The sequence below is a fragment of the Schistocerca nitens genome, chromosome 2 (assembly GCF_023898315.1).
Source record: "Schistocerca nitens isolate TAMUIC-IGC-003100 chromosome 2, iqSchNite1.1, whole genome shotgun sequence".
NCBI lineage: Eukaryota > Metazoa > Arthropoda > Insecta > Orthoptera > Acrididae > Schistocerca > Schistocerca nitens.
In genome coordinates, this window is record NC_064615.1 from 682,952,439 (window position 1) to 683,081,902 (window position 129,464).

General features: G+C 40.0%; 1 protein-coding gene across 2 annotated transcripts; it reads right to left on the reverse strand.

The window, feature by feature from the left end:
- Positions 1 to 11,927: 11,927 nt before the first annotated feature.
- Positions 11,928 to 92,434, reverse strand: LOC126236822 (mitochondrial dicarboxylate carrier-like). 2 transcript variants are annotated; one of them, XM_049946422.1, is made up of 8 exons: positions 92,363 to 92,434; positions 75,904 to 75,994; positions 74,844 to 74,999; positions 33,687 to 33,853; positions 29,113 to 29,320; positions 23,417 to 23,497; positions 21,935 to 21,991; positions 11,928 to 17,781 (listed from the first exon to the last, which is right to left on the reverse strand). In XM_049946422.1, the coding sequence occupies exons 2-8, from the start codon at positions 75,991 to 75,993 to the stop codon at positions 17,677 to 17,679; spliced, it is 864 nt and encodes a 287-aa protein (XP_049802379.1). In that variant the 5' UTR covers position 75,994; positions 92,363 to 92,434; the 3' UTR covers positions 11,928 to 17,676. The 2 variants fall into 2 exon arrangements, with proteins under 2 accessions (XP_049802379.1, XP_049802380.1); XM_049946423.1 differs by lacking the exon at positions 92,363 to 92,434 and adding an exon at positions 91,586 to 91,895.
- Positions 92,435 to 129,464: the final 37,030 nt, after the last annotated feature.

The window sequence follows — 129,464 nt, forward strand, 5'->3', positions numbered from 1 at the left end:
GTCCATTCATGCGAGTGGACAGTTTGTTGCTGGTCATTCCCAAATAGAAAGCTTCACATTGTAGGCAGGTCAGTTGGTAAATCACGTGAGTGCTTTCACACATGGCTCTGCCTTTGATCGTGTACACCTTCCGGGCTACGGGACTGGAGTAGGTGGTGGTGGTGGTGGGAGGGTGCATGGGACAGGTTTTACACTGGGGGCGGTTACAAGGGTAGGAGCCAGAGGGTAGGGTAGGTGGTTTGGGGATTTCATAGGGATGAACCAAGAGGTTACGAAGGTTAGGTGGACAGCGGAAAGACACTCTTGGTGGAGTGGGGAGGATTTCATGAAGGATGGATCTCATTTCAGGGCAGGATTTGAGGAAGTCATAGCCCTGCTGGAGAGCCACATTCAGAATCTGATCCAGTCCCAGAAAGTATCCTGTCACAAGTGGGGCACTTCTGGAGTTCTTCTGTGGGAGGTTCTGGGTTTGAGAGGATGAGGAATTGGCTCTGGTTATTTGTTTCTGTACCAGATCGGGAGGGTAGTTGCGGGATGCGAAAGCTGTTTTCAGGTTGTTGGTGTAATGGTTCAGGGATTCCGGACTGGAGCAAATTCGTTTGCCACGAAGACCTAGGCTGTAGGGAAAGGACCGTTTGATATGGAATGGGTGGCAGCTGTCATAATGGAGGTACTGTTGCTTGTTGGTGGGTTTGGACATCTGTCCACATCAAACCCACAAACAAGTAATCAAGAACACTGCTCTCTTTGAGACATATGGCAAGTTCGTTCACATACTGGAATCCCATCAGGTGCAGTAATGTCCTCTCTTCTGTTGAGCAATTTCAGTTGCTTTTCTATACTACAGTCATTTATTTCGATATCAGCCATTTTGTCATTCATGCAAGATTTTAAAGGAGCTTCTACAGTGCAATCTTCCTCTGTGAAACAGTTCTGGAAAAAGATGTTTAATATTTTGCACTTTTCTGTATTATCCTCCACTTAAATGCAGTTATGAGCACAGAGTGTGTGGACAAATGGCTTCAATCCATTTAACGATTTAACATAAGGCTGAAACTTCTTAGGATTTTCTGTGAAGAAAGCTGGTTCTCTGATTAATTGCTCAAGTTAACTTTTGTATAAGGCATTTAGAACTACTTCCCCTCAAATGTTCCACCACTACCGTTCCAAGGCCAGGGGATTTATAAAACCTCATGATGACAATGTCTGGTCCACATTTAAGACTTACCTTAACCCACATTATTTTCAGTTTAGTAGCTGCACTTATCTCACAATATATCTTATTTTTTAGCTAGATGATACATTTTTATGGCTATAAACACACATCCACCAACATTGTTCATCATATCTTTACTATACACATTCCAATCAAAGTTTAGAATTTCATTGCTGTTAACATGTGGTTTCAACCAGCTTTCTACTGCTAGTGCTGTGTGGGCATTGTTATCATTTATCAGCAAGACTAGTTCTGAGAGCTTTCCATAGACACTCCTGCAGTTAACTAATATTACATTAATAGTTTCTTCCCCTGAACCTCTATGGCAAATGGCACCCTATCTGGAATCAGAACACATCTTATCAGGCCTGTGGTGGAATTTCTCTATCCTAAGAAACCCACATGTGAACGCCACACATTCTCCACTCCATTACCCTAATGGCCACTTCGTGTGTGTAGTGCTTGCCCGAGTAAGGAGTTCCAAAAATTCCCCACCCATTAGCGGAGGTAAAGAAATTCACATCCAGGATCATCACTCCAAAATGTCAGGACCATGATCAGTTCTGGGAACAATGCCGCAAAGAAATATCTCTGCTTCCACCCTGCGGGTGAGTCTAGGTGTCTTCACCAAAGCCGTCAGTCCCAGGTGAGAGGCACCACACTTGCCTACAAGAGCCATGTCACCCAGTGCACACAATTACTACCAGCAGAGCCCCTTCCACATCTTGGAACCCCCCCCCCCCCCCCTCTCTCTCTCTCTCCCTCCAGCAAGCTAAGAGTGGACTCTGGCCTTCTTTCCCAACCTGCTTGCTTTTCCCTGAGGGACTTCATTTCACACCTAACACTGGAACTTCCAGTGACACAATAAGTCCCACCCTCTGCATTTGTTCAAACCTCTCAGGAATATTGGCTACAGTCGCAACAGACAAGGTGTCTCAGACTGGGTCCGATGTACTTTCAGCAGTAGGCAATTCTTCAAATTTGTTTTGAGACATAATGGGATAGCAGTGCAGCTGATGCTCACTTTCGCCTTTTGCTCAGAGATATGCAACTCTGCCACCGTTCACCAATCACCATCAAATAAGAGTCAACAGCCTGGGTCATGTGAATCAGAAGGTGCTGCAGTGCAAGGACTTTTAGATAGGTGAAAGAGGTATGGTGTAGAGATCACATAATTGTACAAAACCTTGAGGAATTGCAAATCCCTATGAGCTAGTCAACACTGCAGGCTGGTCAAGTGAATTGCATGGCCAGTCGGGGTTTTATGGATTACCTTTCCTAGAGAATCCACGGGACAGCATAGAAGTGAGTGGATTATGAAAGAAGTCAACACAAGTTTGAATAGTGTGTGCAAAAGTAGCATATATCAGCTATCGTAACGTCTTCAACAGACCATGTATATGCTTTCCAGAACCAGATACTAATTACAATAATACAAACTATAGAGAGATATATTGTTCCTAATTGTATGTTCTACTTAGGCCTCATCAGAGAAGTACCATGCTGAATTAAGATATGGGAGAGCAGAATGCCATCCTGACAATCAAAGAAATGGCTCCTACCCCTCCATAATGGCTGTAACTCAATGTGACTACTGCACAAGGAAACACAAAGGAAAATTGTGATAAAAACACTGTTCGTGGAAAGAGATGTTTTCTTAACTATAGATTATAGTCTCACTTCTTTTATCCCTAATTAATAATGCATAAAGTGCACTGTTAATAATTATTAGCATCAAATAAAATCATACATCATACTAAAACAATGTGCAGTAGCTGATAAACAATAAGGTATAGATCTTATTTTACTCATTACTTATTTGGAAAGTTCATACAGTGGTATGTTTGATTTATTGTGTGCAATACTTCTTGTTGGTATAGTTCATTTAAGCAATATTTTTCAGCAACACTTCTTGAGAAAACTTACTTAAAAGAATATAAAATTTGCTAAGACTGTTTTTAAAGAATTTCTGAACAGTAATTATATAGGTGAGAGGAGGGTGTAAGGTACAAAGTCTCCCTTACATATCTTGATTTTATATCCATATTTGTGTAACTTCAAATAATTGAACACACAAAATGAGTTGAGAAATAGAGTGTTTCTTGTTAAGGAGATAATTACCTTAATATTGTTTTAGAGTTATTTCATAGTCTGCCGTTGTTGTATTCTTGTCTGAAGTATTCCTTTCAAGCTACATGCAGTTCCGAGAACAGCTGAGCTGCCTGTGATGTCACCAAAAGTAGTAGCAAAGAGATCCCAGACCTTACATAGGTTCCAAGGAATACTGAAGACTGAAACATAGAGCTGACAGGAATGTCAAGGGGAAATTCAATTGTTTGTGGTGTGAGAACGAAGTTGGTCAGTCCTGCTTGTCTACATTTGTCTATGTTTATGAAGAAACAATAAAATGTTATTCTGTATTTGAGGAATAGTGCCACTCTTTTAGTAGAGCAGAGAAATACAAAACAAAAAAGGATTTTGGATTTTGTCAAGAGTCATTCAATGTTTGCTCCTCTGAAGACACTTGAAGGGGAATAGGGCTTTCAGCTTGGCAGCTCTACTGGGGGCACAGGATCATCTTGGTATCGCTCTGCTGTAATGGCCTGTATAATCAAAGGCTATGTAGTAGAAACAGAACTAAAACTGAGGTGTTTCAAGCAACAAAAAAAGTAAGTATTTTTATTAAAATATTTCAGAATAAATAAATATGTGGCAGAACTGCCAGAAAATATTAATATCTTTGCTTTTTTGTACTTCGTTTTACTTACTTTGGTTGTTGACTAGTTGGTGTGAGACATTCGTCATGACTGTTACCATGATTGTCGAAAACTATTTCTTTGTGTTTTGATTTATCGTGCACCAATAAAATATTATGTAGTGAAATTAAATGGTGTTTTCTGTGTTATAAGTATAACACTCACCATACTGGTGACCTCCGACGCGCAACATACATCCGATTCGACAATGTGGCCGTTTACTTCGACATCTCCACATCGCTCACCTTCCGCTCCTTTCGGACTGCAACGTGATACTAATGGTGCCTCTACGCTGCCTTTCCACGGTTTCCTACGCACAACGCCACCAACAACTGGGATAAAATTGGAAGATAAGTACAACGCCGTGGAGTTTTCTCCATCATCAACAATGCCGTTGTGGACTCGTTCAACATCGTCAGTGATGTCACCTGCTATGAAATCTTTTCTACATTCGTCTATAACAAACCAATCATGAGTCCTGTGCCTAAACTTGTAACTCTCAGTGCATCGTATTTACAACCTCCTGTGACATGTAGTGTGCAACAGTGCCCCAACACTATGAACCTCACAAATTTTTTGAGCCCACAGATCACTTGGAGCTCCCCATATATTGCTGATAAATCGGTTTTGGACACATTCTCACTACAAAAACAGATGGGTACAAATTTCAGTGACAACAATTACTGGTTGGACAGTCATCCCGCCCCGATTCTTTCCGCAGCCCCGGCTGCGCCTGCCGCGCCAGCCGCCGCGAACGCCACAAGTGACAGCTTCATAAACACTCCGCCACTCCCACCCACTGTGCTGTCAAATCTGTTACATCCACAACACAAGAGTGAGAAAATTCCTAAATTACCAAGGTTCACGATGGACAATCCGCATATGTGCTTTATTTTGGCAGAGACTATATTCACCGGCCTAAACATTGATTCAGACAGTGCTAAACTTATTGCGCTTATTAATGCCCTAGAGGACCATGTTGAGTGGGTACAGGACTTAGTGCTGTCAGCGGCCACCGCAAATTGTTACGCACTGGCAAAACAACAGATCTGCGAATGTCTAGCTAGGACTACGCAAGAGTCTGTTTTATACATACTGCGAGATGTACATCTCAAAGACTCGACTCCTTCACAACTGTGGTGACGTATCAGAGAAGTCTTCAATAGCAAAACTACGCCAGATGAAGCTTTACTTTCTTTCTGGGTTGCAAAGCTACTGCAAGCTATCCAACTGCAGCTCCTATCACACGACCAGGAACCTCTACAAGCGAAATTATTGCTGGCCGACACCGCATATAAGATAATCAACAGAAGAAAGTTATCTACGTGTGTCCCCCTCGATATTACGCCTCCCCCGCATGGCAGAGGCCGATCTTTCCAAAACAACAGACAGAGTACACTGGCTGAGCACCAGATTCCACACCGTCCTTCACCATCCCATACCACAGCTTCAAGTGATGTCCTTCACCCGGTAACAACACAGGATCAGCAAGTTTATCCTCTCTGCTGGTATCACTCCGTTTACGGTAATACAGCCAGGAATTGCCGCTCACCTTGTGCAATGCGCCCAAACATGCACGGCGGGCCGCTATAGGCGCACCGGTCCGCACTGTGACGTCAAGTCGCCTAACAGATCACAGGCTAGTACTTCCGAATTATTCTCTCAGACGTTTGTATATCGAGGATACAGCTTCTCAGAAATGGATTTTAGTGGACACTGGTGCCGATGTGAGTGTCATTCCACGTTCAATGGTCACTTCTACAATCAAGCATTCACCCCACCAAATCAGAGCAGCCAACAATTCCTCATTAAAGGTTTATGGTGTAACGCAACTTCGCATTTACTTCGATGATACACATAATTATGAATGGACATTTTCGGTAGTAGAAATCGAAGAGCCAGTATTAGGATTGGACTTCTTAACTGCTCATAACTTTTCTTTGGACTTAATTACACCTGCCCTCTGCTCAGTGGATTTTAAACAAAAATTTTCGGCGAGATTTTCCCCATCCACGCCGACAGAATGTAGCTCGAATACGTCCTGTCAACAAGACAAAGAGACAGTTTCTATCCTATCTGAGGAAGTCAAAGCTGCCGTAGTGAACTTAGTTACGCAACGCCTCGAAATCGACCAACTGTCTGAAGACAATGCAAGACTACTTCAACGTTGTGATGCCCTGACTGATGAATTGCGCGGGTTTAGAGAGGAGATCAAGATTAAAAGTAATAACATGCATGAAACTACATGGGACCTGCATACCGCACCGCTGTTTATACGCAGCCACAGCAGCGCCTGCCACGACCCGGACAGCGAAGACAGCAACCCGCCCAGCAACCCCCACCCTGCACTTCACTGTCCGCCTCTCATCAAAGCACAGAGGCGACAGCTGTTACAGGCGACGCCACGCATGGGTGCGCAACGATTCCTTCGTGCAGTGACACCATAGTCAATGGAACCCCGCCGGCTGTTGCACAGCGCAGTTCCGCAGACAACACTGCAGCTTTCACTGAACTACCGTTCAATGATAATGTGTTTCAGGTTAGTTCCCTTTCATACTTACCACGCACCGATGATAACGTCGCACCTTCCTGCATCCCTCCACGGATTTCGGCCACACCTATTCACAAAATCAAGGCCATTACTACGGGCATCTGTCACCGGCTTAACACAACTGAGGGACCGCCTGTCCGTTCTCGCCCCCATCGTCTCAATGCAAAAAAACTTACCGCTGCCAAAGAATGTACACTCCTGGAAATGGAAAAAAGAACACATTGACACCGGTGTGTCAGACCCACCATACTTGCTCCGGACACTGCGAGAGGGCTGTACAAGCAATGATCACACGCACAGCACAGCGGACACACCAGGAACCGCGGTGTTGGCCGTCGAATGGCGCTAGCTGCGCAGCATTTGTGCACCGCCGCCGTCAGTGTCAGCCAGTTTGCCGTGGCATACGGAGCTCCATCGCAGTCTTTAACACTGGTAGCATGCCGCGACAGCGTGGACGTGAACCGTATGTGCAGTTGACGGACTTTGAGCGAGGGCGTATAGTGGGCATGCGGGAGGCCGGGTGGACGTACCGCCGAATTGCTCAACACGTGGGGCGTTAGGTCTCCACAGTACATCGATGTTGTCGCCAGTGGTCGGCGGAAAGTGCACGAGCCCGACGACCTGGGACCGGACCGCAGCGACGCACGGATGCACGCCAAGACCGTAGGATCCTACGCAGTGCCGTAGGGGACCGCACCGCCACTTCCCAGCAAATTACGGACACTGTTGCTCCTGGGGTATCGGCGAGGACCATTCGCAACCGTCTCCATGAAGCTGGGCTACGGTCCCGCACACCGTTAGGCCGTCTTCCGCTCACGCCCCAACATCGTGCAGCCCGCCTCCAGTGGTGTCGCGACAGGCGTGAATGGAGGGACGAATGGAGACGTGTCGTCTTCAGCGATGAGAGTCGCTTCTGCCTTGGTACCAATGATGGTCGTATGCGTGTTTGGCGCCGTGCAGGTGAGCGCCACAATCAGGACTGCATATGACCGAGGCACACAGGGCCAACACCCGGCATCATGGTGTGGGGAGCGATCTCCTACACTGGCCGTACACCACTGGTGATCGTCGAGGGGACACTGAATAGTGCACGGTACATCCAAACCGTCATCGAACCCATCGTTCTACCATTCCTAGACCGGCAAGGGAACTTGCTGTTCCAACAGGACAATGCACGTCCGCATGTATCCCGTGCCACCCAACGTGCTCTAGAAGGTGTAAGTCAACTACCCTGGCCAGCAAGATCTCCGGATCTGTCCCCCATTGAGCATGTTTGGGACTGGATGAAGCGTCGTCTCACGCGGTCTGCACGTCCAGCACGAACGCTGGTCCAACTGAGGCGCCAGGTGGAAATGGCATGGCAAGCCGTTCCACAGGACTACATCCAGCATCTCTACGATCGTCTCCATGGGAGAATAGCAGCCTGCATTGCTGCGAAAGGTGGATATACACTGTACTAGTGCTGACATTGTGCATGCTCTGTTGCCTGTGTCTATGTGCCTGTGGTTCTGTCAGTGTGATCATGTGATGTATCTGACCCCAGGAATGTGTCAATAAAGTTTCCCCTTCCTGGGACAATGAATTCACGGTGTTCTTATTTCAATTTCCAGGAGTGTATTAATGAACTTTTACGCTTGGGTATAGTCCGCCCCTCGGACAGTGCGTGGTCTTCCCCAATACATGTCGTTCCCAAATAGGACAATTCCTTTTGACTCTGTGGAGACTATAGGCATTTGAACGACAGAACAATACTTGATAACTACCCTGTCCCACACCTCCATGACTTTTCACAATCCATGTTCGGTGCCAACTTTTTCTCTGTGTTAGACTGCAAAAAGGAATACCATCAGATTCTGATGCACCCAGAAGATATCCCCAAAACCGCTATCATCACCCCATTTGGACTCTATGAATATTTGTTTATGCCTTATGGATTGAAGAATGCCGCTCAGACCTGGCAAGGATTCATTGACACCATTCTACGTGGCCTTAATTTTTGCTATGCCTACCTAGACGACATTATTATTTTCTCCACAACTGCAGAGGAACACAAACAACACCTCCGACAGGTTTTTGATTGATTGGCACGACACGGAGTTGGATTAATCATGGCAAATCCCAACTGGAGAAGCCAGAGGTTATTTTCCTGGGACATTTGGTCAATAATGAGGGCATTCGTCCCACCTCAGATAGAGTACAACAAATACTTGACCTTCCCCTCCCTCAAACCTATAAAGAGTTACGTAGATACCTTGGAATGGTAAATTTTTTTAGACTCCACATTCGACATGCGGCATCTCTTCAAGCCCCTCTCACTGAGGCCTTAAAGGGAAAGAATACCACAGGCAACAGACACATAGAATGGGATCAGACCGTGCAGTGAGCCTTCGACTCGCTTAAGTACGCCTTAGTGAACGCTATTACCCTGTCTCACCCTCACCCCGATGCCTCCCTGACAATAACCACAGACGCTAGCGATAATGCCATTGGTGCAGTTTTGCAACAGACCCTACCAACAGGTACTACACCCCTGCGTTTCTTTTCAAAAAAGCTCACCGAAACGGAAAGAAAGTGGTCCGCATTTGATCGTGAACTTTACGCCATTTACGAGGTCGTAAAGTACTTTCGTACAGATATTAAAGCCCGACTTGTGACAGTTTACACAGATCACAAGCCGCTTGTCGAGGCTCTCCGCAAACCAGCATTAGATGTACTACCCAGAAGGTTCCGCATTATGGATTTAGTATTGCAATATGTTTCAGACTTTCAACATACCAGGGGTAGTGACAATGTTGCAGCAGACTACCTGTCACGCCTGTCCTCCCTGAAGACAGCTATTGATCCTCACCGCTTACACGAGCTCCAGCTATCCGACCCAGAGATACAGCACCTTCTCTCTGACTCTGATACTTCCTTACAAATTGCTCTACTTCCCTTCCCAAATGATGATTGCTCTTTGTATTGTGACATTAAAACAGGTCATCCTCGTCCTATAGTCCCTAAAGCTCTTAGGAAAGACGTTTTCGACACAATCCACAATCTCGCTCACCCGAGCATTCGTGCGACTACGCGCCTCATTACAGAGAGATACGTTTGACCTAATGTAAAAAGAGATTGTAATCGGTGGGCGAGAGCATGCATACCTTGCCTGAGAGCCAAAATACACAAACATACTAAGCCCCCATTAGGCAAATTTACTGTGCCCTCAGGTAGATTCAGTCATGTCCACTTGGACATTGTCGGTCCGTTACCGATATCTAACAATTTCCGTTACTTTACCACACGTTGGGCCGAGGCTATCCCCATCGCGGACATTACGCCCGACACTGTAGCTAACGCTTTTGTCCACCCTTGGCTTTCTCGTTTTGGTTGCCCTACTTCACTTACCACAGACCAGGGGAGACAATTTGAATCTAATCTGTTTAATCGCCTCTGTCAACTGTGTGGAATCAACAAATTCAGAACTACAGCCTATCACCCGCAATCTAACGGCCTAATAGAATGATGGCACCGTACCCTGAAGGTCGCTCTCATGTGTCATTCTTCCTCTTGGACCGAGGCACTCCCCTGGGTCCTTTTAGGGTTGAGGACGGTTTTCAAAGAAGACCTTAAAGCGTCAGTTGCTGAGATGGTATACAGAGAAAACCTTGCACTTCCGGCGCATTTTCTTGATGATCCTCCTCTACTTCCCGAGGATCAACTTCCCGAGTTGGTACGACAGGTTCGACAGCATATCACCAAGTTATGTTTTCCGCAACCTCGATCGCATGCTACCCCTCTGGTTTTCATTCACCCACACCTCAGTTCTTGCAAGTTTGTGATGCTTAGAGAAGACGCCGTGCGTCCACCCCTTGCTCCACCCTACACTGGCCCATACCGGGTCCTGTCACGCTCTGAAAATACTTATACGATCCTCTTTAAGAACAAACCATCTGTCGTGTCCATTGAGCGATTGAAACCAGCATGGATTGTTAACGACACCGACATACACGATAATGAATCTGTTTTGCAAGAAACTTCAGAGGCCTGTCCAAACCCTTCTCCACAAGCTAATCAAACACTCTCTGCAAGTCAAGGCCCCCCTCTTCTGTACTTCACGCCTCCGAGTGCCAGCAGTAATGAACTAGTGTTTCAAGTGAACTTGAGTGACTATGATGTGGACTCTATAAAAATACAACCTGTGGACACTTTTCTTTTTTTTATTTGAAATTCAAAACAATTCTGTGCCATCTGACCAGAAAGACATTAAGCTATTACAGTGCTTCAATGTGGATCCTGGTACTTCACAAAATGACATTTCAGCCTATGTAGACTCCAATAATGTTTTATTTATAAGAGTAACCCCCACTTCTCCTTCATCTTCCCTGAATCCTCCTACCCCTATTGCCATCACCCGTGCGGGCCACACCGTACGGCCACCTCTCAGACTTCAAGATTACGTCATGCCTTAAATGTTACCTTCCCTTTATCACTTACTCCTCATCACTCCTCCTATGCGCTCCGTGCTCCTCGGGTGGGGTAGGGGGGGGTGGGGGGGGCGGGGGGGGGGGGGGCTCTGTGGCAGAACTGCCAGAAAATATTAATATCTTTGCTTTTTTGTACTTCATTTTACTTACTTTGGTTGTTGACTAGTTGGTGTGAGACATTCGTCATGACTGTTACCGTGATTGTCGAAAACTATTTCTTTGTGTTTTGATTTATCGTGTGCCAATAAAATATTATGTAGTGAAAGTAAATGGTGTTTTCTGTGTTATAAGTATAACACTCGCCATAAATAAAAACTGATTTTAGTCTTATTTGCTGTAAAACAACCTTTTCTGGAGTGATACTGAAATACAAAATGTTTAACTTCTTCACTATCCACTGTTCATCTGCGTCCCACTTCTTCCAAGAACCGACAATGAAAATTTTATACCAACAATGAAAAATCCCCCAAAAATCTTCAAGAGGCAGTTGCAGCTCAAACATGATTTCTGCTCTGCCAGTGACTCCCTTAAGCTGCTACCACTGTGTGTGTGTGTGTGTGTGTGTGTGTGTGTGTGTGTGTGTGTGTGTGTGTAGGGGGGGGGGGGGGGGGGGGCAGGCGCACGCTGTTGATAGATATAATGACTAGTGTTACAACAGGTACAGAAATCCCAAGAAGAGAAGACATTCTAAAGTAAGTAAACTTTGATGATGATCTGTAAGTGTGCCTATGCACCACTACACAGTCATCTACAGGTAAGTGGTTGTTTGTTTTCATTCCCCTATATTGTTATCAAGACTAATTCTTAAAATCTACTGTGGCACAGTAAACTTTGTAACTGGGGCACCAAGTGGAACCAGGGAAAGATCTCATACCAAGTAATTAGGTCATAAAGTTTTTAGAGAAATAAAAAACTGAAATGTTGTAAATGTTGCACATTTATTTCACCGGGTGCACAAAATAACATCTGTTAGTGACACTTTTCTGCGTAGTAACAAATACATTTTTCATCAATAAATGCAAGCAACTTACTGGGGATAACAACTCTGTTCATTTGCAACAAATAATTATGAAAAATTAATGGTGTACAGTCAAAAGAAAATATACAAAATTTTTGATGAAAAACTTTTAAACCAACTGATTAGCACTGTGTAACAGCTTCCATAACATAATCACAAAACATCACAGTATTCTATAAATGAAATCAAAATGCATGTTTATAACAATAATAGTTGTCAACAATTGAATATGAAATACAACATTTATATATAGCTTTGTAAACCTGAAAGATGTTTTCAAACAATACTGCATATGAAGGCCAGTATCACCCAGAAGTGACAGCAAGTACAATTGACTAATTATTCCTTACCTGCACTACATTTTGGCAATTTAAACAGTTTCTCAGGAGGCAAACTTCCACACATAACAACTGAAACATGACTGTACAGAAAATGCATGCATGAAATAAGAACCAATCAAACTATTAACCATTTTTACAGTATGAATAAGACAAAACAGTGCCCTGCAATTAAACTTTATTTCACATTCTTTATGTTTAACTTAAAGACACAGTCATAAACTTTAATATAGTCAACAGTAAATGTAAAAATGAAATTCACAAAGATCAACAAAAATAATTAAGTTTTAATGAGAAGGACAAATGCAACAAAATCTGTACTACTGACAAATAGAATAATACTTTGAATTGAGAGTCCACAGTAACCTGATAACAGTACTAACATTAAAAATTTCTGAACATACACTATCAACAATATATGGATGTAATGAGTCATTCTACTAAATGAGTGGATGATTCAAGAAACAGATTTGCTACACTATAAAAAATTGTACATGTTAAGTGGGTTAGTATAGCAAACTCCCCTGCAGCACACAAAAATCAATAATAATTATTGAGAAAATTAGATATTCAAATGAAAAGCCTATGTTTGCCTGAAATTTAACTCATCTCTCTCTATGTAGCAGGACACTGATATACACTATGTTTCACAGTTATTTCCATTACTCAATGTGGCTAACATTTTTTTTATCATCTCATATATATGATAACTTAATTGTATTTTTTGTTCATGTATGTAGGAAGACAAAACAAAGTATAAAATGGCACCTTCCTTTCTATGACACCTAACTGTCATCCTCAGGTTGTTATGAGGTCAGAATTCATTTAAACTTTTCTGGGTTTTGTGTCAGTGTCTTCATTTATATTGTTCAGTTACCACATAAGTGACAATCCTATGTGAACCACTGGATAAATTCTGCTCCTTATTACACTTCTGTCATTATCTATGGGGGTCATAAACTTGCAAACATTTGGATAGCAATGTTTGATTTTAAAACATTATAATTACAGTAGCAGGGAAGTGAATGCAATATGGAGCAATTATTATTGGTTTACAAATATAAATAATCTAACAAAAGTGCAAAAAAAAAAAATAAAGTGAAAGATCTGAATGTATCAAAAATTTTTCCTGAGAATACTGGTCCCACAATTAGAAGACTGGAAAATTAATTACTGTTCCACATAACATTCTTCAATATGAATGGTTGCAAAAACTACCAATTTTTAAGTTCATTCAATCCAATCATGTTTGACAATGAGGTGTATAAAGACAAAATAACTCTTTATATTTTAGTAGTAACAGGAAGCCATGTTTATTAAATCTATCCAAGAGCCATATTTAAGTGAAAAAAAACAATTTTTTTTTCATTTTTTGGAAAATGATGGCCTTAAGAACAGCAAACTAACTAAAGTAAATTTACAGTGAATACAACAAAAGGAGCAGTAATTACTGGTTTACAATAACTGCCAAGAAAAGTGTACTGGATATGTAAACTAATGTTTAATATATTTTCCTGAGAATAATGGTCCCACAATTTGGAGACAAAAATAAATTATTCATTTTAAGAATAAATGCCAATTTTCTGCAGCACATATCAAGTTATCTGCAACAATCAATTTCTTGTAATGACTAACATGTGTTCTTGAATAAATTAATACATTGTAACCAGTCTCTAGCTACTGGCTGTCATGCAAATAAACTGCTATCAATAAAATTGAGAAAGTCAATAATTTTCACTTTATGTCTATAGACTACAAAGTAACACGGTACAAAGGTCTTAATGACACTACTTTAAAACTATTTACATAAAATTTCCATACAATGCTGTCATATAAATAAACTACTATCATATCAAATTGGGAAACTCAATAATTTTCACTTTATGTCTATAGACTGCAAAGTAACACGGTACAAAGGTATTAATGACACTACTTTAAAATGCTTTACACTTATTTCCATACATAACACAATAGTCATATTTGCTCACTATTATTATTCCACTGTCTACATTTTCCCTTTGGTTTATATTCATCACATTACAAAATTTACGTTCTTCTCTTAAACAGACACAGAAACAAAACAGCTAGGGAAACACAAGAAGTGGAGACCATAAAAATGTGCATTAACAACTTTTTACTACAAAGGAAGTTTACAGTCACAATTTAAAGCAAAATTGCTCGCACCGCATCAATTCAAGGTTTTCAAATGCAGATATTACAGTAAACTAAAAATTACGATAAAAGTTCTAATCCCTTACATGTCATGAAAACCAGTGTCCAAGAACACTCATAATACTTACTTTATTTAAATGAACTCTTGTATGTAACAATTTGGGATCAAACATGAGAAATTTTAAGTACTGTGTTCCTGTCATGGTGGAAGTTTTCTCAAATGTCTTAATTTTTTTTTAATTTTTAAGGCATGTAATATTTCTCAGTGTGTATGATGTTCCATGAATTTACATGCAATACTTCTTCTAATGCAATGTGAATAGAAGAGCTCTTTTTTTTTTTTTTTTTTTTTTTTTTTTTTTTTTTTTTTTTTTTAGACTGGTACGTATATGAAAAACAAAGATAATGCATTAGATCTGGACACTTTGTTACAGTCAATATGTTACTGACAATTTATATTATGATTGAGCAATGTGGTTTCTACTGTTTTCACAATTATGATGCCTCAGAATATATCATCTTGGATGAATACTATGTTTTACTCAGATGTGTCTGGTGGAATGGCAGCATAGAATTTTATGCTGTCAATTGTTACTGACATTTACAGTTGTTACATACAGAGCTTTTTGTCCTAACACTACACAGAACATATTGCAAATAGTGATTTGCACAACAAAGGTTCATTTAGAATGGTGTAATCCTGTAAAACTGGGACACATTCGGATATAAGGAAATTACAGTAACCTCACTTGGCAAAGTACTGTGAAACATAATAAGGACTAGCATAAAACACAATTAAATGCTCATATAACCTATTAATTCTGATAACTTCCAAAATCTTACTACAAAGTCTCAGGATTCCCTGGTAGATCTTACACCTTGCAATAAACCTACAGACAGATGTTGTAGTTGCTCCAGTCATTATGAAAGTATAAATCTCTAAATCAATCACTACTACACATTGTTACTTAATAATTAACTTGTTCAATAAACAAAAACAATGGAAATTAAATTCTACATTTCAGATTTAAATACATTGTCACACCATGACCCATGGAATCCCAACACCATTTCTTTTTAATGCTTACACACATTTACAGCAGCATTTCAAACTGCTGTTCTGATCGTTGGTCCAATTATGGATTAAGAGCCCAATGTGACAAAATTGTTTTATTCCTCTGCTTCAAATATAAGGTTTTGCATAGAATTAGTTTCTCCTGGAAACCCCAACATGTGAATAACTGTCACATTTTGGCTCTTGTTTGTAATAGCACCTTCATGCATATTATATTGCATAAATACAAACAAATGCATCACTGTAAATTCTTAGCATATAATTGTGTGCAGCAGAAACAGAGAGAGAGCAGTATCTGAACACCATACGATAAAAGGAAAAATATGAAATATTCTTTCACAAAAAAGACAACAGGCAGTTTATTAAACTATAATACTTCTGCCAGACACAGAAAGAGGAAATCATAGAGACAGCCACAAGACGTAAATTGTATACAGGCATATATCATATTGCAATGTCATTAACACAGTCACAGGTATAAAGTCATGGCACCATATTATGTTGTTCTGTTTCCTTATTACATACAAGATACATGTATTACACAATTGAAAAGTAATACATATATTACACAGTTTACAACTTCAAACAATACTGACTTCAGTTATTTGATGTTTAAAAATTTGATGAAAATATTTTCAACAAGTAGCAAGTTTTTCACAAAAATTTTGCAGTCTCTCATGGATGGATAATTAAAATCAGTCTAATACTATTGCTTCTACAATAATCACATCAGACCATGTTACTAGGTATTAGCAGCTACTCCATTTCAGTCTAACACACGATTATTATTATTACTATTATTGCAATATTTCCCCTTTCTTTAAAGCCTCATAACAATAATAAAAACTGAGTGAACTATAAGCTAGATAATTCTTTTATTCAATTGTTTACTTAGAGAAACAAATGAAAAAAGGGTAACTGTACCATTTACTACAATAAAAGCATTAGACTCTGAAAACTTAACACATTCACACACTATTAACCTTTACTCAGTAGAGTCCATCAATAACTCAGAGCAAAAAATCTATTTATTGTATGGAAGACATCTAGAAACTTGCTGAACCAATAATATACCATAATCTCTTTTATAAAAATTAAATAAATATTACAGACTTTCAAAACAAATAGAAATAAAATCTACATAATAAATATAAATATCAAAATAGATTCACATTGTTTAACCACTGGATGTTGCACTTGTAATGCATGTCATTTCAGATATGGGTGCATATATGTGTTACAAGAGAAGCGAACTGTAGCCGCAGAAGTGTGTGTGTGTGTGTGTGTGTGTGTGTGTGTGTGTGTTTGTGTGTGTGTGTGTGTGAACTTTTGCTTGGAAAAGAAGCAAGTGCTCATAAAGTACTGTGAATACTGTTTTTCTGTTACATGTTTCTATACCCCATACATCAGTCTGTTATAGGTAACTGTCTGCCTTTTCCTTATTTTGATTATTGTTCCATCCAGAAATTTCCATTATTATTCTACACTTACATTACTTACTTTACCTTCCATGCATAATATGGAAGAACCATCAAAGATATGTTACATGAAGAAGATGCAATACACAATAGCAACAATATCTCAGAATGAGGCAAATATTTGACAACGATTATCCTCGTTTGTGTGAAGTGATAATTTTATGTCGGTAAAAACTGTAAACAAGAAAGATAAAAAAAGTGTGAGAATAACAACTATGGTAATGAGTACAACAAAGATCTTAATTTATAATGATGTTTCAATGGAATTAAAATTGTGATTTCCTTCTATGACCAATCACGACAGTAACTGTTAACATTTCACCTGCAAGATAGAAAAACTGATTATGGGAATTTTTGTGTGTCCTAAATGAGGAAAAATCTGTTAATTGTTTTTAATGTACTTTGGCATTCTATGTTTTGATGTTCATAGTTTGGAAGTGATAAATTCATAAAGTTTACCATGTAAACCCTTTGATTCTCAAGTATTCTTTGCACTGTAGAAGTCAAACTGGCAAGTAGTGCACTTACTCCAGTGGTTAAACAGCTAATTACTTCCTTGCTTTTGTGATGTAAATATAACCTATTGACCAGAAATAAGGTAACTTATTACTGAGGTAGTGCCAATACCCCAAAATTTTTTCGCAGTTGTTCCAGGAACACAAATGTTAAAATTGTCTGTGGCCCAAGTCTTATAAATGCTGGAACATAACCCTGAAAATAAGAAGCGTAATGATTTAGAAGATAACTAACAGGTTTGATGCAACTTACGACTAAATACTGGAATGAAATAGTTAAGTACTGAAGTATCAAATAAGTGGTCTGGCATAACAAATCTGTGAGTGTCTCTTATAAAAGTCCTGGTGTTAACGTGTCAGTAGGTTTAGCAAATATCCATAATAAGAGAGGACAGAAAAACCTCTGTCTATATACTTGTAGTGTACATGTGTAATGTGGTACTTCTAACAACTGAGTCCTGACTTAATAATAATAATAATAATAATAATAATAATAACTAAAAACAATACATAAAGAATATTATATCCTGAGCAGATGAAGATGAATTACAAAGGTTCAGTGTAACAATAACAACACTGTAGGTAGCTGCAGCAGTCCCTCTTCAAATATACCAAAGGTCTCACTGAGACCTTCACAGACCAAGATTACACTGCCAACATTGTACAGAAACAGATCTCCCATGCCTTATCTCTCAAGTCATCCACCATCTCCCAAAGTCCCACCGCCGGGCCATAAAAGTGCCTTCCCCATGTGACTTCTCTTCTTCTCTGCTCCCTTACTCCCCCCCCCCCCCCCTCCACTTCACTGCCACCCACCTAACCACCTGACTGCACAAAGCTGCCCTACCCTGTCCCCACCACATCCCTATATGCCACAAGGAGCACTTTACCATCCCTCACTCCTACCCTGCTATTATGATTTTACAGTGCTGTGTCACAAGACTCCTGGAGAACATAAGCCCACAGCAAAGGAGAAAAGCATTCAGTTTCCATGAAACTTAAGTGCTACTGGGATCAATAAAAATCAAATAATATCAAAAGTATCACATAATCTTCAGTTTCTTAGCAGATTTTTATAGATGTTAAAACACTTTAGAAATAACACCCCTGGTCAGAATGATGTCAAATTGCAACATAATATTATCGGAGAAGGGGGAAAAACGTATGGCAGAAGAAAAAAAAAAAATAGTGTGAAAATTAATCAATAGATGGTGCTGTATGTGTCAGGATACATAAATGAAAACACATGTCATGTGCCTGACCCACTGAAGTTGGTATAAACCCCAAGTTCTGGACACTGGAGGGTTTGAAAAAAGGCGTTGGTCCAATGACTTCCGTGGGTCTTGAGAAAATGATTCAGAAATTTGAAAAGACGGGTTCTTTTTGGTGTGCAACCTGGTAGAGAGAGGAAACAAATTGATTTGACATCAGTGGAAGCATGGCCACAGAATTGCAGGAGGAGATGAGTGGAGGTGTGCAAATGTGTAGTGCATGGAGAATTGCCCGAACATACCCTTTAGCACGGTGCGTAAAATACTACGAAACATCCTTCTTTGCTATCTATTCAAAATTACCCATGTGCATGAGTTGCTTTCTGTTGACCTGCCAGGAAGAAAGACCTTTGCTTTAGATTACGGTATATTGATAATTTTTACTTATGGACCGTCTGACAGCAACTGAATAAAACACAATTTTAGTGCCATACAAGTTTCGCCTTTATTTTCTGCAAGGCATCATCAGTGGCAGGTTGCGTGGACAATTTCTTACATATTACGCTACTGTTGCATCTTTGGTGTTGTTCTTCTTCTTATGAACGCCAATTTGCGGTTTTTTCCACATTCCACAGCACTATGTACTGAACGCTTATTTTAATGCATTAAAACAAGCGTTCAGTACATAGTGCTGTGGAATGTGGAAAAAACCGCAAATTGGTGTTCATAAGAAGAAGAACAACACCAAAGATGCAACAGGAGCGTAATATGTAAGAAATTGTCCACGTAACCTGCCACTGATGATGCCTTGCAGAAAATAAAGGCGAAACGCGTATGGCACTAAAATTGTGTTTTATTCAGTTGCTGTCAGACGGTCCATAAGTAAAAATTATCAATATACCGTAATATTACACGCAACTGAGGAAGACAGGACTACAAAAGTTGAAGATGTCATTACACCTTTGCTTTAGATTTTCTTGCTCTCATGGAAGTCGACAATGATTGGTTGTAGAAGATTTTGTGGACGGAGGAAGCCCACTTCCATCTGATAGGATATGTCAGTACACAGAACTGTCAAATATGGGCAACAGAAAACCCACACACAAATCAACCAGTACTACTTCATCCTGAGGAGGTTAATGTGTGGTGCAGGTTTACAGTATCATTTATGATAGGGCCATATTTTTTTGAAGACACAGGTGCTTCTGGTCTTGTTACCTGTATCATCACTGGTAAGTGCTATAAGTGTCTTTTGCGCAACCATGTCATTCCAGCTCTCCAACAGCATGGATGTGATCATTTTTATGCAAGATGGCACACCTCCACACATTGAAAGTCCAGTTAAGCAGCTGCTAAAGTGCCATTTTGGAAATGCTAGAATTATCAGCAGCCATTTCCCTACAACCTGGCCATGCTAATCACCTGATATTAATCTGTGTGACTTCTGGCTGTGGGGCTATCTGAAAGATGTTGTGTTCAGTTTTCTAATTGCAAACTTAGCTGCATTGAAAGAACACATTGCGCAACACATTCTGAATGTGAGCCCTGAAACACTTCGATCAGTTGTGGAACATGCTGTTTCTTAATTTCAACTTGTTGCAGAAAACAGTGGATAGCATACTGAACACGTTTTGTGCCAGTAACACGGAAATTAATAATCCTATTTGATTTTGAGTGATGCTTTTTATGCAGTTTTTTGACTTGGGACAATTAAAAACCAATTTTTCCCATCTGATGTGATAAGACCTTGCCATTGTGGATGGGCTTATGCAACTAACAGTAACACATCTGTACAGCCATGCACACTGAGCAGTACAGTTTGTTTAATGCCAAATGGACACCTTAGGCATTGTTGTATGATTCATTTGTCATTTGTAGTCTACCACTATTAAAATTGTGATGCTTACAGCACCATCTATTGTTACATTTTGTAACTATTTATTTTTCTTCTGCCATATGTTTTACCCCTTCTCTGATAATATTCCATTGCAATTACAGACAGCCAATGGTAAGCAGGCTAGACACACACACACACACACACACACACACACACACACACATTAGTGCGCGCGACAACTGCCATGTTCCAATATGCATTTTGAAATGTGACACTCTTATATGGACCTAGGATATGCTCACTCATGTAGGTACATAGCAAAATCCTCAAGCGGTCAGTGCCAATAAACTGTGGACTTTGGTTCAAACAGCTTGGCAGGTCAGTCCTTCATTACCTGTAAACTGAGCGTTCAGTTCCATGCAATGACATACATGGTTTCCGCTCATGAGGATTGTGAAGATATTGGCTTTTTGTCAATACGATAACAATGCTGATGTTAAGTACTGAGTTGTTATCTGTTGTACACGTTTTTAGCTGTATCAGGATGTTCAAGCTGCTCTACACATTGCATGATCTCCAATAAAATTGAATTGTACCCAACAAACAATAACCTCTTCCATTCACAGGATACATAACTTTTTACTCACTCTTCCTTCTTCCCTGCCTGCTAGTAATTTTACACTTACTGATCCTTTAATGACAATTTTTCCGATCAAAATATAATAGAATATAAATTGGTTGAATTAGTTCTGCATCTTTCAATACTCATTTTTTCAATTTCTCTCTCATATTTTTTGTGTTTTGATCCCTCGTTTTGCAACGTGTGAATCTTTGTACATTTTATGATTCAAGACTGAAATGTTTAAATTTCAATAAGTAGTACCAATTTACACATGTCATAGTCAGAAGAGCTGTCAGCTATGTGGCAATTTTATATATCTGCTACAAAAATGGCTCTGAGCACTATGGGACTCAACTGCTGTGGTCATTAGTCCCCTAGAACTTAGAACTACTTAAACCTAACGAACCTAAGGACATCACACACATCCATGCCCGAGGCAGGATTCGAACCTGCGACCGTAGCAGTCGCACGGTTCCGGACTGCGCGCCTAGAACCGCGAGACCACTGCGGCCGGCCTATCTGCAACAATTTGTATGTCTACTGACATGAAGTATTACTGTTTATGTCAAAGGTACAATGCATGAACCAACAAGTACTTTATTTGACAGCTAGGGTATGCATTAAACATAGGTTGAGACACACTTCATAAAACCATTGTTGCAACAACATTAACTCTTACCTTGAAGAAACCCAGTGGACCAAGTTTGGCAGTATACGCGGCTATGTGCCATAAGCTCTGCAAAATAAAAGAAGACAACAATGATGAATATAAAGATTATGTGAGTTCTTTGGCAGAAGTTTCCAGCATTAGAGTTACAAAATATATGAAAATCAGAATATGTTTTTAAAAATAATGTTATACATGGCCCATACCATTACAGGCTGTAGAAGTTCAAAAGGAAAACAACAAACTAACAGCCATATCAACTTTCACCACCTTAAAATGATCACATAGACTGGGTTGCTTTAAAAAATTTCAAGTATGCAAGCAAGGGCGAAGTCAACCTTCTCTAGCATTTTAACTCTGTAACCCCAATGCCAAAATAGTAATAACAATATCAAAAAGGTACCACACATACAAAACATAGTGTTTGGTCCAATACTAAAGTTGACAGTAAAATTTCAAATCAGAACTGTCTGGTTCAAGAGACATATACCTCAACATGTGTCTTTATGCCATGAAATTTAGTTAGATATCAGTAAATCTATTTCACCTACACCCCCAAATATAGATAATCCTCCATTCCCTCTTTTTTGTTATACTGGCAAAAATCTCTAGTACCCATGACCATGTTGTGCAAAGAATTTATTTCAGGTTGAGTTCTTGAGGATTCAGATCATGTCAATGATAGTGTTATCAAACATTATAGATTACAAAAAGAGAAAAAAAAGCTGAAAGTTGCCTTGAATAATATGCCACAAAGACACAAATTCAAATTTTTACTACTGACATGATTCTGTGATTTTCTCACCATTAAAACTAATTTCAATTCAAATTTTAGAGTTACACACTCTGTAATTTATAGTACATAAAAGAACATAATATTTGTCCATCAGGCATATGTCTGACACTTTAGTTCCTGGAACTATCCCCACGCAAAGCTTGAACCATCAGAACCAATGTTCTGAACAAATAGAGCACACCATATCAAAGGCAAATCTCTCTATGGAGCAAATGTGATTTACATGAGTTATTGTATAAGTATAATATCCTTACAGGAACAACTCTTTAAAATCTATGACAACCCTTATAAAGACTACTGAATACCTTCATTGTGTGGAAAATTATTATTTTTGTTACTTTACAGTTATTACTGACAAAACTAAAAAATATTTATACACAAAATGTTTCATTTGAGGGGCACAGAGGACCAAGATCAATAATCAATACACTAATGGAGGGCTAGTTCTGCAAGGTTTGCAGGAGAGCTTCTGTGAAGTTTGGAAGGTAGGAGACAAGGTATTGGCAGAATTAAAGCTGTGGGGACGGGGCGTGAGTCGTGCTTGGGTAGCTCAGTTGGTAGAGCACTTGCCCGCGAAAGGCAAAAGTCACGAGTTTGAGTCTCGGTACGGCACACAGTTTTAATCTGCCAGGAAGTTTAATAAACCAATGAAAAGCACAAATTATTTGGGAAAAGGTAGAAAATTGATTAGCACTAACCTTGAATTCTCCAGGCTTTGCGTTCATTGCTCTTGTCTTCATCACATCTAATGGCTGAGTGAGTGTTGTTGCTACTGCACCCTGCAACATTCAGAAATGATTATTGAGACACACCTCTCTCTCTTTCTGTTTGTGTAAAATGTCTTAATTACATACTGGAAGTTATCTGCAAAACAAATAGTTTGAACTTTGATGGAAAATTATATTACAATTCACATTCTTGGTATCAGACTACATTAAACTGGATTGTGTGTGTATTGTGTATTGAACTGGGGACCTAGAAACGATGGAAAGGCTTTGTCCTGCCATAGCCCTCAGTGGTTTATAAACTCGCAACAGGCCGCAGCAGTCCACCCACCTCACCGCCACCCCACACCGAACCTGAGGTTATCATGCAGTTTGGACCCCAGTGGACCCCTCCACCCCAGGAATGTCTCATACCAGATGAGTGTGGCCCCAAATGTTTGCGTGGTAAAATAATGATGATGTACGTGCACATGGAGACACTGTTCACGCAGCAATCACCCACATAGTGTAACTGAGGTGGAATAACGGGAACCAGCCTGCATTTGCCGAGGTAAATGGAAAACTGCCTAAAAACCATCCACAGGCTGGCCGGCACAACATTTGGATCACTCATATCAAATGCAATTACTGCATTCAGTGACCTAGCATTTCAATGGAGAGAGGAGCGTACTAGAGAACATAAGATGTATGAGATAACCTGTTGCAAGATTTCTTAAAAAAGGATAATGCATACGCATTCATTCATTCATTGTGTACTGTAGATCTTAAGGATGTGGAATCAGTCAAGTTCACAGGGAGAAGCAACCACTGTTGGCTACTCCTGTAAAATATACTATCAACAAATTATGACTAGTGATAATCTATTCATACTGATAATTATTGTAGATTATTTTATGTTCATGTACACTATATATTACAAGAGAAACAACTAATTTGGGGGGGGGGGGGACCATGGCTTTTTCTCCTGTACTGCTCAGCTGCTGAATTTATCCAACACTTCAAACAAATAATTTATGTGACTTCACACAAAGCTTTATCACCTGTCTATATAGGCTATAGGCAAAGTCAAGTAACATAAACAGGAGAGTTATGTGGAATTTACATCCATGAGTCTAAATATACTGATAAATTGTAGAAGTGATATTAATGAGGTGGTTTTTTCTTTTCTTTTTTTTTTTTTTTTATATGTCTGGGGACTTCCAATTATCTGTCTGATGCCCACTAGCTGCCTATTAAGAGACTTTTACACCATAGTATAAAGTTCAACTCTGAATCCTTGGGAGGGATGCATAGTCTAAATAAAAATTACTTGTACTCATCATATTGGGGGTTGTGAACTGCAGGTGCATCTAAATTCAATCTTGTTATTACCCACAAATATTGTTATGTATTGTATGTATTGATACATAAGTGTAAGAATACCTAAGTCCTTGAAGAGGTTTCTGCAAGAAGTTCAGTTATCAGCATTGGACAATACTGTATCTCATGAACGTACAATAAATACTTTTGCACCACAGCTGCACTCCCCCAAAGATTATGCCATAGGACAGTTCTGAGTGAAGGCATCAAAAGTATGCTAGCAATCCAGTCTGCAGGTCAACACAATGACAGAGATTTCTGATTGCAAATCAGGCAAAACTCAGCTTTTTGGTTAATATTTCCATATGCTGATGTAACCTCAGTTTATAATTATCTAGTAATTTCACACCTGAGACTTTATCCAGTATCCACTGATTTCTACATCTAGTACCTGCAAGTTTTTTTGATTTATTTGCAATAGCAGAATATGGCTTCTGTAATATTAAGGGTTAAGTGGTTGGCTGTGAACCAATTGTAAGCCCTTTCCAGTATTCTCCTGTCTGTCTGGTATTTTGGGATTTACTGACCATAATATGTGAATTACTATGAGAATTAATGAACTAGAGACACTTTAGATGCCAAAAAAAAAAAATAATTTTATTGCTGGTAAAAGGTTCTGGCAGACTCCTATTCTTTTCTTTAACTAAGTCATTATTTGGTGCTACAGTTAAATATTTCATATATTATAAAGGCACAGAGTACTAGTACTACTAGAGCAAAATAACACAATATAACATTAAAATTACAGAGAGACAGAATGGCTGACTTTTCAGTAGACATATAATTTAAAAATAGAAACATTCACTGCCTTTCACAACTGTTAGTTCTTACCTTATGGAGAACAGAGAGGTATGTTGGGGACGGTTGGAAAGGATGGGTTGGTCACTTAGACACTAGGCTAAGAAGGACCTGTGTGTTGTGAGGATAAGCAGAGACAAAGAAGGATCTGGAGGTGGCAGACAGAGTAGGAGGTCAGAGAGAGAGAGAGAGAGAGAGAGAGAGAGAGAGAGAGAGAGAGAGAGAGAGCTTTAAATGTGTCTATCAGCAATACATGGAATTTCATCTCTTGAAGCTAAGTAGTGACCTATCAATCTGTCTCTCTGTAATTTTACAGTTTTCTCAATGGAATTTTCCTTTTGATACAATAAAATTATAAATTATATTGGATTTGACCCAACAAAATATAATAACAAATATTCAGAGAAGAATCTGGAAACATGGCAGACCATCATAGGTATTTTTTCATGTGCTCCCTGGGTACAGACATCAACCTCTTTGATGGAAGCTTTGATTAATAATGAATGTTGTTATTGAGTGAGCACTCTTGATTCCACACTTAACACAGTATTGGAAGACCCCACCCAGAAACCCATACATGCCATTCTTGGGCAGAAGTGGCCATCCTGGCTAGTATGATGTTGGTGTTGCCTTCTGCTCTGTCACACCATCACAGGGCCATGAACAGAAGATTACACTAATTACAGCATGCACAGAAGCACTTAAGCAGTCATCCTTTCCACACACTATGTATGAATGGGGATATGTGATACAATGGGAAGTACCCTCTTCCATGGACTTCACAGTAGTTTGCCGAGTATATGTAGAAATATATGATGTAAAAGGGAGATCAAGGTTTAATGTCCCAGTAATGGTGAAGTCATTAGAGACGATGTTCAAGTTAAGACTGAACAGAAAAGGGAAAGAAATTCATGTATATCCTTCAATAAAAAAACATCATGACATTCATCTTACTTAATTTATAAATATCACAGAAAACCTAAATCTTAATGATAGCTTGGGAATTTGAACCCTCCTGTTCATGAATAGTGCCTTAAATACTGCACCACTTCCCTCAGCCATAATATACAGGGTGTTCATCAATTCCCAGTACAAATTTCTAGGACTTGTAGAGGGAAGTAAGTACATAATATTTTGAATAGGAGCCCATGTCCCAAAATGTGCCATTTTCTTGCTACAACTAAACTACTGGCCATTAAAATTGCTACACCAAGAAGAAATGCAGATGATAAACGGGTATTCATTGGACAACTGTATTATACTAGAACTGACATGTGATTACATTTTCACGCAATTTGGGTGCATAGATCCTGAGAAATCAGTACCCAGAACAACCACTTCTGGCCGTAATAATGGCCTTGATACGCCTGGGCATTGAGTCAAACAGAGCTTGGATGGCGTGTACAGGTACAGCTGTCCATGCAGCTTCAACACGATACCACAGTTCATCAAGAGTAGTGACTGGCGTAATGTGATGAGCCAGTTGCTCGGCCACCATTGACAAATGTTTTCAACTGGTGAGAGATCTGGAGAATGTGCTGACCAGGGCAGCAGTCGAACATTTTCTGTATCCAGAAAGGCCCATACAGGACCTGCAACATGCTGTCGTGCATTATCCTGCTGAAATGTAGGGTTTCGCAGGGATCGAATGAATGGTAGAGCCACGGGTCGTAACACATCTGAAATGTAACATCCACTGTTCGAAGCGCCGTCAATGCGAACAAGAGGTGACTGAGACGTGTAACCAATGGCACCCTATACCATCACGCTGGGTGATACGCCAGTATGGCGATGACGAATACACGCTTCCAATGTGCGTTCAATGCGATGTCGCCAAACACGGATGCGACCATCATGATGCTGTAAACAGAACCTGGATTCATCCGAAAAAATGATGTTTTGCCATTCGTGCACCCTGGTTCGTCATTGAGTACACCATCACAGGCACTCCTGTCTGTGATGCAGCGTCAAGGGTAACCGCAGCCATGGTCTCCGAGCTGATAGTCCATGCTGCTGCAAATGTCGTCGAACTGTTCGTGCAAATGGTTGTTGTCTTGCAAACGTCCCCATCTGTTGACTCAGGGATCGAGACGTGGCTGTACGATCTGTTACAGCCATGCGGATAAGATGCCTGTCATCTCGACTGCTAGTGATACGAGGCCATTGGGATCCAGCACGGCGTTCTGTATTACCCTCCTGAACCCACCGATTCCATATTCTGCTAACAGTCATTGGATCTCGACCAACGCGAGCAGCAATGTCGCGATACGGTAAACTGCAATCGCAATAGGCTACAATCCGATCTTTATCAAAGTTGGAAACGTGATGATATGCATTTCTCCTCCTTACATGAGACATCACAACAACGTTTCACCAGGCAATGCCGGTCAACTGCTGTTTGTGTATGAGAAATTAGTTGGAAACTTTCCTCATGTCGGCATGTTGTAGGTCTCACCACCGGCATCAACCTTGTGTGAATGCTCTGAAAAGCTAATCATTTGCATATCACAGCATCTTCTTCCTGTCGGTTAAATTTCGCGTCTGTAGCACGTCATCTTCGTGGTGTAGCAATTTTAAAGGCCTGTAGTGTATCTGAAAACATGTTGGTAATGCAACCACTTTCACAAGTAACTTATTAGGTGTGACCCAGTATATCACTTGTTTTAAATACCACTCATTAACAACCAAAAAACTGCTCATTTAGTCATCAATGGGTTCTCTTCAACATGGTGCAGTACAGCCTCTTCCAGTTCAGGTGTTCAGTGTCTCCTTGGAGCACCACAGTCATGCCTGCTCATGGTAAAGGTACCCCTTTCTTGAAGTTGTTGCATAATTATGGCAAAAATGGTACACCATGGAGTCATATATTGTGGATGGCTGGTGACACACAGCTCTTCTGTTACCTTGAGCTTCACCATAGAGAAGGATCATGTCTGTGTATTCTGCAAATGTGTACTCAAGCATGTTGCATGTTGCTCCAACACTCACAGACACATGAATGAGGCTTGAACCAGGTCAGAGAGGTAGGATGGACATTACATGACATCAGCCAATCCCATGTAAGCACCCCCCCCCCCCCCCCCCCCCGCCACGATTACACTGTTGCATACTTTCCTAGCAAACATGTTTTCAAATATCTGTAGCACAGAAATGGTACATTTCCAGATATGGGCTCCAATTCAAAATATCATCTACTCAGTCCCTTCTGCAAGGCCTAGAAGTTTGTAACATTAATTTCCGAACACACCATATATCGTGACACATGAATGACAGCATCTGAAAATTCTCATTAAGGGACTCGACTCTGTCAGAGAAATCAGTAATGACGCACGATATGAGCAATCACCTTAATCTACTGATATGACCATAAGTAATAAAGAAATATGAAAGGGTGTAGAAGTCTCAGTTTCTGCACTAGGAGAAATTATTTAATGAATCAGTTATGTAAATACAACAAATTTAAATTTCATATTATAGGAGTAATTAACACAATAATTTCTACAAGTACTTACTGCTGAAAGACTAGCAAGAAAGTGTGTGGTGAGGTTGTCTGACATGCCAGCATATGTTAGTAGCAATATTTTGAATTGATCATAGAAAGAGAGTTGTCCAATAGTCATGAGTACAGCGCGACCAGTGGCAGTGGATGCCCCTGAGAACAGCCGCCGTAGACCTTCTTCACGAAGAACTCTAACTACTCCATCTAGGGCATGGCGGTAGCTGCAAAATACCTACTTTCATTAGTATTAATACATGATATGAAATACAGGTACAATATTTACAGAGAGAGGTATCAAACATTCATTTACAATAATGGAAAGGTACAAACTGCTAGTGTACACAACCAAATAAGAGAAAACTTTCAATTCTACTTTACAAAAGTGAGTAAATTATAACTATTCAGAATTTGTGCTCCCATTATATTTCAGTATGAAGAAGAATCATTAGGAATATGGAACATAATCTAGAAATAAAGTTCTCTCACAGTACAAAAAAAAAAAAAAAAAAAAAAAAAAAAAGAACTGTTAATCTGAAAACATGTATTATTTAGTAGTTGTTTCTCTGCTACTGTACACTTCACATTCATCCAGGTACAAAATATTTCACTTGTGATACAAGTGTTGATACTGATGCTGCACAGGAACAAATACTGCATTGGTACATGGCAGTCACCATGATACTCTGGCCTGTTGGACAGGCAGGGCAGCAGGTGGTGCAGTTTTAACTGAGGATAAACTATGTGAGTTGAGAGTAGGAAATGTCTGTGTCATTGATATTTACAAAATATCAATGTTGAAAACTTGGGCATCAATGTTTAAGACCAATATTGAACTCTTTGTGTGCACTGTAACACTGACATTAAAGACAAAATATTGACCTTTGATGTTGACAAAAAACAAGGCTACTTGTTATCACCGTCAATAATTTTTTTGTCATTTAAAAAAATCTTTTTAGGACATGTCTCATAATGACCTCATTATAGTGGTTAAAGGATTAGAAATAGCATTTGGAATAAACAGTCAGTTACATGGTTTTGCACACATGTTCATCTGGTAGCAAAAAACTTTATTGAAAAGACTGACAAACTGCTTGAGTGGATTATTGCTGTGAAAAGAACTGCAGTTTGGCTTCAACAAAGTGTAGTAGCAAGTGATGATCTAAGAAAAAACTAATACCTAAACTGTAATTCAAGAAGTATCCATTATGTGGTATTCAGTGTTTTGTTCAAGTGAAAGATTTTTTTTTTTCCAGATGTGTCAGGTAATCATTAATATCATTAAATGCCATGCTAGTGCACCACCCAAGCTAACAATCACAGGCATCGCAGATCTGGCAGATGGTTGTGACAGTCTGCAGTCTACAGGAGTGGCTGCTCATTAACTTTGCACAGCAAAGTACATTGCATGCAGTAAATCAATCTTAATAACAAATATGTTGAACATCAAAGTATCTGACATGCAACCAACACAGACTATTGCAGAATATCTGAAGAGTAACATCATGATACAAATAAAAAAAAAAGCTTAATAGCAACTGAACATGTTAACATATTAGCCACATGAACATCATTGTAGATTAATGACATACACCTGATAAATGCTTCAGTATGTTTGAAGGCAATTAAAACCATCAGAGATTTGGTTCCAGTTGTTGTAAAGACTGTCAGTGACAATGTGCAACACATTGTACATTACAGGTGAACAGAGAAACCATTTTGATTTATGGAGTGAACATTATAAAATAATACCCAAAAAGAACCATTTCCAAATTGAAATAGAAACAATGAGTTGTTACCTGAAAGGCAGCCTTCTAGATCTTAAACAAGATATCTTGGATGTGGAATCATAACATCAGTACTATCGACTCAAAGATATAAAAAATTACACAGAAGTAGTTGAGTTTCATACCACACCATCAGCTGCTAAAAGCCTATTCTCAAAAGTAGGTTACGCTCCCTATTAACAACACAACAGACTGAAGAGAAACTTCTCTCAAAACTATCATTATTATAGTCTTTATACAAAATGTTGTGGAATATGTCATGTTAATTAACACTGCATTAACTGATTAATAAATGTGATAGTAGATGTACTTGTATGTTGCTTTATTATCATTCTATAAATTCATCATTTAACATGTTTTGGGGTTGTTGTTATCAGCCATCAATGTTTGAACACTTATGATGGAATTGAAATCATCTTCGATGATGACATGTCAACACTGGACATCCCTTATTTGGGAGTGACCTTAGAGAGAAGCCTGAGAAAATTAATCAACCATTTAACATGTAAGACTGTTATGTCAACAGAATCTTCTCACATCATTGTGCACGAACTGCAACTGAAACCTTACAAAGTAATGGTAGTGTATCAACTGACCAATTCTAACACTATTGCCCTATGTGAGTACTGCAACTGGGTACTGAAGTCCATGTATATTGCCAAGGTTACCTTAAAATGTTGCTTTCTTCTGATGAAGCATGGCTGCTTTTATCAGTATATGTGAACTCGTACAACTATCAATTGCTGGCATTCTAAAATCCTTATTAATTACATCAAAGGCCTCTGCATGATGTGAAAACAGGAGTGTGGTGGCCAATTACTGAAACACTAAATACTGGACCAACGTCTTTCCAACAATCTGTAACTTCTGATACATGTCTGAACAATGTCTTAGAACTTTTTTCAGAGAACTAACCACTAACAAAAAGACCCACAATTATTTTATGCGGCACAATGCAGGAGCTCACATTGCCATTGTGTTTATGACAGTATTAATAGGTGTTCTTGATGATAGGGTAATTCATGTTGCAGTAATTGCATATGTCTGAAACAATTGGATCTTTTGGTTGAACCCCAAGACCATATGCAGTTTATTCCAGTAAAAGGGAGAGACAGCACAAGTAAACTGCCATATTCATGGAACTCTGATATGCTCATATGCTACAGCAATATTCACACAACTGAACCTCTCTCTCTCATTTTGAGCTTAGTAAAAGAAGCACCAGTTGCATTTCTCTAAATGAGTTAAGGGTGCATCAAACATCAGAAGTAGTAAATAAGGCAATCAAATGAATGAAGAATGCATAGAAATGTAACATTATGCAAGTCTCCATCCATCCATTCATTCATTCAGTAGGTGCAAATGACACTGAAATTTTCAAACAGTACTTCAGAACACAACAATATCTAGATGTCTGTAATCACATAAAGGCAAATTTGAAACTACACATGTAGCGCTATGTTCCTTGGAGAATGAATTCTGAATATTACAAAAAGTAAATGATGTAATTGCAACTGTGGACAAGAAACGGTACAAAGACAAAAACTAATTGAGCAGAAATATAACTTGAACCAAGCTTGAGGCATAGAAAGTGAAAGAAAATGTAAACATCAACTAGTCAACAGGGAGCATTATAGCACAGAAATGGAAGGGGTGACCCAAAACATATTCTTTGAACAGACAGTAATTACATTTACAATGAAAATATTACTTGGTGCAATAGGGATGAACAACACTCGTCTCTGTTTATCACAAAGATAGGTTAGAAACAATCATGCTGTAGCAACAATAACAATCACAAAGACTGACAGTAGAGCTGGCTGGGGGAAATTAAATATTGAGTAAACTAGGCATTCAAGCACTTTATTGAAGCTCAAATAGAGAGGGATGCATGAAACCATTTAACATCAGATGTCAAAAGTAATAATTTAGCAGTGAAACAGCACTGCCTAACGCCACACTAAATGGTCCTCTGTAAACCTAAACAGGATTTCTCACAGCATCCTTGCACAATATGGTGATACATCAAGACTGTAGTGCAGAAATAAAAACTCACACACACATCAGTTACAAAGGCAAAATAAAAACCATAGTTTTAATACTTTTTTATATTCAAAAGAAATTTTGAAAGCCATAGTAATAATAATAATAATAATAATAATAATAATAATAATAATAATAAACAACATTCTGAAAGGGGTAGACTGCTACTTGTAAAGATGACTGCAGACCAGCACAATGAAAAGATTGCTACACACAAGTTTTTGGCCAGAGCCTCTTTCTGAAAAGAGAAATTCACACACATTCACACAAGCAAGTACACCTCACATATACATCACATATTACCTCCAGCCACTCCGTCTAGAACTAGAACAGAAACATGTCGAACGGGAGCAAAAATCCAGATTGGGGTGGGGAGGGGAGAGTGATAGCAGGGTATAATGATGGGAGGGGAATCGGCACTGCCTCATGCAGCATGGAGGGACTAGAGGTGGTAGGACAGGGCAGATAGGCACAGTGTCGGGAGGCTGTGTGGGAAGGAGAGGAGGTGGAAAAAACGGGTAGTGGAAAGGAGAGGAACAGAGAGAGGGTAAAAGACTGGTGGGCGCACCAGCAGACAGCAGCACACAAAGAGGGTGAGGGGAGTCAAATTATGAGAAGGTGACAGGACAGAGGGGACAGAAACAGTTAGTTGGAGGGTGTGGGGACAGTAGATTACCAACGGAAAAAAAAATTATTATTACCATCAACTAATCTATTCAGATCAAAGAAAATGAAAACCATATAGTAAATTATTACTAACTTTCTTCGTAATTCAGGAGATAATTTGATGTCATTCTGCATGCGTACGTTAACCAGGTCTCCAGGGGTGCCAACAAAGCCTCCAGCAGCACCAGCAACTGCTGCCATTCCAATCCGTTGGTAAAAAGGTATTGCTTCACCAGATGGGGCGACAGCCTGCTTTGTCACCTGCAATCCATACAATGCCTGTTGAAGTCTATATGATTTTTCACATTAGTATCTTCACATTAATAAATGGAAATGATAGCAATGGACTGGCAAAAAAGTTATTTCCTCAAGTTTCCACACTGTGATATATAAGGTATTCACAGTTACTGAGATAAATGCACCAACTCAAGGCAGAATTTCCTGACTTCTGAACTTTCAATGCCAATGTGGTACTGAATGGAAACACAATATCTCAAAATTAATTAGTAATTACCACCACAAGGATCATAACCTTACCTCACCAACTGTGTATATAATAGCAATGGTGTGATCAGTTGTGTTCGCTTTTTTCGAGCTGCAGAACATCAGTAATTATTTCCTTTGTCTGCCACAACATAACTGCCATAAACTTTTATAGCAGACTTCAATGATGTTGTAATTGATAAACTAGTAGATAAACTGTGGGTTATCTGACCTTTTGAGGCTATCTGAAACTACCACACAGATTTAAAATGGGCATTATACTAAGAGATCTTGCAGAATTCTCATTGGGGACACTGTGTTTCTTACACTATTTCCACCCTAATGGTACTTGTGGTTAATAGTAACAATACTGATTTAGGATGAAATCTACAATTAACAATCACAATACTAGAAGTAAAAATGATTTCATTGTAGGCTAAACAGCCCTATCTAGGATTCAGATTGGAGTTCTATATTCTGGCGCAAAAGTTTATAACAGGTTGCCAGTGCAAATGTGACAGAAAATTGAAATTTATAGCAGACTTCAATGATGTTGTAATTGATAAACTAGTAGATAAACTGTGGGTTATCTGACCTTTTGAGGCTATCTGAAACTACCACACAGATTTAAAATGGGCATTATACTAAGAGATCTTGCAGAATTCTCATTGGGGACACTGTGTTTCTTACACTATTTCCACCCTAATGGTACTTGTGGTTAATGTTTTTAATGTTTTTAACCACTCTTATAACTTATCAGAAGATTTTATTTTAAATCTGTACAAGTAGTGTTCAATAAGTAACGCAATGAATTTTTTTGTTTCTCGGCCAGTTTAAGTTGAAAGAAATTTGGAATTTGTTCTGGCACATCGTGGAACATTCCCACTTCAGCACCTATAGTGGCATGAAATTCCAATACGTGGTGGCGCTACACATAGCCTTCAAATTTGCATCTGTAATGGAGGTATGTTCCAAGCAGAGAGCTGTCACTGAATTTCTTTTTGTGAAAAATTAGCATTATGTCACCACAAAAAGGCAAATGAACTTCTCCTTTTCCAGGACAATGCAAGGTCTCACACAAGTCTGTGCACCTGAGAGGAGATCACAAAACTTCATTGGACTGTTCTTCCTCTTCCACACTATAGCCTGGATCTCGCACCTTCCAGCTTCCATCTGTTTGGTCCAATGAAATATGCACTCCATGGGAAGCAGCACATAGATGATAGCGAGGTTATTAATCCAGCAAGACATTGGCTCCAAAGCTGATCAGTAGACTAGTACCATGCAGGCATAAAGGCCCTTCCAATAAGGTGGTGTAAGATCATTGCACTGAATGGAGATTACATTGCAAAATAGGGTTTTGTAGCCAAAAGAGTGGGGAATAATATGGTGTATTGGAGTCTTGAATTAAACCAATCTGCTTTCATAAAAAATGTGTTGCATTACTTATTAAATGACCTTTGTAATTTTCACTTCTCTAGTGCATACACAGCTCATGGCATCCTGTCTAAAGATATATAAATGCACTGCTTGAAATGTTCAATAAAAGCTGCAGCTGAATCATGCAAGATCACTAGCGGTGACATTTTTCAAAGTAGCTGCTTTTCTCCTACTAAACACTAACTTAAAAGTAATCTTCATAATTATCAGTGTGAGAAGATTTGAACTAATTATAATTTGTTCTTAATATACTTCACAGAAATAGCCTGCTGTAGCTGTCTCTGCCTGTTGATGTGTAACTTGACTCTTTCCACATCCCTTCCTTGTGAGATTTACGGAACATTATGCATGAATTAATCAATTAATTGATTAAAAGCACAGCATCACCATGCTTCAAACTCTTGACTATATTAGCAAGCTGATATAAGGAGCAGCCATAGACAGAAACACAGGGCTTTGCCTAAGTTCAACTCCAGGGTTAGAAAGACTTCTGGCACCACACTATGCATGCTAAAACTGTCTATAATGTTTCTAGTGACATTAAGGCACGGTAGATCTACACTGCCTGAGACAAAAATTGAAGCGACCAGAATACATGTAACTTTGTGCCCTTACACACCATCAGCGAGCATGTAGAAAGACTGAGTTGAAATTCTATGTGACAGGTAGAAGGGACACCAGAGTGGATGCTGTCCATGTTTAGTATTGTTACTAGGCCTGGTAGAGTATATAAGGGATGTAAGCAGTGTCAGCTGCTGAGTGATCCTTGTGAAGGGCGTGCAGATGCCACATATTTGAATGAGATGGCATTATCAGCATCTGACAGAGTTTGAAAAGCACCTCATCATTGTAGGACCCCATCTGGCTGCCTGGTTGATTTGTGTGATATCTAGATTTGTTGGGAATTCAGGTGTGGCAATGGCCAGATGTTGGACTGCATGTGAACATGAGAGCAGGCATACCCGTTGTCAATGTCCAGATTGACCTCATCTGACCACAACAACAGAGGGTTGTCATATTGTGCATGAAGCACACTGCTACCCCTTCACATCTGCACCTGCCATCTGGGAACAAATAATGGTCTCCTTGCAACATTTGGTGTATTGTACCCCATTGGCAGGAGACTAAAAGCACACCGGCAAGGAAATTACCATCAAATGAGTAGGCTGCTGCTACATCAAAACTCAACATGTGCGGCATGGTGGAGTGACTAGGAAGCAAGGACTCCTGAAGAATGGCATCACACTGTGTTCAGCAATGAATTGCTGTATTGCTCTACCTCAAATGAATATTGTTGGAGTGCACAGCAGAAAACTGAGGAGAGGTCAAATTCTTCCAATGTTTTGGAGAGACACATGGTGTTACTCCTGGCATCACAATATGAGGAGCCATCGGGTATGACGTCAGGTCATGGCTGGTAATGACTGAAGGAACTCTGGATGCAACATGTTTATTTATTTATTTATTTATTTATTTATGCATTTATTTTACCTGGCAAGATTAGGGCCTTCAGGCCCTCTCTTACACCTAACCAGGCATACTCAGATTCAACAAATTTCAGTTTCTACAAAACATTAAGGACATATAACATGTTATACAGCATTTATGTTAAAGAAAAAAATAGAGATTATAAATGTAGTACAATGATAATTATAACAATCAAAAAATAATTATAACAATCAAGAATAATAATAATAATAATAATAATAGTAGTGACTATGTATATGAAAGTAAACATATTTTTCTTTTATGAATGTCAGTCCTATTGCTAGTTGGGAATTTTCTCATTATATTCTTGCAGCTTGTGAATTATTCTCATCAAGCAGAGTCGTAAGACGTAGAATGGGGTGAAAGAGATATAGAAGAGGTAGATAGGTTAGAGGAAGAGAAATAGAGTGGTAAAATTCGAAGCTATGATGGAGAGGAGAAAGAAAGAGATGAGAGGGGCACAACAATGGTGGCTATACTGTCCCTAATATGTAAGTCTTGAGTTCCCTCTTGAATGTTGAGTGGTTCTGGATAAGACGCAGATCACAGGGGAGCACGTTCCATAGTCTTATGGCTGAGATGGAGAATGACACGGAGAAAGATTTTGTGTTATGTAAAGGTACAGCCAAGATGCTAGACGTATCCGATCTGGTATTGCGGTTGTGGAATGATGATAGGTATTTAATGTGAGAAGATAAGTATTGGGGGAACCAGTGGCTAAGAAATCGATGAAATAAGCACATCGTGTGGAGATCGCGTGCCTTATGTGGGTGTATCCAACCTAGCTGGGAGTATGAAGGACTAATATGATCATACAACCATATATTGCATACGTATCTAACGCAAGCATTCATCACTAGCTCGAGGCATCTCGAATTTTCACTATTTGTACCGTGTTGAACTACATCACAGTAGTAAAGATTAGGCAAGACTAGTGTTTGGACTAATTTTTGTTTACAATGGGTTGGAAATATTTTTCTAAATTTTTGAATTGCATGTAGGGAGGAGAGCGATATCCGGCAAGCTGTGACTGTTTGTTCTTCCCAGTTTAGGTGTTCATCCAAGATTATTCCAAGGTCTTTTACTGTTTTTTGGTATGGTAGTTGGGTACCATTGAGGAGTATTTGAGGGACTGTTTCGCGAAAGTACCGACTGATTAACTTTGGATGAGATATAAGTATGACCTGGGATTTCTTGGGGTTTAGTTTCAGACCTAGGTTCTGTGCCCATCGAGAAACAGAGCAAAGATCTGCGTTCATACTCGCTACTGCGTCAGCAATGTTCTTGGGGCTTGCACTTATGTACAGTTGGATGTCGTTGGCATATAGATGGTAGTTGCAGGAGTGAATCACTGAAGAAATATCATTAATGTACAGTGAGAAGAGTAATGGACCAAGGACGGAGCCTTGGGGAACTCCAGAGTGCACGTTTTTCCATGATGACTTTTCCGACCCACAAATGACTTGATGACTTCTGTTTTTGAGGTAGCTGTCGAACCAGTGTATTGCGCTGTTTGAGAAATTCAGCTGCTTCATTTTAATCAGTAATATATCAAAGTCAACTGTATCAAAAGCCTTGCTAAAGTCAAGCAGTGTTAGGATGGTAGCTTCACGTCTGTCCATAGCATGTTTAATGTCATCAGTTACTTTGATTAATGCAGTTGCTGTACTATGGTGCTTTCGAAAGCCCGACTGATATTTGTCGTGGATGTTATGAGTTTTGAGGTAATCCATCAACTGTTCATGGACAATGTGTTCTAGGGCTTTATATATTGCAGGTAGTATGCTGATCGGCCTGTAGTCACCAGGCGACTTAGGGTTGTCAGTCTTGGGTATAGGTTGAATTAAACTTTCCTTCCACTCAGTGGGATATGTACTACTGACAAGAGACAGGTTGAAGATGTCTGTGATGACTGGAGTAATAGTGTCTACGACGTTCTTAATCATGCCAATGCTCACTCCATCATTTCCTACTGCCTCGGAAGAGATTCTCATAATTGCCTTGTGTACTGTGTCGGTAGTGACATGTTTTAAGAATTATGTTGCGGACATCCTGCATCCTCATGCGTTACTTCTCATGCAGAAGAATTGTGGTGCCATTTTTTAATGTGTGTCTACGAACAGTCTGCATTATGTTGATGTACTCCTGTGGCCAGCAAGATCCTGAAATGTCTCCACAACGGAATGTGTGGGACCAGCTTGGACGTCAACTCCATCCTTCCTGCACCACTATCCAGGATATCTAGAATGAGCCACAACAGTTGTGGGCCAACTTCCCTCAGGAGAGCTTACAATGGCTTTATGAAATCCTTCCCAAACAAATCAGTGCATTCATCCAGACCAGATTTGGGGTGAGGGAGCAATGCTATACTGGTGAGTTGGGTCACACTACCAAGTTCTTTGTAAATGTGACTTCATTTTGTAATCACTGAAATAACATTGCACACCCTCTTAACCTGTAACTTTTCATTTTGTTTCCTCCTAACCTTCAAGGTGCTTTGGTTTTTTTTTTTTTTTGTCATCCAATAAATTTTCCTGGTTGTTTCACATGTCACCATTCACATGAGGCCTCATGGCAGTGTAGCAGAATTATAAATTTTTCAAGTTTTGAAAATCTGAGGCACTTATCAGCTTTAAAGAATTAATGGATAGTGAATGAATCAGGGGGCTGTGAAATGGGTAAGTAATAATGAAAACACTTGCCCCATGTACCAAAATGATGTTATACTTCATCAGTCCCTTTCTATGAAATATTACAATGTACATTAGAAACTGACTTTAACCATGTTTCTTCAGCCCATACACAATAAATTAACTGCATCTTGCTTATCCATGTCTGGAAAATGTTCATCTTAAAGTGATTACAGGCATTATTAAAAAAAATTACACAATTTTAAAGGACTTAAGCAACATAAATGGTAAAAAGGATTCACTTCTTAAGTTTAATGTATGGTATGAAATCTAGTTACAAACCTTAAATGAAGAAATACAGCATCTGCACTGAGTCCAATACAAAGTTTTGAATGATTGCATTAACACTTTAGCTGCCACAGACATACTTGCTATTAGTCGTGCTGGGCTTAGTCATTATCACCTAATGTTTCTACCTGCAATAAGTAGCCTGTGTCTGAGCATCTAGCTGGGTTACTCAAATGGTCTGCCTTGACCTGTGTTGAACATTTTTGGAGGGAATTTTGCACTCTCCCCTTCTGTTGCTCTAAGTTTAGCCACCACTGAGACAAAAATTATTTTAGGTGTAAAAATTAGTTTCAGACTTTGAAGCTCCTCTGCAAATTTATGGATGTCACAAATTCAAAGAGATGAAAATATGGTTATTCCCTCAGAGTTTATTATATTATTTTGGTAAAACATTCTAATAGTTGCTAATATCTTCAAATTCTTTGGAAGAAGTATCAATTACATCACTTGTTATGCAAAATCAAACAATGGAAATTCCAGGGTGGAATAACAACGATATTATGAAATGGATAGACTGCTTTCACCACACTGAGGAGGAGCAGACAGGTACAATGAAAGGAAAAAACTATCAGTCTTTTTATTGTGCCTGTCTGTGAATCAATGCTGATAGCTTGTTGAAACATAAGACTGTAGTGTTATACCTGCTGTTGTAGACAGCTTAGGCTTGTTGCTTTTAGAAACTGTAGAGGACTTACCAGTTAATCAACACTTAATCATTCATACTCACTGTTGTTCTTTGTGAGTGTCTTAATGATCTCCTCCTCAGTGCAACAATGATGCATTGTCATTTGCTTTGTAGAACAGAATACAAGAGAAACAAAATGATGGCAATCCTGACAAATGGTAATACATGAAGTGCAGCAAAATGAGATCACAACGGACAAATCTATCCAAAAGCAACTTAACAGCCAGAATTGTGAAAGGTTACTGAGATACAGGGCAGAAAGTCTCATACACTTTAACTCAACATCATTCAGATACCTGTATGTGGTGCAACTACATTCATTATTAGCACTCAGGGGTCAGTAAGGAATCCTAGACAGTTCATCAATAGCAATGAAATAAAGCCCAGAAGCCATGCTTATACTTGTCTGTAACACCTGGGGAACAGCAGAGCATGATGAATTAATATGTCAATAGTAGTCAAAGAGTATTTACAGTTAAAAATGAGTTACAGAAATAGAATGATAGTGGAAATTCCAGGACAGAAACAATAAACAAAAAGAGAAAAGACAATCACTTATTTGCAGTTGACTGATATATAGCATAGAGATGCACATACCAGCAGAAAATTTCACAAGCTAGTGAGTAAGGTACCACTCTTTTTCCAAGGATTCACTTACTCACACCCCTAGCTCCCATTCTGTCTGTCTGTCTCTCTCTCTCTCTCTCTCTCTCTCTCTCTCTCTCACACACACACACACACACACACACACACAGATATATATAACTAAAAACCCCTCCAGTTCCCCTGTGTCAAAACCGCAAACACCCAAACTGATTTCCCTGCAGTAAATGTGGTATATATCTTTGTGTGTGTGTGTGTGTGTGAGAGAGAGAGAGAGAGAGAGAGAGAGAGAGAGAGAGAGAGAGAACAGAAAAGGCTAGAACAGAATAGAAGTTTATTGTCTCGTAACATAAAATTTTGAGTCATTGACTTAATGTACAGGAGACTCGTCAAAACACAAAAATTGGTTGACGATTTTCCTTATAGCAGTAATATAATGTACTGTACTGATTAATTAATTAATTAAGCAATTAATAATGTTTCTTCAAAAGTAACAACCTTTTAAAATTTTACAGCCCTAAGTACTTGCTCTCTCCTACTCAGATTTACAGGTTGTCATTCATGAATTCTTCTACTGAACTTCCACAGATTTTTTAGAAGTGGGAGACATGATTTTCTTCACCCAACATTATGCATATTTCTAATGATGATTTTCCAAAGTTTTAATATTCAACACACATGGTTTGAATTATCCCAAAATATAATTCCATACCTAATTACAGGCTCAAAGTAGCTGTAATATACTACTTTTCTTGTGCCCATACTGGTAGCATTGTACAATGTTCTTGTTGCAAATGCTAGGCTATTTAATTTATTTGCAAGGTACTGTAGGTGTGAGTCCCATGATAGATTTTTATCCAGTTGCATTCCTAGGAATTTTACACAGCTAGCTTCCTGCAAATCCTGGTTTCTGTGACTGACCTGAGTATCATTTAATTTTTTGCTCCATGTTTAATTTTAACACGTTTACATCAAATCAGATATCTAGTTTTAGAGAGCACTTAACTGAGAAAAGATAAAAAAGTTTTAATTCATCACATATAATAAAATGACATAAGAAATGAGTTTATGTGGTCCATTCTATATTGTTTCATCACAGCATAATCCCAGGATGCTGATTCCAACAGTCACTGGGTGATAATATAGAAAAAATGCTGTGAATGAATTACACAACTATCTCATTTGAGAATATCACAGAATGTAACAGTATTACTCCATAAATAAGAAATTTTGCTAAAGAACTTAAATGAATGGTACAGCATAACTGTGTAAGACACGGGCTTCAAAATGGCTAGATGAGCTATTCTTGCTGACGTTTTGTAAAACAAAATATGGAACAAGGCCCAATGATCAATTGTTGCTGCCTTTTATGTTTCGCCAAAGAACAACACGGACAAACTATAACGAATAATATACTGCTATTTACTTCACATAGAGATGTGCCACTGAAAAGATCAACAGTAAGGGAAACAACTGGAAACAATGATAGTATGGAAACATCAAAACGAAATCTTATGTTGGTTAGGCATCACATTTCATGAGTTAAGAGGGCAGATGGCATAGCTATTAACCATAGAATGTACAAGCAACTGAAAATTTCTTTAAATGTTTGCATAGTTCAATTTGAGGAATCACAGAGAAAAAAATAACCTTGCTTCACCATCATTTCCCAAAGCCTACAACATGCAAATTAACCTTACATCTGCAGAAAGAACTGCAGAGAACTACAGTCCACCATCTAAAAACTGATCCCAACCTTACAATCCTACCTGCCATCAAAGCCTCCATCAACATTGTTTTGAATCGCAAGGATTACCTGGCGGAAGGACACCGTCAGCTGTCAGATACTTCCACCTACAAACCTTGCCACAGTGACCCAATTCCAGTAACCCAGCAGGATCTACAGTCACTACTCAAATCCTTAGGCCCATCCCAGAACCTCTCCCCAGAGTCCATCTCTCTACTGACCCCCACCATTCCCAAAACTCCCACCTTCTACATGCTTCCTAAAGTCCATAAACCCAACCACCCAGGACGATCCACTGTGGCCGGTTAGTGTGCCCCCACTGAGAGAATCTCTGCTCTCATAGACCAACACCTTCAACCTATTATCTGGAACCTGTCTTCCTATATAAAAGATACCAACCATTTCCTCCACTGACTTTCCACAGTTCCTATCCCTTTACCACACGGTGCCCTGCTCATCACTATTGATGCCACCTCCCTGTACACTAACATTCCTAGTGCCCATGGCCTTACTGCTATTGAACACTACCTTTCCAGACACCCTATGGATTTCAAACCAACAACCTTCTTCCTAGCCGCCATGACCAACTATATCCTCACCCACAATTACTTCTCCTTTGAAGGCATTACCTACAGACAACTCCAGGATATGGCTATGGGCACCCGCATGGCACCATCCTAGGCCAATCTATTCATGGACCATCTAGAGAAATCTTTCCTAAAAACCCAGAATCCGAAACCCCTCATCTGGTTCAGATTCACTGATGACATCTTTGCTGTCTGGATTGAAGGTGAGGACATGCTATCTAAATTCCTCCAGAACCTCAACAACTTCTCCCCCATTTGCTTCACCTGGTCCTACTCAACCCAACAAGTCACCTTCCTAGATGTTGACACCCACCTCAGAGATGGCCTCCATCCATATCAAACCCACTAACCACCAGCAATATCTCCACTTTGACAGCTGCCATCCATTCCATACCAAGAAGTCTCTCCTGTACAGAATAGCCACCCGTGGTCGTCGTATCTGCAGTGACAAGCAGTCCCTCTCAAAATATACTGATGGTCTCACTGAAGCCTTCACTGACCATAATTATCCTCCCAACCTAGTACAAAAACAAATCTCCTGTGCCTTATCTTTCCAGTCTCCCAACACCTCCCAAAGTCCCACAGTCCTGCCACAGAGGAGCGTCCCCCACATAACACTGACACAGTACCATCCAGGACTGGAGCAACTGACTTACATTCTCTGCCAGGGTTTCGATTACCTCTTGTCATGCCCTGAAATGAGGAATGTCCTGCCCACTATCCTTCCCACCCCTCCTACCATGGTATTCCACCGTCCACTGAACCTACACAATATACTCGTCCATCCTTACACAACCCCTGCTCCCAATCTCTTACCTCATGGCTCATACCCCTGTAATAGACATAGATGCAAGACCTGTCCCATACATCATTCTACCACCACCTACTCCAGTCCAGTCACTAACATCACCTATCCCATCAAAGGCAGGGCTACCTGTGAAACCAGTCATGTGATTTACAAACTAAGCTGTAACTACTGTGCTGCATTCTATGTAGGCATGACAACCAACAAGCTGTCTGGCCACATGAATGGCCACCGACAAACTGTGGCCAAAAAACGAGTGCACCACCCTGTTGCTGAACATGCTGCCAAACATGATATCCCTCATCTCAATGACTGCTTCACAGCCTGTGCCATGTGGATCCTTCCCACCAACACCAGCTTTTCTGAACTGCACAGGTGGGGACTTTCCCTGCAATACATCCTACGTTCCCGTAACCCTCCTGGCCTCAACCTTCGTTAGTCACTGTCCTCACCCATCCAGGCCCCTTCCAGTTCCCAATCCAGCACTACACAACCGTCATTTCACCGCCACACCCAGTCTTTTAATTTCTTTTTATTTATCTCCTTTCCACTACTTACACACCCTCCCCATCCCCTCTCCACCTTCGCTCCTGCCCTCCGTCTAAATTGCAGTACTTCACTGTCCACCACCCCCACCATACTATCCCACCTCCTCCCTGCTCCAGCCTCCTCCTTACCCCCATTGAGTTGCCACTCCCATCACGCACTGGAGTTGTTTCTCACAGTGTGGTTTCAGTTATCCGAGGCTGCAGACGTGTGTGCAAGTTGCGTTTGTGTGAGTGTGAGTGTGTGTGTGTGTGTGTGTGTGTGTGTGTGTGTGTGTGTGAGTGTACGTGTGTCTATTGCAGACAAAGGCCTTAATGGCCGAAAGCTATATTTGTGTGAATATCTTTGTTGTGCCTATTGCGTCTCAGCATCTCCACTATATGGTAAGTAGCAACTTTCCTTCTCTAATATTGTTACATTCCATCCTGGATTTTCCATTGTTTGACATATAACATTACAAATATGGAACTTGGGAATGTTAACTCCAATAATTCTACTAATGATGAGTATAGAATACTCAGTGAGACGAGTACAGTTTGTTCACAAAGTTCTGAATGATTTTTCAGGAAGGTATGGGAAGAGGATGAAATAAGCTCCATCCACAGACCTGCGGCACATCGATGTGACAGTGTTGGGGGAACAAGCCACACATTCATCATGCAGTGCTGACACACTAAATGTGTTTACTGATTTGGTATGGCAGGGCAAAGCAATCACTTCACAACAGCTAAAGTACACGTGGGTACTATATTGCCAGACTGCCATTGTTAGTAATGGCTAGACAAAAAACATAAGCAAGCCAAAGTTGACAGACTTCTACTGACTTCAGTCAGTCAAGAACTAGGGACCATTGGCTGAGGATGTTTTGTGCAAATAACAGTGAAAGTACTGACACTATTGATTACTTCATAATTGATTTGAGACTTAACTTGGTATTTGAAAGATGCTAACATTTGGCTATATTATGTAGAAAAAACCCTAATGATATGCTGAGAGAAAAAAATGCAAAGAAGGTAGGTAAAAGGTATGGTACAGTATAGTAAGCAAGGTACAAGGAAGGATGTCATAAATGACTTATTCTCAAAAAAGAAGGAACAGATTCCAACACCAGGTATAAGAAAAAACAGGATTTTAATGGCTATGTCTGCTTTGATACTAAGTTAACGTTCAATATTAAGTATTAGTGCCTAAATTTAGAATAGAAAGGGCAGATGGTTTACACCATGAACAATGTCATTAAATCCTTAAAACAATGACACCAAAGTGTTTCCTTACATGAAAAGAATTTATAACAAAACTTTTTTTAAAAACTCTGAAGGGTTTAGCACAGCTGTTTCCAAAATTCTTAGTACTGAGGAAACAAACACAGTACTTCAACTCCTGTGTAAGTTTTGGGGAGTGGTTGATTTTATTTTGAAAAAACTGTTTTGTGAAAACAGGAACATTACTTTATTTTTTGTTACCAGGCAGAAGGACAAAATAATTTTATATCCAAAATCACCAGTGAAAATTCAATGAACTGGTGCAATGAGAAGACTATATGTCTTGAGATAGGACAGACCTAGCATTTTCAGGTCTAGATTTTAGGCAAAACTAAAACAGAAATGAGGTTGTAACAACAACGACTCTGTACTATTGTACATATAAGTAATTCTTTTCATCTGATTTTATTATAAACTTGTGTAGTCGATGTTCTGATTTCATTTCTTTTTGTTTCATGCCATTATGTTAAGAAAACTGTAAATAAGTTTCAATGTGAATATTAATGTTTACATCAAATGTCAAGTAATATTGTAATAGAATTGAAATGTAACAAATGTTGAAACTGTTGTAAGATGTTTAAAATTTTAACTGTGTGTCTGGTCCATACATAGGCAATGTGTTAGGATATGTAGAATGCAAAACCTTGGGTGAATACCCGGTCTGTCAGGGAGCGGTAAAAGGTGGATGGCAGGCGAGCGTGGGAAAATGAACGCGGGCACTGCATGGCACAACGGGCACAGTAGTAGTTGGAGTTTGGCACTGGTTTGAGCAACACCTTCTGGAGCGAGGAGGCTCTCCTGGAAGACATAACTTCACTGAGCCACGGGTATGCCCTTCCAATGCCCACACAGCATGGCAAAATTCCATAGGCACTAAATGGAAAAGTATTGCGACACTAAGAAGAATTAAAGTGCCGAAACGTCAAGAGCCATAGCTGTGGTTGTATGTGTGCTCTGTGCCTCGCCATCTTGCCGCCCATCAACCGCTGCATCGATACTAGCAGGTTGAAACTTTTAGTACTGTATTCGTATGGATCAGAGAGTGAACTGTGTTTGTTTGGTGCAATAATAATCTAAATTTTACCAGAACTTTTCCATCATTTAATTATCCTCACAACTACCCTAGGCAGGGTCCTTTCCAAACGTTGTGCCATCTGAGTGTCCCGAAATGAAAATTAAAAATAGTGTTAATAATAATTATTTGCAGAACTAGCTATATTAGAATGGTGTTTAAAGAAATGTTTTGTTAATGAACCAGTAAATGAATAGTGAAGGTCTAACGAAGTCGAAAGATAACTTTAGTATTGTTATAGTAATGAAGTTTTATTATTTCGAGACAGATTTAAAGGCATTTAAATGAGCAGTAAATAAGATGAAAAGAGTATTAACTTATATACTGGAAATCTTGAATGAATAATAAATTCAGTAATTATTTTTTTTTAAATACAATGATCATTACAGTTTCAGGGTCCCCTGCCCCTCATTCATTTGAATTCTGAAGTGTGCTTAATTGGTTTGACCAGCAAAAGTTAAAGTTAATATAAAAGTCAAAATTTATCAGTGTTTTATCTGTATCAAAATTGACATTTTGTGTGTGGCATGCAAGTACAATTTCTAGGGTAACCTATGCCCGATTTTAATCAGATTAATAGACAGTATAAAGTTTTGTAGTAAACATTATAGTGTAGCGTTATGTATTCGTGATTTTCCATATCAGTACAGAACGTGAAACTATCAGTTCAATAGATTTTCTGGTTCTAAAATTCTACTATATTATGCAGTGTTACAACTTGTTGTTTTGCACAGAGAAGAAACTCAGTTAATGCCTAATTAGGCTGGCGACCATATTATTGTCACATTGGTAGCATCTTCTGGTTTGCTTTTGATCCATCTTGACGTGCGATTGCATTTCGAACTTACTTGACGGATCATTGTTATTACAGAGTGGATGTAAGTCTGATCTGCCACCATTCAGGTACACGCGGTCGATATCTATGCAAAAAATCCTTTCTCATAAGGTGAATCCCACTCACTTACCATGGCACAGGCTTTAACAAGTAATGTGTGGTGGTGGTTAGTGTTTAACGTCCCGTCGACAACGAGGTCATTAGAGACAGAGCGCAAGCTCAGGTTAGGGAAGGATTGGGAAGGAAATCGGCCGTGCCCTTTCAAAGGAACCATCCCGGCATTTGCCTGAAACGATTTAGGGAAATCACGGAAAACCTATATCAGGATGGCCGGAGACGGGATTGAACAAGTACTGTGTCAGGGATTACACGGTGGCCTGTACCCAAGGTTGTCTACATAAAATAATGTGAGCATTTTACTGGAGAATGTATTGCAGCACCAAAGTTATAGTAAAATTGATGAATGCACTTGCACATTTCTAATTTTTGTATAGTTTTTGGACAGTGACTCTAGTGGGAGTTGGGTATTTTAAAGCTCCTTTGCAAACACAGAACTGAGTGAATTCAGTTATTGATGGTCTTTGCTGGGAAAATAAGTTTTTTGAGCTGAAAACAATGTAAACCTCTCTGAGCAGATATTTTCTTAAGGAAGTTTCACTAATGCTGTTCCCTATAATATATGTGATGTTTCTTTAAGGAGTGTAAAATCTGCGAAGGAACTTTGTGAAGCATTTTCTTGGGAGTTCCAATTAAACAAGAGTATCTGAATCATACATGCTTATGGAGAGTACAATATATCCTAGAAATTATATTAATGGAACTCCCATGGAGCCCTGAGCGAACCAAGGGAAAATTGCATATCCCAATTTTAAATAGGGTCTATCTCAATCAAGAGACATGCTTTGCTGTAATCATTGACTTTTTCTGTTTTTAGTAGGATAAACTAATACTACAGTATACATCTTTGACACATTAATGCAGAGGGTGTCAAGAAATGAGCTAAGTGTAAAATACATTCATTTTGCACATTTATTTACATATATAGGATATTTCAAAACTAGAGGGCACAATTAGAGGTATGTGTTCCTCATAGGTAGAAAATAAAGAAAGTTTATTAAAACATGTGCCCAGAAATGTTTGGTTTCCTAGTTATGGCCTTCAAACCAATGACAATCAGTGGAATATTTTTCATCCCATGGTCAGCTGCTGTGGCAGACGATAATAATGGGACAGTTAATTTCAAGATGAAGGGTATACTAAGTACTTTGTTTGGCATTTGACATGTACTCAGATCTGAAGCTGTTACGTGTGATAAGGTGGATGGCAATGGCTTTGGCTCATCATTTGTATCAGGAGAGGTACCCACAGTATTACTGTTCAGATCAGAAGAATGTCTCCACTGCCATCCGAGTGCTCATCTGGTAGGAAGATGGTATGACCAGGATCTACAACTGCTGATATAGTGATTCGGAGGGGGTGGGGGGTCTGGATTCCGCGCACACATCTCCTTCTATCAGAACACAAGGGTTAGTGTTGCAAGTTAATGTTCCTCACACAACTTTCTGGAGACTGTTGCGATAGAAAAAGTTGTATCCTTATCATTTGCTACATGTACAGGCCCTGCCGCCTGTGGCTGGATATCTTTCCAGTCTCCCACCATCTTCCAAAGTCTAACTGTCTGGCCACAGAGGAGCATTCCTCTCATAACTCAGTACCACCCACAGCTGGAGCAACTGAATTACATTCTCCACCAGGGTTTTGACTACCTCTCGTAGGGCCCTGAAATGATAATATCCTTCCCACTATCCTCCCCCTCCCCCCTTTCTCACAGTGGTATTCCACCATCCACCGAACCTACACAATGTACTTGTCCATCCCTACTCAACCCCTGCTTCCCAACCCCTTACCTCATGGCTCATATCTCTGCAACAGACCTAGATGCAAGACCTGTCCAATACACCCTCCCACCACCAACTACTCCAGTATGGTCACAAACATCACCTATCCCATCAAAGGTAAGGCTACCTGTGAAATCATTCATGTGATCTACAAGCTAAGCTGCAACCATTGTGCTTCATTCTATGTGGGCATGACAACCAACAAGCTGTCTGTCCGCATGAATGGCTATATACAAACTGTGGCCAGAAAACAAGTGGATCACCCTGCTGCAGAGCATGCTGCCCAACACAAAATCCTTCATTTCAATGACTGCTTCACAGACTGTGCCATATGGATCCTTAGCACTAACACCAGCTTTTCTGAACTGCGCAGGTGCGAATTTTCCCTAATTTTCCCTGTGATATATCCTACATTCCCGTAACCCTCCTGGCCTCAACCTTCGTTAGTCATTGGCCTCACCCATCCAGCCCCTTCTCTGTTGCCATTCCAGCACTGAACAGCCCTCATTCCACCATCACACCCAGTCTTTTTACTTCTCTTCTTTTCCACTAACCCCTCCCCCCCCCCCCCCCCTGCCCACTGTCTAATCTCCCAACTACACATACCTACTCTACCCCCTCTCCACCTCATCTCTGCATGCTCCAAGTAGCAACTCACTGTCCTCCACCCCCACCCCTACCCTACAACCCAACCCCTCCCCACCCCAGCCTCCTCCGTTCCACCACCCAGTCGCCACTCCCATCCTGCACTGGTGCTGCGGCTCGCAGTGTGGCTTCAGTTGCCAGAGACTGCATCGTGTGTGTGTGTGTGTGTGTGTGTGTGTGTGTGTGTGTGTGTGTGTGTGTGTGTGTGTGTGTGTGTGTGTTTGTGTGTGTGTGTGTGGTCTATTTTCGATGAAGATCCTGCCACAAGCTTCTTTGTGACAGTCTTTTTGTTGTGCCTATCTGCTAATCATCATCTCCGCTATAGGGTGAGTAGATGAGTAGCAACTTTCCTTCCATAATATTGTTAAAAATCTTCGAAGGCAACAATCCCACAAAAGTCTACTTACAAAGTTTCAATACCCAGTATTAAGTGATGAATCTACAAGCATATTATAATCCCCCAGATATTACTATTGTAGGGACACTGAAGGCAAGATTAGATTAATCACAATGTGCAAAGAAGTATTTAAGTGATAATTCTTCCCATGCTTCATAAAGCAAATGGTATGGAAAGAAGCCCTAATATGTGGTACAACAGGAAGTACCCAGTGCTGTGCATCTAACAATTGTTTGCAGGATATAAATGTAGAAGCAAATGAAACAGTATCTGCCATGTTCGTATAAGCATCTAATATGACAGCTCAAGTAACCTGTAGTACATTATTTTGTTTACTTAATAATTTAAGGAAGCACATTTTTTTTACTTTACAGGCAAAAGAAAAATTGTATTCTGATAGGAATGTCTTGTGGTTACATGGTGGTTATGTGTTACTAAATAATAATAGGTAGACAGCCTGTTACTTATAAATAAGTTGAACACACATTTGATTTTAGAACTAGCACTGTGGCTAGCTAGTTCTATCTGATTGTCAGCCATGCAGTTTTTGAGTAAATAGGGAGGATGAGAGAAAAATTATTTACTACTTCTTAAAATTTCTTCGTACCATGCATTTAGTTCACTATGGTATTTTAATCACAAGAAATGTTTCCAAGTATCTATTCCACAGCATGAGCAGTGGATTACTTGATACTGTTGGTGGTCACCTACCCCTTTTCATCAAGTCCTTAACATCTAATGTCCAAGCAATACTTAAAACACTTCAGCAGAATGAGGGATATTACCTACTTCTTTCTTTTTTCTCTCAAGTTTTTCTTCCATCCAATGGTGTGTATCTTCTTCTTTTTTCCCCCTTATGTGACATTCTGAACAGAAACTGCTATTCCTCTTTTCACTGAATACAAACTGTATTGTTGACCCTCGTTGGATCTGTGGCACAGAGGCTTGAAAATAAGACATTTTACTCAGTGAGACTACTGTTGTTAAATATTGGACTTCAAAATATTTGTCGACTAATTCTCATCTCGATTCAAATTTACTTACATCAGATAAATAAATTAGCAAAAGATTGGTCAGCCATACTATTTGTGGGGACATATATAAAATACAAAAAGTAACTAAAAAGAAAATTATTTTAAACAGTTCCAAATTATATAAGCTTTTTTTTTCCGAGCAAAGAGTGTAAACCAAGGTGAGGAGTGAGTCATGAAGTAGAAAGTGTCACTATCAAAATGGTGTTTGGTTTAATTAGATTTCATACTAAAAATATGGCATAAACTCCCACAAGTGGTGAATACAATGTGATCAAGAAGGTACAATAGAAAAAGAAACCACTGTGGACAATGCCTTCAAAAATGCTGCAGCTCTGAGGATACTTGAAATGGACAAGGTCAGAGTCAAACTACCGCCATTCTGGGTTGAAAAATCTGATATTTGGTTCAGTCAAGCTGATGCACAGTCGCATACAGCCAGCTTAAAAACTCAAACTGTGAAGTTACACTACTTATTAGCACAACTGGAGCCACAAATTGTTGAAAATATCTGGGATTTGATTGCCTTTTCCAAGTCACACAGACATTCCTTAGCTAAAGAGAGACTGTTAACATTGCTAGAAAGGCATTCATAGATCTGCAATTGGGTACTCTAAAACCAAGTCGACAGTTAATAAAAATGAAAGATTATGCAGTAAAAAATATGTATGACAATATTCTGAAAACATTATAGTTACACACACTTTTTGGCCATGTTCAAAGCATTTCAACTATATCTGAAGAAATTTTAGATAAATTGGCTGTCATGGCAAATCGACTGTAGCATATGGAATCAGTTAATGAGATTCAGTCAATTCTATCACAGAAATTGTCATCGGCTGTAGATTATACAGCGCAGTTACATAAATTGCTTATTTGTCAAAGATTATAATTCAGAACAATTGTTTTTGGTATACAGTTGAGTGGATACCTCTGTCCTTCCACAGTCAAAAATAACAAAATAAAACTGGCTGAATACAAACAGTTTGCAGCGAATGGTTCTCAAATTCCAACCCATGGCTCAACATTGCTGAACATTTACCTTGGATTATGATGTAATTTTTAAAGGGCACTTATTGTTGCAGGCACTTCAGAAGGTGTCTTAGGTACCTATTCTTTTCATTATTTTCATTTCCTAGTTGATGTCAAAAACAAAACGTTAACTGATGACAACATTCAGTTGAAACTGAAAAGGAACGTAATATGTACTGAAGAAACTAATTCAGTTAATTCCATTTGTATCTCTTGCACATTTACTCAAATTTTTAAAAAAATTACCTGAGTTAACAAAACTCTGTGTCATGCAAAAAGTGAAAGTTGATGTTAAGCATTACATCACAATATCTAGTTGCCATCCAGTCTTCTGTGAGCACCATAGATAAGATGCATGCAAATTGTATATTGCAAAGCAAAAATTCTAGTACATCTTAAACCACAACATTATTCAACCATCTGAATCATTGTGGGCCAGTCCATTACATACGGTCACAAAATCAGATGGTCACTGGCGCATTTGTGGAGGTTGTCACCATCTAGATAAATGCACTCTCCTAGAAAGATGTCCAGTTCCACAAACAGATGATGTGAACTTAAACCTACATGTCCAGAAGGTATTTTTGAAGGTAGATCTCTTTAAAGCTACTACCACATTCCACTTACAGAAGAAGATAAACAAAAACCAGCAATCATCACTCCATTTGGCCTTTATGAACTTATATTAAAAATGAACTAACTCCTCCATCTGTTTTTAAGGTGTCGATTTTATTTTGGCAACTAGTTTCAACGTTGTAACAACGTCATCTTCAGGCCCATACACTTTCTGATGTCAGCTGCATGCGGCTGATCCTAGAAGTCGGTATGGACTTCTAGTATCAACTGCACACAGTTTTTTACTATATTTAAGAAAAAATTATTAAATATATTTGCTACCTGAGACTCACCATTTATAGCCCTTCCATTCAGTTCAACAGTGATGTTACCCTGTTCTGTGGCTAGTTTTCCTGTCTCTCATTTCACTAAATTTATAGCCGTAAGTCTGTTGTCAGAACTGCTTATTTCTGACACGAAGTGCACACTCCTAGGTTTTTTAATAAGCTTTCATAATAATTCTGAGTAGTTTTTGTAGTGTGCAACCACTGCAGGACATCTGCTTGTTTTGCCAACAGATGAAATCCCCTCTTCCTTTCACAAGATACTTTAATTCCTCTAGTGATCCATGTTTTTTACATGGCTGTTTAGTGTCCTTTCTCATTGGCTTATGTGAAAAGCTATGTTCAAATAATGATATGAATTTATCATGGAAAAAGATTAAATTTTGTATTTAGTTCATTATAAATTTCAACCCAGGCCATCTCTTGTAAACTGTTTTTAAAAACATTTCTCTTGGGTTCACTGATTATTCTAAATGCTTTCCATTGATGAGTATCCATACTCTAAGGCAGTATGTTATTTATCCTGTCTAACTACGTATCATGATCAGAGAGAGCATCTGATACTAGCTAAACAGTTATTTTCTTGTTTTGAGCTTCACACACAAAAAGAAACACACACATCATCAATTAGGATTCTGATGCCTTCACCCATCTGTGTTGAAAAGTTAATTACAAGATCAAATTGAAGGATCCAAGTAAGGCTTCCAGATAATTTTTCCAATCAGAGTCCTTTACAAAATCTACATCAAAATCACCACAAACTGCTGTTTGCTGCTGTCTGACAGACAGCATAGTAAGGAATGCAGATTCCTCATAAATAGTTCAAAATTTCACAGTTGGGATCTATGTACAGTTACAATTAAAAGTGAACTATTTTTTGGTATTAATTCACAAGTGCACACTTCTATGTGCTAATCACTAAAAATCTACTTGCCTCAATGTTTTTGAACTTGTGTTCTGACTTAATTATATAACACACACAGAGTGTACACAAAGGTGAGAAGTGAGCTTGAAATAAAAGTGTTGTAATCAAAACATTGTTTGGCTTAATTAGATTTGTACGAAATATATGGAATAAGTTCTCACACTATTCATATGGACACAACTGAAGAATGACTCAAGTAGAGTAGAAAACACAGAACTGCATTTTAACATATGGATTGTGTGTGCGAAGCCAATAATACTCCTCAGCAAAAAGTTTTGAAGAAACAGTGAAAGTAAACTAGGAAAAGTCACAGATAAATGCAAAAACAAAACAATGATGGCGCAGAAAGTTGAAATATCCATAATAATGACCACAGTGACACTGAAAAAACACAGTTCATTTATGCACACAACATAACAATGAATTACAATGCACAAATGTGAGACTGCTAAGAGCATCTATATCCATCCACCCATCCTTTGTTTTTACAGGGTGTATACATGGATAACAAAAGAAAAATTCCAGATTTTTCTTGGATCTCCCAGTTAAAAAAACGCACTTTTCCCAAGTGAGAATACACTTCTTCCAAGATGAAAATACACTTTTTCCATGATAAGCGACAGTGTACTTCCCCTCAGAGCTTTGAAAATGTCCAGCGAAAACTTCCCGGCACTTTAGAAAACAAAACCCGGCAAGGGGAGTAGGGAAGGGGGAGGGGGGGGGGAGTTAGGGGGAGGGGGAACGCATTTTGCATTTTGAAAAAATCTGTGATGTGCAGAAACATGTACACTGCATACTACGATATGCCACATATTTTCACATTACGAAATTATAAATTTGAGTTCCACCAAAAACGGCAAGTTAATTTCTGAAGCATTGTAATAAAGATTGCAATGCACTTTTGTAAGCCAAACAAAGCTCATGTCGCGTGATCTTGCCAGCCAATGACAGCAGATATTCAGATGATACACATGATGTAGTCAGCCAATAGCAGCATCACTTAAATAAGTGAACATACAAATAGGAAAAGTTAATGGTTTAAAGTAATGTACATAGTGTAACTACAAGAAATGCTAAGCTTTCACAAATAACATTGGTCTTGAAGATTAATAAGCGTTCACATGTAATATTGATCTTTTTAGCATGAGTCACACTTTAAGATACATCACACAAATGAGTCAGTAAAATTTTAAACAATGACATTAATGTCTAGTCTTCTGTGCTCGAAATTAATCTAAGTGGTTGGTACTCAAGGTGTTAAGTTTTAAATGAGAGTCAAACGCTCTGTGATTTAAGAAATTCATTGCACATACTCATCTTGAGTAAAAGGAAATTTCCTTTGAAAATAACACTTTTTAAAGAACCATTCACAATATTTTCCTGTGACCTCTTCGATGTGGGTTCGTTTCAGCAGATGCCAGAGAGCGCCAGAAAACAGGCACTCCTGCGCCTGGGCAGCTATGATGACATAGGAAGCCTGTATGTTTGTACACATATAACATTAAGAGATCTCATATGACATCATAAAAGAAACAGGACATCATGGAGGATACTCCATGATCATAGGAATTTCATAAACCACACTAAAACGCATAATTCAGCTTAAAGGACACATTCATATGTCCAGATTCACAATGAAGTAGGCCCCAACCTGATGTTAAGCTTTTCACTGCGTTTTTTGGATGCAAATTTTCTGGGAGTACCTGTACTGTGTTGTCTCATGTTTGGTTCCTTATCATGACATAATGCCATACATGCCAGAAGATGAAAATGTGCACTTGAACTTCAATGAACAATTGAAACTAGCCAATAGTGTGGAATGAAACACTTGATTTCATATAAATTGACTGAATCTGCGGAAAAGATTAATAAAAGCCATACTTTTTTTAGCAAACCGACAAAAATAACTTCGTTGTTGTGCAAGGTGATTAATGCTTGATTTCCAAAAATGTGGAAGTAAAATCAAATCAGAAAACAGAAACTAATAAAATATTTTAACCTTCCATAATTACGTGAATGTATTTTAATTCACTTGCTAGCTCCCGGCCACAGAAATTCATTTTGTTTTCATTTAATATGTGAACTGTAAATGAAGATTAAGCAGAAAAATCACCAAACATAAACACGGGTCACTATCCCCCTCCCCACTACAACCCAGACTGCTCATTGAACGCATGAATCTGGCAGCTTGGGCGGGGCCAGAAAATTTTTTCTGGGTAGCATGACTGTTTCTTGCTACTGCTGCAGCCACACTTCAAGTAGCCAGAAATGGAAGTTACTGCTCATACACAATTCAACTGCACATGTGCAAGAGCCCATTGGCAGCTGCTCAAAACGAACTTAATGTAAACAGTTATGATCACGGGGGTGAAAGTGAAATTATGGGAGAAGAGGCAACCAGCCATGTAGTTCCTTCCAGACCACTAGAGGCGCTAACGGTCAAACAAAACTGTAATTGGCCAATGAGAGCTCTCCAAAGGTGGTGGTTGATTGGTTGGTTTGTGGGGGTTGAAGGGACCAGATGTGGTTGTTGATATTCTATCATCTTGCTCTGTACTGAAGTCTATGGATATAGTCATCTTTGTATTTGTTTCATATTTACATACTACTTATCTTATTATAAACAGGTTTTTTACTTTAAATTTCATAAAGTTCACCATGAAACTGAAGAGATTTCCTGCTAAAAAAATGTCTGCAATTAATCAAAAGGTAAGACATTTAATTTTCAGTAAATAATCTTGTAGCCTGTAAATGAAATGTGTTCTCTTCTATAGTGAATTAAGCTGTGTGGTTTCTGTAGTGGACTGTTAAGGCAGCCAGTCCACAGTGACGGGTAGCCGAAAGGGCACACGTACACACACGCCGACTGGCGTTAAGTCTGGAACAGGATTCGTAATGAATGTGATAAAGAAAAGAACGTAGCTACTAGAACACTTAACTTTTATATCGTCCTTTGGTATACAGCATTCTTGATGATACAAGTGAGACTATCTTGAGATACATGCAATGGTACAAATGGCGCCTTGCTAAGTCGTAGCCATTAACTTAGCTAAAGGCTATTCTAACTGTCTCTCGGCAAATGAGAGCAAAGGCTTCGTCAGTATAGTCGCTAGCAACGTCGTCGTACAACTGGGGCGAGTGCTAGTACGTCTCTCGAGACCTGCCTTGTGGTGGCGCTCGGTCACGATCCTGACAGTGGCGACACGCGGGTCCGACATGTACTAATGGACCGCGGCCGATTTAAAGCTACCACCTAGCAAGTGTGGTGTCTGGCGGTGACACCAGTTTCCATTTGTTTGTTTAAATTACTTTGATATGTCAATAGTAGTATTATTTAATGAAGAATTTTATGTTTTTTCAGAACACTCACACAACAAATTGACTCAGAAATACTCCTGTAAATTTCCTGGCTGTTCATCTGTATATTACGTGGGTTCAACAGAGAAAGTTAGCAACAAGTATTTCTACAGGTTTCCAAACCAACTTCAAGATTTGCTTCTGAAGTGGAAAAGTGTTTGTAAACTGTCACTTGATGTGAACTGTGCAACTTATTTTGTTTGTGAACACCATTTTTTTGAAGAAGATTTTATGAACAAACTAGGCATAGAGTAAACAGTGGTGTGTTTCAAAACATATGGCAGGTGTTCCTTGTGAAAGTGCTAATATAAGTAGTGAATCAGGTGAAACAGTTGTTAATAGTGAAATTTTTATTGTGTGCTTAAGAAATAAAAATAAGTTTTGTTTCCATTTCACTGTTTTTATCCACCTTTCCTATTTTTGGTACTTTTTTTGTGTTGAAGCATTTACAATCATAAGATGTAAGAAACATTTTTTAAGAAATTAATGATCAGTAGTGAAAGTTTCCTAGGCAATTACTCGGAAATTACAGTCCTGAATCATAGTTGTAACAAATTTTAGAATTCTACATTAATTAACACTACAATAAAAATTTCTTAATTGAACCTCTTTAACTGCCAATTATTCTCTTGATAATAGTTTTTTTTCCCTCCATTTACCCCCGCAGCTTGTAAGATGTCAAAGAATGACATTATTCAAGAATAATTGAAGTCCAATTTAGCTGCTTGAATTTTTCTTTAGCTTATGACAGTTATTTAGACTAGTTCTTATGACGCACAAAAAAAGACCTGGAGCTTTTATACGCTGATAGAAATCAATATAAGTGTGTCAGTTCGCAAGCCTATTCTTGATGTTTGTGCCTGACAGTTGCGCTCAAGAAAACATCATACGTGCAGCGACTGTCAGACACAAATATTAAACATTGGCTTGTAAACTGACACACTTATATTGATTTCTATCAACATATAAAAGCTCCAGGATGTTTTCTGCATCATAAGAACTTGATGCTACACTTGAACCTGAAAGTAAGTCGAAACAAGCTTGTAGTTTAAATAACTTAAACTAAATAAAATTGTTAAAGCCAAGCTGGACTAAATATTCCTGAATAATAGGTTTGTCACTGCTGTATTGTAATGTGCTATAGCTGTGTTTAAATTATTTTATGATGCTAGCCAATATAATTACACAGCATGAACAGTAAACTGAGACAAGAATATATATATATATATATATATATATATATATATATATATATATATATATTTCTTGTCTCAGTTTACTGTTCATGCCGTGTAATTATTTTGGCTAGAATCGTAAAATATATATATATATATATATATATATATATATATATATATATATATATAACGAAAGCGCTGGCACGTCGATAGACACACAAACAAACACAAACATACATACAAAATTCAAGCTTTCGCAACAAACTGTTGCCTCATCAGGAAAGAGGGGAAGGAGAGGGAAAGATGAAAGGATGTGGGTTTTAAGGGAGAGGGTAAGGAGTCATTCCAATCCCAGGAGCGGAAAGACTTACCTTAGGGGGAAAAAAGGACAGGTATATATATATATATATATATATATATATATATATATATATATATATATATATATAGAGGGAAACTTCCACGGTCTGCCTGTGTCCATTCATGCGAATGGACAGTTTGTTGCTGGTCATACCCACATAGAATGCGTCACAGTGTAGGCAGGTCAGTTGGTAGATTTTTAGTTCATCTCCATACCACTAGAGGCACTGCTATCGGTATGTGTTTCCCTCTTTTAATACGGGAGATGTGCTTCTCTTTTCTTGTTGTTCTGTGGTTATGATGTCACACTCGTTGGAAGCAGTTTGGTGTTATGAAGTATTCCATAGTCTTTGTCCTAAAGCCTTTGACACATTTTGCTTTCGGCAGGCACTTGTGTGTGCACTGTGTTTTGCTGTAGTAAATGGCACATTTCTTTTGCAACTTTTTTTTTTTTTTAAATTTTGGTTTTATTCACTCGTTTACGTTTTATTGCTGCAATATTACTCTGAAACACTGGGATACAGTAAAATTCTTTGTTAGACTATCAGTTCTTACCAGTCAAAAATTACAAAAATTTAACTCAAGACTAAAACAATGAAAAATTCCCGGAATTCTGAAAAATTCCCGGAATTCTGAAAAATTCCTGGAATTCTGAAAAATTCCCGGAATTCTGAAAAATTCCCGGAATTCTGAAAAATTCCCAGAATTCTAAAAAATTCCTGGGTTTTTCCCAGATTTCCCAGTTGTCCTGAGGTGTATACAACCTCTTTTACCTCAGAGGCAGCTCGAAGAATCACAGCTTACACTGCAAGCATTAAATATATAGCAGATGATTCACTGCCCATATCATTCCCCACCAGTGACAATGATATTTAGGACTGAAATGCACATGTGACACAAAACAAGTTGCAACTTAAGGTTCATTGTGACACACAAGTGGTGGTGGTGAAAAGACAAGGTGTGTCCCGTGGCCTCATGGAATTAGAGGAGAGAGAATGTCATTGTTAGCTGGGATGAAGGCTGGTTTGAGTCTGTTGATGGATACTGCAATGGAAGAGCCATTGATATCAACTATGAATGTTTTGTGATGGTGTGAATGGATCACTGTATGATGGTTGGAGAGGCTTTCAAATAGCATCGTGTCAGATAAAAACCTGTTTTCATAACTTTAGCATCGTGTCAGATAAAATCCTGTTTTCATAACTTTAAGTGATGGAAAACAGATGGTCATGAGATGGAAAGTTCTGCTGAAGTGGCAGGACAGAGCTTGTGGATCTGCGAGCAAAAATGTTGTGCAAAGTCTGAGGCATCAACAATGCTGTTTGATATTTCAGTAAAGAACTCTCCCAGTAGTCAAAATATTAGCCCATACATTAATTCAGCTATTTCTACATTGAGATCTTCTATGAAGGTTTTTCAGAAGTTTAATGGAACAACACGTAAGCTGTCAGCCCAATGCTCTTGGCATGGCATCTGAGTGAGGCCTTTAATTGCCAGTGAAGCCATTCCACAATACCGCTGGCGGTGGATGCAGATTAAAATATGACTCATGACGAGCAATGCTGAGAGTGTTTTAAAGAGATATGAATTGAATTGTTTGCCCTGGTCAATAGTGACACAGGGAGGGATGCAGAAGTGCAGCATGCACTCACAGAACATGGTCATGACTACATTTGCATCTTTCACAGCATAGATTTCAGATCAATGCGAGAAACAGTCAACTGATATCAGGCAACATTGGTAAACTTCTGATAGCAGCAAAAGTCCAATGACATCGACGTGGACACGCTGAAAGAATTAAATTGGTGGAGTTACATGCTGGGTTACTTTGTAGTGCTGACAAGCATTGCACTAGCAAATAAATGTCTGACAATCTTTCTCACAGTTTGACCAAATAAATGGATTCTTTGCCAGTCATACTGTAACCTTACTCTCAGATAGGAGAGCCTGTGGAGAGATGAAATTGCTCGTTTGCAAAAATGTGTTGTAATAAATGGTCACGCTTGTGGCGTTGATACGTCACAATACAGTGCTTTGTTTGAGTTTGCTATTCAGATGTGTCAGACTTGTAAGCTTGACAATATTTCAAGGCATGCCATCAGCTCACAACCCCCCCCCCCCCCCCCCCCGAGTGTTGGCAAGTGCTAAAAAGTCAAGTTTCTTCATGACAGTGTCAGTATGAGATAGTGCATCTGCTGGTCTACTCTGCTTACACGCTGAATCTGATAGTAAATTAAGTAATGATGTCCAGATGCCAAAAAGTAATGGAGTAATGCCTTTTTTTCCTTCCGCTGGAAACCAAATACTAGTGGTTTATGGTCTGTGAGAAGTGTAAAATGTCTACTTTGAAGCACATGCATAAACTTTTTGACTGGGGATATGCTATGTAGAGCTCGCAATTGTATGTTGACCAATCTGCTTATGATGATGATAATTTCTTGCTGAATAAATCTAGTTTGCCAGCTGTGTTGCATACATTATTGTAAAATGGCTCCAATTACAATTGATGATGTGTCTACCACAACTGTGTTGCGGCCACATGTAGTAAGCATTGCTTCACGCAGTGTAGAATGGCAAAACACAGGCACACCGACGACCAAGGCATTGAGAAGTAAGCGCGGCACAGATAGCCTGGCTGACAGTAGCAGTCTACCAACAAGCTGATGCAAGCATGCACACAGACCGAGTGCCGAACGAAGCCTGGAGAGTGCTGAGTATGGAGAAGTGAGGCCAGCACGCTAAGTTACGCTGGAATATACTGTGGGAGTAATAACAAAAAGCTACCACCGAGGGTAAAAAACGTCCTCCTGCCGGATATAAATAGTGGAGCGCAGGCAGCAACAGACAGAATCCATTAGGAAGCAGTTTGGATCTGAGGACGGATGTGGTCCATGTCCGAATGTTCAATCTTTGTAGGTGATGATTCCAGAAGTCTGTTCCAGCTCGCAGGAGTCATCCGTTCACCGCCAGATGTCAACTTCAGCTCTGGAGGTCGGCCCGAGTCCGGTCGGCACCATGGCTGACTAACTACAGCGAGAACTTCCAGCAGGACTGGCCGCAGTGCGGTTTTGGTCACAGGCATCACCGGGGACTGACGCCCGGACTTCACAGCAGCTGGCTCCATGGTGCATGGTCCGTCCATGACGGGACCTTGCGGACATCGTGACTGACGGCTTCCTAGCCACCGGTGCAGTAGGTGTCAGCACTTGAACTCACGGCGACGCGGTTCTGTGGGCGTGCCCATACTGGAAGCGCCGAGCAGCGACAAGTTCATCTCAACCAGAGGGCATCCTGGCTTCAGTGGAGCACTGGTGGCACGCATTGCGCGCATTGTCGGAGAATCTACACAGCAGCAGCCAGGCAGAGGGATTTGCAGGGCTGGGCAGCGACGACGAGGGAGAAATTGTAAAGAAAGTTCAATAAATAATTGTAAAACTCCACGCCGTCTCAGTCTTTGGCACAGCCACTGTGTCTGCTGCTAACAAGTACTGCAGAGGTCATAACAAGCGGCAGAGAGAAGCCGTAACAAGTGGTGTCAGGCGACCCACGCCATGACTTTGACTGGCACCATGCAGAGCAACCGATAAACATCGAATAGGGTGAGTCCAGCAACTGCCTTCTCTCTATGTTTTCTGTGTAGTTAGACATGTTGAGGGTAACGTTAAGGGGTGTGAGAGTGTCATTTGAAAGGCCTAGCAGCCCTGTAGACTTATCACAGTTTCGTGGGAATGATAGTCACATTAACTTAGTACCATCTAAATGTGTAGTGTGTGGATTAACTGGTCACGTCACTCCTTGCGATAAATTTGTACCAAGTACTTGGGATGTGTGTGGCTTTCATGGTCATGTAACGGGGCGAGGTGGTAAGTCTAGATGGCTTGCCATTAGACGTGCTAGGAATTAACTTGCTTCTGGGTAATACAATTTTATTTTTGTGAGGTGAGGTATACCACACAGAAAATGCCAGAGACATGTGCAACTGGAACAAGTGACGCCGTAGTCGCATTGTCAGAGAAAGTTAAGAAACTGATTGAAGAAAATAAGTTGCAAAAGCAGCACATGCAGAGGATGGAGCAACAATTGTTGCAAAATACTCAATCAGGCTCGGGAAGCGATAGTGTAGAATGCAAGGGTACTGTCTTTTCCGCTGTGGCAGATTGTTCAGCGGCTAATTTGATACCTTCCTTCTCGGGTAAAAGATCAGAGGATGTGAATGTTTTCATTGGTGATGTACGTAGTACGGCTAGACTGTGTGGCTGGTCGGGTGAAATGTGTTTGCAAATGGCAAGGTTACGGCTAGTAGGTGACGCAAAGACTTATATGGCATTCCACGAAGGGTTAAAGGATGCTACTATGTTCACAGAGTTGGCTGAAGGATTATTGGAAAGGTTTAGGAAACAAAAAAATGCCAGATTATATTAGAGAAAAATTGGGGAGGATGATGCAAAAAACGGGTGAAATGGTAGAAGAATTTTCAGACAGAATTAGGAGAACTAATGCGCACATGTATGAGTTAACACAAGATGCGAGTGCAAATGAAGTTGTATTGAAAGAATCAGAGAATAGAACTTTAGACACATTTTTGCAAGGGGTCTCGCAGGATTTTTCACACTGGATATGGATGGAAAATCCAAGTGACGTAGCAGCAGCATTGCATGTAGCTACACATTTGCAGGAAGTGGATAGTGCCACCAGAAGTCACAATGACAAAAATAATTTTTTCGTCTTCCAAAGAGTGTTACCGTTGTGGAAAGCAAGGTCATTTTAAGGGACAATGTCGGGAGCCACACTGTTTCAATTGTCAGAAAATAGGGCATAAGGCACGGCAGTGTAAAGCCAAGAAACGGGTTAATGATACAGCAGGTAAAAAACTATTAAACGAAAAAGGAAGTGTTCCTGCCATCGGGAGGCATTCCCAGTAAAAAGAGGTACTCAGAGAGTGCACGAAGAGGCAGATTGTAATTTGATGGTTTGGATAAAAGATAAGTGGCAAAGAGTTTTAGTGGATACTGGAGCGCATGTATTAGTTGTCAGTGTGGACCTCGTGGGCAAGAAAGGATTGGGAGCTCCAAGATACAGTAGGTGATAAAAAATTAGATGCACTAGGGACAGCACAACTCAAATTTAAGACAGGGAACATGTTGTTCTGGGAGCAAATGGAGATGTTGTCAACTGTGGGACAGGGATTTTCAGCGATACTTGGGTTGGACTTTATGATTAAACATCACGCCAAAATTGACCTTTCGCAACATACGCTGGAACTAGATGTGAACTTGTTCTCAATGGCTACAGCTGTTGCAAATGTTTCAGAGTCGCAAGGTGCACCGATAGCTAAGGTGATACCAACTAAACTTCGTACAAGGGCATTAAAGGTGATTTCATGTGACAAAGTATGAACAGGTACAGGAAAGTTGATCTGGGTACCGGTGGATGTCGATGTGCCACAGGGGTTATTCTTGGTAGAGCCACTACCAAGTAATGAGGTTTTAGACGAAAAGCATTGCTTTATTCGTAGGAGTTTATCACGGGTAACGGACATAAACGGGCAATTTATGGTTCCGGTGAGTTTGGATAACTTTGGGCGGGATGACGCCGATCTGTCGAAGGGATTAGTAATAGCCACGGATGAAGAGGACATCGATAGTTCGAGGCTAGACTATGATCTAAAGCAAACCGTCAGCACGTCTGCACTTCGTGACAAGGTAAATCATTTGAGAGGAAATGATCGTTCAGGTATGGAAGAATTATTACTAAAGTATAAAGCACTGTTTGAAGCACAGGGTACGTGATCTGCTACACCGATAACACAGCACTGTATTCTGACAGGGAATCACGCCCTGGTGTATCGTAAGCCATACAGACTACCGAAACAATTACAACCAGTAGTAGAGCAATTAAAAGAGCAACAACTGGAAGATAGGATAATCCAGCGCAGTAATAGTCCTTGGTCTAGTATCGTGGTCCTAGTTCCGAAGAAGACACTGGACGGGTCAAAAAAATTTTGCTTTTGTTGCGATTACAGACATTTGAATGAACGGACAGTGGCGGACGTATATCAGATTCTGAATATCACAGAAATGTTAGACAACCTAGGGCAGTGTAAATTTTTCTCCACTATGGATTTTCGAAGCGGTTATCACCAGATTGAAGTATGTCTGGAGGACAGGCCAAAAACAGCATTTACGATGCATTGTGGTCACTTCGAGTATAAAAGAATGCCGTTTGGACCAAAAAACATTCCAGCAACATTTCAGAGGTTGTTGGATGGAATCCTTCGCGGGTTGACAACGAAAAAATGCATGGTGTATCTGGATGACATTATAGTTTTTTCAAGAGATATAGAGCAGCATATGTTACAGTTAGAGGAGGTGTTTAAAAGATTAGAGGTAGCATGGCTAACACTAAGTTTGGACAAATGCCATTTTGCACAAACACAAGTAAATTATCTCGGGCATGTTATCAGTCAGGACGGGGTACGGACAGATCCTCGTCTCACTTCTGCAGTACGGGATTTTCCAGTTCTGCAAACGGTTAAACAACTGCAATTGTATATTGGTCTTGTGAGCTGTTATCGAAAATTCTTAGAGGGGTTTGCAGAAATAGCGAGGCCATTTACTAAGTTTGCTAAGAAAAGGTGTTACCTTCCAGTGGATGTCAGAGTGCGAGAAAGCATTTCAAAGGTTGAAACGGATACTGACATCAGATCCAGTTTTGATGTTTCCACACTTTTCGAAGGAGTTTATACTACAATGCGATGCATCTAATCGTGCTCTTGGGGCTGTACTTGGGCAGGAAATTGATGGCAAAGAACATCCGATTGCATTCGAATATCATCAACTTAACAAGGCGGAACAAAATTACTCTACAATGGAGAAGGAATTGTTAGCAGTAATATACGGGATTTTGTACTTTCTATGTTATCTGTATGGTAGAAGGTTTGAGATTGTGACAGATCATTCAGCTCTGAAATGGTTATTAAGTCTGAAAGACCCAGCGAGTAGGCTAGTGAGATGGCCACTGAAACTCGGTGAGTTTGATTATGAGGTACTACACAAGCCAGGTGTGAAATATGCCAATGCTGACACATTGAGCAGGAAAGTGGCAGTATTACAAGTAACAGGGGTGACTGAATATTAGTGAAAAAGGGCACAAGCCATGGATACTGACTGCCAATTGTTCAGAAAGCAACCGCAGTTCCTAGTACAGGACGGGTTACTTTGCAGGTCGACAAAATGCGGCCCGCGTGTCGTCGTACCAGCAGCGTTAAGATCTGAAGTTTTGCAACAGGTGCATGACCATTTTCTTTCAGGACATGCCAGGAGAAGAGCTACAGATAGGTGGATAGCCGAGAAGTTTTGGTGGAGGACACGACATCAAGATGTGGATGAGTACGTCAGGTATTGTGTGCCATGCGCACAGCGTGCAGACTTGAGCCATCAAAAGATTCAGCTTCAAAGATTACCAGAGGCAGCAGACCTTTCCAACAAATCGGAATTGATGCATTAGGGCCATTAAACAGGGGTGCAGCAGGGAATAAGTATGTGTTACCAGTGATTGACCACTTTTCTAGGTATTTAGTCATGGTCGCATTACCAGATCAGAAAGCAAGTATGGTGGCACAAGCTTTAGTTAATACTTGGTTACTCAGGTATGGGATACCTCAGTAATTAATCTCGGATCAAGGTACTAATGTCACGTCTGATCTGATGAAGCAACTGTGTAAGTTACTGAAGGTAAAGAAACTACGGACTAGTCCATTCCTTCCGCAAGCAAACGGACGAATGGAGAGAGTGCATCGCATGATCGCTAAGATGTTGAGTCACTATGTAAATAGTTAACACACCGACTGGAATGTGTACTTGCAATTCGTAACCAGTGCATATAATAGTAAGGTACATACATCGACAGGATTGTCACTGTATGAAGTGGTGTATGGGTGAATGATGCCATCACCTTTTGACATGCTGGGAGCGGAGGGCGAGCATGTAAGGCAATTTGCGAAAACCATTAAGGAAGTATGGCAGAGAGTTAGACGAGCTAACACGAAAGCATAGGAATGACAAGAATGGATGGGAGGTACAACGAGGAAGTTGCCACAGTACAGAGTAGGCCAATGGGTGCTACTAGCTAATTCGTATGTTCCAAAAGGGAGAACCATTACTTCTCCTTCTGGCAGAAAGCGAAAAGAAGCGCCAGAAGCAGACAGTAAACCGGGTATAAAGTATAAGTTGCATTCGAGGGATGTGTAGTTGGCAGTAATTATCATGTGTGTATTATTTCTGTGCACGGACTAGGGTTATTTTATTGTTATTAAGGGTTAGTGATGGGGTTTTTTCCTTCTCTCTCCATTCTGTAGGTGACGCAGGATATACACACAACAGAGATACGGGGATTTGGTACAGAGTTGTTGAATGTGACACGCATGGTGCGTGGGATGGCTACTGGGTTATGAGCATGTATAGAACAAACACAGAAATTATCGAATACGGATCTGATACAGGTACAAACGCGATTGGATATAGTGGAAAGGAAGCTGGAAATGGCTAAATTGCTGCGGGAACTGGTTAACAGCATTGGTGATGCACGAGTGAGGATGAATGAATTGCAAGAGGCAGTACATCATGCATTGCATGGGCAGGTGAGTGTGACGTTGATGTCACCAGAAAAATTCAGACGGAGTCTGAAGCAAGCAGAGGGAGAGTTTCCAGAGGGGGTAGAGCATGTAGTGACAATAATTGAAGTGAGTCTGTCATTTTTTTATCATATGTCTAGGATTAAGGTAACAACAGATCTAGTTAAGATGTACAGGGTGCATCAAAAAAATTTATACACACTTTGAACTGGCATAGACAATTTATTTCCCGTTCTACAAGGTTAAATAACTGTGAGAAAGTAATGTCATGTTTCTTCAACAGGTGGCAGCAGTGGCAAGGAAGTAACTGCAACATGGCGGACATGCGTTTGAACTTTGAAGTGTGGAAGCAGATAATTAAGTGGTACTGGAAGGTTGAGAATGTAGCTGAGGTTCAAAGACTGTGGAGAAGTGAGTATGGTACAGAACCACCTCCAAAGTTAACAATTACACGTCTACGGGACAAATTCGAAATTCATGGAACAGTGTGTGACGTGCATAAATGTCGATCAGGGTGATTTCGTACAGCTACAAGTGATGATTCCACAACTGCGGCCTTGGAACTGTTTCAGCGTTCGCCTCAAAAATCTTCAAGGCAAGCGGCATGTGAGAGTAATGTAAGTGCTAGTAGTGTGCTACGCATTCTGAAGAAAGGCAAGTTGCCTGTGTACATTCCAAGGCTGTTGCAACAGCTAAGTAACGACGATCCAGATCGAAGGTTAGAATTTTGTGAATGGGTTCAGGAGATGGTGAGACGTGTACCGGGTTTTATGGGTAGCATAATTTGGTCGGATGAAGCCCAATTCAAACTCAATAGAACTGTCAATAGGCACAGTTGTGTGTACTGGGCTGAAGATAATCCTCACATTACAGTTGAAAAGGCTGTGAATTTGCCTGGTGTAAATGTGTGGTGTGGTTTGTCTGTAAGGGGACTCATTGGGCCTTTCCGCTTTGAAGATACGGTTACTGGAGAAACATACCTAACAATGCTTGCTGACTCCATATTCCCTGCCATTCATGCATTATACAGTAATGATGAGTTTTGTTTCCAACAAGATGGCGCCCCGCTGCACTATCATAGGGATGTACGAGCATACCTGGATCACAATGTGCCAGGCCAGTGGATAGGACGCAGGGGACCAATCAAGTTTCCTGCGCGCTCTCCAGACATCACGCTACTGGATTTCTTCTTATGGTGCACAGTAAAAGATGAGGTGTACAAATGTAAACCACGTAACCTGGACACACTTTGGAATGAGATTCAGGCGGTGTGTGCAGAAATCTCATTGGACAATTTGGTACAATGTACGGAATCAGTGGTGACTCGTACTCAGAAATGTATTGATGCTGAAGGCCACCAGTTTGAACATTAATCACATTCGCAAAGTATGTTTATTTTTCCAACTGGACTTAAAGTGTTCCATTTCTAGAAATTTAACATTGTAGAACGGGAAATAAATTTTCTATGACGCTTCAAAGTGTGTATACATTTTTTTGACGCACCCAGTATATAGAGATTAGATTTCCAGTAACTAGTGTGGGGAGACAGTATCACTGTTACACAGTGCATCCTTATCCGGTCAGATGGGAGCGCATGGGGAAGGGCATACAGTTCAGGACACAGGTTTTATTAATTTCTAAGGAGGGGGATACTCATGCTACTATGTCGAGTTATAGAGTTGAGTAGATGTTTAATGGAGTCAGTTTCCATTTGTACATCGCGGGTTGTTTTCACGGGCAAGGGGTCGTGTGAGATCCAGTTATTTAGGGCAGAAGCAGAAGCTTCGTAGTGTCGCAGAATAGTAGTGAAGCCTACGCCACATTTACAGCAAGATGGGAGGCATTGGTTGTATTCAGTATTCGCTACAGAGAGGATATCAACCAAGTGTTATGACAATGGGAATTGGACATCAACCACGTAGATGGAATTACGGGACAGTGGTTTGCTAAAATTGTGAAATAGTAGGGGATCATTTCAGCTTACCACCGACAGTCACGGGAGTCACCAAGGTTACAGATACTCATCTGACGTTGTACTGGCCAGATGCTTCATTCAGCATCGCTCCAGGAGAAAATTTGACGTAGATTAACAACACCTTGGATGCTACACTATTGCAAACGATAGATAAACTAGTAGATTTGGAGAAAGGTCAAATTTCAATGCAGCAATTATTAAGGCATGCGGAGGAGTACGATACCAGGCGGAAACGTAGCATAGTGACCATTGGTATTTCAACCAGTACTATTACCGTGTTAATTGTATTTATCGGTGTGGTATACGTCTTATTAAAACGGAAGATTCAGCATGTTAATGCAAGACTGCTCCATGAGATCCCTGTAGAATGGATTACCAGTAGGGCATGAGTCAGGGCAACATGGATATATATTGGGAAGAAGTAGAATATAGGATAGAACTAGAGTTAACGTATAGGGTAAATTCGGGGATGAATTTAATTTTTAGGAGGAGGCAGTGTTGCGGCCACATGTAGTAAGCGTTGCTTCACGCAGTGGAGAATGGCGACTGAGGCGTTGCAAAGTAAGTGCAGCACAGATAGCCTTGCTGACAGTAGCAGTCTACCAACAAGCTGATGCAAGCATGCACACAGACTGAGTGCAGAGTGAAGCCTGGAGAGTGCTGAGTAAGGAGAAGTGAGGCCAGCATGCTAAGTTATGCTGCAATATACTGTGGGAGTAATAACAAAAAGCTACCACCGAGGGTAAAAAACGTCCTCCTGCCGAATATAAACAGTGGAGCGCAGGCAGCAACAGACAGAAGCCATTAGGAAGCAGTTCGGATCTGAGGACGGACGTGGTCTGTGTCCGAATGTTCAGTCTTTGTAGGTGATGATTCCAGAAGTCTGTTCCAGCTTGCAGGAGTTGTCTGTTCACTGCCAGATGTCAACTTCAGCTCTGGAGGTCGGCCCAAGTCCGGTCGGCACCATGGCTGACTAACTACAGCGAGAACTTCCAGCAGGACCGGCCGCAGCGCAGTCTTGGTCACAGGGGCCGCCGGGGCTGACCCCCAGACTTCACGGCAGCTGGCCCCACGGTGCGTGGTCCATCCATGACGAGACCTCGCAGACATTGCGACTGACGGCTTCCCAGCCACCGTTGCAGCAGGCGTCGGCAGTTGACCTCACGGCGACGCGGTTCCGTGGGTGTGCCCGTACTGGGAGTGCCGAGCAGCGACAAGTTCGTCTCAACCACATGGCATTCTGGCTTCAGCGGAGCACTGGTGGCGTGCGTTGCACGCATTGTCCGAGAATCTACACAGCAGCAACCAGGCGGAGGGATCCGCAGGGCTTGGCAGTGACAACGAGGGAGAAATTGTAAAGAAAGTTCAATAAATAATTGTAAAACTCCATGCCGTCTCAGTCTTTGGCGCAGCCACTGTGTCTGCTGCTAACAAGTACTGCAGAAGTCTTAACAAGCGGCAGAGAGAAGCCGTAACAACTGTGAGATGTGTGACACAAAGAGGATGAGATAACAATGCAGTCTCTAACACAACAGCTTTTACTTCAACCAAGGATACTTTCTTTTCATCAGTTCACAGCAGCATGTCTCCAGGCGTAGGGAAGTCTTTTAGCATTTTGTTGAGAGGTACTGCCAACAATGCATGACTCTCCATAAACCATTGATAAACATTTTGTCAAGCCCAAGAAGTGGCATAATTCTCATATTGCAGGATTCCTTGTGCATTCATAAGGTACCCTTAGAATTTTACTTTCATCACTCCGAAGACACATTTTTGTCGCTTAATCACTAAACCATGTTCTTGTAGTTTAGTGAGTAATTGCTGTAGATGTGCTAGATGCTCTACCCCAGTAGACAACAAAACACGCATGACATCAATGTAGACATAACAAAACTCTAGTTATTTCTTCCAAGACATGCTGGGAAGCCTGGGCAGCATTGTACAGTCCAAGAAATTGAATTCACACAAATTCATGGAGTCTGAATGGAGTGCAAATAAAAGGATTGATATATCTTCTGGTGCAATTGGCATATGACAAAAAGGAGGACAGATGAGGTCAGATGTGGAGGAAACAGTCTTACCATGAATTTGCATAGCAAAGCTTTCAATGTGTGGCACAAGAGAACCATCAGATATTGTTCTTGCATTAAGCTGATGACAGTCACCACAGGGACGCTACACATTATTCTTCTTATGGGCTGTCTGGAGTGGAGAGGCTAAGTTACTTTTTGAAGAGTGACAGATTGCTTTTATTAACATAAAAGAACACTCCTGCTTTGCACTCTTTACTTTTTCTGGCTGCAGATGATGAGACTGTGCATGGACTGGCAGTCCTCACATGATGACAACATGATGTACTGCTGAGAGTCTTACTGGTGCTGGAGTAAGCAATGGAAAAGTGACATCAAGAAACTTACAAAGCAGGCCAGTGTACAGCGAATCACTGCAATCCCTTTGCTTCCAGCACAGCTGACACGACATAGGTGTTCTTGAATAGACAACTGTGGTGTAGAACCTAGCAGACATTGATTGCGAAGATCTGGGAGCAGATTGTAAAAAAAATTATAAGTCTGCTCCATCAGGTGCAACCATCAGCAAGAATGAATCTTCACATAAATTCACATTAAAGATTGAACTTTAGATGTAAGTTGATGTAGTTGTAAGTCTTGATGGAAGATCCATTTACAGTATACAAGTAACTATCATCAGTTTTCCACTGTGGAAACAAGAAGAAGAGTAAACTGAGAGATCAATTTCAATGAGAAATTGTAGCTAGGTAGTTTTGTTATGAACAGTCAATGGCTGTTTGGTATGAAATCAGTTGCTGTTGCTACTGATTTCAGCTGGTGTTTCCCTTGTCACAAGGTGATCAACACTGATAAACTTCAGATCCAAACTTTTTGTGATACCAGCAGGTCTTCTCCCTGGTGAGTGAATGCCTGTTTCTGCTGGAAGAGTGTTACTATCAAGAGGTACATGTGGAACAACTTGCTTCTACAGGTCAGCTACCTGCGCTTGCAGTGCTTCCAGAGAGTCTCTGTTCTGACAGAGATGGTTACAACGCCCGTGGATGGATACATCTCAACTATTCAGTCAGCAGTTTGAGCGAGAGCATCAATGTCACAAGCACAAAATGTATTTTCTGTGCATCTGCAGGTAAGTAGAAGTCATACATTCAGCAGAATATCTCTGTTAACTGTGTTGCCCACTACCTATGGAGTTTTGAAGCAACTGAAGTGGTGTTTGGTCACTGAGTTGTTCAGTGTAGAGCAACATTTCATGTCACTTAACTTCTGGCTGCAACAAGCAAGTTACAAGTGCATGCTTGATAGAGGCATATTTTTCAATGCCTGGTGGTAAAGCTGTCTTGTACTTCTGTGGCCATTTGTTAGATCAGCACAGCCACCGCATAACTGCACTTAGTTTCATCTTAACTAATGTGGACCAAGACAAATTAGCTCTCAAGTTGGGCAAGCCACAGTATTAGATTATCTGACCAGAAAAGCAAGGATTCCATTACAATCAGACTGCGGATCATGTTTCTCATTGACAAGCCAGTGCTTGCAGGATTTTGTATGTTTGTCATTGCTGGCATTGATTAACCAAAGCAGTTGTTCACAAGTGATTCTGCACGGCATGGTTAAAATGAAAACTTCAATAAGGCGTGTTTCATCATTCTGGAGGGCAATTCAATTTTTTTGGCTTGAAAAGCAATCATTCTGGTACATGAAACTCGAGTTCACCAAATGTCATGTGTAAACGCAATTTCGCTAAGCTTATATATAACAGTTAATTACAATGAGTAATCTGAAGACTGCTAGGAGGGTCTATATCCATCCTTTGTTTTTAGTTCAGAGGCAGTACAAACAATCAGAGAGTTTACATTCCATCATGATATATGTAGAAACAGTTCACTGTCCACAAAATAATGTTGGTCAGAGCAGATACTGCTACAGAGACTGGACAAATTTCACATCCTCCTTCAGTAATTGCACTGACAATGAGGTATAAGACTTGACATGATTCCTAGTTGTAGGGTAAAGCAATACAGAACAGTCTTCTGCTGGAATTGAAGCTTTTATTTGGAAGTACATTACATAATATTCATTATTGAACTTACTGCAAACTGTGTTAACTAGACATGTAGCACAAACCGTTCAAATAAGCTAATTTATCAAGGCTTGTTGATCTCTAAGGCATAGTATTAACATCAAATCACAACAAGATACATTTTTACTGAGGAGAAACTTTGTACTACAGCACTTGGTTATTGCTATGAGTTTTGTAAAGTTCAGCATCAGGTGTGCAGTACGCAATACTGAAGGACATTCTGACAGAACAAAAACACCCAATATGTTAGAAAAGGGACAAAAATTCAATAAACATCTTACCTCATAAATACCAAACCGCGTTGTTGAGTAAGTGAGTTGCCTAAGAAGGGAAGCTGAAAGCCCATTGTACAAAGCAAACAGTCCTTGTTTCCGGACAATTGTCACTGCCATGCGAGCCATCGAAAGTTTTCCTTCCTGTTGTGTTTGCAAGTGCACCTATAAAAAAGCACCAATAAGTATATTTCAGTGAACTTTTTGTACTTATGACTTGAATAAAAACATAAAAGACTTAGACAACAAAACCAGGAAACTCTACCTTAATGAAATAGTGCTGATATTTCTGACTTTAAGCTCAAAAGTTCTTGTTTCTTCCCTTGTCTCATTCTTATACTACAAAATTAATCTGCAGTAGCATGTTAATGAACGGTTTCACCACAATTTGGTAGTAAAAAGTCATATTTAACAATAAAAAATAAATAGAAACTGTCAATTCTTAAAGGAATTTATAAATGTCATGAAACAGCTTTTAGCTTACAAGGCCATTTTATAATGACATCTGATGTTGGTAGCATTTAATCCAATACCACTTTCCAGTATAAATAGATAACATTAATAGCTTTTGAAAGATTTTCATTCTTAAAAACAATGTCAGTATACTTTTTCTTCCTTTCTTTTTTTTTTATCATTGGTCAAATTTTAAAACTGAAGGAGGAAGTGATTTCTTAAGCTAAATAACTTGTAAGTAAGTTCTTTAATATTTTTCATGACATGTCTCTCAAATCATATTGCAGATTGCTGTTATGCACTACCCGTTACAATTATTTTTTTATCAAATGCCCACAAAGTAGAAAAAAATTGTCAGTTCCATTAGTGACTAAAAGGCTTAAAATTATATGCATCTGGAGTCACAGTATTGTGATACTAACTTCTGGTCTTGGCTGAGTCAATCAAGTCATGTGTGATAAGGAAATGTATAATGTGTTAGTTTTCAAGTCCTGCAGTGAAATAGATTTTATTTACAAGGCGTACTGTCCCTAAGGTTTATTGTTCTTGGTTTCAGCATATCAAAGTAAACTAAGTCGTGAAATTTTTCATACACATTATCTGCTGGTGAATATACCTTTAGAAGGTCCAGTGGATGTGTACAGCATGCTGCACCTGCAGAAGCTAGGCCTCCAAAATACCATCGTGCAAGTCGCTTCTCAGACATCCTGGATAGAAGGAAAACTTATAAAGCAACCTTTTAATTTACATATCAGAAAAATAATTTTCATTCAAATGTGACAAGTGCAACTGAAAGTTCATACAAAAGGTTACAGCACAAAAATAATGGTCAATTCACATATATGACTAAAGGATAAGGAAGAAAGAAGGTAGATCATGGTCTAATGCCCCATTAATGATTAAGTCATTAGAGATGAAGTACAAGCTACGATTTAGTGGAAGAAACTGGCCGTGTCCTCCTCAAAGGAATGATCCCAGCATTTATCTTAAGCACTGTAGGGAAACCACAGAAAACCTAAATCAGCCTGGCTGAATAGGGATGTGAAAAACTGTCCTCCAGAACTTGAGTCCAGTATAGTTACTAGCTAAGACTTAAGGATAAACACATGGTTCTAAGCCAAGTAATCAATGAGATTATTATAGCGAATGTCAAACATAAGCTATTCATTTAATTATGTTTCAAATATCCATTTACAATGAACACTCTGGTTCTCTGAGACAATGCTGTTTCACGGATCCGCTATGTATTGGATATCACTAGCTCAGTTTTGTGCAGTATTATTCTGTTGTGGAATATGTAATCGATCTGACAGTCATTCTGATGGCTGAAATACAGATATTATTTCAGACTTCTTTTGATGGATATTGTATTCAATCTCTAAGTATACGTCAGACAATTGCAGTATGTTGCTGGTAGCTTTGGCTGCAAAAAAAAAAAAAAAAAAAAGGTGTATATATATTTGTGTGTCTGTCGACCTGCCAGCACCTTCATTTGGTAAGTCACAAAAAAAAAAGTGTATATATATTTGTGTGTCTGTCGACCTGCCAGCACCTTCATTTGGTAAGTCACATTATATATATATATATATATATGGTTATAATAGAGGGAAACATTCCACGTAGGAAAAATATATCTAAAAACAAAGATGATGTGACTTACCAAATGAAAGTGCTGGCAGGTCGACAGACACACAAACATACACACAAAATTCAAGCTTTCGCAACAAACTGTTGCCTCATCAGGAAAGAGGGGAAGGAGAGGGAAAGATGAAAGGATGTGGGTTTTAAGGGAGAGGGTAAGGAGTCATTCCAATCCCGGGAGCGGAAAGACTTACCTTAGGGGGAAAAAGGACAGGTATACACTCGCACACACACACACATATCCATCCACACATATACAGACACAAGCAGACATATTTAAAGACAAAGAGTTTGGGCAGAGATGTCAGTCGAGGTGGAAGTGCAGAGGCAAAGATGTTGTTGAATGACAGGTGAGGTATGAGTGGCGGCAACTTGAAATTAGCGGAGATTGAGGCCTGGTGGGTAACGGGAAGAGAGGATATATTGAAGAGCAAGTTCCCATCTCCGGAGTTCGGATAGTTGCCACGAAGAAAAATGATCCTAATCCTACCCCTAATGATCCAACTCCCCAAGACACTATCCAAATTGAACCCTGCCTGGAACAGTTCCGTCCTCCGTCACAGCGGGACCCACCTCCTCTTCCTCAAAATCACCCTCTCCAAACCTTCCAGGAATTTCTGACTTCCAGCCTTGCCTCTCAATCCTTCTTAAAAAACCTTAATCCTACTCCCAACATCACCACTGCTGAAGCCCAGGCTATCCGTGATCTGAAGGCTGACCGGTCCATCGTCATTCTTCCGGCGGACAAGGGTTCCACGACTGTGGTACTTGATCGTCGGGAGTATGTGGCTGAGGGACTGCGTCAGCTTTCAGACAACACCACATACAAAGTTTGCCAAGGTAATCCCATTCCTGATGTCCAGGCGGAGCTTCAAGGAATCCTCAGAACCTTAGGCCCTCTACAAAACCTTTCACCTGACTCCATCAACCTCCTGACCCCACCGACACCCCGCACCCCTACCTTCTACCTTCTTCCTAAAATTCACAAACCCAATCATCCCGGCCGCCCCATTGTAGCTGGTTACCAAGCCCCCACAGAACGTATCTCTGCCTACGTAGATCAACACCTTCAACCCATTACATGCAGTCTTCCATCCTTCATCAAAAACACCAACCACTTTCTCGAACGCCTGGAATCCTTACCCAATCCATTACCCCCAGAAACCATCCTTGTAACCATTGATGCCACTTCCTTATACACAAATATCCCGCACGTCCAGGGCCTCGCTGCGATGGAGCACTTCCTTTCACGCCGATCACCTGCCACCCTACCTAAAACCTCTTTCCTCATTACCTTAGCCAGCTTCATCCTGACCCACAACTTCTTCACTTTTGAAGACCAGACATACCAACAATTAAAGGGAACAGCCATGGGTACCAGGATGGCCCCTTCGTACGCCAACCTATTCATGGGTCGCTTAGAGGAAGCCTTCTTGGTTACCCAGGCCTGCCAACCCATAGTTTGGTACAGATTTATTGATGACATCTTCATGATCTGGACTCACAGTGAAGAAGAACTCCAGAATTTCCTCTCCAACCTCAACTCCTTTGGTTCCATCAGATTCACCTGGTCCTACTCCAAATCCCATGCCACTTTCCTTGATGTTGACCTCCACCTGTCCAATGGCCAGCTTCACACGTCCGTCCACATCAAACCCACCAACAAGCAACAGTACCTCCATTACGACAGCTGCCACCCATTCCACATCAAACGGTCCCTTCCCTACAGCCTAGGTCTTCGTGGCAAACGAATCTGCTCCAGTCCGGAATCCCTGAAGCATTACACCAACAACCTGACAACAGCTTTCGCATCCCGCAACTACCCTCCCGACCTGGTACAGAAGCAAATAACCAGAGCCACTTCCTCATCCTCTCAAACCCAGAACCTCCCACAGAAGAACCACAAAAGTGCCCCACTTGTGACAGGATACTTTCCGGGACTGGATCAGATTCTGAATGTGGCTCTCCAGCAGGGATACGACTTCCTCAAATCCTGCCCTGAAATGAGATCCATCCTTCATGAAATCCTCCCCACTCCACCAAGAGTGTCTTTCCGCCGTCCACCTAACCTTCGTAACCTCTTAGTTCATCCCTATGAAATCCCCAAACCACCTTCCCTACCCTCTGGCTCCTACCCTTGTAACCGCCCCCGGTGTAAAACCTGTCCCATGCACCCTCCCACCACCACCTACTCCAGTCCTGTAACCCGGAAGGTGTACATGATCAAAGGCAGAGCCACGTGTGAAAGCACCCAACTGACCTGCCTACAGTGTGATGCATTCTATGTGGGAATGACCAGCAACAAACTGTCCATTCGCATGAATGGACACAGGCAGACAGTGTTTGTTGGTAATGAGGATCACCCTGTGGCTAAACATGCCTTGGTGCACGGCCAGCACATCTTGGCGCAGTGTTACACCGTCCGGGTTATCTGGATACTTCCCACTAACACCAACCTATCCGAACTCCGGAGATGGGAACTTGCTCTTCAATATATCCTCTCTTCTCGTTATCCACCAGGCCTCAATCTCCGCTAATTTCAAGTTGCCGCCACTCATACCTCACCTGTCATTCAACAACATCTTTGCCTCTGCACTTCTGCCTCGACTGACATCTCTGCCCAAACTCTTTGTCTTTAAATATGTCTGCTTGTGAGATGTCTGCTTGTGTCTGTATATGTGTGTGTGTGTGTGTGTGCGCGAGTGTATACCCGTCCTTTTTTCCCCCTACGGTAGGTCTTTCCGCTCCCGGGATTGGAATGACTCCTTACCTTCTCCCTTAAAACCCACATCCTTTCGTCTTTCCCTCTCCTTCCCTCTTTCCTGATGAGGCAACAGTTTGTTGCGAAAGCTTGAATTTTGTGTGTATGTTTGTGTGTCTGTCAACCTGCCAGCACTTTCATTTGGTAAGTCACATCATCTTTGTTTTTAGATATATTTTTCCTACGTGGAATGTTTCCCTCTATTATATAAGGTGATTTACTGTATCAGTTCCACAACTGTGCAGATGAATATGTATAGTTGGTGTGTCTGAATAACCTCGGAGTTTGAGCATTGTCCACCTCATTGTGGCATTAGCTGTCATAATCATTTGACCATTTTGGCTATTAAACTGAGCTACAGTCAGTATGAGCTATTATCCTCTGCAATAACATCTGACAGATTGAACATTCTGCCATTCCAGATTGTTTACACTCTCAATTATTTTTTCAACATAGAATATTCTCTTGTCATTATTAGCACAAGCTTTCCACCCATATCCTTCCATATCAATTTCATACTGACCATTTGTTTAGCCATGCAAATGTGAAAATCTTGATCAAATTTGAAACATTTGGAACAGGTCCAGTCTTCAACTTCATTCTAGCATCTTCCTTAAATTATTGAAAGGTTATGTTCACATAATTTGTAAAATTAACTGCCAGAAAGGGTGTGTTGTACATTATAATTATACAACTAGGATCTTTTTTATCTTCAAAAGGCCACATTTTATGTTATTTATATATAACTGCATTAATTTCTGGCAATCTGTCTGTGATTTAGTTTCTACAGTGGATGCATTTGCTATTGATGTAATCACCTTGATTTTGAGCTTTTTTTTGGGGAATGATTTCGTGTTGTATCTTCTCTTTAACGGTTTTTGTATCTGTTTCATCTGAGGCATTGATAAAAAAGCATGTTGTGCTGTATTGTCATTTTTTGATGCACTTTGACAGTGTTTTGCTTCTTAGCTTTCACTCTGCTGCATATTTTAATATCACTCTCTCATACTTGTTCCTAAGATTAATGTTTTCTACCTCTAACCATTCAGTTTTCCAACTCTTCTAACTGGGCTTGGTGAAGCCCCACTCAAAGAGTTTTTCCTACCTTCATCCACAGAGAATATGACAGTATACATGTGATGTGTTATGACAGCAAAAGGAACCTGTGACCACTGGAAACAGTGCCACAAGTTCGTCCAAAAAATCGTAACACAACACTCACACCAATGTCATACTAACTAATGTAAATCCACCCGAAGATGGAGGTTCAAACCTTTGAAACGTGTCATGGAAATAAATAAAATGGTGACTGGTAACAGTAAACTTGTTGTTTAATTTAATGTCAATAACAGTCATGGCAAAGCCTAACCTAAAATATTACATATGTGTTTATTTTAGACTTAATAATTGATCACTCAAGTTGTACAACCTTCAGTTTAGCACATGGTTGCTTTAAATGTTTAAAATGTTAACGTTTCACTGTAATACACATAACAGAACAACAAGCAGTCGCCGCAACTACATCAGTAAATGTTACAGTGGAGATCGCTGCACATGTCGTTGTACTCTCCAGGCGAAGTTCCTCCAGCGTGCATGGTTTACATCAACAGACGTTATCTTTCACAGTTCCCCCACAAGTAAAAGTCCATAGGCATTAGATCTGGAGACCATAGAGGGAACTCAATGGGCCCTCTTTGTCCAATCCAATGCCCCGGCAAATTATCATCCAGGATAGCTTGTACAGCTAGGTGGAAGTGTAGCGGTGGCCCATCCTGTACGTAGAAGACCTCTTCATCACTTCCATAAAGCGCACATATACCTGACAAAATTGATCTGTGTAACATTTCCAGGTACACTTCTCCAGTGACAGTAGCATCAAAGAAAAAGTGTCCTATTAAGCCCCTAGACGATAGCCCACATCACACATGAACTCCTGGTAGATTGACTGCTTTATCCACATAAACATGTAGATTTCCAGTGCCCAATACATACTGTTACGCCAATTCACAGTTCCATTAAGTTTAAATTGTGCCTCGTCACTCCACACTACCTTTGTCACCAACTATTCATCATCAGTTACCATTTGCTGATACCATTTGCAAAATTGCATTCAGCAATTAGGGTTGTCATCATTAATCATGTGCAGTGAACATTGAATGTAAACTTTCCACTTTGCAGCTTTTAGAATTCTTCGTACTGCTAAGCCCCACTTCATGTGCACATTGCGTAGCAGACTTCTGTGGAGAATTAACAAACATTTCCAACACGAAAGCTGGCAAAGCAGGACTTATAGCTGTAAGCTGTCTTCCTTTGTGAATATCACAAATCATTCCATGCAATTCAAACTTGTCAATAACGCATTTAATTGTTAGGCGGGTTGACAGTTCTGTTTCAAACTCCCACCTGTATTGACGTTGCACTTCAACGGCATTATCAAGCTTGAAAAACCACTCCATAATACATTTTCATTGCTCGAATGTCAAGCATGCTCCAGCCATCTTGTTTCAAAGACCATACTACAACACACTCTTAACTCAAATTGAATAACAATATTGATATCTCGGCAGAGCCTGACAAAAAGAGTATCATTTTTCTGGCAAACTCTGTATACTTCACTTCCACGACTGGAAGTCCTTTCCTGATTGTTCTCCATGATAACAGTGAAGTAGACCTATCACAATAACAGCAGTTGATGGCAGCTAAGTTCATTTCCCCATGTGATGCCCTCCCACAGTTTTTTGGTTAATGCAAAGTGCTCAGAAGCACACTTATGTGTCATGCAGCCATGTGACAGAGTTTTGGGTGTCAGCTAACAACAGAGCTGCATCACCAACCATCTGCTACTGAGAGCTGGGAACAGCTGCAGGGTTTGTATGATGTGGTTTTGCTTCCATTGTCTCAGGCTGGGCGATGGCACTTCAGCCATCAGTCATTGCCACAAAAAATTTTGTGTCAGCAGTACTTACCCACTTACTCAAATAGAACAGCAATTGTTGCTTAAGCAGATCATCGACTAGATGTGTACTCTCCTTTTACACTTAAGACAGATTCCCATAATTTGTGCTAAAGTTTTACTGTCTAAAATATAAAACTATTTCTTTAGATGAACTAGACATATTTCCAAATTCTGTAAAATGGGAAAAGTGGCCCGCTTTGCACTGTAGTGAGTAGAACCTTACAAAAAATATTGCTATATGTTTAAAACAGACACCTGTGCGTGTTCCACATGTTAAAAGGAAGAAATGATACAGTGAGATGAACAAATACTGTTTGTTTCACGTACCAACTCTTATTAAAGTGACAGAGTCACAGAATTTAATATTGATGGAAAGTATTCAGGTACTGGCATGACAAAGCAAATAAACAGAAATGGCCATGGGTATAAAACAGTGGGAACACTGCCACTCGGTTTCATCAAATTATCATTTGTTAGCAAAATAGTAGTTACACTAATTCAGACAATTAGGTCAAATTCAGAATAAACCATTGTCATGAAAATGAAGGGATGCAGCCACAGCCAGAAGTTTCTAAGCAAAAGTAGAAATCATCAAGGATGTGTACACACAAACAGAGCATAAACCATAGTACATAAAATAAGAATGAATGGAGCCCTCAGGATTAGCTTCAGGGTACTGACAAACTAAAAAAGAACAATGAAAACAAGCAAGAACCTTTGACCACAAGTTCTGTAGCAACTGTACAAATACATCAGGTACTTCACAGTCTGAAAAGACAAAGCTATAAAATCAACAAAGAAAATGTAAGAAGAGGTGCATGGCATTATGGGAAGGAAGCCAACAAAAGGTTTTGTGTAACATGTTGACAGCACACAATCTATTGATAATTTTTTTTCACAATGTAACAACTCTTGTGAAGATGCCATGAGATTTAGGAGAAATGCAGTTGCTGACTCTGGCAATAAGCCAACAGGCAAGAAACTAACATGCACAAGCAGATCAAATTACATTCCTGGTTCCAGTAGTGCACCATATTCAGCTGAAGGTAAATAAACATTCAACTGACAATCCAGATGCAATGGCAAAAGGGGAGACAAACAATATTGATGTTCTCAGATGGTAATGTTTTACGACCATATAGCTTTTGGTCTTTGGGTTCCGTGGCCACAACACTACACCCCACAAGGTACATGTGCCACCCTCACAGAGTACCTATGCAATAATACAACAATGTAGCTTTAAATACATGTATATTCCTTCAATAAAGTTATTATCCAAATTACAAAAAATCAGAATAGATCAGATAAGTGCTACATATTGTATTATTGTGTTGCAGGAAGCGAGAAACTTACTGAAGAAATGGATCTCCAAATAATATGCATTCAGCAGCCATAAAGTAAAAATGGCAAACTACCTATCATGCCAGTTAGAGCTCAAGTAAGAACAGAGGGAATCAACCCAATAGTGGCTACTGCTGTCTTAAAAAGGATAATTACAGTGGCAAAGATTGATGAACTTTGCAATGAATATGCACTAACGAGAAGTCAGCAGGAATTACATTACTGTCAAATACTGTTACTACATTGATGACATATATCAGCAAGGTGCACATACAAAAAAGCAATGATACTGAACATAAAGGTGAATGGATTTTCATTCTGAATGTTAATGACAAGTCCAGTTGCGGCATAGTGGAGAAGGGGTGAAAGGAATTTAAACCTCCAAGACACAATAGAAGAACTGAGCTTCATAAACCACTTAGTCTAATCATAAATCACAAATGGAAAAGTGCTACAAGAAACACTGAGATTAAACAATGGGATATACAGGTGGAATACAACATTATTATGAAAGGATAGTTGCTACTCACAATATAGCAGAGATGCTGAGTCAACTCATCGTCTCTGCCATATGGAGAGTAGCAACTATCCTTTTCATAAAAATATTGAGATTACTCTAGCATAATAACGTATTTTCTGACATAATATTATGGCATGTTGGTAAATCTCTAAAAATGAGTGATCACAACATTATTGTATTTGTACTGTATAATGATGGGCATGTCAGTGAAAATTATGTTGGAATGAAGTGTACAAACAATCAATGGAAAGCAAATTGGGATTTTTTGCTCCCTGGATTCTACATATAGCCGAAAGAGTGAAGAGAATTTGATATGGTTACAAAATTTCATTCAAATGGCAATAAACAAAGTAATACCAGCAGTAATTAAGAACGGGAAGGAAATTAAAGTGCCATGGGGCAGAGCTCTACAAAATTTTAGACAAGAAAAAGGAAGGTGAGGAGTTGATTTCAAATGCAACTTGGAGCAGAAGAGTGTATGTATCAAAAGACTAGAACTTTACAGGAATGTTAAGCAACAATACAAAGACTCTCAACAACATCAAGATTGGAGCATTTTGAAGTCTGTGTTAAATATCAATTCCAACTATATATTAGGGGAATGACCAACAAAATCATAAGAAACAAAATAAAATCCAGCTACTTTTTTCACATTGAAGAAACAAGGCAGAGAATTAACAACTGATTGGGAATCTTCAGCCAAATTACGAATGAAGGCACTCTGCCCCAATGACAATCATGCTGCAGATGTAGAACACCAAAAGTGGCTACAGACTACCTACATAAACCACAGAATGGCAATTCTGTTTGTGGAAAGAAGTAATGTGTGCTGCAATAATACAACAGAAAAAATATCAGAAGTTGGCAGGGCTGGATCCAATACACACAAAGAAATTGCAGACTCTGACCATTTGTATTGCACTAAACCTTACAGCACTAGTAAATGAAAGCTTGTCACAAGGCAGATTACTTCAGATATAGAATACAACAGAAGTAGTTATCAGAAAAGGAGAAGATGGCTATAAAATAGAAACAAAGTATTACAGGTTGATATGTTTATGAAACACATTAGGAAAATAAAGAGAAACTACTATTTGGTAGGCTGTAAAAAAAAAAATTATAGATGGTATGAATGAATCTCAGTCTGGATTCAGAAAAGGCAAGTCCACCTAGAACTCTCTGAATCAGGCACTTAGCCATAATAACATATGCAGTCAGCGCTTTTGGAAGCCTATGGTGGCCAGTTTTTTACTCTAGACTGTGTCAAGCAGGATGACCTAGAAATCTCTACTTGAGTTTTGAGATACTGCCCCGGAAACTGTTTAACAGAAAGTAAGTGAACTACTCGATCAAAAGGATGCACCACATATACCCAAGACCTGAAGAAAACAGGAAATACTAGCGCAGCATTAGAAAAAATATAATTGAGATGTTACGGCATTGCTTCGCATTTGGTGTCCAAAATACAAATTTAAAATAGCTTCAAATAAAACAGTTCACAAAGAGAAAGTGTCATAACCAAGAAACTCAGCCATAAAAGTAAGAATAGGTAACAACTCATTCAAAAGATGAGTGGTAGTACGATATTCGTGCTTGCATGTTGACGAAAAGCAATATTTTCATAAACACACTGAAACTTTCTGCCAACTAGCTCTCAATCAAATGAGCAAAATTACATGGGTATGCAAAAATAAGTTCCATCAATCTCTAAAAATCATCATGAAGTTATAGTTGATTACACAGTAGCACACACAGCAAATTTCTGGACACATAGTACACAACTAGTTAAATCTGAACTAGCTCTACAGAGTGCAAAAGAGCACACTTCTGAGATTTATTGGTGCACACAGGATATCAAAGAAGGACGACGCTCTGGGGAAGAAAGCTTCATGCACGTGTGAAAATGTCAGTAGGATTGGGATTCAGGTACATTATGATGATGTGTCAATGAGTTCTTTTCCAGTATGAAAGAAAGACTTCAAATGATACACAATCTACCCTAGAAAAGAGAGGAGAACCAATGAATCACCCTCGAGATTAATTAAACAAACAAATGTGAATGAATACTGGGGTGCAGACATGTTCAAAGAAGGAATTTTCACTCTTGCAGCACAGTGTGCACTGATCTGAAACTGCCTGGCAGATAAAAACTGTGCACTGGGCTGGGACTCAGACCTGGGACCCTTACCTTTTGTGAACAAATGCTCTACTGACTGAACTATCCAAACACTACTTATGACCTGTCACCACAGCTTCACTTCTACCAGTACCTCATCTGCATTCCTCACACTTTGACATAGTAATACCATGAAACCTAGCTGAGTGAAACCTTTCTGACTCAACTGTATTTTCCAGTTATAAGGTACATTCAACTATAGCACAATAAATTTGATGCTAGCATACAAAATTACACTACATGCTTATCAGTACATCTACATCTACATGGATACTCTGCAAATCACATTCAAGTGCCTGGCAGAGGGTTCAGCGAACCACTAATAGAATTTGCTTCCGAAAACCAGTGCATTAATCATTTACTAAAAAATTCACTCCCAATAATTCATGCATTCTCCAAAAAGTTAACATAACCTACAGTCATATGTTTTTTTTTCATCTATGAACTACTCTAAGTGCAGTTTTATAGATTTTACAAGAAAAGGTTTCTCCTAGTACATGCAACAGATACCTCACTTACATGAATGGTATGATTCTAGAAGTTACAAAGAACTCTGAACTGTATTGAGAATATTTTCTTACTGGGTAACAGGCTTTAGTGCAGCCTGAAACTCAGTTCAAAAACATGATCAGCTACGAGCACGAACTGGTACTGTGCTGAGGCTCTAATGTTAGAAAGTAAATATTTGCAGTGTTCCTTTACACCACACACACACGCACTCTCTCTCTCTCTCTCTCTCTCTGTAAACTCTGGTGGCCCCTATTATTTGCAGAGAGCCACAAATAAGCAATATCTGTTTGCCTGATTATGAATGTACTCATCTGGATAGTCACTGTACTGGTAGGAAAGGTACCAATATCAAAACTCAAATAGTACAATATTGGGTATTTCATGACGGAAATGACCAAACAAGAAGTGAGGATGGGCAAACAATAGTTACCACTCATCTGCAGGTGAATGATGGGGTGTATGCAGTCTCATTGAAAGTATAATAGCACAAAGACATTCAGTTTACAGTTTATTTATACATGATAATTGTACGCTGTATTTTCAAAAACAATTTCATTCCTGTATCACAGTCTTCACCAACAACAGCAGTTTAAAGCTCACTGCTGAATAAAATCATCCTATACATTTTTCCATGTGTTAATGCATCATTGTTGCCCCTGCATGATTCCTAATGTCACCTACCCAATTCCCTCAGTAAATGATCTTGGTATTTTCTTATCTCTTGAAATCCAATAATAACATATTTGGTTCATTTACCATCAATTGCACAATAAGCTTTGAGAGCAGCTTTGCCAGAAAAATCATATTAATTTTGTATATAGCTCATACAAGAATCATGCACAGCATTACAAACTGCTGTGTGTTTCATCAGTATTATCAGAGTACATGATTATTTTATTTGTGCTAAAATACCTGAAACATTCTTTGTGTATTTCACATGCCGTCTAAGACTGCAAATTTATTCTTTCATGGAACTGTACTGTCCTATTTTATTTACGTCTCAACATGTCTTTGGCACTTCAGGTTACTTTCGTCAAAGAAGTTTTTAAGTTACAACTATTTTGTTATTTTATCTTGAGTTATGCAAACACAAATTTATATCTACTTTTACATCTACATCTATACTCCACGAACCACCTTGAGGTGCATGGCAGAGGGTATGTCCAATTGTAGCAGTTATTAGGGTTTCTTCCCATTCCATTCACTTGTGGAGTGAAGGAAGAATGATTGTTTGAATGCCTCTGCATGTGCAGTAATTATACTAATCTTATCCTCCTGATCCTTAAGTGAGCATTACGTAGAGGATTGTGGTGTATTCCTAAAGTCAGCATTTAAAGCCGGATCTTTAAACTTTGTTAAAAGAGTTTCTCAGGATAGTTTTGTCTGTCTTCAAGAGTCTGTCAATTCAGTTCTTTCAGTATCTCTGTGACACTCTTCCATGAATTTAACAAACCTGTCACCATTCACGCTTCCCTTCTCTGTATACATTCAATATCCCCTGTTGAACCTATTTGGTATGGGTCCCACACACTAGAGCAGTATTCTTGAACTGATCACATGAGTGATTTTTAAGCAATCTTGTTTGTAGACTGATTGCAATTCCCCAGTATCCTACCAATAACCTGAAGTCTACCACCTATTTTATCCACAACTGAGGCCATGTGATCATTCCATTTCATGTCCCTACAACATGTTACACCCAGGTATCTGTGCGAGCTGGCCGATTCCAATAGTGACTTATTGATGTCATAGGATACCACTTTTTTTTTCACTTTGTTTAGAGCACAGTTTTACGTTTCTGAACATTTAATGCAAGTTGTCAATCTTTGCACCACTTTGAAATCTCATCAAGATCTTACTGAATATTCTTCAGCTTCTTTCAGAAAATAATTCATTATAAATAACTGCATCATCTGCAAAAAGCCTAATGTTATTATTTATATTGTATGCAAGGTCATTAATATACAATATGAACAGCAAGGGTCCCAGCAAGGATCTGGGGTACACACAAAGTTATTTCAACACCTGATGATGACTTTCCATCCAAGATAACATGCTGAATGCTCCCTATCAAAAAGTCCTCAATCCTGTTACAAATTTCACTTCATACTCTATATGATTGTACTTTTGACAATAAGCATAGGTGCAGTACTGAGTCGAAAGCTTTTTGCAAATCAAGAAATACTGTATCTACCTGACTGCCTTGATCCAAAGCTTTCAGTATGCCATATGCAAAAAGTGCAAGTTGGTTTTCACATGATCGATGTTTTCAGAATCCATGCTGGTTCGCATTGAGGTGGTCAATCCGTTCATGACACTCGTTATTTTTCAGCACACAAAATTTTCTAAGATTTTACAACAAATCGATGTCAAGGACATTGGATAGTAGTTTTATAAATCACTTCCATTATCCTTCTTGTAGAAGGCTGTGACCTGTGCTTTTTTTAAGAGCTGTGCACAGCCTTTTTTTTTTTTTTTTTTTTTTTTTTTTTTTTTTTTTTTTTTTTTTTTTTTTTTTTTTGAGGGATCTACAATAGATAATAGTTAAAAGAGGGGCTAACTCAGCTAGAAATTCAGTATAGAATCTGATGACAGGGATTCCATCAGGCCCTGGAGCTTTGTTCAGTTTTAACAATTTCAGCTATTTCTCAACACCACTTACATTAATAATTATTCCATTCATTTTTTTCAGTGGCATGAGGATTAAATTGGGGCATTTCTCCAGGGTTTTCCTTTGTAAATGAACAAATGAAAATAGAGTTAGGCATTTCAGTTTTTGCTTTATCCTCAATTTGAATTCCTGCCTTATTCACTAGGGACTGGACATTAACTTTGGTGTCACTAACAGTCTTTACACACAACCAGAATTTATTTGGATTCTGTGAAAGATCATTTGACAATATTCTGACATGCCTTGCACAATGCCCCTTCAGTCATTGCTTGAGGTAGAGGGGAGAGAGATTGGAAATAGAAAGGAAGCAGTTGGAAATATGGGTTATTAGCTAAGTGTGTGGTTACTATATGGATAGATTAGTAATTTTATGCCAAGGTGTGTGAGTGAGTGGGGGGGGGGGGGTATTTATAGTGGAGGCTAGGTTGAGGAAGAGAATGAAGAGGGAGAGTACTGCAAGAGAAATAGGAGACAAGGCAAGGGCAAAAAGAGATAAAAGGAAAAGACAAGTGAGCCTAAGACTATACTGTCTATGAAGTATCTACTGTTGCCAGGAATCATATAATGTAATTCAAACACAAAGAATGTAACAGAAAAGTTTAAAGTAAAGTATGTTTCCCATAAAAATGAGACTGGTTTATTTTTCTTCAAACATCCACGGTATCCAGTAAATTCATATTAGCATGTAAACAAGCAAACAAATTGGCATTCACAAACTGGACAAATCTACTACACCACAAGAAGTGAACTGAAAAAATTGGTTTCTAAGATACTAAATTTACTACAGATATCAACACAGTATCAAGACATTCGGGTCTAAGATAAACTGCGACATTTCAGATTTGCCTTTTATCTGCAGTTTTATGCAAACTAATAATTTAGCCAACACACTATAACTGTCTTGTACTTGTGATCAGTTACCTGTTTAATTATTTACTGTTTTTGCAATACACCTTATGTAATGCATTTCTCTTCTAATTGTTCTGTCACATAATTATTTATTGTTATTTACTTAATTATGCAGCGTGTTTATCATTATTTCCTTGTACTGAGTGACATTTGCCTATGTTCTTCGACTTTTGACAGCAATGATTGCTTATAAAGATGCTCATTAGGTGAATAAAGCATTTTTATTTAGAGACTGTGACATAACATGTATACTGTTGTAACAGAGGTAACAAAGAAATTGGGATACTTCAATATATGTCATGGTAATATCATGTTTCATTGAATCCATCAACTACTTCTTTCAATCATGCTGAGCTAAACTGTTGCCTTTCATAAATGTCTAGCACTTGCATGCTTTAGAAGTGATATGTGATGGTTAACTTTCATTTTATGCTCTTTCTTTCCCTCAATATAATAAGCAAACTACTGTAAAAATAATCTTAAAATGGCCAAAACTGCAAATATGCATCCACTGGTTAATTTATACATATTGTATATTCCACAAAATGGTGCAATCTAAGTACTTGATTTTGCATTATGAAAGTGACTACAGCCGATAAAAGTGACTGCAGCCGCATTGAAAGATGTTGATTTACATTCCGACAGAATATACTTGATGAACCCTCCAGCCTTACGTATAACAGTGTGTCCCCGCTTGTTTTCGAAGACAAACATTTGTAATGTTTACATATAAGTGAAGTGACATAACAGTGTCTACTTTATCGGTCTGCATTACTCTTATGTTCCGCAAACGCTAACAGTTGGTCACTTTACCTTCTCTACGAGATGGAATTCCGTTTGACTAGCCTACATAAATATTTCACTGGCAACGTCAGACTCCTGATGTGGACGCAGGAAGTTCTACTTTTTACACATCTTCCTAGTATTTCGGACAATTTTAGTTCTCGAAGTTATTCATAGCATCCTTAGCCAATGTATAACTTGCGCGTGCTACCAGCGCTCACAACGGACTGAATTTTTTTGAGGAATCAAGTGGCATACATCAGTTACGTGAAAAATTAATGATGACGCAAGATGACTTGTCAGATACCCCGGCTTTATTTCGGTGGAATTAAGACTATAAACTAGGCCTGCAGCGAAATGCGGCACACTTAAACAGGTGCTTTTCTTGTGTTTCTTGAAAATTATTATTATTATTATTATTATTATTTTAAGTGTTGTGACCCAACTTAAGGAAACCATTTCCAAAATCTGAACATCAGTAAAAGGGGAGCTATAAACTGTGGTACCATTTCGCACTCCCAATTATTCGAACACTCGTCTTATTGAGAAGTATCAATGAATTGCCTTTCTTCTAACGCAAAAGAAACGGTCCTTTCAGCATATCGCGACCTCAACCGTACTATCAAGTACCAATTACTGCAACATGTAGCATCTATGACAAAATATTCTTTCCAGTTTCCAGTGAACTTTTTGCAAACTTCGTATACCTGTGACATGGGTGTGTTTATGGTATCGACAACATGTATTTTTAACGCGTATCAACAGAATTTAAATTAACATTTAACGTAATTTTGAGTAATGACATACCTGTAATTCAAACTGTAAGAACAACCACTTAGCCAGTTGTTACAAGTTCAGTTCATAAGCACCCTTACAAACCGCTTATCTGAATAGCCACTTTAAACAGCGGTCAGCTGTAGGTTATCATCAAAAATATCCTATCTGTTCTTATTACTACTGGTCACTTCGCTGAGGAAACATGAAGTCGTAGCATGCCAAGTGCGAGTGATTTTATGAAACCTAAAAATCAGTCGTGTACTGACGTATGGCGTTTTGCGATCTGACAGGGCGTACACAAGGTGCTAAATAGCCACTACATGAAATTTCTACTCGACAGCAGTGAAGAGTTAGAGGCAAAATAAATTATATTTCTTACGAGATTCTTCGCGCTTGACAGCTTGGAAAATGGAAAACGCATAAGAAAATGTGGACGGATACAACATGGATCAGCTGTTTCTTGGGGCAACGTTATAAGCAATTACCACGTAAATATATCTGGAAGTACATACACTTTTCCTCACAATTTAGTTGTGCAGCTTTGTTTTACATCGGGTCCCAAATTGTCTTATCAGATTCGTTGATTAAAAAGTTGCAACAGCTACGTAACAAGCATCAGTGTTAATTGTAAAGTTGGTTGTCAAGTGACCCCGTATTGACAATGTACCTAACTATTTTCTTTAAAAAATATAAATACAATTAGATAAATATTAAGCTATCAACAGGATCTAAATGACAGGTACTCAGTATTGTTAAGGAAGCAACACCATCTCTCCCCCCCCCCTAAAGTAGCAACATCATTTCTTATTTAATTGATTAAATACTCCTGTCGTCAGCATGAATGATACTAAGCAGTATGGCGGCAGTTTATTATTAGTGGAGTAATAGATTAAGTTTCTACGATTTGCTTGTCTTCTGTTAATGTGAACATGGAATCATTCCACATCCATGAAGGTTTTTCTTGTTGATGGATGTGTAGAACACAATGAAATCACCTTAACATTCCAGTTGTTAGTGTGCTTTGTGTCTTTTTCTTAATGGTATCACCACTCATTCATAGCACTATATCTCAACGTTTCCACTAGATCATTTCTGTTGATATTGCAATATATAAAGGACATTATCATTCCCTTTGTTCAGCAAACAGGGCAGCAAAGAACTCTGTTCTATCTGAAATAATAATATTAATAATAACAATATAGGTCTCTTGTAAAATGGCAGACATGTAGCTGCTATATGGTAGCAAAATGATCAATATCTACGACAACATACTGCCATATGCCCACTAAATAATATCAGTACAGTATATTCTATGAAAACAATTTTTCGTGGCAAATAGTAAACAGAGGAGTAAGAGCTGTAGGTTGAAGGGTAAACAAAACCAAAAGTAATTAAAATGGCTTAGAAAAAAAGGATTATAAATCTAACTGCAGGTTACTGTTAAAAAGCCTTTAAAAATGGAAAATGTATGATCTGACATTAGAGCTGCTATAGTACTGAAATGAACAATAGTAAAATTAAGGTCAAAACAAGCATTCATTCTTTCTTTCTTTCATCATTCATAGCATTCCATAACTCCCATCAAGAAAGAGTGTCTCTAAGGATGCGGAACAAGTCAAAGTATATTTCAACAGTTGACAAAAAAGGCTTCTGCCTCCTCAGTTACACTATATAGCTGCAATGCATTTTTAACTGCAATTCACAGAAATTATTTGATTACAATGATTTTTCACAGAAATTGACACCTATTAACAATTTATTACTACTTGGCATGCAGCATCACAATGAATGCTACATCCGCATCACAGTGGATTCAAATGTAAGAAACAGATCTCAATAAAATAATGGGATATTCAAGATCTAGGGAATAAACAGAGAGGTTAATACAAAATAACATAAAAATGCAATATTATATGCACAATATGGTTTGATTGAAAGTTACTGGTGTAATGCTATTGTGGCTGTTAAGATGGGTTTGTACTCTACATATTTTTGCTCAACTTGTTGGATTTTTGCATTGTACTTTGTATTGGTGTTTCTTTTTATTTCTTAGGTTTTAAATACCTAATATTTTACATCAGTGGTGTACACTATTATTTTATTGAGGTCTGTCTCTTACATGAGTGTCTACTTGATGCAGACATTGTGTCTTAGCCTCAGTTTTATAGTTTTTATAGTCAGTACGTAACTGACTTTTTACTGGTATTATTTCGATTTCTGTAATCTCTTCTGGTATCCTACCATAGTGCAATTTTCTGTTGGAATTCCAGATCTGAAGAAGGCTGTCTAATCAGCTGAAACTAGCCATCATGTAATGTTATACACTTATGATCTCGACCTTTGCCTTTCGGGGGCTACCGAAGCACGACTCACGCCCGGTCCTCACAGCTTTACTTCTGCCAGTATCTTGTCCCAGGGTCCCGAGTTCAAGTCTCAGTCAGGCACACTGTTTTAATCTGCCAGGAAGTTTCATATCAGCGCACACTCCACTGCGGAGTGAAAATCTCATTCTCAAGGGATAACACTGTTAGTGACTGCACTGCTTGCTCCCTTAGTATGCCATGGAGTATGTGCCCATAATGAATGGAGCACAGGGACTCCCAGCAACAGATTACTGGCTGGGTGGTGCCCATGGGAAGAGTGGTTGACAGCACGATGGATAGTTTGCACACAAAGTGGCTTAAACTTTCTCCCACTAGTGGCCACACGGCCCCAGCAGTCTCTTAAAATGGAAAGGCCTCGTACAATGCAATAAAGTATGATCCCAATGTGTTCCTTTCCCTTGCTAGGCCATGGGAGGAACACAGGACTAAACGACAAGGAGAAAAATTCTCCTCCCAATACCTGGTCTGTACCAGGACTGACAGGGACAGCTTTTTGGCCACAAAGCCTTTATTTTTTTTGGAAAACATTGAGAACAAATACGGGGAAATTGCAGCCATCTCTGAGATGAAGATCAGTTCCCTCCTCATTAAAATGTCATCTCCCGTCCAATCACAGGCGATGCTCTCTCATAAAAAGGTGGGTGACATTCCCGTAACTGTAACTCCGTACAAGAGTCTCAATATGGTCCAGGGCATCATCTGTCACTGTGACCTCCTGCAATCTGACTATGAGCTGTGGACCAACTTAGAGCAAAGGGCTGTGCACTTCATCTGTCAGTATAGGGGACCAAGGGACAACAGAGCTGCTATTGGGGCATTCATCTTGGCTTTTGAGAGTGATACATTGCCTGAGAAGGTCAAGGTGATGGGCTACTAGTGTGATGTGAAAACCTATGTTCCTCATCCTCTTAGATGCTTCAGGTGCACAAAGTTCGGACATGTCTTCCCATTGCACTGATACCCCTGCCTGCAGGAATTGTGGATACCTGCTGCACTTGAATGTTCCCTGTGCCCCTCCTCCCACTGTGTAAACTGTGGCAGGCTCCACTCTCCTGCTCAGGTTGGCAGCCCTGCAGCCAGGCGACTAGCGCGAGTTTTGGTGTTCTCGTAAAGATAAGTCATTTTAGATTATAAAACATATAGATTAGTACTGAATACGTGGTAAATAAGTGTATTAGTGTGCCGTTTAAGTCTACCATTAAAGGTTTCATTTTTCTTTACGTAATATAACAGAAAACACGAAAAGACCGTACAGTCGTATTTTCTGTTTACGCTCTGCTGAAGCAAATCTATAGAATTTCGTTTAGTTGTTCCTTGCTCTCTCCAGCAATTTAACTTAGCGTACCTCTTCATTATTTAACTAGCATTTCCGGAAAGTAGCGTAAAGTTTAAGTTGTTGTTTCAGAAACTTTGCACTTTTGTTTTTGTTTACACACAGTTGCGTAAACAGTTGCGTATAGGCCAAATTTGTGTAACCATATTTTCGTGTTTATCTGTAATTTAACTGACTTATTCTTAATAAACTATTACGTTTATCATGAGTGAAAAGTGTTCGACTTGCCGTAGAATTGTTAGGTCGGGGCTTTGGTGTGATGGGTGCTGTAGTTTTTTCCATGTGGGTGACTGTAGTGGCGTGGGAATAGGGGAAGTAAATGAGACTCATCAGTGGTTTTGTAGGATTTGTAGTAGAGATAGGAAGATACTAGAACAGGAGGGGAAAATTGCCGCCCTTCAGGCTGAGTTAGACAAGGCCAGGGGAGATCTTGACAGGTTAAGGAGGGAGAAGGGTAAAGAGAGGTGGGAAGTGGCAACAGGCAACAGGAGGAACAGGCCTAGAACTTTGTCTGACAGCTTTATGGTGAATGTGGAAAATAGATTTGACCTGTTGCTTCAGTTAGAAGCTGGTGAGCCTCAAGCAGTTGCAGGTGTAGACAGGGCACAACAAACTTTCAGCAGCAAATTGAAAAGTAAGAATGTAGGGAAATCAGTAAAGAGAAAGAAAGTGTTGTTGTTAGGTAGTTCCCATGGAAGAGGTGTTGGCCAACTTTTGCAGGATGAACTAGGATCAGAATACCAGGTCACCAATTTTTTTAAACCTAGTGAGGTCTGGAGCAGGTGACGGAGGATTTAGGATCACTTTGCAAAGATTTCACTAAGGAAGACACCGTGGTTATAGTGGGTGGGGCAGGTAACAGTATTGACAGAGATCCTGGGTACAGTATAGAGTGTGACCTGGCGAAGATTGCATCAGCATCGAAGCATACTAGTGTTGAGTTTGTATCTGTTCTTGGGCGCCATGACCGACCTCATTTGAACTCTTCTGTCAAGAGAGTTAATTTGGAGCTGGAACGGCTGCTCATGTCGGGTGCGGGGTCACACATTGGTGTGGTTCCTGTTGATTCTCTCAGTAGGTGGGATTATACTAGGTATGGCCTTCACCTCAACAGGAAGGGGAAGGGTAAATTGGCTGGGGAAATAGCAGGAAAGTTAAAGGGGGGAGGCACTGTCATGAGTGGTAAAATACCAGTGGTTATAGGATTCAGAAAAGACCCTTTTTTAGGGTAGGGAGGACAGAAAGAAAGCAAATTTTAAGAGAGGTTAGAACTGAGACAAATCTTCAGTTTGAGAAAGAAATCAAAAAACATAATTCCAGCTTATTACACCAGCATAAACAGCCATTGGTTAAGAATTTTCAACTGTCAGCAGATATTTTAACTCCACCCAATTTTAACTCAGTCAATGAGAAATGTCAGCTATCTTTATTGCATCAAAATATTCGAGGACTGAGAAATAAAATTAATGAATTAACTATCTGCATAGATGAATTAGAGTCTTCAAACCCAGCTGACATAATCTGCCTCTCTGAACATCATGTGACCACTGGTATAGACTTTTAAGTGTTACAGGGTTTAGGTTAGCATCTCACTTTTGTAGATCAGAAATGGAGAAAGGAGGAGTTGCCACATTCATCAGGAACTGTCATAAATTTAAGAACATAGACATTCATAAATTTTGCCTAGAACAGCATATGGAAGCATGTGCAACAGAATTAGAATTTCACAAAAAATCCTTCATAATATTAAGTGTATATCGAGCACCTGCAGGTAACTTTAATCTGTTTGTCAACCACCTTGAAGCTGTACTGGCCCATTTAACAACCAAAAACAAAGAAATAGTGGTTGCTGGTGATTTCAATGTAGATTTCTTTAAAGACTCTCCCAATAAGAACTTGTTTGAGTTAGTAACACTATCATTCAACTTAATTCCCACAGTAAAGTTCCCCACTAGGATAGCCACTTGCTCACAAACAGCCATTGATAATATCTTTATAGAAAAGTCCAATGAACAAAATTATATTACAAAACCAATAGTCAATGGCCTCTCAGACCATGACATGCAGTTCCTTCTGTTAAATGTTAATACTGAACAGGATATAAAATCTGTTAAATCTGAGCTCAAAAGGGTAATCAGTAAGCCAAAAATTGATTATTTTAGGACACTCCTCAGAGACATTCACTGGACTGATGTTTACAGCGTTCATGGCATGAATGAAAAATATAACACTTTTGCTAATAAAGTGCTTACCTTATTCGAACACTGCTTTCCCCCAAAACTTACCAAGGTTAGAGCAAAGTCTACAAAGAAGCCATGGATTACTCGAGGAATAGGGGTATCTTGTAAAACAAAAAGAAAACTGTATCTGTCACTCCGAAACATTTCCAATGTTGATGCTATAGCACATTATAAGAAATACTGCAAAATATTAAAGACTGTAATACGGATGTCAAAGCAAATATATTACAAGGAAAAGATAGTCATATCAGATAACAAAATAAAGACAATATGGGATATAGTGAAGGAGGAGACCGGTAGAACCAGACATGAAGAGGAACAAATAGCATTAAGAGTAAATGATACATTGGTGACAGATGTGTATAGTGTTGCAGAACTTTTTAACAAACATTTTATAACTGTTACTGAAAAGATGGGGTTGTCAGGTTCGGTAGATGCTGCTATGGATTACCTTAGACCAGACATTTCTAGTAACTTCCTTAATATGAATTTGACCCTCACTACCCCAACAGAAATAATGTCCATCATAAAATCTTTAAAATCAAAAACATCTAGTGGGTATGATGAAATATCAACAAAGTTAATTAAAGAATGTGATTCTGAGCTAAGTAGCATATTAAGCTATCTATGTAACCAGTCGTTTATTAGTGGAATATTTCCTGAATGGCTGAAATATGCTGAAGTTAAGCCAATGTTTAAGAAGGGAGATAAAGAAATAGCATCAAATTTCCGTCCAATTTCACTGTTGCCAGCATTCTCAAAAATTTTCGAAAAAGTAATGTACAGTTGTCTTTATAACCATCTTATCTCAAATAACATACTGTCAAAGTCACAGTTTGGATTTCTAAAAGGTTCTGATATTGAGAAGGCTATCTACACTTACAGTGAAAATGTGCTTAATTCATTAGACAAAAAATTGCAGGCAACTGGTATATTTTGTGATCTGTCAAAGGCATTTGACTGTGTAAATCACAATATCCTTTTAAGTAAACTAGAATATTATAGTATAACAGGAAATGCTGCAAAATGGTTCAAATCTTATATCTCTGGCAGGAAACAAAGGGTGTTATTAGGAAAGAGACATGTATCAAGCTATCAGGCCTCATCCAACTGGGAACTAATTACATGTGGGGTCCCACAAGGTTCCATTTTGGGGCCCTTACTTTTTCTTGTGTATATCAATGACCTTTCATCAGTAACATTACCAGATGCCAAGTTTGTTTTGTTTGCCGATGATACAAACATTGCAATAAATAGCAAGTCAAATGTAGTCTTAGAAAGATCAGCCAATAAAATATTTGTGGACATTAATCACTGGTTCCTAGCCAATTCTTTGTCACTAAACTTTGAAAAAACACACTACATGCAGTTCAGAACTTGTAAGGGGTGTCCCAAGAGTATATGTCTAACATACGATGACAAGAAGATAGAAGAAGTGGACAGTGTTAAATTCTTGGGATTACAGCTTGATAATAAATTCAACTGGGAGGAGCACACCACAGAACTGCTGAAGCGTCTTAACAAATCTCTGTTTGCAATGCGAATTTTGTCAGACATAGGGGATATAAAAATGAAAAAGCTGGCATACTATGCTTACTTTCATTCCATAATGTCATATGGGATTATTTTTTGGGGTAATTCATCAAGCCAAGCTAAAGTTTTCCGGGCACAAAAACGTGCAGTGAGAGTTATATGTGGTGTGAACTCAAGAACATCCTGCAGAAGCCTGTTTAGGGAACTAGGGATACTAACTACTGCTTCCCAATATATTTATTCCTTAATGAAATTTGTCATTAAAAATATATCACTTTTTCAAACCAACAGCTCAATTCATGGAATCAATACTAGAAATAAGAATAATCTTCACAAGGATTTAAAGTCACTTAGTCTTGTACAAAAAGGTGTGCATTATTCAGGAACACACATTTTCAATAACTTGCCAGCAGCCATAAAAAGCTTAACAACCAATGAAATTCAGTTTAAGAGAAGCCTAAAGTATTTATTGGTGGCCAACTCCTTCTACTCCATTGATGAATTTCTTAGTAAAACCAACTGATTTGTATATAAGTACAACATAACTTCTGCACAATTTCAGTGCAGTAATGTGTTCATTGAAAATTTGTGTGTGTGTGTGTGTTAGTATAATCTAACTTCTGCACCATTTCAGTGCAGTAATGTGTTCATTGTAAATAAGTATTACAGTAGTTGTATTACCTTATAAATAAATAAAAAACTTTTTTATTTTAAATTCAGTGCATTAGTATTTGTAAAATGACTCTTAGTGTTCATTAAAAAATGACGATCATTCCACTTGGGACCTGTGGAATGGTACATTAGCTTATTTGTTTTAGTTGTAAATATTTGTCATGTATTGTTGTTTTTCTGACATGTTCCACATCCTGGAGGACCTCCTCACTACGGATCAATTGGAATGAAAGTAAATCTAATCTAATCTAATCTAAACCAGATTGCTCTGTTTTTAAGTGTGAGAAGAAAATCCAAGAGTATAAGACCCTGGAAAAGCTCTCATACCAAGAGACCAGAAAAAATAAGTGCATCTATATCACAGTCAAATGACATACTCTTATGCTACAACTGCAATGTCGTCTCTTTCTCTGTTACAGTGCCTTCCTCTGTTGCACCTCTTACAGTGGCCCCTAAGAGCCTCCCACTGATACCTAACCCACAGGCAGTTGGGGACTCTTCTGGTGCTTGCACTGCATCCACTTTGGAAGCATTGGCTCCCCACCTGTCTGGGACATCGGTCCCCATCCACTAGCTCCTCTGGTTTCTCTAGCTAGGAAGAGGTCCCTTGGGACTCTTCCTTCCACGGTTCCTGCTGGTCCTCAGCCAGACGCTAGTCAGTGGCTGAAGGGACCGTAGGCTGCTGGCCGTTGAACTTCATTTTCCTCCTCTGTACCTGGGACCAATTCAGGGAAACTTTCTCAGTCTTCGTCTTCTGAGGAGGAGGAGGAGGAGGACAAGAAGGACAAAAAGATGTTCTATAAGATGAAGGAAACTCCACCCCATGCTTCTGGACTCTACATGTACTCCTTCTGTGCCCAAGGTGACATTCCAGTGGCCCCTGAAGCACCCAATCTCCCCAGGGAATGTGCCAGTGGATCCCTTGACATCTCAATCGGTGGCAGTACATGATGCACCCCCCCCCCTTCCCCTCCCCAGAGTCTGGTAGCTTCATGCACCCACAATACTCAGACAGTCTTATCCGCCAGTTCAATTGTAACGGATTTTTCCACCACCTGGCTGAGCTACGGCAGCTTTTAAGCATATGCCCTGCATTCTGTATTACTATCCAGGAAACATATATGGTTTCCAATAACTTGGACCCCTGCTCTTTGTGGCTACCGAAGTTATTTTAAGAATCTTACCAGCTATGAGGGGGTATTGGGTAGAGTTTGTACGTATGCTGGACTATATGACCTTGTGCCTCTTGATACTCCATTGGAGGCCACGGCTGTTTGGGTACGGGCACATCAGGATTTTACCATCTGTATTATTTATCTTCCTTCCGATGATCTCATGCCCCAGGATGAACTGTCTGCATTACTGTTTCAGCTCCCCCCCACCCCACCATTTCTAGTCGTGAGTGACTTCAACACCCATAACCTTTTGTGGGGTGGAACAATGATCACTGGCCGTGGTAATGACATTGAAACTTTACTTGATCTTTGCCTCTTGAACTCTGATGTCCCCACATACTTCAGTGTGAGACACAGGACTTACTCAGCCATTGATCTCTTCTTTTGTAGTCCTGGTCATCTACCATCTATCCCTCCTTCAGCATTGTTCCCTTGGATGCCAACCCAGATGGGTTCTCTGTAATGCTGTCATCCTTAGCTCCCCATTGTTACAAGGCAGTATTGATGCTGCTGTTCAGCATAAAATGACAGCCATTGTTTTGGCAGCCAACCAAGCAATCCCCTCTTCCTCGGCTTCCACCATTGAATCACGTACTTCTCCATCACAGCTATGGGTAAAGATCAGGTGAGTCTATTGCATCCAGTTTCCTGCAGATGTACCCTGTATATGGTGTGCCATTTATACTGATGGAGATTCTGTCACTGAGCATTTTGCTGAGAATTATGCTCACGCATCTGAGTCTGAGTACTAGCACCCCGCCTTTTAATTTGTGAAACAGCAGATGCGGTGAATGTACTTATCTTTTACTACCCGCCACCTACAGCCATATAATGCTCCATTCAGTGAAAGGGAACTCTTCAGTGTCCTTGTCCATTGCCCTGATATGACCCCGGGGCCAGACCACATCCACAACCAAATGCTGAAATATCTCTCAGTGGATTGTCAGCGTCACAACCTTGTCCTCTTTAATCAGATCTGGAATGAGCGTAAGTTCCCTTCTCAGTGGTGAGAAAGCACGATAGTTCTGGCACTGAAACTGGGTAAGAACCTACTCAAAATGTGTTCAAATGTGTGTGAATTCCTAAGGGATCAAACTGCAGAGGTCATCCGTCCCCAGACTTGCACACTACTTAAACTAACTTACGCTAAGAACAACACACGCAACCATGCCCAAGGGAGGACTCCAACCTCTGGCGGGAGGGGGCCTGCAATCCATGACATAATGCCTCTAACCATGCGGCAAGAACCTCCTCAAGATGGACAGTTATTACCCAGTCAGCCTTACCAACATTCTCTGTAAGTTGTTCAAGTGCATGATGAGCAAGCAGCTGTGTTATCTCCTTGAGTCTCAGGGCCTCCTGGCTTCATCTCAGGGCGGTTTTTGCTGATAACTTGGTGCACCTGGTGTCCACCATCCAGATGGCATCTGCACATCATCAGCACCTCATAGCTGTCTTTTACGAAGGCTTATGACATGACATGGTGTCACCAGATCCTTACTAAGTTACGTGTGTCGGGTCTTGGGCCCACTCTCAATTATTGTCAAGAACGTCCTGTCACACCGTACATTCCAATTTCAAGGGGGGGGGGGCTTCACTCAGTACCCCATACATCCAAGAAAACAGGGTCCTGCAGGGCTCTATACTGTGCATACCCCTCTTTTTGGCAGCCATCAGTGGTCTAGTGGCGGCTGTAGGGTCTTTGATATCGTCCTTCTTATATGCCAATGATTTTTGCTATTATTATTGCTCCTCTAGTATGGTTGTTGTTGCTGAGTGTCACCTACAGGGCCCAATATGAAAGGCATAGTCATAGGTCCTCATCCATGGCTTTCGGTTTTCAGCTTCCAGAACTTGTGTTATGCAATTCTGTCACTGTTGTGCTGTCCACCCTCACCCAGAGCTTTACCTCGACTATCAATTACTTCTTATAGTTGAGACGCACTGCTTTCTGTGACTAGTCATCGATTCACAGCTAAAATGGCTTTCCCACCTTCACCAACTTAAGTGAAAGTGCCGGCGACACCTCAATACACTTCACTGCCTCAGTTACAATAGCTGGGGTGTAGATCACTCTACCCTTTTGTGGTTCTCCAGAGCCCTGATTCTGTCCCATCTTGAGTATAGGTGTCTTGCATATGGTGAGCATTGCGGATGCTGGACCCCATTCATCACTATGGAGTCTGATCTGCAACAGGAGCCTTCTGAACTAGCCCTGTGACCACCCTATTAGTCGAGTCTGGAGCCCCTCCATTTCCTATCAGGTGCCAACAACATACACATTTGTAGCTTCCCTGAGCATCCCAACTACCATGTCCTTTTCCCCGGAAGGGAGGTATACCTCCCATAACGTCGGCCCAGAACTGGGTTTACAACTGCTGAATGCCTCCAGTGTCTGTTTGGAACTGTAATTTTCTCCACTGTCACCTCTAGTCAGGGTGACAATACATCTGCCCCCATAGCTTGCCCTGACTTTATATTTGCCATGTCCAAAAGATTCTGTTGTTCCCACAATTTTTTGCCTCCTGTTCTTGGCTGTCCATGAGAAGTAGCCAGGTTTAGAAGCAGTGTTCACTGATGGCTCAACAGTTGACGGACGAACGTGCTTTGCGTACACACATGTACAGTATAGTGAACTCCACACACTACCAAATGGCTACAGTGTCTTCACTGCTGAATCGATGGCCATTAAATTAGCCCTTAGCCCTTAGGCAAGAGTATCCTACTCTGTAAAGACTCCCTTAGTACTCTGTAACGACTCCCTTGGCAGCCTTGAGGCTATAGACCAATGCTACTCTTCTCACCCAGTGGTGTCCGTCCCTGGTAGCTGAGTGGTCAGCGCAACAGAATATCATACCTAATGGCTCGTGTTGATTCCTGGCTGGGTAGGAGATTTTCTCTGCTCATGGACTGATTTTTGTGTTGTTCTTATCATCATCATCATCATCATTTCATCCCCACTGACATGCAAGTCGCCAAATGGCATCAACTCGAAAGACTTGCACCAGGCGAACGGTCAACCCGATGGGAGGTCCTAGGCACATGGCATTTCTATTTTACCCAGAGGTTACAGCTACCCAGGATCTTGTCTCAGACCTGCATCAAGCTGGGCAGCCAGTTGTTTTCATTTGTACCCCTGGCCACGTTGGGATTTCGGGAAAAGAACAAGCTGGCTGGTTGGCCCAGCTGGCCACCAGGATGCTGATTCTGGAAATCAGGGTCCTAGAACCGGACCTTCAGTCATTTATATGCGATTGATTGCTGGAAGTCTGGAACTCAGAATGGACTGCCCTGATCTCCCTAAACAAACTGAGGACAATTGGAGACCATGGCCATGTGGCAGTCTTTCTTGGATGCTTCTTGCAGGAAATCCTCCATCCTCTGTAGACTTTGCATTGGCCACACTTGGCTGACCCACGGCCACATTCTCAGACGTGAGGTTCGCCCTCACTGCCAATGCAGAGCCCGCCTGATGGTGACCAACTTATTTGTAGACTGCCCTAATTTAGCTGATTTGAGATGGCATCTTAAATCTTCCTGACATGCTTCCTCTGATGCTAGCAGACAATGGCAACTCGGCTGACCGGGTGTTATGTTGCCCACAAAGATGGTTTCTATTCATACCTGTAAGGTAGGACTTTTTGGCATCATTGACTACCTATGGGATTGGTGGGGCATCCCGCTCTCACTCCCCCCCACCCCCTCCCCCTCTGCAGGGGTCCCTTGGTGGTCCTTGCTGGGTGGCCCTGCCTGGCGTCTGCCCTTTTCACCTTTTTATTCTCTTTATTCATTTCTTGGTTTTAATGCCTTGTCTTGACTGATATTTTAACAACTTGTCTGTGCTGTCTTTTTTCTGGGTATTATCTCTGTTTTTTATTGTGTTAGCCCATGAACCATGGACCTTGCCGTTGGTGGGGAGGCTTGTGTGCCTCAACGATACAGATAGCTGTACTGTAGGTGCAACCACAATGGAGAGGTATCTGTTGAGAAGCAAAACAAACATTTGGATCCTGAAGAGGGGCAGCAGCCTTTTTTCAGTAGTTGCAGGGGCAACAGTCTGGATGATTTACTGAACTGGCCTTGTAACATGAACCAAAACGGCCTTGCTGTGCTGGTACTGCGATCGGCTGAAAGCAAGGTGAAACTACAGCCATAATATTTCCTGAGGGCATGCAGCTTTACTGTATGATTAAATGATGATGGCATCCTCTTGGGTAAAATATTCCGGAGGTAAAACAGCCCCCATTCGGATCTCCGGTCGAGGACTACTCAGGAGGACGTCGTTACAAGGAGGAAGAAAACTGGCATTCTACAGATCAGAGCGTGGAATGGAAGTGGATAGGTTAAAGTTAGATATAGTGGAAGTAGTGAAGTTCAGTTGCAGGGGAAACAAGACTTCTGGTCAGGTGAATACAGTGTTATAAATACAAAAACAAGTATGGGAGGAGTAGGTTAAAAAAATGACTAAAAATAGGAGTACGGATAAGCTACTGCAAACAGCATAGTGAACGCATTATTGTAGCCAAGACAGACACGAAGCTCACGCCTACCACAGTAGTACAAATTTGTATGCCAACTAGCTCTGCAGATGATGAGGATACTGAAGAAATGTATGATGCGATAAAAGAAATTATTCAGGTAGTTAAGGGAGATGAAAATTTAATAATCATGGGGGGCTGTAATTCAATAGTAGGAAAAGGAAGAGAAGGAAAAGTAGTGGGTGAATATGGGCTGGGGGTAAGGAATAAAAGAGGAAGCTGTCTGGCAGAGCCAGCCACTGTGACAAAGTGGTTCTAGGCACTTCAGTCCAGAAATGCACTGCTGCTACGGTCACAGGTTTGAATCCTGCATCGGGCTTGGATGTGTGTGATGTCCTTAGGTTAGTTAGATTTAATTAGTTCTAAGTCTAGGGGACTGATGACCTCAGATAATAAGTTCCAAAGTGCCTAGAGCCATTTGAAACATTTTTGTCTGGCAGAATTTTGCACAGAGCATAACCTAATCATAGCTAACACTTGGTTTAAGAATCATGAAAGAAGGCTGCATATGTGGAAGAGACCAGGAGACACTGGAAGGTTTCAGATATTTTATATTATGGTGAGACAGAGATTTAGGAATCATGTTTTAGATTGTAAGACGTTTCCAGGGGCAGATGTGGACTCGCACCACAATTTATTGGTTATGAATTGTAGATTAAAGATAAAGAAAAGGTAGTACTTTAAGAGGATGGGACCTGGAGAAACTGAAGGAACCAGAGGTTGTAGAGTGTTTCAGAGCGAGCATTAGGGAACAACTGACAAGAACAGGGAAAAGTAATACAGTAGCTTTGAGAGATGAAATAGCAAAGGCAGTAGAGAATCAAGTACGTAAAAAGACAAGGACTAGTAGAAACCTTTGAGTGACAGAAGAGATATTGAATTTAATTAATAAAGGAGAAACTATAAAAATGCAGTAAATGAAGAAAGCAAAAAGGAATACAAACATCTCAAAAATGAGATAGACAGGAAGTGCAAAATGGCTAAGCAGGGATTGCTAGAAGACAAATGCAAAGAGGTAGAGGCGTATATGATTAGGTGTAAGATAAATACTACCCACAGGAAAATTGAAGAGACCTTTGGAGAAAAGAGAACCACCTGTATGAATATCAAGAGCTCAGATGGAAAACCAGTCCTAAGCAAAGAAGGGAAACCAGAAAGGTGGAAGGAGTATACAGAGGGTCTATACAAGAGTGATATACTTGAAGGCAGTATTATGGAGATGGAAGACGACACAGATGAAGATGAAATTAATGGGAGATATGATACTGCATGAAGAATTTGACAAAGCTCTGAAACACCTAAGTCGAAACAAGGCCTCAGAAGTAGACAACATTCCATTAAAACTACTGATAACCTTGGGACAGCCAGCCATGACAAGACACTCCCATCTGGTGAGCAATATGTATGAGACAGGCAACATACCCTCAGTCTCCAAGAAGAATATAATAATTCCAATGTGAAAGAAAGCAGGTGTTGACATGTGTGAAAATTACCTATCAGTTTCATAAGTCACAGCTAGAAAATACACAAATTCCTTAGAGACGAATGGAAAAAACTGATAGAAACCAATCTCAGGGAAGAACAGTTTGGATTCTATGGAAATGTTGGAATACACGAGGCAATACTGACCCTACGACTTATCTTAGAAGATAGGTTAAGGAAAGGCAAACTTACATTCCTCTCATTTGTAGACTTAGAGAAAGCTTTTGACAATGTTGACTGTAATACTCTCTTTCAAATTCTGAAGGTGACACGGGTAAAATACAGGGAGCGAAAGGATATTTACAATTCTTACAGAAACCAGATGACAGTTATAAGAGTCGAGGGACAGCAGTGGTTGGGAAGGGAGTGAGACAGGGTTGTAGCCTCTCCCCGATGTTATTCAATCTGTATATTGAGCAAACAGTAAAAGAAACAAAAGGAAAAAAATGGAATAGGAATTAAAATCCATGGAGAAGAAATAAAAACTTTGAGGTTCGCAGATGACATTGTAATTCTGTCAGAGACAGCAAAGGACTTGGAAGGGCAGTTGAGTGGAATGGACGGAGTCTTGAAACGAAGATATTAAATGAACATCAACAAAAGCAAAATGAGGATAATGGAATGTAGTCGAATTAAATTGGGTGATGCGGAGGGTATTAGATTAGGAAATTAGGACACTTAAAGTAGTAAATGAATTTTGCTATTTGGGGAGCAAAATAACTTATGATGGTCGAAGTAGAGAGGATATAAAATGTAGACTGGCAATGGCAAGGAAAGCGTTGCTGAAGAAGAGAAATTTGTTAACATCAAGTATAGATTTAAGTGTCAGGAAGTCGTTTCTGAAAGTATTTGTATGGAGTGTAGCGATGTACGGAAGTGAAACATGGTCGATAAATAGTTTGTACAAGAAGATAATAGAAGCTTTCAAAATGTGGTGCTACAGAAGAATGCTGAATATTAGATGGGTAGGTCACGTAACTAATGAGGAGGTACTGAATAGAATTGGGGAGAAGAGGATTTTGTGGCACAACTTGACAAGAAGAAGGGACCACTTGGTAGGGCATGTTCTGAGGCATCAAGGGATCACAAATTTAGCAATGGAGGGCAGCGTGGAGGGTAAAAATCGTAGAGGGAGACCAAGAGATGAATACACTAAACAGATTCAGAAGGATGTAGGTTGCAGTAAGCGCTGGGAGATGAAGAAGCCTGCATAGGATAGAGTAGCATGGAGAGTGTTGTGTACATAGTTCCACGTGGTCAGCGCATACACAATTTTCCCACTAGAGCGTGCCCCACTAAGCACAACAGCGCAGGCGCAGAGCTCGTCCGTCTCCGCACTACAAGATGGCGCTGTCATAGAGATGGACCAAATTCTGCTTCCGCCGATCCGCGTATTAATATGTAACGCAGCCAATGAGATTGCTGCTAACGTAGAACCTTTTCTCCTCTCGGATCACACTCGTGCAGTGATACCTGAATGCGCGAGGTATTATAACGAGTGTACAGACCTCCGATTAGTCAGTCTGCATTAGTCTGCATCAGTCTGCAGTCTGCACCTAATAAGATTATCATATACCTGTACATAGCCATGAAGAGAAATGTATAGATACTTTGTCAAGTATCAGAGATATGGAGAATAAGATTAACGTACCAAGACCAAAGGAACATCAGATTGTCAATTGTAAATAGCATCCAGAACCAAGTTAAGTTATTTCTATGCTTTTTATTATTTTAATAAATGTGTGTAAAATTTAATCAAGTTCTGTTTAAAGTTGGTCACCGTCAATCTGCTACTCTAAGCGTGCAAGTGGAATTTCTCTCGTCTGACCTAACGGCAGAAGATAAACACGCCACGATAAGACCACGAGACATATTGCTGACACTCGCCTACTTTGTTAGAGTGACAAGTCAAATAATCTGATGGTGTGTGTACCGAAGGTCTTACAGTACGCACAACACAGAGAGATGCATCAAACCAGTCTCAGGAATGAAGACCACAACAACAATAACATGAACAGTCTGTTACTAAGGCTGAATATCCAAAATTTCTGTGTGTGCATTGATGAGAAATTGAATTGGAAGAAACACATCGATTATATGCTGAAATTGTTGGGTTCAGCTACTTATGCTAATAGGGTTACTGCAAAGTTAGGTGATAAACATATCAGCAAATTAGTCTACTATGAATATTTTCATTCGCTGTTTTCATATGGCATCATATTTTAGGGCAATTCATCATTAAGAGAGAAAGTATTCACTGCACAAAAGCATGTAATCAGAATAATAGCTGGAGCCCACCCAAGATCACCTTGCACATTTTTTAAGGAACTCAGGATATTCACAGTATCTTCGCAACACATATATTCACTTATGAAATTTGTCATTAATAACCCATCCCAATTCAAAAATAACAGTGAAGTGTATAGCTACAACACTAGAAGAAAAGATGATCTTCACTATTCTGGATTAAATCTCACTTTGGCACAGAAAGGGGTGAATTATGCTGCTACAAAAATCTTTGGTCATTTGCCAAATAGCATTAAAAGTCTGACAGATAGCCAACCAACATTTAAAAGCAGATTAAAAGAATTTCTGAATGACAACTCCTCCTACTCAATAGATGAATTTTTAGATATGAAGTAGTAACTGTAAAAATAGCTTAATTAATTATTTTGTGTAAAGAAAATTTATGTTAAAGTGACACATTCCACATCATTATAAAATGTTGTATTCATGATATATGGAACAAGAATTAATGTATGTATGCATGTAAGATATTTGCAGCCAGCACCCGGCATGAAGCAGCAGCTGTGAAAGGCAGTGGTGGAGTTACTATTGCCAAGGCTAAAGGAAGTCCAAATTACAGAATCATCTCTCTCCCTGGCCACATCGTCCACAGGGATATTTCTGCCCATTAGCTTTCTCAACACTTCACATAATTAATATGAGTGCTTCACATGTCTCTCATTGATAACAAAAACTTCTTGTAGATGGTTCTCATTAAAAATGTTAAAATTAAAAACATTACTTTTGTAACTACAAAAATATTCTCTGTTGCTGGTTTCCTCTATTTCTTTTAAAAGGAACTGTGTTCCTAAGAAGAATGCCATTGATGACTCGTGGCAGCCCTGGGCCAGGCTATTGTATGAATCCAACACATGGTAAATTAAAGAAATTAGCCAAAGTTATGTTTCAGTGGTTAATACTAAGCTTTTTTTTATGATTTTAGAATCTTAGCTTGGTGTTCATAAACATGATTGGTTTTCCGTTAATGCATTAGTTGTATGACTTAATATTTAACAGTTATCACTGTATAAATTGTTATGCACATACCTTTTTAACTAACAGAGGAATGCTTGTTGACTGAGACACCTTTTACACAACTCAACATCCACAGTAACAATTCTCGATGTATAACTGAAGTTCTCTGGTGCTAAGATTTATTTCCATATTATTTTATCATTCATAAATTCTGTGCAGGAAATTACTAGTTATACAATGCTACATGTGCCCTACCTCTGTAATTTTGTCACTGTGCTCCTGGTATAGTATGAATAGGATTAGTATGTAGAGATTCTGCACAATATATAACACTTCAGACTAATGAACTTTTGGATCTTGCCATGGAGATTTCCTCAAGTTACAGAGTTCCTACTTTCTTGACATGCTTGCATCTTCCACGTACATAATAATTACAGATGATGAATTTGTTTAAATTATTATGGACCTCAAATAGAATCTTAAGTGTATTTCAGCTAGGCTGAAATATATTTTGCATTTAGAAGTATCACATCAATAATACAGGCTCCGTTATAATTCCTGGGGCACACCAGATATTATTATATAGAATCCAGACTCAAGTACCAGTTACAACAGCACTCTTGTCAAGAAAAACTATCATTTTGCTCTGAAAGCATTTTTGTTGAGTGCACACATGAAAGAACAGATGGTGCTGAACTGTCTGCTTCAGTAGAGTGCTCCTATTTATACAGGCATATATATAATATTCTAGTAAATTACACTATTATGTAAACAAGTCCCAGAACCTTCCAAGAATTACAAAATCTAAATGATAAAAAACTGCACGAGGTGGGGAATGAAATGGCCATCCACACATCACCAGCCAGTGATTGCAGTCACTCAGAAGGACTATATACAGTATATGACACTGCTCCCTCCTCCATGCGAAACAGCTGTCCACTGTTGTGAAGCAGATTATAACTTTCTGTATTTTGATCAAGTCAGTGGTCCTTTGTATGGCAGCACTGATGAATTATTGGATGATGACTGTGTTGTCCAATCATTTTGGTCACTCTGACTTTCATGGACTTACTTTCACCAAGACACTGTGATTGACATGCAGATATTCATATTTCTTGTGTTGGAAGCCCCTATCATCAATCTGCATATCAGGGCTATGACAGGGCTAACAAAGCATGAAATCTGACAGTTCAACAGTTTTCAGCCACTTTACTACGACATGGCCTGCAGAGGAATCTGTAACTGTTGAAATTAAGTTTTTTAAGGACAGCCATAAGTATGTTTTATTGACTGGTTTCACTCTTTACTTTTACAAGAGTATTATCAAAAACTCTGGAATTCACAGTTTAAAGTACAGCAGTTGGCTGATTACATTGTCGCCCATTCAACTTGATCTATGCAGCAACACAAGAATGGAACACCTGATACATTATAAAATGATAAAAGAAATTCTTTTGAAGAAGCAGGGATGTCTCTCAGTAAGCACAATTTTTTAAAGAAATACATAACAATTAAATAAGATGAAGTTTTAATGGTGGGTGGAAAAGTAACCTATTTACAGTTTTTGAAGTTGGTGACTTAATCTCTGGCAATTGACAATATAAGCAGTCAACTAATGTACTTTAAACTGTAAATTCCAGACTTTCTGATGCTGCTCTTGTAAAATTAAAAAGCGGAATCCGTTAGTGAAACATGCTGAGTGCAACCTGTGGCAGTCCTGTAAAACTTACTTTACTAAGTTTTATGAATAATGTTGTCTACATCCATAAGCAATCTAGACAATATTACTCATGAAAGTTATCACAACTAAGGTTTCATATCACAAACGTCTTTCTTTTTTAAAAATAAGTTCACTAAGTAATTGCTCTACACCAGTATCTTGTATTTACCTCACCTGTCTACTGTCCTAAACCATTGTTCATTAACACATTTATCACAACTTTAAGGAAATTTTACTCTAAGAAATCATCCTGATAGTACTTAAATATGCAGTTTATAGTAATCTTTACTTCCCGTTGCTTATAAGTAATCTCTTATCGTTTAGCTTCTTCATTTAAATACTTGTTTCGAAGTATACACCACACTGTGAAGATGTTCCACATACTGATGTACGGCAAAATATGCTTACGTCCATGTGTAACAAGTAAATAATGCATAGATCAGCTCACACCTGCAAACATAGTCATTCACTGAAAACCATTGTTTGAAGACCTTTTCAAAACTACTCTGGATGATGGAAAGTGGCATAAGGCTACAAAATAATGGAAATAAGTTACCCTACATATGTTTTTGGATAGGGTCCGCATTTAGCTAAACACAATTTTGTTTTTTAACCTAAACATGTTTCACTACAGTTGCAGCATCTTCAGTGGGATTTTATTTTTCATCTGTTAAAGATAAAGAATGTTCTTTACTGTTTGTATACATGTAACTATTAGTCTTTAAATCGTAATTACAGATATTTCAAAAAACACATAAATTATGAATTCATACATTTTTACCACATGGTGTGGTTTTTCTGATGTGTTGTGTTTCTACAGTGACTGTTTTGTTCCACAGTTTGTCATCTGCAACCACTTACACCTTAAAGTAGATAAATTGTTTAAGCCAAAATTACGATTTGAAAAATTGTTATTTCTATGCCTGAAATTAATTATTTTTGTGTGTGTGTGTGTGTCTGGAAGATTCAGAACAATCGCCAGGAACACCTTCAACTGTTCCACTGTCTGCCATCTTGTTTTTACACCTTCAACTGTCCCACTGCCCACCATGTTTTGTTTTTACAGCTGGTATACAGTGAAACAGTGACAGTAGCAACTCAATACATAGTGTTTGACAGTGATGAAGATGAAGAAAAAAAAATGTAAGTGAAACATGATGTAAAACCACACACACACGCACACACACACACACACACACACACACACACACACACACACACACACAGAATTAATTAATTTCAGGCATAGAAATAACAATTTTCAAATCGTAATTTTGGCTTAAACAGTTTATCTACTTTAAGGTGTAAGTGGTTGCAGATGACAGACTGTGGAACAAAACAGTCACTGCAGAAACACAACACATCAGAAAAACCACACCATGTGGTAAAAAGGTATGAATTCATAATTTACGTGTTTTTTTTTCCAATATCTGTAATTACGATTTAAAAACTAATGATTACATGTATACAAACAGTAAAGAACATTCTTCATCTTTAAAAGATAACAAATAAAAGCCCACTGAAGATGATGCAACTGCAGTGAAACATGTTTGGGTTACAAAACAAAATTGTGTTTTGCTAAAGGCAGACCCTGTCCAAAAACATACGTATTGTTAAAGCAAACATGGAAGAAAAGAGCTTCAACCCCAAGATGATTAAGTTATCATAACTATCATCAACTAAACAACAGTGGCTGACACTGAATAAGTATTTTTATTCAGTGTTTAGTGTCCCCACCAGTGGACATTGTGATGGAGGTAGATTTGCTGGCCTGGGTAGCATCACAGAATAGTGCAGAAATCTGCTGTTCAGGGTGCACGCAGCATGTAATATGTGCAGACTGCTGGTGGAGATGTTTACATGTGGTAGTCAGTAAGCCGAGCAGGCCAGTGCTTGCGCAGATTTCAACTACAGTAGATCTCACCTTGCATATCATATCGAGTGTTGTTGCTGAGCTGACAGCCACCTGTACCAGCCGGCTGCTGATTTATCACTATGTGCATCTCCATGAGGGTTCGGACTTTCAGCTTCCCGCAGGCTGACTCAAACACAGCAAGTTTTTGTTTTTTCTCACAGGGTTCTGTTCCCTGGTTATTATCAAGCCCCACTGGCCCAAGAAGTAGCCATGACAACATCGTAAAACAGCAGCATTGTCATGCCAGTGCAAATACTAAAGTTGCGATGAAGCATGTTCTTACATGTTCAACAATCCTATTTTTTATTTCCCTTTTCCTAGTGTTAATTTTGGGCCACCATGGACCCAGAATTTCTGTAATGCTGGCAGGAACAATTGCCCCTACAAAAGGAACAGCAGCAGCAGGAGCAGATGTAGGTGCTGATGAACCAGAATGCACAGTTCCTTCGTGCCCTTCCCCGCCAGCTGTGGGCCATGTGCCCATTGTGCAGTTTAGTTCTCCACCCCTGAAATTGTTTGCCAGATTCGAACAATCTATGGAAAGATAGTAGAATTACCTGTGTCAGTTCTTGCTGCAACACTAGGTAAAGTGTATTGTCAATTCAGCTGATAAGGCCGCCTTATTGTTGTCCAGCAGCACAGATTTATAAAAAGTTGTCAAAAATGTGCGGTCCTCCATCGAGTCCATGAAATTCCCCGTGATGAGCTTTGTCAATTGCTGACACAGTATTTCAGTCAGACACCAAGGCTATGTGATGGCAGCAGAGTTACAGTTTAACCAGCACCACAAGCACCCTAGGCAGTCATCTGCTGTATGGATCGCCAATTTGTATGGTCTCTTGCAAATTGTCATTTTGAGTGTCCCAAATGTACTGCCTCTTATGCAGACTCTCTAATTTGGAATCCAACTGTACAGTTAGTGCCTGATCCTGAGGCTCAGACTGGAGCATTGACCCTGGCCAACCTTTCTTTCGATGATCTTCATAGACAGCTGACTCGTATGAGAAGATGGCAGCAGCTGATAATTAGCAGGTGCTTCAATTAGGCATGCATGGTACACAGCTCCCAGTGCTGCACAGGGGAACCCCAGGTCACCTTGCCTCCCACCGAGTCACTGTGTAATTAAACCATTTACAATTCCAGCACAGTGGTGTTGCGATGCTGTCCATCGTCACCTGCGCTGGGCTTGGCATCTTCACGTCAGTTGCAGCATCGTAATTCCCACCTGCAGTGATTGTCATGTCCTCAGCATCATTCTATCTTCTTCTGCTTGTTCTGTGAGCCAGGACTCCTGTCCTGATTGTCATCTGTTGCATATTCGTCAAGACTGCCTGCAACATGCGGGGTATGCTGTTGGATCTGCCATTTGGCAACTGTTTGTGACAGTCAACAGAGCCTGATGGAGTGTGGAGCTGTCCCAGTTGCCCCAGTGGATTTTGCTGATCTTATTTGTGGAGGAGCAGCTGGTCAAATTTCAAGTCAACACAGGGGCAATGATTAGGCTCATTAATTTAGAAATGTACAGGCTCTTGTGATGCTCCGGGTTGCACCAGCCATTGAGTCAGGTTGTGCATTCCTTTGCAGCGCAATTCTCTGTCTCTAAACATTATAAGAATGTAGAACAGGAACTTACAATGTTAGCAGCCAATTCACTGTTGGCTCAAAATATTTTTGAACTAGACATCTTGTCCGGTTTCAGCTCCCAGATTGTTGATGAAGTGCATTAAGTGTTTCAGTCCATTCATTTTCACGCTTTGGACTCCATACTGTGGTCATACAGCCCACAATTTAAGAATAGTTTTGGCCAAGCTGAAAATTTTGAGGCACGTTTCTTTTAAGCCACTGGCGGTACATAAATTTTGTCATCCCCACCTCATTCCCTTTGTGGCAATTTTAAACAGATGGTCAGCAAGTAGTATGTCACAGATTTGTATCTAATTCCATGCCACAAAAGCTGTTGGAAAATTGTAAGGGGCAAGTATTTTTCGTGCATCAACTTCCACACCTACCTGCAGTTGCCGCTGGACACAGTCTGTCAAACTTTTTTGGCCATCTACACTCCACTTTTGGCTTTACCAGCTTAATCACTTGCCTTACGCATCCCGTCTGTTCCAGGAATTTATCAATGGTATTTGGAGTAGTTGATTCAGGACACTCCTGTTGCATGAATTATCTTGATGATATCTGGATAATGCGCCTTACCAGAGAGGAGCATTTACTAAACCTTCAGTCAGTTTTCCAACACATCCTGGAGAATGGCCTTTGTTGCAGTTTTTTTTTACCCACAGACAGTTTTCTTTTTTTACACGCTTAGCAAAGATGGCTTCATCCCAGAGGACGACCACATCAAAGCTATAATCAAACTGCCAGTGCCGGCCGCGGTGGTCTAGCGGTTCTGGCGCTGCAGTCCGGAACCGCGGGACTGCTACGGTCGCAGGTTCGAATCCTGCCTCGGGCATGGGTGTGTGTGATGTCCTTAGGTTAGTTAGGTTTAAGTAGTTCTAAGTTCTAGGGGACTTATGACCTAAGATGTTGAGTCCCATAGTGCTCAGAGCCATTTAGCCAAACTGCCAGTGCCCAAGAACATGAATGGGGTCCAGTCTTTTTTGGGTAACAGTTTGTATTATCCCTCCCCCCAGCCATGCATATGTTACATCTTGTTAACCATCTTCACCAGCAGAGCATTTAGTTTGTCTGATACATGGTGCCAATGAGATTCTCAGTCCTTAAAGGAATGTTTGTGCTCTGCTCTGGCTTCTTTTACACTTCGTAAACCTTTAACTCTGGCCTCTGGCATGTCCCACTATGGCATTGGTGCAGTCCCGTCCTGTTGGACCCCGGATGGCAACGAACAGCTCATCACCTACACATTGAAGGTGCTTTTTGCCACACAGTGTAATAATTCAAAAGAGGAAAAGGAGGTGCTAGCTATTATTTTCGGAGTTAAAAAGTTTCATGTTTCCTTGTATGGAGCGAGGTTCCTCCTCATCACCGACGACAAGCCACTGGTTTCCTTTTGCCTAATAGGACTGTCTGCCAACTGCAGACGTGTGGTGTCTTTCTCGGTAACTGTTGCTAAGACACTCATTATTGCTCAACCGGCCAGCAAGCCAATGCTGATGGACTATAGTGGCTACCAGTGGGGGCCGATCTAGAGTTTGATTGACAGGAGGCTCTCATGTTTGCGTTGGGTGCTGCCTTGCAGGAAACTGAAAAATCGTTTTGGTGGTCCAGATGGTTTACCAGAGCATGTCTCTTCAGGTATGGACTTAGCTTGGTGTAGGGTTTTTCTCCTACCTGGTCGTCTCTACACTGTCCGAGGGGTTCTCCTGCTTGCCACAGAGGAGCTATGCTGTTGAGTAGTCATTCCCGATGTTGCCTCCTCACACACTCCAGTTGCTGTATGCCTCGCACTGGTGTAGGACTCGCACGAAGGCATTGGCGTGATGTCATGTCTGCTGGCCTGCAACCAATCATGACATCAAACATCTGACATCTGGCACAGAACCAGGCTGCACCATTGCACCAGTTTTCTCCTTGGCCAGTCCTGGAGCGCCCTTGGGGCAGGATGCATGTTGATTTCAGAAGTATGTTTTTGGGCAGCATGTGGTTGTTGGCGATCAACATGTTGTCTAATTTCCAATACATAGCCAAGCTGTCCTCTACGTTGCTGCCTGCCCCTGTCAGTTATTTTTAAGATTGAGGAACTTTCAAGACCATTGTGTTTAATAACAGTAGGAAATCTGTGTTGCGAGACTTTTGCATTTGTAATGTTATCTGTCATCTGACTACTGTCCCATTTCAACCAGCTTCTACCACAGAGGTGGAGTGCTTTGTGCGTACATTCAAGATCAGAATGAATACATCAGTGTGTGCCTCTTCTCGCAAAGATGCAATGTCAAGTTTCTGCCTATGTATCAGGTACCAGGTGACACTGGTTGATGGATGCAACCCAACAGAGCATTTGTCTGGGAGTCATTGGGGGGGGGGGGGGGGGGGGGCTCCTGGATTTGTTATTTGTTGGATCCCGAGTCACATGCCATGGACCAACCCTGCCCCACCGTGTTTTCCTCCTGGGCTGCTGTTTGGGCCCAGTCCTTCAGACAGTTGCATGGGTGGCTGCCAGCTCTTCACAAAGGTTGACAGTTGTTTGAGGTGGACTTTAGCAGGGAGCAGCTGACACCTCATGCAAATCAGTTGCACCCACATCTTTTTGAGACATCATCACCACAGTCTTCTGGTCCATCAGGTGGCAGGGTTGGTCAACGCTGTTGTTTTGGGTGTGGGCTCCCACTTATAACATGCTTCCCCATTGCCACACCCTCCTCTGTCCTCCCAACGCATGCAGCCTCAGGCCCCAATGAGGCTTCCACCTGTGCCTCCTGATGTTTAGCTCATGCATTCTGATCCATCCTCCTCCCCCTTCTTTGCCTCCTTGCCACCACGTTGCTGCAGGTGGCCGCACCTCCACTGCTGCTGGTGGACCCCTGGAGCTTCAGCCTCTGCACCCTTGATATGGAACCAGCGGTGCTGGCTTTGCCTCTTTTTATGGTTGATCCACTGCCGGGTTCTCTGGCAGCCTCTATGATTGCAGCACAAGCCTGCCCATTTTCAGCTCTATGTGGCTTCTCAGAAGGGGAAAGGATTTAGTATCCCCACCAGCAGACATTGCATTGGAGGCAGATGAGATGGCCTGGGTAGCACCACGGAATAGTGCAGAAACCTGCCATGGAGTGCACATGTGACATGTAGTATGGGCAGCCCGCTGACAGAGATGTTTCCCTGCAGGTGGTAATAAGATGAATAGGCCAGTGCTTATGGTGAGTTCAACTACAGTGGACCTCACCCTGCACATTGTTCTGAGTGTTATTGCTGAGTGCTCAGTCCACAGCTGATCACGTGAGCTGTATGAGCCTGTGTTATACCCATGCATGCCTCTAGGAGGGATTGGACTTTCTGCTTCTCATAGACTGACTCACATGATGAGTTTTTGTTTCATCTCATGGGGTTCTGTTCCCCGGTTGTTATCGAGCCATCTGTGAAGTATCCATGCTGATATTGTTGTGTAACAGCATTGTCACACAAGTGCAAATGCTAAACAGTGTAATATTGTTTTTATACTATATGATATGTCTTAATCATGCCTCCTTACCCCATGGCTCTTACCCACATTTTGGCTCTTGTTCAATGTTTAACCAGCATAACGTATTACGCAGCTCTATTACCGGAAACAAATGTGTACATGCATACTCATGCAGTTTCTCATAGCAGAAATACATATGTACCCTGAGGTGTGCCATATTTTTTACTGCCATGGTCATTTATAAGGTGCAAGTTAGAATGAAGAGCTGTCTATATTGCCAATGACCAATATCCCGTATCAGAACTCTATGGAAAATAACACGTAATATAATTAAGTGTACCAGTTAGTATACATTATAGTGGATTGGAGGAAAGGTCGGGTGGACAAAAATGTTGACATCAAGTACTGTGATTTGATTAATAATTCTACATTACTGAGGCTCATATTGAAGGAGAGTTTTACTGTGTTTGGTACCAAAGCAATACTTGTGAAAAAAAGTATCAGAGAGTTGCAAGAATTTTAATCCTTTTAAGATGTAAGTGTTTTCAATGAAACACTGAAGAATAGTGAAGTTCCTACTATTGTAGATTTCTTTGCGGCATTGTGTAACCCTTGTGAATGTTACTACCCTGTATTGAATCAGTCATTGCTGAGATAAAAGTAAAAGTAGTTCTAGTGAAGCTAGATATTGATGAACAAACAGATCTGGCATTGCCTTATTATGTTTATTGAGTCCCTGTGCTTGTAGCAATGAATGATGACAAGGAAGAAGATTGATTAATTGGCCTGCAAGATGTGCACAAGTTAAAAAAGTTGGTTGATAATATATGTGGAAGTAGTGAGGCAACTTCAGCAAAAGCATCACGTAATTTACAACATTATAAACATCTTACTGCGATAACTGTTCTCAGAATATAATTTCAATTAGTTCAATAATATTCTGTATATGATATTCTGCATCAAACATAATACAGATATGAACATAATCAAACCACTTCTTCCCAGAGAACAGAGTTCTATAGGTTTATACAGAATAGCAAATGGTGTTCACTCTTGTGCAATTAATAGCCACTTCAATAAGAGTACAGTAAAGGTTGTAGGTTGGGATTTAGAGTATTGTGTAAGTCATTAAAGGGTATCAATGTCTTGATGACATTTATGTGATTTTTGGAATGATGGCAGTCTAAATTACATACACATATCACAAAAAGTGTTGCATCACCTCAGTTCCAACAGTTCGAAGTTCCAAGAGTTCCAGAGTCTATATAGAAAATTGGAATAGAGATCAACATAAACATCATTTACACCCTTTTTATTGCTCATAAAAACAACACATTGCATGTTGTACCACCATACAGCGTGACCTTCAGAGGTGGTGGTCCAAATTACTGTACACACCAGTACCTCTAATACCCAGTAGCACGTCCTCTTGCACTGATGCATGCCTGTATTTGTCGTGGCATACTATACACGAGTTCATTAAGGCACTGTTGGTCCAGATTGCCCCACTCCTCAACGGCGATTCGGCATAGATCCCTGAGTGGTTGTTGGGTCACGTCATCCATACACAGCCCTTTTCAATCTATCCCAGGCATGTTCAATAGGGTTCATGTCTGGAGAACAAGCTGGCCCCCTAGTTGAGCGATGTCGTTAACCTGAAGGAAGTCATTCACAAGGTGTGCACGATGGGGGCGTGAATTGTCATCCATGAAGACAAATGCCTCACCAATATGCTGCCGATATGGTTGCACTATCAGTCAGAGGATGGTATTCACGTATTGTACAGCCATTACGGTTCCTTCCACGACAACCAGCAGCGTACGTCGACCTCACATAATGCCACCCCAAAACAGCAGGGAACATCCACCATCTTGCACTTGCAGTGTGTCTAAGGCGTTCAGCCTGACCGCGTTGCCTCCAAACACATCTCCAATGATTGTGTGGTTAAAGGCATATGCAACACTCATTGGTGAAGAGAATGTGATGCCAATCCTGAGCGGTCTATTCATCATGTTGTTGGGCCCATCTGTACCGCCGTGCATGGTGTTGTGGGTTGCAAAGATGGACCTCGCCATGGATGTCGGGAGTGATGATGTGCATCATGCAGCATATTGCACACAGTTTGATTCTTAACACAACTTCCTGTGGCGGCACGAAAAGCAATATTCAACATGGTGGCATTGCTGACAGGGCTGTGTCTGTGATACAATATCTACAGTCAACATCTATCTTCAGGAGTTCTGGGAACAGGGTGATGCATAACTTTTTTTGATGTGTGTATAATATTTAGATCATGTATTGTACTGCACACATAACTTAATGAAATTAACTCATCCTTTATGATAATCTGGAGAAACTTATCTTTTACAAATGAAATAACTTTCTGTGGAAAATTGCTGTCATTTGCTAATCAACAGGAGTCAGCTAATCTGCAAGTGACATAAAACATTTAAATAGAATTTTTCCATTATTATATAGAAATAGACAACAATGAGGACATTATGAGGTTAGTCAAATTATAGGACAAAAAGACTCAACCAAAAATATTTGTTTTAAAACAATAAATGAAAATTAATTGCTACAATAATAGTACGTTATGTCACTTATTTATTTTCTTTGTTCTGGCAGCAACACTGCCAGACACATGCATGTAAAGCTGCAGTTCTTAAGTAGAGCTAAGTGTGAGCAGTTCCAAGATGGAGCTCTTTTCGTACAGAGCTTATAGAGAGACAATTGTAGAAATTGTTTGAACTGAAAATACGAAATCATTCAAGTGCAAGATAATTCAATGAATTTTGCATAAACAATGGGAATCAAAGTGGAAAATGTAATACATGGAAGATATGTACAGTTCTGGCTTCGAATTTCAACACTATAATGGTAACCCAATTCCATGTATTTCACTTCTTCCTTGCATGTTCCTGGCACTGACAAGAAGAGATTTGAAAGTAAACTACAAGACTGCAGTTACACCAATTAGGTAAACCATTTGAAAACAATTGTAAGTGACACCTTTCTAGTTTAAAAAAAGTGAAAAGTATTGGCAAGTTACATATATGTATAAGAGCAACATGTCTGCTTACTATGTTCCTCAAATCATTTGGAAGACTGTTCTCAATAATAGGCCTTGTAAAATCAGGGGATCAGAAGGGGCAATGTATCTGGTTCTCATTATTCAGCTTGTTGCAGTTTACACCAGTCTCTTTCCTATTGGCCTTTTAAAATCAGAGGAGCAGAAGGGGCAATGTATCTGGTTCTCATTATTCAGTTTGTTGCAGTTTACACCAGTCTCTTTACTACTGGTATTTTCTACATCTCATCCACCCCTTTCATACATACATTCTTGTTGTTGTTGTGGTCTTCAGTCCTGAGACTGGTTTGATGCAGCTCTCCATGCTACTCTATCCTGTGCAAGCTTCTTCATCTCCCAGTACCTACTGCAGCCTACATCCTTCTGAATCTGCTTAGTGTATTCATCTCTTGGTCGCCCTCTACGATTTTTACCCTCCAAGCTGCTCTCCAATACTAAATTGGTGATCCCTCGATGTCTCAGAACATGTCCTACCAACCGATCCCTTCTTCTAGTCAAGTTGTGCCACAAGCTCCACCTCTCCCCAATTCTATTCAATACCTCCTCATTAGTTATGTGATCAACCCATCTAATCTTCAGCATTCTTCTGTAGCACCACATTTCGAAAGCTTCTATTCTCTTCTTGTCTAAGCTATTTATCGTCAACGTTTCACTTCCATACATGGCATGGCTACACTCCATACAAATACTTTCAGAAACGACTTCCTGACACTTAAATCAATACTCGATGTTAGCAAATTTCTCTTCTTAAGAAAAGCTTTCCTTGCCATTGCCAGTCTACATATTATATACTCTCTACTTCGACCATCATCAGTTACTTTGCTCCCCAAATAGCAAAACTCCTTTACTACTTTAAGTGTCTCATTTCCTAATCTAATTCCCTCAGCATCACCCAACTTAATTCGACTACATTCCATTATCCTCGTTCTGCTTTTGTTGATGTTCATCTTATACCCTCCTTTCAAGACACTGTCCATTCCATTCACCTGCTCTTGCAAGTCCTTTGCTGTCTCTGACAGAATTACAATGTCATCGGCGAACCCCAAATTTGTTATTTCTTCTCCATTGATTTCAATACCTACTCCGAACTTTTCTTTTGTTTCCTTTATTGCTTGCTCAATATACAGATTGAATAACATCGGGGATAGGCTACAACCTTGTCTCACTCCCTTCCCAACCACTGCTTCCCTTTCATACCCCTCGACTCTTATAACTGCCATCTGCTTTCTGTACAAATTGTAAATAGCCTTTCGATCTCTGTATTTTACCCCTGCCACCTTCAGAATTTGAAAGAGAGTATTCCAATCAACATTGTCAAAAGTTTTCTCTAAGTCTACAAATGCTAGAAATGTAGGTTTGCCTTTCCTTAATCTTTCTTCTAAGATAAGTCGTAGGGTCAGTATTGCCTCACGTGTTCCAACATTTCTACAGAATCCAAACTGATCTTCCCCGAGGTCGGCTTCTATCAGTTTTTCCATTCGTCTGTAAAGAATTCGCATTAGTATTTTGCAGCTGTGACTTATTAAACTGATAGTTCGGTAATTTTCACATTTGTCAACACCTGCTTTCTTTGGGATTGGAATTATTATATTCTTCTTGAAGTCTGAGGGCATTTCGCCTGTCTCGTACATCTTGCTCACCAGATGGTAGAGTTTTGTCAGGACTGGCTCTCCCAAGGTTGTCAGTAGTTCTAATTGAATGTTGTCTAATCCGGGGGCCTTGTTTCGACTCAGGTCTTTCAGTGCTCTGTCAAACTCTTCACGCAGTATCTTATCTCCCATTTCATCTTCATCTACATCCTCTTCCATTTGCATAATATTGTCCTCAAGTACATCGCCCTTGTATAGGCCCTCTATATACTCCTTCCACCTTTCTGCTTTCCCTTCTTTGCTTAGAACTGGGTTTCCATCTGAGCTCTTGATATTCACGCAAGTGGTTCTCCTTTCTCCAAAGGTCTCTCTAATTTTCCTGTAGGCGGTATCAATCTTACCCCTAGTGAGATAAGCCTCTACATCCTTACATTTGTCCTCTAGCCATCCCTGCTTAGCCATTTTGCACTTCCTGTCGATATCATTTTTGAGACGTTTGTATTCCTTTTTGCCTGCTTCATTTACTGCATTTTTAGATTTTCTCCTTTCATCAATTAAATTCAATATTTCTTCTGTTACCCAAGGGTTTCTACTAGCCCTCGACTTTTTACCTATTTGATCCTCTGCTGCCTTCACTATTTCATCCCTCAAAGCTACCCATTCTTCTTCTACTGTATTTCTTTCCCCCATTCCTGTCAATTGTTCCCTTATGCTCTCCCTGAAACTCTGTACAATCTCTGGTTCTTTCAGTTTATCCCGGTCCCATCTCCTTAAATTCCCACCTTTTTGCAGTTTCTTCAGTTTTAATCTACAGTTCATAACTAATAGATTGTGGTCAGAGTCCACATCTGCCCCTGGAAATGTCTTACAATTTAAAACCTGGTTCCTAAATCTCTGTCTTACCATTATATAATCTATTTGATACCTTTTAGTATCTCCAGGGTTCTTCCATGTATACAACCTTCTTTCATGATTCTTAAACCAAGTATTAGCTATGATTAAGTTATACTCTGCGCAAAATTCTATCAGGCGGCTTCCTCTTTCATTTCTTAGCCCCAATCCATATTCACCTACTATGTTTCCTTCTCTTCCTTTTCCTACTGACGAATTCCAGTCACCCATGAATATTAAATTTTCGTCTCCCTTCACTACCTGAATAATTTCTTTTATCTCATCACACATTTCATCAATTTCTTCGTCATCTGCAGAGTAGTTGGCATATAAACTTGTACTACTGTAGTAGGTGTGGGCTTCGTGTCTATCTTGGCCACAATAATGTGTTCACTATGCTGTTTGTAGTAGCTTACCCGTACACCGATTTTTTTATTCATTATTAAACCTACTCCTGCATTACCCCTATTTGATTTTGTATTTATAACCCTGTATTCACCTGACCAGAAGTCTTGTTCGTCCTGCCACCGAACTTCACTAATTCCAACTATATCTAACTTTAACCTATTCATTTCCCTTTTTAAATTTTCTAACCTACCTGACCGATTAAGGGATCTGACATTCCACACTCCGATCCGTAGAACGCCAGTTTTCTTTCTCCTGATAACGACGTCCTCTTGAGTAGTCCCCACCCAGAGATCTGAATGGGGGACTATTTTACCTCCAGAATATTTTACCCAAGAGGACGCCACCATCATTTAATCATACAGTAAAGCTGCATGCCCTCGGGAAAAATTACGGCTGTAGTTTCCCCTTGCTTTCAGCCGTTCGCAGTACCAGAACAGCAAGGCCATTTTGGTTAGTGTTACAAGGCCAGATCAGTCAATCATCCAGACTGTTGCCCCTGCGACTACTGAAAAGGCTGCTGCCCCTCTTCAGGAACCACATGTTTGTCTGGCCTCTCAACAGATACCCCTCAGTTGTGGTTGCACCTACGGTACGGCTATCTGTATCGTTGAGGCACGCAAGCCTCCCTACCAACGGCAAGGTCCATGGTTCATGGGGGGAGGCATAAATTCTTAATTACTTTTATTTCTTCACCGTGCTAACTGCGACTGTCTCGCCTAATGTTTTATTATTAGTTTCTTTATTTTTATACATATTTTATTGGATTTTGCTTCTCACTTCTGATCACATTCACATTTGTCGCCCCTTTATTTAGCACTGTTTTCATTTGCACTCACTGATCTCTTTTGATTTTAGTTTTGGTCTATTTCTCATCTGTTACCAACATCTTGGTGGTTTTAGAACTCTGATACTATAGTTTCATCTACTGATCCCTTCTTGCTTCTGAATTATTTTGAATATCTTATTTATGGTATGTTGTGACTTGTACTTCTGATCAGCATCTGTATGTCCAGCATTTTCTTTCTTGTAAGATTATTAATGTTCCTTTCTTTATGATGTTTTTTATGATGCAAGAGTTTTTAAAATTTCAAAAATTGTGTTTGTGTGCTTATCCAGCAACCATTGATAACATTTCAGCAGCTGATAAATAGATACTGCTCTTACAATGCAAAAAAGTAAATACTTCATTTGTTTTAATTTTGGTAACATGTCATTACTATTAATATTGTCATTACTTTGGCTGCATCAGTAGTATGAAAATTGCTAAAGGAAATATTCATTTTTTTTTTTTTACATCAGGTAATATCTTCTGTAATACATGCATTATATACTGACAATCTCCACTTTAAAATGAAAAATGTTATACTGACTGTAGCATCTGCTTAGAATATTCTTTATTTGTGTATTAACAAATATACCACTAAGCAAGTACACATTAAATGATCAGCAATAGACTTCAGAGGAACTCGCATTATCGGTGTAGTAACATTAACAGAGGAATAGAGGCCATTTGTCATTTTTACCATTGTATTAGACAAAGACATTGCCCACAAATATAACATGTTAAAACAATGATTGTTTTGGATTCTTATAGTCCTAAATCAATTATGAAACGTTTAAGGGTCAACAATACAATATCATGTATTTACTCAAGTGTCAAGACATCAACAATCAGAATAATATGAGTAGTAATTTACACAAAGTAACAATTTTAAGTGTGATTCTTGCTCAGAAGGAAAACACAATGTCCACTATACTCATAATTTCATTATTCTGTAGCAAAACATAACATAAAAAAGCAAAAGACACTCAAATCGAATGAATAGGAAAAACTGTTCAAACTAAAAGTAATTATGCACCATCTAAATAGAAAACGAAAACTTCACATTTTGAGTAAAATACTTTTTTATGTGAAACAGACAGATACAAATGCATTCATAGTCTAATATCAGCATATTGGCTTCACTTTTTATGTTTCCTTTACATTACTTCAAATTAGTGAGTGGTTGCTTCCTTTGATAAGATCCTAAACTTCCTCTTCCTTCATTATATAAGAAAGGAACTAACAACCTGTTTTTTATTGCCTTACCATCAACAGAACACAAAACGAATCTCATCATATGTCAGGCACAACTACATTATACAAATGCAAAACTTTTAGTAGGTGCTTGGGATGTCAACCAGTAGATGCTTCAAATTTTTATTTTACTTAAGTCATATTGAAATCAGTATACAACTGTATTGCAAACAGTTAATCCCATGTGAGTGATACAAAAGTGCAAGTGTGGATATCAAAATATGGCCCTCGTTAGGAAATGCTACAATGTTTCTCTCGCATGATAATGACTGTCAAAGAAACTATGCTACATATACTTGAATAAAATCTTTTTGGATGTTAGGACGCATCACTAAGAAACACTAAGACAGCTATAAAACATGTCTAGGCCATATTTGCAATGGACCTCCAAGCACTTATATGCTACATATACATGCCATAGACAGTTTAATGGAAAAATAATTTGATATTGTGTATTCGCCATTAGGTCGTATTGACCATTAGGTCTCATATTCCATGAAACTGTTGTGTCGATTCCCTAAGGTCTCGACACAATGAGTGGCTAGGTGCACGCGAAACTAACGCAGACGGGTGTAAATTCTGAAACAGGAGACTGGATGAAAAACTATAAAGAAAAGAAGAGTGATTTTAATATACTTAACTTTAATGTAGTCTTGTTCTTGTTGAAATACATCTCTTGCATAGTAGTAAGCAATTAGCAATGATACACATGGCGCCTTGCTAGGTAGTAGCGATGGACTAGCTGAAGGCTATTTAATCTGTCTCTCGGCAATTGAGAGGAATACTTGGTAGGTCTAGTCGCAAGCTATCTCGTCCGTACAACTGGGGCGAGGTCATGTCCGTGTCTTGTGACCTGCCCTGTGGTGGCGCTACGTTTGCGAATACACAGTGGCGACACGCGGGTCCGACATGTACTACAGGACCGCGGCCGATTTAAGTTACCACCTAGCAAGTGTGGTGTCTAGCGGTGACACCACATTCCTCCCCCGCAAATCGGCGAACGGTCGTGAGATAAGGCTTCCGCCCGCCGTGGGGAGGACCCCATGTTGACGTATGCGATGAGGTGGGGAGCCTAACAACAGGCGAGGCTGTGCCACCCGCACCCGGCCATTCGGTCCGAGGGGAGCTAGGAAACGCCTGCAAACCTAGTCCAGGGTGCACGTCAACATGAGGTGTTTGCGCACGTAATGATATAAGAGGAGCCGCGGGGTCGACCTCCATGTGGTCGGAGCACCCGACGGGCGAAGACGACATCTGGTCCGGAGCGGGCAAGAGGTCCATGGCGGAGGACGGCTGGTCACGGGAAGCAAGCGGCGGCGCGTGACCCAGGGAGGCGCGAGGCGGCTGCAGCGAAGCGTCCGCTGCTGGCGGCGCCGGCGGCGGCTGCGGCGGCGCGACGCCATGAGGCAAAATGGAAGGCATCGTCGGTAACACCTGGGGATGAGGCGAGCCAGTAGATGGGTCCCCAGGGCGCTGACCTGACGGCACCGTCGCTGAAAGCAGACGGGGAGCGGCAGAACCCAGGCGACGACAGAGGCGCAGCTGATTGAGATGCCGACGCACCTCACCAGAGGCCCCCAAAACCAAATACATCGCGCGGCCGAGGCAGCGAAGAATGCGCCCTGCGAGCCAACGCCGTGAACCGCGATAGTTGCGATAATAGACAACGTCGCCAGGAGCAAAAGCAGGAGTCTGCCGCTGCACAGGAACCTGATGCGGCGGATGCAGCAAAGACATCAG

Coding starts and splice junctions, on each gene's coding strand:
- LOC126236822 (XM_049946422.1), bottom strand. CDS start 75,993: ATGTCTGAGAAGCGACTTGCACGATGGTATTTTGGAGGCCTAGCTTCT. Junction 75,000..75,903: donor ATCCACTGGACCTTCTAAAG/GTATATTCACCA, acceptor GCTTTTTTATAG/GTGCACTTGCAAACACAACA. Junction 17,782..21,934: donor GTCCACTGGGTTTCTTCAAG/GTAAGAGTTAAT, acceptor TCTTATTTTCAG/GGTTATGTTCCAGCATTTAT.